Source organism: Fringilla coelebs, assembly GCF_963513975.1.
Source record: "Fringilla coelebs genome assembly, chromosome: 9".
NCBI lineage: Eukaryota > Metazoa > Chordata > Aves > Passeriformes > Fringillidae > Fringilla > Fringilla coelebs.
The window spans coordinates 17,267,518-17,379,280 of record NC_140067.1 but is presented as its reverse complement, the minus strand read 5'-3'; the positions used below and the strand labels follow the sequence as shown (position 1 = coordinate 17,379,280).

The window sequence follows — 111,763 nt, the reverse complement described above, 5'->3', positions numbered from 1 at the left end:
AAGGACTTCCAAGATCAAGCCCAACTTTTGACCAAAACCACCACATCAACTAAGCCATAGCACTAAGTGCCGTGTTCAGTCATTTCTTGAACATTTCCAGGGACAGTGATTCCACCACCTCCCTGAGCAACCCTTTCAGTGAAAAAATTCCTCCTGATGTCCAGCCTGAACCTTCCCTGGCACAGCTTGAGGCCATGCCCTCTTGTCCTATCACTGTTTGCCTGGGAGAAGAGGCCAACCCCAATCTTGTTAAACCCTCCTTGTGGGCAATTGTAGAGAATGGTAAATTCTGCCCTGGGTCTCCTCCTCTCCAGACTAAACCCCAGCTCCCACAGCCGCTCCTCACAGGACTCGCTCTCCAGCCCCTTCCCCAGCTCTGCTCCTCCTCCAGGCTGGCTCCAGCCCCTGGGTGTCCCCCCTGAGGTGATGGGCCCAGAGCAGGGCACAGCTCTCCAGGTGTGCCCTCACCGGTGCCGAGTACAGGGGCACAATCACTGCCCTGCTCCTGCTGGCCACACCATTCCTGACACAGGCCAGGATGCCCCTGCCCTTCTTGGCCACCTGGCTCATGTCCTGCAGCTGTCAACCAGCACCCGGGTCCTTTTCCACTGTGTAGCTTTCCAGACACTCTTCCCTCAGCCCATAGTACTGCTTGGGTTTGTTACAACCATTTGGCAAATGGTTGTCACACTAGCCAATCTCCAGTCATCTGGGACTTCTCTGGTTTACCAGGATAGATGATAAATGAGGCTTGGCGAGCTCTTCTGCCAGTTCCTTCAGTAATCTTGAGTGGATCCCATCCTACTTCATAGATTTGTGTCTAAGTGGCACAGCAGGTCACTATGGCCTAATAGATTGCGGGGGAAATTTTCTGCTCCCCATCCCTGTCTACCAGCTCGGGGGAGTGTTTGCCCTGAGGATAACCAATCTTTGTGTTGAAGACTGAGGCAAAGAAGGCATTAAATACCAAAGCCTTTTCCTCATCCTTGCTTACAATGTTTCTCTCTGCATGCAATAAAGGATGGAGATTTCCTTTGGCCCTCTTTTTTTTTTGTTTATGCGTTTATAAAAACACTTTTTATTATTTTTCACAGTGGTTGTCAGTTTGAGTTCTAGCTGAGCTTTTGCCATTCTAATTTTCTTTCTACATGACCTGACAACATCCTTGCACTCTTCCTGGGTTGTCTGCCCCTTCTTCCAAAGGTCATAAACTCTCTATTTTTCCCTGACTTCCAGTGAAAGTGCCCTGTTCAGCCAAGGCTGGTCTTCTTCCCTGCTGGCTCACCTTTCAGCACATAGGGATGGCCTGATCCTGCGCTTTGTTGTCCTTTGTGCCAGAAGCCAGGTTAAAGTGGGTGGTTTAGGTGGCACCTGTGTGCAAGGGCTCGAAGGCCCAGCGATGGTGCTGGGGAAGAAGCAGAGTGCAGTGCTCTCCTGTCAGAGCTGCAGTGGGCTTGGGAGAATATAGAGAGTGTTAAATTCAGTGAAGCAGTTTTGTGGAAGATTTTTAAAGGTGTCCCCAAAGCCCTATGAAAGGGAAAGAAAAAGGCAAGCACTGCCATATGCTTTTAATTTTTTTTTAATAATGAAGGCTGGATTGTTGTTCAGCTTCTACTTGGAAGAACAATCACAGGGAAACTGTGATAGTGCTTATATAGAGTCATCACCCCGCATGAACACTGGTAGGAGGTTTTGCTGCATTGCTGTTTCAGATGCTCTTTACAGATGAAAATCTACACGGAATTCAGTCTTCACTCAGTTCTTAAGGGTAGTGGTCTTTTTCTGATTTTAGAAGAGTGTTGTTATATATGTGAATGAACTTCTTTTTTGGAAATTGGATTTCTTTCAGTGCCTACTCTCTTTCTGATTGCAGCTGTCCCAAGCCAACACTGATTTTATGAGCAGGGTGCTGCCTGTAAAGAGTGAAGATAAATCTCCACCATGACTTTTCACTCCAGGCGTGAAGATAGATCTCCACCATGACTTACCACTCCAGAAGTTCATATACCTCCTCAGACCAAGTGGAGTTCTCCACACATTATTACTAGGTACTATTCTTTATCATGGTTCTACTGTGCTGTTTTATTATAGTTTTTCTCTACTTAAAGTAGTAAAAAAGATTTGTTGTGGTAAATGACGCAACAATTAACTGCCTTCATTACATGCAAGTCCAAGTTAATAGCCAGATTCAGTGTTCATTACTTTTTTTATTCTAAAGAGATGTTCTTCCTCTTTACTGCTTTTCAGTGCTGATAAATGTGTCACAGGAAGTAGCCTCCAAACAAAGGAAACTCACGATTTTTCATGCATGATAGTGTATCAAGTGCAGAATTAAATGGTGCAGACAATGAAAGGAACTGATCTCTGTGATAACATAATCTTAAGATAAGAAAAGAAAGCTGTTGTTTTGCTCTAAGGTCTGTTTCTGATGTCAGCTGAGAAATGTCAATCCATCCTTTGCCACAGATTAACCAGAAATATTGGTGCAGAAGAATGAACTTCTTTCGGCAAGTCAGACTTCTACTGTGGAAGAACTGGATCCTTCGGAAAAGACAAAAGGTAAAATATTAGTCCATGGATTTCAGGTTTGAGCCATGCACTCCACTGGATTAAGTGACTGGTACATTTATCAGCATGTAAAACTCTCAGGTCCGTCAAGGAATCACATATGATCTTTGTAGGGGCCTGTTGTCTAGCATCTTGTCTGGTGCAGTTTGCACAGCTGTTCTTTACAGACCAAACATAGAATAGCTGTGTTGGGATTTTCTTTGACAGGTAATATTGTGTACCAGAAGAGCTGTGGTTAGTAATATTTATATATTTTCACATTAAAAGATCTGTTGTTAGAAAACAATCAGCATCATTCAGCTCAGGAGGGTTTGATTCCTAACTTTAGATTTGCTCTTCACACTTAGCCGCTCTTTTAGATGTGATTCTGGTTAGGACCTTACAGTTCACACAGATTGTGTCTTTTTTAGTATGGCTGAATGACATAAGTAAAGCAAAAGCCAGAAGTCTTTTAAGTACTTTCAAATCCTCTTAGGTCTTACGATATTTCATCTTACAGCAAGACTTCATTGCAGAGTCAACAGTTGATCCATAGCCAATTTAAGCTTCTCACATTTATATGGTCTTATAACTATGCTTGCTCCATTACAGCTCTGTCTGGATATTACATTTCTCTGTGCATTTTGCTGGGATTTCTGGCTATTTATCATGTTGTTCTGCAGGATTATGGGCTGCTTTCTGATACTGTTAGTGATTCTGAGACACCTTTTTGTCCTCTGGATAAGGTCCACAGGAAAAAGTCAGAGGTCTGACAGCACTGATCCATCCGATGTATTGTGTATTGACCACACAATACATTGTGTACCAAATTGAAAGAAAGCTTCCCTTGGGCTTCAGACTTCAATCTTTTCCAAATTAGTTAACTCAGACAGAAAGGAGTTACCAAATTCAAGTCTGAGGATTTTGTATTTCCTGGGGATGAAGAATCAATATCTGAGTATTAACACAGATTAACTCTGCAGCAGAGGTGGACCAAGGAGTCTTGCCAGTTCTTGCCCCTCTGAGTTTAAGTGCTTGTCCCAAATGGATGGCAATAGATGTTGATCAGACCTTGTGGACCCTGCTGGGAAGGGTATTCGGAGCTGTGCAGTTAGAGAGGTTTCCCTCTCTAATAAGAGTGTCATTTGCCCTTTGCTGCTGGTAAGGTTTTGTTTGCTTTCAAAAAGATCAGGCATGCATTACTTCCTAGGTGGTGGTGGGTGGGTTTTTTGTTATTGCTCTGTTTTAGAAAGGAAACCCTTAAGAGGAAAACTGTGAAATAGAAAATTGTTGCCTAGTGTAAAGCTTTCAACTCTTTTGCTCTAAGAATATGTTGTGCTTAACTAAAGCTGTTACACAAAATTATAGTGGAAAAACAGGGCAGCTCCAAAAAACCTGTTTTTAATTATTCTGTGGAGTGCCTTTTGCCCAAAACAACATTCACGTGTGACCCATCTTGTCTTTGGCTCTGTTGCTATATGCATTATCATTATGTATTTGGTACCTGGTTGGGGAGGAGCGAGCAAAGGTAAAGAAACAAGGAGGGCTTTCCTCTGCGTATGCTGTAACCCTGGTTCTGAATATATTTTGTCCTGGCTGTTACAGGGAGGAGCAAAAAAGTGCTGTGTGTCTGGATACAAAAATCCCATTGCTGTTCCTCAGAGCCCTAGGCCTGTGTTACAGGATCAAAGGATTGTAGTTTCAAACCTCTGCCAAAACACACAGAAGGCAGTAAAACAAACTGAAACACAGGAGTGGAGGAAACAGACTCAAAACCAGGCAGGATGTTGCTCTGTGGTAAAGCAGTGCCCTTGATTTTCTGACATGTCTCGGGAACCGGTGACTGTTCTAAGTGTATTGAAAGGTCTGGGCAACAAAGTGGCTTTTGATGGGGTCTTCTGTGTTATTGAATGAGGTGTTTGATCTTAATACATACATTTCTACAGGTATTAGGAGATTAATAGCATTGAAATGAATGATGACAAAAGGAAGCAAAAGTAAAGGTCAAAGTATGTAAAGGTTATGCTGCAGTTTTTTACTTTTGGGTAAGCACAGTGTACTGACAGCCTGCTAATGAGCCCAGCAGTGTCAAAGTGTGGATTAAAATAATCCTTCTGTTGCTTATATGTAATCCTTGTTGTAGAGTCATGCACTACCTCCTGCCTCTTTATACCTCAGTCAGGATGTTTAGATACTTCTTTAGAAGAGGTGAAGAAGCCACCGAGCACTGAGTTAATAGTGATGTTTCATGGCATTCTGATGAAATCCTCTTTTGGGTTTCCTTCTCAAAAGGTGTAACAGGCAATGGATAGCCACAGGCACGTGCTGCACTGGGCCTTTCTGCTGCTCTGAGAGGAGGTCTCATGCCTTTAGCCACCTAGTAACTCTATGGTGGTCTATTTATAAAATTTATTTTTAATTTACTCTTTTCCTTTTTTTCCAGCTTCGTTTTCTAGTGGAGCTTTTATGGCCTCTGTCATTGTTTCTTGCACTTGTCTGGCTGAGGAAAGCTAATCCACTGTACCGCCAACATGAATGTAAGAATGTTTCAGATGTTACCATGATCTGACTTCTTATAGGTAATGGCCAGGTGTTCTCAGACAGAGGTATTTGGACCTGTTTGTGGAGCGTTATTATCCAGTGGTGAAAGAACAGACTTCAGTTCAAGTAGCTTAGTTATTTGTAGCCATGTAGTGTAAAACTTAGCAGTGAAGACATAGAAAAAATGTCTAGTTTTCCTGTGATATGCTTTCTGGTCAGACTTACCTGAGGTCTTAAGGTGCTATCTAGTTTTGGATTTCCGTAATTCTGTTACTGAGAAAGTACTACCTCACTACCTATTTAAAAAGACCTTCACATTACTCAGAATGAGTTCCTGTTGAAAATAGCCATATTGCTTATATTGGTGGCTTCTTTTTTCTCAGTTAAAGATAAATCCATGTGATTCCTATCACATTCCTTCTGTAGAGAGCCAGCTCATCATGCTATTTATATTCACAAAGGCTGCATTAGAAAAGACGCCTAACAATTTCTGTTTTGTGCTTTGATACTCTAGGTCACTTCCCAAACAAGGCAATGCCATCAGCAGGAACGCTGCCATGGTTACATGGCATCTTCTGCAACATGAACAATCCCTGTTTCCGCAGCCCAACCCATGGAGAGGGTCCAGGTGTAGTGTCCAACTACAAAAATTCCATGTAAGCAGAGCTGTATGTGTGAGACTGGGTTGCAGTAGTACAGGCCTGCTAGGGAACTGCTGATGGCTTGCTCTGGGCACCTGTTGGGCGATCGTGGGCATGAATGATGGAGGGAGAAAGGCTGGAGTATTCTCACCTTGCTTAGAAAGGTCTCTCACCACACCAAGGAATATTTTAAAGAATTGTTCTGTGGTATGAATAAATAGGGAAGATAATAATATACCAGTGTGCAAACAGTGGAAGACAAAAATTTTCAGTTCTAGAACTTTGGTTTCATCCTAACAATGGTCAACAGAGTTGAAACAGAGCCCACAATGGTAGGTTTAGGTCTTTTAGCTAGAGACTTCAGTGCAAGTCTCTAGGGAACACATGTTCTCTTAAAAAAATCTGTAAAAACCTGTTCACTGAATGTCTTGGGACAAATCTTTTTGATAAAAGAGCATGGAATACCTAAGCCTTCTTTTCTCATCACTATAGTTGTCCCTTCTGAATGAGAGCTCTGATGAAGTAGCTGCATTGCCACTTCTTATGTAGCACTTGTTTTGGCTATATACTTATGAGGCTTTATTCAGCACCTAACCTTCAGATACTAAGCTTGTTTGCAAAACAGGAGGATGGGAGATTTCCAGACTATTACTGAAAAAGGGCTGTGGGAGTGTTTTATTGCATTGTTCATTACAGCTGAGTCATGAAAGAAAGTATAGCAGACAAGGATCCTTAGAGTGAAAAATCCCTGTTAGCCTAAATATAAAAAATGTTCCCAGTCTCCCTGTTGCAAAGTCCACTTTGCAGCATCCAATGATTAAAATTCATGAGCTAATAATGTGAAGGCCATTGAAGCCCCTGTCATGTGAAAGTCTCTAATGTGGACTTAACTTACCATTTGGCCTTTTGTTCCTAATGAACAGGATTAAAAAAAGTCAGCTGAACATTTTTAGTGGGGTACAGTCAAACACACAGTGGAGCTAGAGGGTTCTGTACATTCTGGCTTTTCTAGGTTGCTTGTTACAGAGCAAACTGTCACTTTGTCAGTCCCAGTGAATCCAGTGCACTACAGCAGAAGTAAATTCATTGTGTTCTCTGGAATAATTTGGTCCTTCCTGTTTGTTGTTTCCTGTAAGCTAAAATGAGTCATGGGGACTGAGATACACTATTGCATGCAAGGAAAAACATAATACTGTTAAAGAAGTGTAATGGCCTTACCTGATAGTAAGAATTGCTGCTTATGCCTGTTCGTAAACAGAGGATCTGGTCGCATCCTTGCTTGATCTGCATGTTCTAACCCAGAACCAGTAGTTGAACTGCTGCCTGTGACTATTTGTTAATTGTGTTTTCCTGCTCCTCCTAGAAGAAATATTCTGAAGGGACCTAACAACTTGGAGGAGACTGATGTGTGAGGTGAAGGATGTTTCTGTTTGTGAATGATTCCATGTCACTTGCTAGGCTGAGCATGTGCCCAGATTGCCCCATTCAACTGCTGGAGGTGGGCCTGGGCTAGAGCCAGGGCAGATTTGAACTATAACAAGTTGTCTGGGGAAGGTCCTGCATCCCCAGAAAGACCAGCATGGCTAATGAAAAAATGAATGAATGGCCAATCTTCTGCAACACCAGTAGCCCTCTTAAAACTTCTGTGGACTTTCAAATCTAACTGAACTCCAGACTACCTGAAACTGAGGATAAAACAACTTAGTTTTTTTCCTCATCCCTAATAAAGACAGTCAATGTTTCTTTTCTTTTCTTTTCTTTTCTTTTCTTTTCTTTTCTTTTCTTTTCTTTTCTTTTCTTTTCTTTTCTTTTCTTTTCTTTTCTTTTCTTTTCTTTTCTTTTCTTTTCTTTTCTTTTCTTTTCTTTTCTTTTCTTTCTTTCTCTTCTCTTCTCTTCTCTTCTCTCTTCTCTCTTCTCTCTTCTCTCTTCTCTCTTCTCTCTTCTCTCTTCTCTCTTCTCTCTTCTCTCTTCTCTCTTCTCTTCCATTTGTTTGTTTGTTTGGGGTTTTTTTTCACTTGAAAGGTTCTCAAGAGTCATCACTCTTAAATTACTGTTTCTTCATTATTTCTCCTTTCAGCCTTGCAAGGGTATATAAAGATGCTCAGGAGCTTTTACTGGAAACCCCTGAAATCCATGACCTTGGAAGAATCTGGGAAGAACTGATCATTATGACTCAGTTTATGGAAACAATGAGAACTAATCCTGAAAGAATTGCAGGTAATTGTTATGTCTATATCCTTTAGAGTATTTATTTTTCCTTCTGAGAGTTGGATAGTAGTTACTTTGGAGGCTGGCAGCATTATAATATATTTCACATGTAGCTGTTGCTCTGCTTACTGTTAGGGTAAGTTAAAATCTGTTCAGTGACAAACACCTGTAATTGAAGTGAAAGGAGAGAGGCAGTCGTCTCTTTCTACAAACATCTTAAATAACAGTAGACAAAACTCAAAAAGCATGGATATCTCACCACACAAAGTAAAACATGGCTTTAGAAATGTCCTTAATTATTATTAAAGTAAAAGCAGAAGCAGTGAGAAAGTTCACTGGAAGATGCAGAGGAATGGAAGATTAGGAACATGTCTGAATATATGCCAGGAGCATAACCCAGAGAAGTGCTTAGAGGTACTTTGTCACAGTCTTAGCTAAAACAGGTTTGAAACAGTGAAGAAGGAAACTCTTCATGGTGTGTTTAGAAAGAGAAAGCATTGAACACTTGTAAACAGAATTGCAAATTCATTGCATTAACTTTTAATTAAAGCAACTTGCCAAACTCAAAACACAGTCCTGGGGAAAATAGGGAATGTGAAATTGTGAATTTTTTGGACTTGAAGTATCGAATTTGAAAAGGTACTCCTGAAACTAAAGGTATAGAAATGGTCTGGCTTTGTGAATTGATCTGTCCCATTCTCAAATCCTTTGTCACAGGAATAGCATTTTTATTAAAATTAGTCACTCTCCATATATTTTGAACAGCATCTGTATAAACCATCTGATACACATGGTCCACTATCCTATCAGAGGTTTATATAACTAGAAGTAAAAAAGAGATTATCTCCTTGTAAATAAGAGTGAGACAACCAAATGCCCCAGAATGTAAACAAGAACTTGAGTATAATCTGAGCTGTTGTTTGTACCCAGCCACAGAAATCAAACATGACTATTTAGAGGGGAGGAAAAGCATGTCATGCCATGGGTTTGCTATGTATTGCTAAGGGCCACACCCTATGGTTTAGGAAGTTGCCTTTGCGTCCCATTTGAACTTTACTCATTAAATATAGAGTACATTCCCACAAATCCTGTGACATGTAATGTTAATGCTCCTTCAGAATCTGTGAATGTTTTAAATGTGTTTTACTTTTTTAAAAAAATAAAAGTTTGGAATTTCCTATTATATAAAACAGTAAAAAAGTTCTGAAGCCTTACTAATAAAATTTGAATTACCATCTTTCTTTATGCAGCAAAAGTTACTGAAAGATTGGCTATTTAAGTTGTCTGTGTTTATAACTTACTACTATCACTTTAGTAACACTCTTAATCTAATAGCTGCAAAGCTGAGCAAGGAAAAATTTGCAAATGTCAGAGTTGTGATTGCCCCTTCTTCTGATTCCTGAAATCAGACCTGCCTCTTGAGTCCTCCTTCCTTGTTCCAGTCTCTCTTTGCTCTGACACTTTTGATGAGATGTTTTCTTGTGGTGTGCTTTTTCCTCCACACTGCCTGGATGCCAGGAAAGGCATCAATAAGAATATGAGGGACAGACCCCTGCTATTGTTTTCAGTGTTTACTGCTTGAATAAATATGTGAAGAAACAATTGAAGAAGTTCTCAGACCCTGTAGCCTCAGGCCAGAATATACTTAGTGCAGATGGAATTGTGGAAGTTAGTTGGCAAACTCTGATAAGATTCAGCTCACAGAATGGAGTGCATGTTTATTAGAAATATCTAAAGTTATATTCCCTATGTCAGTAGGATACACACTGCTCCTGTCAGTTTCCATTGCCTGTTCTAAAGACTAGAAGACTTAGAGCTATTCAAGCATTCTTTACCAAAGTCTGTGGATATTGTGTGAGGTACTTTTAATAAAAGTATAATTTAGTAAAGTTATAATAAATATTTATTGAACATGAGCAACATTTAGTTTCCAAGCTTTTTGCTTGCACCATGCTGAGACAGAGTTCTCACTGATGAGATTTGTAACAGAAACAAGTTTTAAAAGATTGGAACTGTTTGACTTTAGGAACAGCAGTATTTTAAGTGTTGTTACAGACAGTAGCAGGGAAATAGGTGGCCTCTTACATTTGTCTAATTTAACATCTTACATGTGTCTAATTTAACAGTGGGTCTCACTGGTTTGCCTGAAGAGTAGTTGTTAATCTAGTTTAATATGAAGCATAAGCTACACTTTATGCTTCTCCAAAGAAATTGAGTTTTTTCTCATGGAAGATTTTCAGGGGTCACTTTTGCAATGCTAGAGAATAAGGTTAACTAACTAAAATTGATTGACAACAGTGATAAAATAGTGTAAATGTAAAGGGTTGTCTGAAGTTATTTACACAAGGCTCAGAAGAAAGGACACTAAGAACAGTAGCATACTTGAATCTGAACCTTTAAAATAAAGCTTTACATCAGAAAAAATCAGACACTTTCAAATGTAGTCAGGGCTGCTTTCAATGTGTCCATTCCTGTAGCCCTAGTCTGAAACATCTTTGAGAGATCAGATATGCAGAGCCAGAACACTCAGCATTTTCTGATTATCATTTCCCAACAAAGGATTAAAATGATTTTGAATTGCAAAAATAATTTTAGCCCCAGTTAGTCACGACTAGGTATAGGAGCCAAAGCACATTCTTTTTGCAGGTTTAAGCCAGGATATGAGCTGTTCTTTAACTTCCTTTGTTTGGTATCTCACTGATCTATGCATTCTTTTTTCCTCCAGGAAGAGGAATACGAATTCTAGACATTTTGAAAGATGGGGAGACCCTCACTTCCTTTTTGCTAGAAAATGTTGGCCTCACAGATTTTGTTGTTTACCAGCTTATTAATGCTCAAGTGCGCCCTGAACAGGTGGGTAGAGTTTAACAGCTACCAGGTCATTATCTGTGAGGAACCAATCTCCTGGCTCTAGGTGCAAAGCAGTCTCAGTGAAGGCCTTGGGCCCAGAATAACTGATGCCTTATGGGCTGTTTGTACAATTTCTCCATTAGCTTTTTGTGAATCTAGAGGAAGAGGTGTTTGATTTGTCTTTAAAAACATTTTGAGTTTACATTAAATCCTGTTGTGGCACCCAAATAATGAAGAAGAAACAGTACTGGCAAGTACTGCATCCATACCCATGAATGAAGACTTGACTCAAAAACATAAGGAAGCTGTGCATCCTTTTGAGGTAATAGTCCTGATTAGAGAAGAACTATTGGAGGTTCTTAATTTATAATTTAAATTCTCTGCCCTAATGTCAGCATGGTAGCTTTTTGGTATTGTCTCACATGAATAGGTAGAAGTGGAGAAGCAGACCTGTTTTCTTAGATTCTGTTTGAAAAATAGATCTGCTCAGAAAATTCAGAGTGAAAAGTGCAGGTCAAATCCCTCCTGAAGTAGCTAAGCAGGGAACTATGTTTGACCAAGTCCAGGGGGTCTCTGCTTCTGCATGTACATGCTGTATATGTTTCTGCATGATGGCTGGGAGCTCTCTAAGGAATGCTATATTAATGAATGAATGTTGCTGAATTGGAATTCTGGAACAATTTCTACACTGCATTAGTGAGGGTGGAAGCAAGTGAATAATTGAGGCTGAAAGACACAATTCCTGTGTTTCACTGCCACATAAAATGCAAATTCTGAAACTGTGTGTGGGCAGAAAAAAGGAGGGCATTCATGACCTTTCATGCAGTTCCTTTTGTGCATCACAGGTTCCAGCTGGTGTGAGCAGTAGCCAAATTGCTTATTTGCTGTGTTCTTGATTGGTACGTGGGGAAGCCCTCCCCTGTCCTTACTTTATCATGAAGCAATACCACAGGATCATACCAAAGCCAGTGTAAATTGATACATCCTATGCATTTTCACACTTCCATGTCAGCTGAGATGTTGAAAATTTGCTTCCTTGCTGCTTGTGACAAGGAGAATATATACAGATATCCTGCTGGGTTTCCCTTTCCCTATTAATCCCATACCTCTTCTGCACCAGGGGTCTGCTGTGTCAGGAGAACTGAGTGCTGCTGTATTAGACTCTATTAGCTCCCCAGTGGCATTCATTCATCTATTGCTAAAAATTCTGCTTGCCAGTGTATGCAGGACTGAAGTTTTCAACACCATCACCAAAAAAATAATTATTGAAACCTGCTGGAATGTGGTGTCTTTCTGCTGTGCTTTCTGTGCTGATGTAGAAAGAGATGTAGTTCTCTTGATTCTGGAAATTAAAGAAATTGAGCATTGGTTAGAAGAAACTGGAGGAGATGTGGTGTTAAATACCACTTTTGCTGCCCTCTATGCAGTTTCTTTGTTAGCAGTAATTACAGGGATACAAGATCATCTCACCAGAGCTGATTTACAGCTATGAGGAAAGAAAGTGCTGGGAATACTTCTTTCAGGTGAAAATAATGCAGAAAAACCAATCTCATAATTTTTAATACACAGCAAGAGAATTATTTTCAGTAGGAATTGAACACTGCATTTTCTGTGAGAGATAATTTGCTTCATTCCAATAGCCCTTCTTGATAAGGAGGTTGCTTGGGCTGAACTTACGCATGGTTGAGGTGGAAGTTCCAGAGCCATGACTAGACCCTAGATCTATGGTTGTCTTAATCTTCAACTGCGATAGTTCATCTCCAGTTCTTCATGCTGCTCTGCCCTCTGTTAGCCTGCTTATTTCTGTACACCCCTTCCCCCTGCTGCTGATGGCACAGATCTGATCAACCTGAAAGCAACTTGTTTACAAAAGCCTGACTGTTGCCAACAGCTGGCTGGAGATCTAGGTCTGAGCCGCCTGGGAGTCAGGAAATGACACACAGAGCTGAAAGCTAAACCTGATCAAACAGCCAACTAGCTGAAAAAATAATTTGGACTTCATCTTGCCAGCTTTGGCTAAACAGTGACACATTGATTAAAAAAAAAAAAAGTATTGAAGTTTCCCTCTGAGGGCCTGCTTTTTTGAGTCATTCTAAGATAAAGATAAGAAACTGATGTTAAAGCACAACAATAAGAAGTTCAGGAAAGATTGGCAGCAGCACAGCCTACCGGAAAAATTGGAAGGGCGGAGGTTTGATGTTTTTCTAATCCCATCTGTTCATGAACATTATTGAAATGCAGTTACAGTTTGTAAATAACAACTCTTTTTTTTTTTCTGTGTTTATCCTTCTTAGTGATGTTAATGTCACTGTTTCCTCATTTCACAAGTCAAATCAAGGTTCCCAGGCTGCCTCCCCGTGCAGCCCAGTTTCATGGTAGTTGACACTGCCTGATGAGGACCACACCAAATGAGGCGTGTATAGTTAAAAAATGCTGTTCCTACCATACACATCCCCAGGACATAAGTGACCCAGCAAATATGCAGATTATTTCACTGACATAAACTAACTTAATTCCAATTAAAATGTTCCAGTTTGAGGGAGGGCAGGGGTGTGTGGTTTTGGAGGTTTTTTGCAAGACAGGCTGGATCTGTCCGTTGAATTCCTTCTTTTGCATTCTGCCTTTCTCCACACTGTCAAACTTGTGTTAACAATGCCTTTATAGCAGTACAGCTGTAGTGATGATAGTGCCTCTCAGATACTTCTGGAAATTCACATCCCATTTTTGCATCATAATTCCAAAATACCATCTCTGTGTAATTCAGAAGCCTTTCTTTTTTTGTCAACTGCTGCTCTATAAGCTGAAGCTCAGGGCAGTCATGGCAGATAGAGTACAATGTTATTATAGACCTCTCTGCCTCTGCCTTTCGTATTCTGGATGCTGACTTTCCTGAGCCATACTTGCACTTCGGTTGACAAAGTGCTTCTGACAGATGAAGCACTTAATGAATAACTCCTCAGTCTACTTTGAATCCACTCTCCAGAGCTACTAAAGTAATTTTTTTCTCATTCTTCTGTGGTTTTAAATATTCTCTTTACAGGCACCTCCAAACAAGGGGTAGCTGCTAACTATAGGAGATTTTCACATATAAAATTTTGATAATGATGAATTTCCTAATTTGCTTAGATAAGAAATAAATATGCATCTATATCTGACCTGGTACAGGTGTGGTGTGTTTTTTCAAGCTATATGTCTTAAAGACTGGAATGCTCAGCAGATTATTTTTCTATAGAAAATTATTTTCCTGGGTAGATTTTGACAATTTCTAATAAGAAACTTAATATTTTCTTATTACATTCATTTAGTCTAATTATACTGTGTCAGTGCATATTTCTTGCTTGTCTGAAAGTCTGTGTTCATCTCACAGTATGCATTTATAGTCATCACACTGTTCTGAGCAGTGTTTTCCTTAAATTTGCACTGTAAAAGGAGATAGACAGAGGATGGGAACATTAGCTCATAAGCAATTTCCAGGGCTACTTTTTATTATATTTCCATGTTCTCTGTATATTATAAAGTAAGTGGAATTTATTCATTGACTACAGAGAGCATTCCATAACAACAACGTAAATCCCATGTAAATCTACTCATTTCTATAGAGTTATTCTGCATTTACATTGGTTTAACTATAAACTAATGTGTTCCCATTAGTTGAACACTCAAGATAAAAACTTCGGGCTTTTTCTGTTCCATGTTTATGTTAGAAGTGGTAATCAGTAAATGGGTGTGATTTAATGTAAATTGGCTTTGTAAATCCTGGCTATGTGCCTGTGCAGAGTGACAGTGAATAATGGCTGTGGGAAGCGTTGTAGTGAAATAGTCATAACTGAAATAGAATGCTGAGGGAAATCAAGCTTGGGAATGAGAGGTATTGGCCTTTTTTTTTTTCTTAGAGCAAGTAACAGCAAAAATACAGCTAACCTGAACATAAAAGGTAGAGTGATGTAGTACCATCATTTGGTCCTGGGAAAATAATTTCAAGCAAGCTGCAGCTATTCCTCCTTCACCCTTAGGATGGGTGGCATGGCTCCAGGTGTGCTTAGATGACAGTTAGGAAGGGAAGATGACTCGCAGGGACTTTTGCAATGAAAGGAAAGTCACTAATGAAAAGACAAAAATTGTTTCTGAAGGCAAGGTGATCTAGCATAGCATCAAGTGAAGGTGATTCAAGGGTTGATGCTTCAGCTGACCGCATCTCTCTGCCATTCATTAAAATATCAGCAGGGGCTGATATCAAACTGTCCACTTTTGATAAATTTTTTATTGTTCCTGAGCAGTATGCAAGTTTCATAATAGTAAATAAAACATTGGTTTTGTTTGTAGTTTGCCTATGGAGTCCCTAGCTTGACTCTGAAGGACATTGCTTGCAGTGAGGTGCTCCTGGACCGCTTTATTATCTTCAGCAGCCGAAGAGGTCTCCCTTCTGTACACAAGGCCATGTGTGCCCTGTCCCAGGACAGTCTACAAAGAGTAGAAGATGCCTTGTATGCAAATGTTGATTTCTTTAAGCTGTTTCGGCTGGTAAGTATTAACACAATTAACCTGCCTTATGTTGTCTTTTTTTTTTTTTCCCCTTATATTTCATTGCCCTGCAAGAATTTTTTTTTTTTTTGTAATACATCACCAATTTTCCAAGTGGTCTTAGTTTATTTATCCCTGCAAATGTAAGGTTATGGATGTGTGATTGTTAACCTACCACCAGCAGGACACCAGATAGTTCTGTTTAGAGTATGTTTTAGAATGAAACAGATTAAATTCACAGTACAGCAGAACTAAGAGATTCAAATGCAGGTTTTAAATCAAAGTTTGTGTTGAAATATTATCTGTTATTATTACAGACTGAAATATTATCAGTCTGTGTAGCAAAACAGTGTGTGGCAAACCTACAGGGAACCATGAGGATTCTGAAAATACCGAATGCAGCCGATTCTGTCTTTGCTCCTTCCAGGATGACAGAATTTTACACTGCAGTCAAAGTCACAGTGCAGCTTGAGCTGGTGTAGCCATGTGAGCCATTTTTAAAAACCCAAATCAGCCAAACTAGGAAGTTGTGCTGGCTTTCATCACTCTTTCTATAGAAGCTTTTCCTTACTTCTGTTCATTTTCTTTGCCCTTCTTTGTGTTCCTGTTTCTACTGGGACCTTGCTATGAATTAACCACTTCTGCAGCCTTGGTTTAGTATGGAGATATTATGCCACTCTGTATATATGTAAAAGCATAGATTAATGTTATTACTTTAAAATATATTATAAAATACAAATTATATCAAATATAATTATAAAATGGCATATTCTTCTAGTATTTCATTTGTACTCTGCACAATGAGGTGATGCTTTCAGAGAACTATTAATAAAGGCTCCAAGGTCTCTTTCCTCATGATAGCAAACTTAAATGTCTATCACTGTGTATATGTCTTTCATGTTTGTTTTCCCTATGATCATGCTTTGCATTTTTCAACACTGAATTTAATTTCCTGGTTTTCACCTTGTAATGTAATGTCATGAAACCATCACATTGTCAGTTGGCTTTATAGGAGCAGGCAGGATATGTGAAAAACTCCTAAGTTGCATAGGAAGTATTGGTCAGACTCTTCTGCCACAGCAGTGTAGCACTATGATTAATTTAACATGGATTTTGTTAAGCTCTGCTTTTCCAGAACTGGGAACAGAGGATGCCAGGAGCTGCAATTGACACACCAGGAAAACACTGATTATTGTAGCATTGATAGTCAGTCATTGTGCCCATGTGATTTTACCAACCCTGATAAGAATTTGTGGTCAGATTCTGAGAGATGCTGTTTTCCATTTCTAAAAATATATTGTCTTATGTTTTCATATATCTTATGCTTGCTGGAAGTAGCAGTGAATTAATACTACAGTATTTCTTATTTCTAAAATAGATTTTCAGTATTTGAGGTCTTCAAGTGAATATTCACAATGTACTGCCCAGCTTTTTTTACAGGTTTACAATTCCTGTTCCTCAGAGTTTTTTCAAAAAGACCAGGTTAAGGCAGGTGCTCCAAGAACCCTGTATAATCTTTGCACAGACTGGTTCCCCTTAGGGGACAAGGAAAAGGGTATTTTGAAGCCCTGCATGTATTCTTCCTGCCTGAATGTCAAGTGACAGATCAGAACATGCTAACATGAGCTTTCCATAAAAGCTCTCGCCTTTGTGACTGCCTGCCACGTACCTACACAGTGCAGCTGTCTTCTGCTTTCTTAACCACCTACTGACTGAAGGGAATGGCAGGCAATCAGCAGGGTGTGTAGGCATTTTTGGGGAAGGCTTTTTAGGGGCTTGTCTCATAAAGATCACAGTCTGGCTACCTACAAGTCCAGCTTTGTATTTTGTTGTAATAGCAGAAGAAATGCCTGAGAAAGCTTTAAGAGTGCTGGCTCCAAGTGCCTATGTGATTCTTTAGACAGCTGACAAAGAAGGATGCAGTGATGCAAACAAAGTGGTATGTGACAGCATACCATTGTGTCACCTGTTTCTTTTAAGTCATTGATAAATAAATGTTAACTTCTACTGAAAAGGCATTTTGGTCAGTCTACAGAAGCCTGGGAAAGTTATGGTTTCTCTCAGGTCTGACAAACAGTGAGGACCAGACTGTACAAAATCAGGAAGTTTATGAAGTTCTACAAATTATTTACCTCCATGGCAAATGCGGGCTTCTGTATCAAACCTTAGCTAAATTTGAAAGTTACCAGGAGTCTGTAGATCTCACTGGAAGAATAGCCTCTGTGAGAAGCAGCTTCTCAAATGTCCCAGTTACTGCATACCTCCTCCATTTTTGCACCTTTTGTCATGATGGGCCTAGATGAACTGAACAAATCCCAAGATATATTTTAAGTGGCCTGTGTTTGTTTCAGCGTTGTTTTAGAAAGAACGTTCACACAGACTTCTATGTGTCTTGCACATGGGTACTGGATTTGTGGCCCCGTAAGACAGGCTTATAAGATATTGTTCCAAATAACTAAAAGAATTTGAGCTACAGAGATGCCATTTGGATTTTCTTCTCATTGTTTTAACTGTTGCCATGTAGAAGGTTGTCCCTATTTTTTATGTATTCACAGCTTCCCACTGTGTTGGACAGAAACTCACCAGGTGCTGACCTGAAGGCTTGGGGGAGGGTGCTGTCTAATGTCTCCCGAGCAGTGCAAAAGGTAAGTGGTCTATTAATAGATTACATCACTTTTCTGCATAGCTCATAGTCCTTTTTCTCCTTTGTTGTTTTTATGTTCCAGTTACCTGCTTTACCAGAAAGAAAATAGACTTGTTGGGGAAGAGCTGATTCCTTAAAAAAAAAAATTATTCTCTCATTACAAAATAAATGTAGACATAAGCATTGGCAATTCTGAAGTGTATTCTTTTCTTCAAAAAGATATGAAAGAACAAGAACTGAAAATGATGCCTGTGACCAGGGCAGAGGAGAGGAAAGGATGAGGTTCTGACTGCATTCACACTTTACCATCTGGGCACAACCTCGACCTCACTAATTACTTACTTGCTTTGAGGGCTGCAATTAACCAAGTCTTGTCTTACTGCAGCTGGCCAGGAAGCCAAGTGTTCAGGACCTTTTGAGGGTTCTGCAACCATTTCTACAAGATGGAAGGCCAGAATCCTTAGGTCACTTGGTGAGTTCCCTGTCAGATCTTTTCTGTGGCTATCCAGAAGGAGGTGGATCCAGAGTGCTTTCCTTCAACTGGTATGAAGATAACAACTACAAAGCTTTCCTGGGGATTGACTCAACAAGGAAGAAATCTGGTTATCTTTATGATAATACAACCAGTAAGTTTTCCCACAAAACCATTAAGAAACTCTCGACAGGTGCACCTTATGTTCAAGTACTAGCATAGAATGTTGCTTTTATAAATAACCTTCTAAAGCAGATGATTTAGGAAATTAGAGCCAGGTGAAATTATTTTACTCCATACTTACTTCATAGCTGGAAGCAGAGAAGCCCAGGACTTGACAACTGACAGAAATACCCATTTGTTTTTAATATGGAGGTATAATCATAGGCATGATCATAATTAAGACTGTTCCTCTGTTTCATCTTCTAATATATGCTACTGATATCATGAAGAACAAGATGTTCCTGAAGAAGGTTCAGGAAAAGATAGTGCGGCATTCTGGAATTACTTTTCTCCAAAGTATTTTTCTAAACTTTATTTTTTCTCCTAACTTGTTTGATAGCCTCCAGCACAGGAATTTAACAATCTCTCTTTTGCAATAATAGTCAATTTGATACATGGTGGCTGTTATCTTCCTGCATAAGAGTGCATCTATTTTGTAGCAGTAATGTTCTACAGCATGATTACATTTTATACAGAAAATATTTCAATTTACCAATTTTTGTTGCTTTTATTTCCTTACTATTTATTTCCTCCTATTGTAATAGAATATAATGCAAAGAATTTTTTACTGTTTGTTATTTTGTCCTTTTATTATGTCCCCTTCAGTTTGCTAGTGAGTTTTTCTTTACACTGAGCTCAACAGCAGTTTTTTCTGTGCTACCACTCATTTTTTAGCTGGTAGTTCTGTGTCCCTTCTGCTATGATAGATATGATTGCATGGTGACAAAGTACAGATGGACACTTTGCTTACAGAGACTCCTACCTTTCACTGTTTGTGGTAATACTTGGCTGTACTTATGTCTGAGACTTTCAAAGAGGCCCAGTACTCCATCTCTTCAACCAGGAAACAAATTAATTGAATCCTGTCCAAGTAAACTAATTACTTCATAGTGCAGGGGTAAGATAAAAATATTTACATTAAAATGTTTAATTGTAAGTTATTGTAGGATCCAGTTCTGAACTGTTCCGAAATTCAACATCTAAGCCCACAGGATCAGCTTTGTATTAGTATCAGCTACAATACAAAGGGGCTAAGTCATTAGGAGTAAAGCAAATAAAGCTCAAACTGCTCAGTCAGTTCTGAGCTGTCTTGTTTCCTTCCATTTGAAATACCATGTAAATAACAGCAAATTTCAGATGGCTGTGTTTGCTTTTCCACTGCATATTTTACAACTCCAGTATCTACTTAATAATGTTGCTGTCCATTCAGTCATTGTACTCCTGCATTGCAGAATGTGCTTTAACTCATTCAGATCCAAACTGTCTGTACTGCCACTAAAAAGGCCTGCAGGATGTTATGTGTGATAGGATTTTAGTAGGGTTACATAAATTCTGTCTTTCTTTCTGTCTTTAGCACCCTTTTGTAATGCATTGATCCAGAACCTGGAATCAAACCCTTTAACCAAAATAGCCTGGCATGCTGTGAAGCCCCTGCTGATGGGAAAAATTCTCTTTGCTCCTGATGCACCTCCTGTACGGGAAATTGTAAAAAATGTAAGTTCTGAAATACAAGAGGGTATATTTCTAAAAAAATGTATCCCAAGAAACATCTTTTGAAAAACAGTCACCAGTGACAGTCAGCCTAATCAGATTTTCTTCTCAAAACTCCATTTGTTCTGATGGTCCTCAGAGGAAGGACAGGTATTCTGTTTAAAAACCAGGAGACAGGTCTTCACTGATTCATCCCATCTTGGTCCATGCTGCATGGTTTTTCCAGCTCACCCAAGCAGCTTTTTGTTGGCATGATTCCACATTTGCACTAGTAAGCAGAGTAATATTTATTTTACAGAGGTAGGAACATGAGCAGATGTGCCAGTAAATATTGAAATGGAGCAACTGTGAGACTTAGATAAGCTTATTGAGAACTAACACTGAGGTATTGCAAACCAATAGCAACATCATGGTTTATTGTTTTATCTTTTGAATGCATAAAGAATTTTCACTTCATTATAATAAGATGGAACCTGTACTCTTCAGCAAAATGCTTGAAGTTGGGTGAAAATAATCTAACCAGTTAAATCAAGGTTGCATATGACCCAGGTTTTGGCCACCTCATAACCAGCAATTCCCTACTCTAGAGATCTGTACAAGGCACAGAACTGCTGCTCAGATTTCACACAGAAAAACATCAGATTTACAGCAGCTCAGCATTTCAGGTCTTAATAGCATAGCGATGGGAGTATCTGTCGTTTCCAGTTGCCTTCCCTTTTTTCATCTACTCACATCATCATCTTCCTTTTTAGTTCTTAATGGAGAGAGATAGTTAAGGGGAAAATTCTAAATAATTCTATTGAAAATCTGAGTATTTAAAGGAATTTCATCTACTCACATCATCATCTTCCTTTTTAGTTCTTAATGGAGAGAGATAGTTAAGGGGAAAATTCTAAATAATTCTATTGAAAATCTGAGTATTTAAAGGAATTGAAATTAACTAGGCTTAATGTGCAATTGTTTTTTCCATTACCTAACCACAGAATTTTATCCTCAGTGAATTTGATTCTGGCTGGATTTTACAGATTCTATTTCTGATGGTTATTAAAATTTCTGCTATTTGAACAAGTTGGGTAAGTTTTGAAGGTAAAAACTACAGCTGTCTAAGTTAGAGGTTCCCCTCTCACCAAATCCTGGATAGATCATAAATTCTGTTTCCTTAGATTTCTAACATTCTTTTCTGGTGTTTTTTTTAATCAGGCAAACTTCACTTTTGAGGAGCTTGAACGCCTCCAACTGTTGACCAAAGCTTGGGAGGAAGTAGGACCTCAGCTGTGGTACTTCTTTCAAAACAGCCTGCAAATGAACATGATCCGTGTATGTTATAACTTATCAAAGATCCTCAGTAAGAGCAGCCTTTCACCATCTTCTACTTTTATTAATGGAGAAGACAAATAATTTGAAAGGTTTGGCCAGAAGCACAGCTTTTGCAGCAAGAAAGCTGTGGCCTTTAAGGCTGTAGGCTGCTGGGCTTGGTTTGAAGGCAAGTCGTGCATTACAGCCTCCCTGTGGCAAAACCTCAGATCCTGGCAGTCAAGAATCTGCCTAATGACTTCTTAATAAAGGCAGCAATTGCTGCTTCCCTGCCTCCCCAAAATGTCTTTCAAGAACTGACAACTTTATTTTCTTGAATTCTGTATAGGCAAAGAAGGCAATAAGATCATACTTTTTCTGGGCCAGACAGAAATTTATTTTGGGAAATTGCTTTCTTCTGCATCATTCAGATTTGTCTTTGGTTAACTGCAATTGCTACCTGTAGTTAAAGTTTATAAAGCAGTTCATACTAGAAAAAAACATTTGGTTTCATTTTTTTATATTGTATTAAACATTTATAACATTTATCCTCTTGCTTATAAGGAAATAATGCAATTAATAGTCAAGGAAAAATTTCTTTTCATCCATTCTTCAGATCACACATCCAGTTATGCAATAACCTATTTGTAAAATTGATTCTTTAGGAAACCCTTTAGTCTTTGTTCATGTGTTGAAAGAGTAATGGAAATGGAAATCTTTCTAGCTAAACAGGGCATGGAAAGACAATCATTGTGGCAAAGCTGTGATATTTTTCTTCAGGACTCTCTGAAGCACCCTACAGTGAGGGACTTCCTGAACAGCCGGATGGGTGCGGAAGGCTTCACCGCAGAACATATCATCAACTTTCTGCACAATGGATCTTCAAGGAGCCGGGAGAAGGGAATGCCGGACTTTGACTGGCGGAACATCTTCAGCGCTGTAGACCAAGTTCTGCGTTTGCTCAGTCAGTATTTGGAGGTAAATTTAGCCCTGCCCCTTCAGAGAAGAGCTGTAGAGGATATCTTAAAACCAGTTAGGCAGTACTAGGGTCTGTGGTAACAGACAGGAAAGTTAAAATCATAACATATTTGTTTGTTTCAAGTTTAATCTCATTATCAAACCCATGTATTTAGAATAATACAGTGGCACAAGTACATGAATACTTATTATTAAAAAAAATGCTTCAAATTCTTTGCACAAAATGTTGGTTGAATGAATACATTTCAATGCTGAGAGGCAGAAAATGAATGCAAAACTTCAAAGAATTGGTTTTTTGTAAATATTAATAACCAATAGGCCTCTAATTTCAGGAGCACAGGAACAAACAGTTCTTTGGTAAGTCCCCTTGCAGGTTTTTAAGCACCTGATCAAAATTCCATTGGAACTGATGAGGGAGTTTCCACTTATTCTGTGGTCACTTCTGACAAGATGTCTGTCTCTTTCCTGCAATCTGTACCTCTCTTCTCTAGCAAGTTGTTTTCAGTGGTGCCTTCTGAGGATTTTTGAGAGAAAATTTGTACCAGTTATAGGCAACAAGACTAAGCCTAACTCCTAATTTCAATCCAGTTCAGTCTAAAGGACCATTTGTCCCTATCAGGATGGCAGGAACTGAAAGTTTATCTGTCTTCCTACAGCTAGTACAAGAAAGAACAATAAAGGCTTTGCACACAGGTCTGCTGATTCATTTAATGATCCTTTTGTATCATGTTAGCAGAATTATTTCTTGTCAAACTGAGTGAAATATATTGTGTGCAGCAGGTCAGTGCTGGAACATCAGTAATATCAGAGCAGTTACTGTACCTGGTAATAGATCTTTGTGTCCTAATGTTCTTTGTAATGAGCTTATTCTTTAAAGTCTGCTGTTTACACGGAGTTGTAAGCACTTGAGAATGCTTTCCCACTGTGCCAGACACAATGGCAACAAATAGCTCCCTTTGGGGGAATAGCCTGCTCCTTACCACCATAGTATGCAATAAGAACAGTGTGTTGCCAGCACCTGTCTTTGGCAACTCCAGGTGTCTGCTGCAAACTGTGATGCAGCTGAGAATCCCACAAATTATGCAGTGGCTGCTCCTCCTCACCACCCCAAGAATTTCCTGTTCTTCTCTTTGATTACCTTAGGCCACAGAACAACTAAACTGATAGTGAGAGCTATGCAGTCATTTCTTTATGTTTATTATTCTCTGGTTTTCTCTTCCAAACCTGTTCTCATTATTTTGATTTTGGTTTTCCCATTTTCATTGGACCATTTTAAATTGTTAAATAATTACTGGGAGTAGATTTGAAATAAATTTCCCCAAGTAGTTGATAAATTAATTTTGATATAGTGAGATTTATGAAGACACAAACTGAGTTCAAATTCACTGGGGAACAAGAAAAGCCTAGGTAGAGCATACAGCCTTTGTTTTGAATGCAATTCATATTAAGAGAAATAAATTCTAGCTTTGGCTCATAGATTACTATATAAAATGTCTTCTCACTTTCAAACTGTGGGAATTATTGCAACACTCACATTCTGCCCTATGTTCTTATACAAGCTTTGATTTCATTCTACTCATGGAGAAGATCTATAAGTATTTGTGTTTTGAACGCTTGCAGCTTCCTTTACTGGACCCCTGGATAAGAGCCTGTGCTGCTCCTCAGGCCACTGTTCTGTTCTGCAGTAAAACCTAGACAAGTTCAGTTGCTGTCAGTATCATTTGCCAGTAATGTTCTCACAGATTCCCCTGGAGAACTGTCTGAGTTCTTCTGCAGCTGAAATAAGTATCTTGAAAATGATTCCTCCTGATAAAGAAACAACAAATAATCCTCTAGACCCTGCAAAGACACAGTTCCACAGGAGAGGTTTGCTTCGCAAACGCTGCCACTTTTGCAAGAACTAAACTGAATTCCTAATTTCAGTTAAGACCATGTGGGATAAATGTATCCCAAAAAATTAATGCAACATGAGCCATCACTCTGATTTTATTTCTTTTCTGACACACAAAGTTTCTTGCCTTATTTTGCTTTCTGATATGAAATTCTACATATTTTAGGTTTCTGAAGCAAAAGGGGAAATGAACACTTACAAACACTGGGAAGAATAAAGCCACAAAGCAGTGTTATCCATTTAAGCACGTTCTGTTGTGATTTAAAATATATATTTTCATATAGATCCCATTCAGCTGTGATAGTACAAGTTTTAAGGGAAACAGAGCATGATTTCTCACAGGGAAAGGTTAAGTAAAGGAGTCTTTAAGATTAAATAACAAGTACCAGTATGAGCCCTTTGATGTTGACTAATTTTTAATTATTGGCTTGCAAGAAATGATTGAGGAGATAAGATCAAACAAGTAAGCCTGTTGGAATTTTATGAAGCAAAGGAATTCAATAAGTATCTTTCTAGTCAATCAGGTTTAAATACTTCTACTCTCTGTTAATATTTTGCCAATTCTGAGGGGCAGAAGCTAAATATACGAACATAAATCTGTAATTTTACAAACAACTAATGCTAGAGTTTATAGCATTCACATCTTTGTTTTACAATGCCTGCTAAATAAGACCTAAATGGAGGAACATAAAGAACTTAGGCTTTGATGAATTTTTGTCTCATATATACATTAATAAGAATACAGTTTGTAGTAATGACAGAGACTAAGAAAGAATTTTTTTTTTTAGTTGAGATAGCCAATAAAAATGACGCGTTAACCTAAGTCAGCAGGTAAATCACGTGTCAGAATTCAGCACGGACATAATTTGACCAGTTAGATAAATCAATTACTTACCTGAAGTTACATAGGAATAAATGTTGAAATACCTAAGAGACATTTAAATTTAAATATATGCCCTGACTTTTCCTAGTGCTTTATTTGACAAAGTGCTTTTCATCTGAAGTCCACAGCCAATGTTCTTTTCTTACAGATCAGTCATCCTTTAGCTGTCTAGTATTCACTCAGGCACTTCCTGGGCTGAAGAAGGGAAGAGAGAGTCAACTTTTAATAGTTTCATCATAAAATTTAGTAGTTTTATCATTTCAATAGTTTCATGAAGCTGAAAGTAACAACAGTTTCAGTTGAACCTACTTTCCTTTTCTGTTTTCAACCACTGGTGTTTGCTTTAATGTATACCTCTCTGTATTTTAATCCCATGCAAATTTTCTGTTTGTAATTATTTGTAGTGTTTGACCTTGGATAAATTTGAAGGTTATCTTGATGAAACTCAGCTGACTCATCAAGCCCTTTATCTGCTGGAGGAAAACAAATTATGGGCTGCTGTGGTTTTTTCAGACTTAGAACCTACAGCCAGCAGTCTCCCACCACATGTGACATACAAGATCCGAATGGACATAGACGCAGTGGAGAAAACAAACAAAATCAAAGACAGGTATTTACCTGATAGTGATTTCTCAGTTCTTGCCAGCCATAACATAAATATGAAAGACATAAGGGTGTTAGAACCTGTGCTGGATACCTATGTAAAACTCAGCTGTATTTGTTAATAGTTACTGTGTAGTGCAGCACAGAATCCATCTCTGGTTACCAGGTATTAACATAAATGGTATCACTCTTGTGACAAGCCAAGCAGTGGGTAGGTGGAAGAATACAAGCGAAAGGGATGATTCTGCTCAGAATCTCTTCAGTAACCTGCTTCAGCTTATAGATGGCCTCACCATTGGGAAAGACAGACAAGGAAGTCCTGCATGGATTGTGACTCTGCTCTCCTTCACCTGGACAGCAGAGCTTCTCTGCTGTTCTTCCTCAAGTCCCCATCAAATAGACTAACTTAAAGGGATATAATTTCTCAGGATTGTCAACAGAAGAATGTAATGGTATCTGGTAGTTGCAATTCAAAATACAGCTATTTCTATTCTAGAACAGTTAGAATAGAACTGTTCTAGAATAGAAATAACTGTATTTTCTATTTCTATGGGACTAATTTATGCACATTTTAGGCCAAAATTGCTATTTCAAGTCAATGCAGAGAAAATAAAACGAAAAAGAGAGCCTTCCACTTTCTTAAGCAATATGGTCTGATAGACCAAAGTCTAGAAAAGACAACTCCAGGCAGTGTCCCTACAATTTCAGTTGCTATGATTAATTAATTAATGTGCCCCACAACCCTTCCCTAAAATCACTGCTTACCCAAATGGTTTCCATGTGGATTTTCTTTTGAGGTACTGGGATCCTGGTCCCAGAGCTGATCCAGTTGATGATTTACGTTATATCTGGGGAGGCTTTGCATATCTCCAGGACATGATTGAGCATGGGATTATAAAGACCCAGACAAGCACTGAAGTGCCATTGGGAATTTATCTGCAACAGATGCCATATCCATGTTTTGTGGATGATGTGTGAGTAAAAGCAGTTTGTCTTAATTCTATTTAATACCTGGATTGCTGGATAGTTTAAGATTCTCAAGCACCATAATTAAACCTAAGTTATGAATGCCCTAAGGTATAAATGCAAGAGTAATTGAGACACAACTGAATTAATTTGTTTTTTTCCTTATCCTGTCATAACCAAGACTCCACAAGCCCCCTTTGCCAAGATTCTACCCCTAATTCCAATCCTGGCCTTTATTTCATCCAGTGTCCAGGCCTAAAATGAACTCAGTATGCTAGCCCTTTAAAAGCAGCAGTTTCTTCCAGTTTTCTTCCCTGTTCACGGTATACCTGCTCCAATGCTGCAGTCTGTGATATTGCAGCTGTCCTGGTATACTTTTCACTCAAAAAAAAAAAAAAGGCATTAGAGAAATTTTTTCATAGTTCTGTCAGTGTGCTCTGTGAAGGCAAATGGTACTGATAAAAACAAATTGCAGACCCAGAGATTGACCTGTCGTTCCCATCACTCGTTATGTGTTGGTCTGACAAAACATCAGCCTGGCAGACTGCTGGGCTGCTGTCTAGTTCTTCTCCACTGAGAATGTTGCAGAAGCAGAAACCACATCTGTGCAAAAGTTCTCTCTGAAGCCTGCAGTAGCCACATGCAGTTCAGGGCTGGTATCCAAACTCAGTGATGGCCTCTGCAGAGATCCTGCTTAAGAGAGGCAAGTGCACCCTCAGGATAACCTGTAGGCTGTGCTGTGCACGGCCTAGTGCTGGTTACATGTATCCATCCACAGGCAAAACTCAGCGTGCCCCAGGCCATATCACAAAAGCGTGGGTTTGTTTCTCCAGACCAGATTGCTTTTCAGGAATTTTTTGGTGAAAAAGTGAAGATTTTCCCTTAGTTTTGAAACTGACATCGCTTTGATAGCATATGGCAAAAATGTAGTTCTGTAGGGCTCAGACTTAGGAAGCTGAAAACTTTTTGCCCCTTGCCTTTAAACAGTCAACACTGGATTCCCCAAACCTCATGATACATAGCAGTGTTAATTAGTAGTATTAAACAGCTCACATAAGGATGAACAAGTACCCTGGGAGCCTGAATAATAAAACCATCTACATCAATCCTATCTAGAGAGAGGGAGATGTATTCCCTCGTATTCTTTACCAGTAACTCCCCCGGCACAGCAAGGCCATCAGTGCCGGCGAGACATTGTTTATGTTAATGTGTTCCCAGACTCAGCAAAATGAAGAGATAAACAGAGCAGCTGACAAGCTGTGTCCTGCACAGGACCTTGTTAATAACTCCTGTAACTATAGCATGCTTAATAGAAAACTGCCTCTGGCTCGGCCCACATTGCGTGCCAAGGGCTGTGCTGAGTTGGCCGTGACTGGATGCCAGGTGCCCACCAAGCCTCTCTATCACCCTCTTCCTCAGCAAGAAGGGAGAAGAAATTAAGATGGAAAACAACTCGTAGGTCAAGATAAGGCTCTTTATTAAAGCTAAAACAAAAAATAACCCAAAGATTCGTTCACTATTTCCCATCTAGCAGTGTCCAGATGCTCCCTGGAAAACAGGGATTCAGCATGCATAGCATTTGCTTTGGAGGACAAATGTTGTAAATATGAAATACCCCCCCACGTTCTCCTCCTTTTCCTTAGATTTGATATCTGAGCACACACAATATGGAATATCCCTTCGGTCAGTTTGGATCAACTGTACTGGTTGTGTCCTCTCCCAAGATTCTGCTGACCCCCTTGCCTAGTGGTGAAGTGGGAATGCTGGAGAGACAGCTCAGATGCTGTTCCAGCACTGCTCAGCAGTAGGCAAAACACTGGTGCATTCTCAACACCTTTCTAGCTGTCTGCAAAGCCCAGCACTGGGAGGGCTGCTATGGGGAAAGTTAACTGTATCTCAGCTAGATCCAGTACCCTGTCTCATGGTTTGTATGAATTTCAGCAGCCTTGCTGGCAGCATGTGATGCTTTTAATGACTAATTTGTTTATTTCCCTTGTTAGTGAGTCTTCGGAGCAGAAAGACAGTGACACTTTAAGACATAAAGTGTCACTCAAAACTTTAAGACATAACTTTAACATATGTCTTAACACATATTGTTAACTTTAACATATGTCTTAAAATATTCTTTGTAGATCATAGTAAAAGCATTACGGAAATTCGCTATGTATTTTCATGAGGCACCAAGTATTTTGTAGTTTTCTGTAACCCTAGAACCTCTTTGTAAAATAGAAATAACATTCATCTGACTCATGGGAATGCAGAAACCATTACTTTATTAATATTTAGGATGCTTGTGAGGTTTATTAGTGACATGTTCTTGATGTTTGGACTTAGAATTTACAGTTCTGTATTTAATTAAGTCATTCTTCCCGACTCCTTTCCCTTTTCGTTTTTGCTTTTCATCTAATATTTCTCTGTTTTACCTAAATTTAATTTATTCTTTCTTGCTTTGGTAGCTTCATGATCACTTTAAACCGCGCCTTTCCCATCTTCATGGTGCTAGCTTGGATATATTCAGTCTCCATGACTGTGAAGAGTATAGTGCTGGAGAAAGAAATGCGTCTGAAAGAGGCCATGAAGAACAGGGGCATAACCAACGGCGTGATTTGGTGCACTTGGTTCCTAGACAGCTTTTCCATGATGGCTGTGAGCACATTCCTCCTCACAGCTCTGATTATGGTAAGGATTGCTACTCTCAAACTCACTCTTATGTTTGCACTCCTCATACCAGTTTGCTGTTGAGAAAGAATAGCAGCCATTGACAGGGAGATGTGAATTGTGGAGGCCTGTTCTGATCACAGCACGTAGCAGGCACATTCTTCTAAGCAGACCTCATAACAGCATCAGCACTTGGCAGAGACAGAACAATAAATGCACTAGTAAAGATTTATTGTGGAATCACTCATAGAAAATACATCAGGCTGGTTACTCTGTATATTGTATTTTCTGTAGGTAGATGCAGATCTCCCAATAAATAATGTTTTAAATCAAAGAGATAATAATTTGCAGAATTTTAACTTGTAATTCACTACCTGTCATTAATTTTTAATATCCACTGCTTATCTGCTTAGAAACTGTGCAACTATTTCAATGGAAAAAGAGATTACAAGAACAGAACTTGCATGAAAACCTAAAAAAGATCCACCTTTTGCTCCAGTGATTCAGAATTACTGTACTTTTTATAACTTTTCAGGACAGTTCAGATGTTGTCTCTGAGGACTGCCTTTTGTCTCCACTACCTGAGAACCAAGCTTTATATTGAGAGTTTGCTGCTACGTTTTATCATATAAATGTATAGCATTTTGATAAGGAAGAATGCCCTTGCATATTTTCTGATGTGGGGAGCTGGTATTGGTATCAATACATAGTTAGGGTTCAAGCTGCTCTGTCTTACCAGCATGTCCTGATGAGTTATTGTAGTTCCTGGTGTTTCCATTGCAGCTTGGGTGGATAGAGAAAACTCACTTTATTTGCTACACTGGATTAATTAAAAATCAGGAGGTAATTAATATCAGAGAGGAATGTGCTTGTACGTGTAATTCACTTTCCTTCCCATATTTCACTATGCCAGTGTGGGGCACCTTTGTAAATACATTTTTATGAGACATTGCATCCCTGTTGATAAAGAAATCAGTCTGTAAGGCCCGGTGGGATGTTGCAACCATGCTGAGACCTATTTATAGCCCAAAAGACCTATTTGGGCATTATATAAATTGGCCTAATAAATAGGTCTCAACATTGGTTTTAAGGGCTACATAGATAATTGGCAGGAGTCCCTGTTCTTCTTGAGAGAGAGAGAGCATTTAATCCACAAAGGCTCTAATGAAGAAAGGTCAATAAAAGTTCACACAGTGGGTCAGTTAATACACAAGGATCTCTGAGAAACTACACTTGGATTCCTCAGATGTGATATGCTTCTGTTAGAATAACATCCAGGCGCAGAAGCTTTGTAATTTACCTGTGGTTTTATTGTGGGTTTTTTTAAAGATGTGTTTTGTAACACTTCCTTACATTGTCTTTTCTGTACATCAAGCAAATGGATTGAGGGGATGGTGTGAAGAGATAAATGAAAGTTTATAATATTTCAAATCGTTTTATTTAAAATGCCCGAGTTTCCAAGGGGGCAGATCTTGCTTGAAATCATTTACTTGTTAAGACAGGGACAGAATGTCTGTTTTCAGTCAGTTATGAATTTTGTTCATTCTGTTGCCCTAACCTGACATCACAATCCAAGAGCAGGAATAAAGTTAGATGAAGGATTTGTTATTGTAATGACCTCAGTTGTTGAAACTAATACCTGGGACAGTTAGAAGTCATATTAGGTAAGAAAGACTGGCTTATTATTCTTTACCTGTTACATGTCAAGAGCAATTCTGACCCTTCCTGCTAGCAGAAAGCAGCAAGACTTGTAAATTTCTCTGTTTTCCTTTTGCTTGCAGCATGGACAAGTGCTCCATTATAGCAATCCACTTCTGTTCTTTCTATTCCTACTGACATTCACCACAGCCACCATAATGCAGTGTTTCTTGTTCAGCACCTTCTTCTCCAAGGCAAATTTGGCAGCTGCCTGCAGTGGAGTCATCTACTTCACCTTGTACCTGCCCCACATTGTCTGCTTTGTCTGGCAAGACCGTCTGACTGCTAATCTGAAGATCCTAGCAGTAAGCCTTTCACTGGTTCCATGGCATCTCTGTTCCCCTTCTCACAGTCCATACGTGAATCACAAAGTATTGCACACCTCTTCCTCTTGACTTTTTTGACTCAGGGAGGGAGACCTCTAAATCTCTTTTAAATAATTAAGGATTGCAGGTGTGGAGGCCTTTAGCTGGCCTAGTTCAAAAGATATCTTCATAGCTTTTAGAAAATCCAATAAAATTTATTTTATGTTTTGAATTCCAGTAAATTAGCATAATAAAATGTTTTAAATGTTTTGAATATTTCCTTGTAAGTCAAGTCTAACTCCTGGTATGTTTAATAAATATGAAGGCAGTTCACAAAATGGAACAGTTATCTTTCTCATGTGCTAAACTTACTTAGCACCCTATGTCTAAGCATAAGAAGACCTCAGTTCACATTCCTTCTTTACCTGAACCATAAAGCTAGGAATTGAACTCCAGTGCCAAAGGTCTGAGAAATACCTTTCGTCTAATGACTTTTAGACATTCTCCATGCAATGCTTCCTTGTTGGTTCTCTTCCATTTTAGGTAAGATACTTAACAAGTCAGGGGAGCTGGAAATGTCTTGCTGTTTTTTGAGATGGAACCATGATCTTATAAAATTATTCAGATTGATTTTCTGTTACCCAGTGAGTCAGGAAGGAGAGCGGGTGTTTTGAGTCCAGTCTCCCCATTTTTACAAAGCATTCTAACAGCCTCGGTAAAGGAACTGTCTTCTCTTCTTGCACTAGAAAATATAAGGAAAAAGGAAAAAGAAAACAAAACACTTCCAAAGCTCTAACTAAGTTTTTTTTTATAAACGAAGTATAAACTACTGGTTTATTAGTTTGTTGTGTTAGAATCAGCTAGCAGACATGACAGGGGAAGCAGTTGTAGTTTTCCATATTATGATCATCTGGTGTACATTCTATCATGTTGCCCTGCCTCATACTCAGGAAATACTTTGTTTCACCTAGTTAATCAAAGGTGTACACTGTAAACTTCTAGATGCACCTATAGTATTTTCCAAACAGACATTAATAAAGAAAAAAATCAATCTGTGAGAGTTTCCTAGTAGTTAAGTACAGCCAAGGTTGAATTCAGTCTCTTATAGCTAAATACTGCTTAGAATTGCAGAAAATTAAACATTACAGGCCAGTATAAAAGTGAAACAACTTTTCTCATATCATTTGTTACGCAAGTTTTAAAGTCCAGTCCCTAGTCAGAGGTTATTTTGGTTTGTTTCGAGTTTTTTGTTTTCTTCTCGTGGTGGGTTTTTGTTTGCTTATTTGTTTGGGGGGTTTTTTGCAAAGTGTCCCTCTGTCAGGGCTGAATATCTTTTTTCCTTTATTCCAGAGTTTGCTTTCTCAAGTAGCTTTTGGGTTCGGTACAGAATACTTGTCACGCTATGAAGAACAAGGTCTTGGCCTCCAGTGGGGTAACATCAGAACCAGCCCCTTGGAAGGAGATGAATATAGTTTTCTTTTTTCCATTAACATGATGATTTTTGATGCTTTCCTCTATGGAACACTTGCTTGGTATCTCGATAACGTTTTTCCAGGTTTGCCAATTTCTTATTCATACAAAAGTAGTGGTAGTTGCTACAACCTGTGTTAGTCTAATCAGTCTCTGCATATTTCAATTTCTGTGTATTTCAGGGTGTTTGACCTTGTAGACTATGAATCTTATCCAGTTTAGCACTACTGGCTTATTGAGGACTTCAACTTTTCTCTCTTTCTTTTTTCACTCTCCTATTTTATTTCTGAAAAGAATGAAGAAGGAAGAATTAAAAGGAGGATGTGATTTCTAGTCCTGTTTTGTAATTTAAATAGAAAATAAATCTACAAAACCATAATCTGTTAAAATCCAATTTGTGTACACGCTTTTCTTTTGAAGAGTTTCAACCATTTCTAGTGAGATTTCTTTAAATTTTTAAGAATATAGATTTGACAGTAGATTAGATTTTGTAATTCACATATATACTTTGGCCACATTATGCAAACTGTTTCTTAAAAGATGGTGCTGTTTCCTAAGACTCATACTATGTCATTGGCAGTTGTGAAAGTTCCTGTGTGGATTTTATTTTGTTTCTAAATGGAAATCATTATTCTAGTACAAAGTCACAAAAGGATTTTCTTTCTTATCAATTACAAAATTCTGGAACCTTCTGTGGGAAAAAATGATTTGTCCTTCTAGCTTAAATTATTATCTTGCTTCATATTGAATATTGTTACAATATAATAACTGCCAACTCTTATGCTGTACAAGCAAGTGAGCTTTCTTTTCATCAGTTTGCTACTCCTGTATGTGAACTGTAGTTCCAGAAGGTGGTGTTGGCAGATGGCTTTTTTCTTTTTTCTTTTTCTTTTTCTTTTTCTTTTTCTTTTTCTTTTTCTTTTTCTTTTTCTTTTTCTTTTTCTTTTTCTTTTTCTTTTTCTTTTTCTTTTTCTTTTTCTTTTTCTTTTTCTTTTTCTTTTCTGCAACTCTGTTTGTTTAAAGAAGAGTGGACAATTGACTGTTTGCATGAACACAGCAGGAATTAAACAATAGAAATTTCTTCATTCATAGATAAAAATAAATTTTTTTCTCCCAGCACTTTATACAAAAGTAGCATCTGTCAGGCCTTCTAGTTAGTAGCTTCACTTGCTCCCAATATTTGCTCTGTCCTGTCTTTCTGCTGCTCTCTTTCAGTAGAATTTCTCATAGCATTTCTCTGTCACACATATGCAGCCCTGTCAAATCAGTGCTGTACTATTTGAGGTTACTACAGGAATTCCCTGGTTAATTCCTTGAACCCTATGGTTCTAGTCCTGCTCAAGTCTGCTCTGAAATGCCAGCAACTCATTGGGACAACGGCCCTTTGGCTATGTGAGCATTCTGCTCCGTAACAAATTTCACTTTGGTTTGCATTCGTCCTGAATGAGAAGCTGTTGTTTTAGCCACCAGTTTCAGAGGGGAATAATCCAGTCCATAACATGGCAAACTGTTTGTGGAGGCAGACAGAGCATTTCTGTGCATGAATAGGAATAAAAGTGGTTGGCTGAAATACAGATAGTTTATTTTAATTCACAAGTAAGCAGGCACTTTCATAAGCAGTGGTTTTCAATTAATAAAACTGACCATCTTTTTATGAGTATCACAGATCCCCTTGCCTGTTTTGAATAAGTAACACAGGCCAATAACATCTTGGTTCACAAAGATGCCATTTTTAAACATAGAAGCTCAAATTCCTGCATTCTATAAATCAATATGATCCAGGAAAGCAGTGTTGACTTCCAGTAAGTCTGGTCTGACCTGGCAAGAACTGGTAATGTTACTGTGCCGTCTCTTATCCAAACTGAATTAACCTGTAACTAATAAAGTCCATTCTTGTTTAAGAAGAGGATTACACTGTTGTCACTTTTCCTGAAAGTCTGTGTGCTGAAATAACAGTCAGTGTGTCTTTTCTCATTGCCAGTTGTAAATTCAGCCCCAGGGTAATAAGTGTAAATTTAAAAAGCTTTTCAGTCATGTCAAGTCTCAAGTGTTAAGTGGGCATTAAAAGAAAGTCCTTGAGTGAGGCTAGGATCCCAAGCAGTGAGCTGCTGCCTGGTTGGTAAGGATTCAGGGAATAGCTTCATTCTGCAATTAAACTACTTTCTACTTAAGACAAGGTAAGGCAAGTCACATCACATTTTCTGAGTGTTTTACTGCTGTCCAAAAGAAAAAAACCAAACTGTTAACAAAATCTGTTCTGTCAGCTACTTGGTACATGGTTTGACCTTCTGATATGGAACACTAGGACTGCAAGTATTTATAATTAGACTTTGCTTAGATGAATTTTTACCTACTGCAGAATGGGCTTATGAAGTGCACTTTACCTACTTATTTTTATTTTAGGGGACTATGGGCTACCACAGCCTTGGTATTTCCCTGTGCTGGAATCCTACTGGCTTGGCTCCCGAAGCCCAGAAGCTGAGAAAACAGCAACTGCTGATGGTGAGTTCTTTTAAAATGTTGTTTTTTAGAAATAACTTCACTGATCTGCTTAAAGGTGACTGCATAATATTTCCATTATCTGGCCTGTTACAAAGGTGAGAGACTGCCATACACTGGGAGTCTTAGCAAGTGCCTTTGAACTTGGAGTGGTGTGCTATCATTAGAGGTCACTGTTCCATCTGAGAGCCTTTAAGGCCTGGCTTAACAAGCAGCATCAAATCCTCACTCTGTAACCAACGCCTTTTGAGACATTCAAGGAGTTCTTCCTGCTCAGCACAACATCCATGAAATGTTAATTTTACACTGAGGTTCTCTAGTTTTCTAAACCTGACTCTTTTCTATATAGTTTGACACTAATTAAACTCTGTTTATTTTCTGTTTCTAAGCAAGATCATAATCTATGCCATCCTTGTACCAATGTGAATAGGCTCAGTAAAGAGCCAGCAAGTTGATTAGGAGCTGGAGCATGTCATGTACAGATGCTGAGAGAGCTGGGTCTGCTCAGCTTGGAGAGAGAAAGCTCAAAAGAGCTAGACTTCTCAGATGTGTCTAGTGGAAAGATGAGAGGCAATGGATAGAAGCTGGAAAACAGGAATTCAGATTCAATATATGGAAAAAAGTAATTATTATGAAGGTAGTTAGAACACTATAACAGGTTGTTCAGAAAGGTTGTGAAATCTCTGTCTTTGGAGATAGTTGCCATGATCTGAATTGCCCATATTTTTTGAGGATTGAACGGGAAGTGTTTGGAAGTAATTTCTGATCTAAATTATTCTATTATTATCTCAAGTAGCATGATTGTGCTGATGTTATTTCATCCTCTCTTTTACAAAGCCCTTGAAAAGCTCAAGGCTTAGGACTATTTCCTTTTCTTCAAAATACCTCTAGGGATATTAAATTTATGTTAATTAAATCTTGATTACTTTTGGTTTATATAGAAAGAAGTCCAGAGTCTGAAGGTTGTGTGGATCAGAAGACCACGGAAAGGGAAAAAAAGGAAAGCAATTCAAATAAATCTGAAGAACCTGAAAAAACAGAGGAAAAGAGTGACAGCCAGGGGAAGAAGGATGGTAAAAACAAACAATGTAAACACAAACGAGAAAAAGAACCCGGCGAGCAGGGGAAGCCTAAGACAGATGTCCAGGACAAAGATGAAATTAATAGTAAGGAGAGAGAGCAACCTGAGTACTTCTGAGATACTATACTCATTGTACTTCATCCAAACTAGACATAGCAGCGAATGGAGCCAAGCTACAAGAGCTAGTAGGGGCCCAGTAGGTGATAGCATGTAACTGCCAGAGCTAAGTACAACAGAGACATCGACTCTGATTTATTCCTCTACATTCATCATCCCTTAGAATATTTTAGCCACTGCACTTAAGACAGCTGGCTTCCAGAAAAGCTCCTTAAATTATTTTTTTTATCCTACAAATGCAGGCTGTTTCTTTAGCAAGTTAGTTTTCTTGGTGAGGGAAGCCTCAGAGCCACATACATTAACTCTTTAAAACTAAACAGAGCCGTGACTTCAATAAAAATAGGCTGAGGGGAATGTTCTTCCCTCTTAGTCCCTCCCCTCTTTTTTTTTTTTTTTTTTTTTTTTTTTTTTTTTGCCTATCTTTCGTGTGTTTTGCATCAGTAGGAAAAGGCTGGTTTCAAAAGGAGTTATCTGGAGTGCTCTGTGCCTCTGTCTGCAGCCTTTTCTGATGCTGACATTAGCCATCACCTAAGAATTCCTGAACGACCTGTCTTGTTTTCAAGCCCCAATGTCTTCTTTTGTGGTGAGCCAGAGGAGTTTTCTGTATGAGATGCTCAGAGGAATGCATGTGGATTCTGTAGCACAAGTAACTGCTACAGGCAGCTCTGAGCCCTTTCTGACTCTTGAAAAGCAAGAGATAAAAGTGGGGTCATCAGAGCTCCTCACGTAGGCACTGAAAACATGCATTCAGGGTGAATGGAAACAGGACAGGACTTCAAAGGAAAAAGACAGGCAGAGGTTAAAGGTTATTTCAGCCAATCTTCTCCTAGTACTGCCTTATCTTTTTGGTGCTTTACTCCTTAGTTCCCAGGTTCCAGCTGCTCCACGGCCACAAAGGAAGGGCTTTCTGCCTCTCACTACACAAAAAAACCCCTGTCTCCCCTTTCAGCCACCCAGGAACTGGGAGGCATGAGGAGAAGCCAAGAGTAGACCTAGTACAGTTCAATAACAATGAGGATATAGGATCAAAATGGAGAAATATGAATCATGAAAAAAGGGAGCTCAACCTTCCACCAGTGTCCTTCAGGTGATGCAAAGCAGATACTGGGGAAGATCATCAGTTTGCCTCATAACTTGTCCATGAGTCTTGCAGACAAGATTATGACACATGTAAAACCAAGGAAGGTGCCTCAATTGCCAGTATATGGGTAACTATCTAGCCAGACTCCATCTTTTGTGAATACAGAGATGTTTGTATTTGTCCCAGCAAGGTAAATGGAAACCTAGATTATTTTCAAAAATCAAAAGAAAAATCACTCATAAACATAATTTAATCTAAAATAGTGCTACCCATTCTATATTGGTTATTGCAGCTGTTTTGTCATGTTCAGCAAGTTTGGAACTTTTTCCTGAGTCCTGCTGGTGACAGTAATGACAGCCACACAAGCTGCTGATGGATGTAGGGCTGGTTTTGCCCAGCTCACATTGGCTGCTCTCCACGCAGGCCTGCTGGGTACTGGACAATTTAAGTAAACTGCAATTGCAAAATAAGCCTTCTACAAAGCCTAAAGCATTCTGTGTAAACAAAAGTGGACAGGGTCTTTAGTTTCAGTTTCTCAATTCCCATAATTCACATTGCCCAAGGGCTTAATTTACTTCAAAGGAAGTTTGTTTTGTCTAGAAGCTGGTGCAATAAAATGTCTTGATGGTGCTGTTTGCAATAATGCATTTTTAATCCTGAGAGAAAGCCATCTCCTGTTAGGTACTATCTAAATCTTGACCTGTTCTCAGCAATGGGGTAAATTTCTCCTACCAGGATTAAAGGCAAATTTGTGTTTTGTTTGTATTTGGGGGAGGTTTTTTAAGCATCATGGTCAAAGAATGCACAGCTGGGCAGATTATTTGAATGGCAGATTTCAGCCCAGCTAGAAAGGCAACCTGCTGCTTGTTTAATGTAATCTCTCTGCCTTTCTAAGTATTTCCAGAAAACAATTCCAAATAATCTTCCTGCTACACAATGAGAATAGAAAGCATGTTCAGTTTCCCCTGGCCCAATGAGTTATCTCTCCACAGACCACCACAATTATGGGCTCTGTTTCTTCTGTGATAGATATGAGGGTGAATCTAAATAAATTGCACTGCAATTAGAAATCTGGCCTTAGTTTTGTACTGGTGTGACTTGGAGAATCTGGCCTTGGAACACGATGCTGTATCATGCTGGGTATGTGCTATTGCTTCTGCATTTACTGATGGATTGTCATCATCAGAACTAGGATTAAAGCAGGTGGTTTTATTCTCTTTTCATTTTTGATTTCTTGCCTTTCAAGTAAATGCCTTCTTTGAGCCTGAGCCAGCAGGATTGATTCCAGGAGTGTGCATTCAGAACCTGGTGAAGATTTTTGCAAACAGGCCCAAACCAGCAGTAGATGGGATAAATATTACTTTTTATGAGGGTCAGATCACAGCCTTCCTTGGTCACAATGGAGCAGGAAAGACAACTACCATGTAAGTCTCTTCTTTTAGAATAAGCAAATCTAGGGCAGTGCTCTATTGCTGGGGCAGTGTTTTGTTTTCACTCTTCCCTTGTCTCTACCACCCCTGCAGCTGGCTTGACACACAGCATTAGGCCTTTTCCAGACAAGGAAATGTTGCCCCTAGGCATAAAGAAGGTATTCTGGATTAGCTAAAGCCCTGGGAGGGAAGTCATGCATGATGCAAACAAGTGAAAGTCCAGAGAAAAGGAAGCAATTCTCTCACCCAGAATTCATTTACCATGGCTAAACTACCATAGGTGAAGAAAGAGAAGGATCTTCTGGCTGAAAGGAAAAATTTGCAAGCCACTACATTCCATATGTTCTTGGTTTCTCCGACTGGCTTTATGTCAGTCACATCTATTGGTCTGTGTTCAAAGAAGTATAAAATACAGGCCCTCTTTAAATAGAATGGCTACATGCATGCAAGATCCATGTCCAGATTAAAATGTTCCTCTAGTCCTAGAAACCAAGCATCCTAGGAAGCTGGACTTCAAGGATGTTTAATTTTCTTTATACAGAACCATATTTGGCAAAATAGGATTCATTGGTGAGCAAAAGCTTTTATAAATCTGTAACAAGTTCACCAAATGTTGAAAGAATGTAATGTTTTTCATTATAACTTTTCTCAGCAGAATACTTTAGAGTTTTTCAATTAAAACACTTTTATTTCAAAGGCATTTAAATTGCCTTATGATTTTTTTAATTGTTTCAAAGGAATATGTACAACCCAAAATAAAAGCATCCTAATCTGCTGAAATGTTTTGTAATACGAGGGGGGTTATTTTTCTGATAAAAAAGAAATTTTTTGTTGCTTTGAACTTTTTTAAACTGAAAAATCCACTAATCACCCAAATCTATTAAGAGATGCCACCCATTTACAACATAACATTTGGTCTTGTAGTTTACAGAAAATAAAGATTTAGAGCATGAGTCAGCACGGCCAGAGACCTCAAACCATTATTCCTTTTTCATCTTACTGATCTTCATTTGAAGATCCATTTATATGTAGGGGTGAGATAATATGCTGAACTAAAACAGTTTCTTGATGGAAGCCAGAAGCATATAGACAGTTGTATCAAAAATGGCATTAGCAGATCCATCAGATTCTCTGTGGCAGATCAAGAGTTACTTACATGCTTTTCACTGGGGTGGTTTCATCAAGGCCTATGGTAAGAAGTCATCATGCTCCATCTAGTGGAATCATGTGAGGTAGCTTCCTTGTCTAGCACGGAGAGATAGGAGAGAGGGCATTTCCTCATTTTGTTTTCCCAGGTCGATACTGACAGGCCTCTTCCCTCCCACGTCTGGAACTGTGCTGGTTGGCGGCCTGGACATCCAGACTCACATGGACTCCATTCGGCACAGGTTGGGGATGTGCCCTCAGCACAACATCCTGTTCAATCAGTAAGTGTCAGTCCATACTGGCTTCAAGGAGAAGCATCCCAGTCTGCATGTGTGAGAATCCCCAAAGCCAAAGCAGGAGAAATCTCCTGCATCATTTCACTGGGAACAAAGTTTCTTAGGAAAATAACACTGCTCCTGGTGTTTTCTTTTGTAGTGTAGGCTAGCAGGAGCTACCCTGGAGGTTCATGCACTATAATTTAGGACCACTAAAGCAAAAAAATCCGAATTGACAGTGCAGTAGCAGGATATTTTTATGCCCATTTCTTACTACCACTCAAGCACTTACTGCCTTCTCTGGTGATTTCCAGCTTCACTTCCATTAGTTTGTGTTCATCTCAACAGCAGACTCTCCTCCATTTTATTCCCATAAATGGATAGTTTGATCCCTGCTATACCTGTTCCTTTACTAGCAGGTTCTGCTTTGAAAAGGCAAAGAAAGAGACTATGACCTCCAAGTGAAGTGTGTTGATCCAAAAGAAGATCTTTTAGGATACAGCAACCCCTCTTCCTTTAGCAAGAGAAAGCTAGAGGGAATGAATTTAGTGCTGCTTGGGAATAAAGACAGTTTATTCATTTAACGTGCCTTCTTGCCTTTCTGTCTGCTGTCACAGCCTTACTGTAGCAGAGCACATCTTGTTTTATTCTCAACTGAAAGGAAGATCCAGGGAAGAAGCTGAGCAAGAGCTGGAAGCAATGCTGGAAGACATGGGCCTCACCCATAAAAGAAATGAAGAAGCTCAGAATTTGTCAGGTGTCCACAGGAATTTTCCAAGATGTTTTCTCCTGCTGTCTTTTCTGTGTCTCTCATAGAATCATGGAATGGTTTGGGTTGGAAGGGATGTTAAAGATTTTCTAGTTCCACCCCCTTCTCATGGCCAGGAGCACCTTCTGCTAGGCTAGGTTGTTATAGCCCCATCCTAACTGGCCTTTGGGCAATTACTGGTCAAGTTACATATTTGAGGCCATATTCTGACACATCAATGTGCACTGGGGGGATGCTTTCTTTTCAAGGAATAAATGGGACTGTACAAGTAGTAAAGCTGGCACAACCTGTCCCTAAAGCTTCTATGTCTTCTAAATATATAACAAACTCAAATATCCTTGAAGCTGTTAGTTTTAAATAAATATATATATAAAAATTGGTTAATATAACAAACAAAACAAAATAAAACCTCCTATTATTTCAAATGAAATACTATACTATCATTCTGCCCCACTGTATGGATCAGTGCTCCATTGTATTATTTGGTAGGAATAGTTTCTTCCATTCTGAAGGTACAAATGCACATAGTGTATTTGAATAACTCTCAGATTCAAAGGCTGATTTGAATAAACAGCCATCTGTTCTTATACTACTTTGTCCTGATTGCAACTCTAAAAAAAAAAGTTGGTTAGTTTCACGAAAGAACATGAAAACCTCTTATCTTCCTGCTTTTGTTTCTGGCAAGAAGCAGAAAATGGAATGTGTAGAGATATATTATTTTTATTTATATATTTATATATATATATATAAATAACCTGGTTTGAGTTTCAGAAGAAAATTACTATTAATCTATCTTTGCAGAAATGGGTCTTAGGATGGGTTTCATTTTATTTGTAGCAGTTTGTCCCCACACAAAAAAGCAATTTTAATTACATCCCTATGACTTATATTACTCATCTTACGCTCCTGGCTGTGTTTGTCCTCTGCTAGGTGGAATGCAAAGGAAACTGTCTGTTGCCATTGCTTTTGTGGGTGAAGCAAAAGTGGTAGTCTTGGATGAGCCCACTTCTGGAGTTGATCCATATTCCAGGCGATCTATCTGGGATCTTCTGCTGAAATATCGCCCAGGTAAGAGATTTGAGAGTAGAAACTCTTTGATTTCTTTGGTGGTATTTTTTAAACTTGAAATAGATTCAGTATGTGCCTTCTGTGTAAACTGTCATGAGTAGTGGGATATGAATACAAGCAAACCAGATTCTTTGAACAGAATGATTGTGGCAAACCTGGGACTGGGTTTGGTGCAGAAAAATAATTGCCAAAAAGCTAACACAGTTTTGAGTTTCAGAGAGAGTTCATGCCTTGAATATTCCTCCTTGTTCCTTTTAGGCAGAACTATTATCCTGTCAACGCATCATATGGATGAGGCAGACATCCTTGGAGACAGAGTAGCCATCATATCCCAAGGGAAACTCTTCTGCTCAGGCTCTCCTGTATTCCTAAAGAATTCTTTTGGCTCTGGCTTTTATCTCACCCTTGTTCGCAAAATGAGAACCACAAAAATGGGAAGGGCTACAGTAAGTATGAATGTAGTATGTGTAATCTGAGCAACACTTGCCCTGCACCAAGGTAAAAAGCACTTAAGTGCCTCTTGACACTATGTACAAAACTGCAGTTAATAATATGATTTTATAATGATGAATATCATATTAGCATGGTTTGGGTTGGAAGGGACCTTAAGGATCATGTAGTTCCACCCCCCATGCTGTGGGCAGAGACACTTTCCACTGGACCAGGTTGCTCAAACCCCATCCAGCCTGGCCTTGAGCACTTCCAGGGCGGGGCATCCACAGCATCTTTGGGCAACCTATTCCAGTGCCCTCACAGTATAGAATTTCCTCCTAATACCTAATCTAAATCTACCCCTTTTCAGTTTAAAGCCATTCCTCCTCGTCCTATCGCTACATGCTTGTAAGAAGTCCCTATGTAGTTCATTTGTAGCCCTCTTTAGGTCTCTGAGGTCTCTCTGGAGCCTTCTCTTCTCCAGGCTGAACAATGCCAGCTCTCAGGTTGCCTTTGTCCATATACAGGTCTTTCTGATTCTTGCTTTTGTAGTACACTGATTTTAAATATCAGGTAGTCTGGTAAATAGCTCAGACACCAGAAAAGTCTACATTTATCCATAGCTAAACCGGCCTCTCACAGCTTGAAAAGTAGGGTTCTGGGTGCCTTCTGTTGACGTAGTGCTTCCAGTCCTAGTAGCAACACAATCTGAACACTTGTGGCCCCTGCCGATTGCTTTCCTCCAGATATCTTGTATGCAGTTTAGGGTTGATTTGTGCCGATGAATTTGTGTTTTCTGCATTGCTTAATCCAGTCTTCAGATGATTTTCAGTATAGTACATTCAAGATGCTCTGGATATGACATATTTTTCATTGACTCAAGCTGTTCAAATATTGACAGGCTTTACATCTGTTTTGAGTGGGTCTGAAGCACTTTAATCTTTTTATCTCTTGCTTGTCCATGCTAGTCATTTTGTAGCTGTGGATCTCAGTGCTCCTGCTCCTGCTCCAGCTGTGTGCACAGGGGTGAAGAAGGAGCTCCAGAGCTGGAACTGGATGGTAAGAAGCAGGATGGTTCAGCATTCCAGCACATATCTATGTCTCCTGTTATGCTGCAGTCTTGTCTTAAAGATCAATGCTGCCAAGGCCCACTTCTTTGGTCCTTCTGTCTAACATTTGTATTCTATTGTAACGTGAATTTAATAAGGGTTCTTTGTGGTTTTGTTTACCATTGACCCTTTTTTGTGTATATGTGGTCTCAGGTACAGATGATGAACTGGAAGTTTGTGTGCTTTACAAGTATGGTGTTGAGTTTTATGTCATTTTTAAATGAAAACTGAAGCATATCTACAGCAAGGAAATAGACTTTCTCAGAAGAAAAAGTAATTTTGGCTTTTCTACATAAGATAAGAATTTAGGTAGATATTCCTGAAAATTTGGTTGTGCTTTATTAACAAACTTGAAATAGTTTCCTGCTACAAAGTTCAAAGCATAATTAGCAACATAGCCCAGTCTAGTTCAGAATTAACTGAGGTATCTGTGAGTTATGTAATAGAGCAATACCCTTTTAGTGCAAACAACAGCTTTTGAAATCATGCTGAATATGGTTAAATATTCATTCTATGACTACTCTTCTGACTTTTCACAGGGGATCTAAATGAGCTAGCAGAAGTAATCCACCATCATATCCCAGAAGCAAAATTAATTGAAAGCATTGGTCAGGAACTCATTTATCTTTTGCCCAATAAAAATTTTAAACAACGATCTTATGCCAGTCTCTTCAGAGAACTGGAAGAAACATTGGATGACCTGGGACTCAGCAGTTTTGGAGTTTCAGACACACCACTTGAAGAGGTAACAGACAGATTAAAATACCTGCTGACCTCATGATAAGCACCAAAAATGTTTACTGAGACTAGTCATGTTCTTAAACAGTTAATTCCTAATTCCTAAAATGTCCTTCAAAATCTATTCCCATAAGCTGTGACACACTCAGAAAATCTTTGAGAAGGGCCTAGAGAAAGGATCCAACCCTTAATTCATTGTAGCCTTGTGGAGCCTGACCCATTAGCCTGAAATGCATGCTTTTTTTTTTGGTATCTTCATTCATTCATTTATTTTCTGAGGTATTTCATAAGAGACCTCTGGTTATTGATAATAATATGAAGTACTCAAAAGGTATCCAAATTTTCTTTTGTATTGAAGGATAATGTATTGTTTTCTGAAGGTCAGTTTACTGTAGCTATTCTTTTCCTAACCAGAAATCATATTTCTCTGTGGCAGGTTTTCCTAAAGGTCACAGCAGAAGCTGACCCTGAAATGCAAAAAACAGGTAGAGATCCACAAATTCATATTTGATTAACTGTTCTTTGGACTGCTTTTTATTCTGAACACTCTATAAAGAGGAGTTTCAGAACTTTCAGTCTTTTATGTGCTCTTGAAAAAATAAATTTGGTCAGCAAGTATCTGTTTTTAGGGCCTGACATGATACCTGAAAAATAAAGATTAAGTCAGCAGAAGGACTTGTATTTAGATTGGAAGAGGTTCTTAACTATGCAAATAAAAGTGGAGTGTCAAGCACCCACATGTCAATGGTTTTAGCAGTTGTATAAAAAGTACTTTGCTGACTATTAGTCCATAAACTACCTAGATGATTAAACTGTTCATCCTGCTGAGTAAGAGGAGAGTTAACTTATATGATGTCACTAAATACAACCATGGTGCAACAGTTGTAATTAAAGCAATCTGGAGATAGGATATATATGGTGGGTAAAATCTAGACCTCATTAAAATGTCTGTGCTACTTCATGTATGGAAGATAAAGTGTCTTCTCAGATGCTTCTCATCTTTACCTAGGAGATACTCAAGAAAATGGTTCTGCTCTTGGCAAAACTCCTACTGAGAACAAAACAGCTGAACAAATGGCCCTGAAAACGAATGACACTTCTCGAATGCCAGTAGGCAGACCAGGAGATCAAAATGAAGGCAAGGGGTCCCGACAGTATAAAGGCTTTCAGCTTGTACATCAGCAGATCAAAGCACTGCTTATCAAACGCTTCCACCACGCCTCCCGCAGCCACAAGGACTTCCTAGCACAGGTATTGACTGTCTTGAGCTGTTCTAGGTTCTCTCCCACAACATTCTCAACACCTTATTTCCAACAATGATGGCCCTATGGAAAGCAGTAGAAGTGTTGCAAATGGGTAACTGTGCAATTATGATTCCAGCTCTTTTGCCTCTTCTTTTATTTCTTTCTGCCTGGAGTCTACCAACTGCACCAAGTCCATGATTCTATCACTATTAGCCCAGTGTTTTATTTTTAACGTAATGCAGTTGTATGACAACCAGAATTTTAAGCAAAGGGGCTGGAAATTAAATTGTTGATGTTCAGGAGTTAAATTGGATTGGATCTGAATGCTTCTGCTTTCCTTCCTTTGTTTACACATATTATGGGGTGTGTACAGTGTCACTCTACAATGTTTATATGCAGTAACCTAATGTGATGTTTTTGTGTTCCCTGCAGGTTGTTCTCCCTGCTAGTTTTGTGTTGCTGTCTCTAGTACTTACAGTCATTATTCCTCCATTTGGAGAATATCCCGCCTTAACATTACACCCTTGGATCTATGGACAACAGTTTACTTTCTTCAGGTAAGAGGAATCACTTAAAGTACATCTGTCACACATACATCTTTTTCTCCCTAGAGTTTAATATCTTGGGGCCCTGTCTCACTGCTTTTTTCTCATTCTGTGTGATGTAAGAAAAGATTCACTTCACTGGAATCACCAGATTTAAAATAGCTTGAAATTGGTGCACCTGGAGAATACAACTGCTAGTACATCTAACAAATAGTCTTTCAAATATCTTTCTAACTTCGGTATTCTCCTCTTCCTACCTGATTTCAGGACCTCAACACTTAAAGTTACATATCCTATTTAACAGGAGATCCAGGCAAATGAAAATGCAGAATATGTTTTTCATCTTCTGCTTACTGACTGTGACAGCACTGAGAGAATAGCAGTGAGGATTCAAGCCTTTTTGGAAGAATCCTGCAACTGGACTTTGTCAGAAGTCAGCTTTAGTATTAGAGCAAAGAACCATAGCCTGTCAACAATCTCAGAACATTCTGGGTTTTTACATAAATAAATAAATCAATTGAATGATCAGCATTTGAAGGGGGGCAGTTGGTACTGCCATATGGTTGTCCTCCTCTAGTTGCTATATGTGTTACATTGCAATAGTTTGCAAAAATATTTTATAAAGTCCTGTCTTACTCCCTTAGCAATGAACGTCCTGGCAATGAGCAGATGGTCTCCCTTACTCATGCTTTCTTGAATAAACCAGGATTTGGAATTCGCTGTATGAAGAATCAGCCTCTTTTGTAAGTTGCTAATTTCTCTTGAATGAGATCCTAGCAGGATACATCTAGTGGAACTTGAGTAGTGAAACAAGAATGAATTGGCTTGACTCTTCACAAGAGCCAGTGCTCAGATGTGCTGTTGGTTATATCTAATATTGGGTCAAAAGTAACAAACAAACAGCAAGATAACAATGCCACTGGATTAAGAATGATTCACAGTGCTCAGTGTGACTGACTAGAAACCAGCTCATGCAGCTTGGTATTGAGAGTTAAGCAACCTTAGAATTCATGTCAGTGCATCAGTAACCTCAGGCCCAGATCTTTACATCTTCCCTGGCCCTTTCCATGTCTGAGTCCCTTCAGGTTCCTCCAGTTCCTATTGGTATGTTTGGAAGCAACAACTTCAGCAATCCTTCAGGGCAATAGGACAGTGTCTATGATTTGAAACTGTTCTCATTCTGAAGTGAGGGCAACATTAGTAGAGCTCCAGATTTTGTTGTCCTACCTGCTTACTCTGTGAGTCCTGCTTTGGAGCCATTTGTCACTAGCTTGCTATGCTTTGACATTTGTTCCCTTTCTCCTGACTCTTTCCCAGTAATTTGATCCTCCTGGTTGTCCTCTCTTCTCCCATTCCTTTCCTCTACCTGGTATAGCAGAAACAAAGAGAAAACTTTAAAAAAAAGAAAAGATACTGCATGAGAAAGGAAAATTATAGTTTCTTCACAAAGATATGTCCACTGCAGATTTCCAGTACTAAGGAATCAAACACACCCCCCTTGTTCCTTCAGTGTCCAAGCTAAAGGCAGTCAACTTGGCAGAGATGTGGGAGATCATATTTATTCATGCGTACCAAATACTCTAAAATGTTGTTCTTATTCAAAACTTGCAGGATGAGGGCTGGGGGGGAATATCTGCTTAGGGCATTGTGATTTTGTGGATTTGAGAGTTCTTGTGGACTGTTATCTCTGCACAGCTCAAAGCTCTGTACCTCTCCACAGGAACTACCCATGCAATAACATTCCAACTGCTTGGAACACACCTGCTGTCCCTCCTAACCTAAGCAGCCTCCTGCTGAGCCAAGAGTGGAGCCCCGAAAATCCATCACCTTCCTGCAAGTGCAGCACTCACAAGAAACTCACTATGCTGCCAGAATGCCCTGCAGGTGCAGGAGGCCTCCCACCACCACAGGTTGTGCCCTTGTGCCATAAATCTTTGTAGAAAAAATTCATGGCAAGTGCTGGAAAAGCAATCAGTGTCTAAGTACCTTGCCATGCTAATATACATGGAAGGAGTTGAGTACATTCTTTTTCAAGAGAGCAAAACTTGCTGGAATTTGGAATTCAGTTTCAGAGGTGTAAGAAAACCTTGCCCATTTAAATTAATATTGATTACTGTTTTCATCCAAATTGCAAACTTTTCATGTAGAAGAGAATCACAAAAATTTGAACAATTTGTCCCATAATTTAAAAAAATTATTTTATTTTGCCCTGGAGTACAATTCTATTTAGAAGGTTGCCTTTCTTCAAAGGAGGGAACATGCAATTTTTTTTTGTTTGTGGGGATTCTAGTCCTCTAAACAAAATGTATTTATTATAATATTATCCTGATAATTTTGCAGGATATGATAGTTTTGTATAACTTGTCAGAAAGAAACAGTTCACTTGTGTCTCCAGGAAAGCCACTGTGTGTAAATAATTGCCAACAGGATTATGTTTAAGCATAGATAACTCAATTAATGAAGGCACCGTGAAGATGTTACCAGTCTTCCCATCTACAATCAGCTGGATGTCTCTAATGTGTCTTCTGTGTCATATTCTCTCTGGACAAATGCAGGAACTTCTGGAAAGTTCCTTAGACTTACTTTCTAGGTCATTATCAGATGATTTCAGGTTGCAAGCTTTGCCATCTGAAGCTGCCCAGGAACCTCTTAAAATATATTCTACCTTGGGATAAATTCAGGAGTGTGAGGTCTTGCATTTCACAGCAATCCTTGTAAAATACTCAACAAAGCTGTCATGTGGCATCATTTTCATACTTTAAAAAAAAAATCCTTCAAACTATCTAAAATGCTAGTGAAGGTGAATTTTTTGTATTAATTTTTACCTAAAGTTGCTAAATCATAGCAAACAATCTTTTTTTTTCTTTTACTTGTTTGGGTTTTTTTTGACTGGAGCCTCAGTTGATTTGAAGTTTCATACTTTCAGATTGAAGAAAAAGCCTTGAGCAGCCCTGACCTTCGTTGCAAAGACCTGTTTCAGAGTGACATGCAACTGTTTTGTGTTGCATGCATCACAAACTTACTGATTTCTTCTAAGGTCTTTGTAAAGTAAGGTTGTTTAGGCTACAAATGACCCTCGAGTGATTGACCCACTCTCTGTCAGTGATACTATGAACCTGAGCAATTTCTCTGAACCAAAACTACTTTTTCTCTTTTCCTGACAAACACTTAATAGCTTAAGACACTGAACTTTATTGTGATTGACTGGGTTTTTGTTTCTTGCCAGAGAGTGCAACGCAGCACAGAAATTCTTCAAGATATGACCCACAGAAATATTTCAGATTTTCTGGTGAAAACATATCCCACTTTGATAAAAGGAAGGTAGGGATGACTCTCCATTTCTTTTTCACATGTGGTGTTTTGTACTTGGTGATGAAATTCCTATTTAATAATGACATAACACCTGATTTGCCACAGTACTATGTAGATTTCAGCACCATGTCCATATTTCTGATAGAAGACTAGAAGAGGCTGATTTTAGGGGACTTAAATTTTCAATTATAACTATTTGTATAATCAGGTACTCCTTTATAGGCAGAGCTAAGTGTTGGTGCTGATGGAATGCCATGTTAATGGTGACAAAAATGGTGCCTCTGCACAGCTCTGGTGAGCTGCCTTGCAGAGATATTACTTTGTCTCCCTGAAGAACTGTAGCCGCACTAATGTGACTATCTGCCAGAGTTAATTATCACTTGGTTCCCAGAAGTGCTAAAGAGCAGCCAAAGGACAGTGTTGCATGGACACATCCATCCTCCTGATAGCTCCTCAGCTGGCCTGTGTGGTAATTAGCTGTGCAGTGCCCGTGGCCTGTTATCTCTGATTCAGGCCTTGCTACTTTTTCAGTTCCCAGCAGAGTTCTTAAAAATCCCTTTATATTGGCTATGTGCTGACTGCCTTTGACTGATTCCCCTTAGTATGTGTCATAATTGCTTTAGATACATCTTTTAAAATCAATTAATTATGGATTAGAATAGCCCAGTATGTGTCACTTTGGGAATCTTGCTTATCTCTGTATGAGTTGGAGATTAATCATGTCAGAAAACAAATAGCCAAAAACACACTGCAAGGAATACCAAAAGTCCTGCCAACTCCACAACTCAAAGTAATAACCAGCAGATTGGAGGTCTGCAAAGTATAGGAATTCAACTTTAATTTTTATTTAAACCTAACGTATAATTGACTTTGGTTCTGTGCATTGAGGGGATTCTCTTTGTCTATTTCAGCTTGAAGAGTAAATACTGGGTCAATGAGCAGAGGTAAGAAAGCAATTCACAGATTAAGGTAGTAAATAAAGGAACAGTGCATTTCTGTTAATCCAGGGAGCCTCACAATGTTTCTGCAAGTGGACAAGGGGAATTGTGGCAGAAATTGTAAAACTAAGACATGGCTTCAATGGGAAATAGGCTGGGGATGAGGAAGGGTCTTATAAAGACAGGGGGTTACATTAGTTTGAACTGCCTGCAGGAGATGAAGGCAAGAGGCTCCCAGTGGAGCTGTCAGAGCTTTATTACCTCCAGGAGTCAAACCAATGGGCACTGTGTGGTGAAAAGATTCGACACAATAATGCTACTGCTATCACACAGCTCTTTCAGTGCCACAGAAAAAATATAAACCCTCCAAAAAAAGGACCTGAGTGGGATAAAACCTAGACACCAGCCTATCAAATACAGATGAAACAACCACAATTGCCTGCTCTGTACATGAGCAGAAGTTAGAAAACAGATTCCACTAGTTCTCTTCTTTAGGTTATAGACAGCAGCTAACCCCAGTGAGTGATGTCTACCCTGCAATTACTAAGCTTTGAAAGAAACTGGTTAGCCTGAAGCACACACTTATTTCATTTTTCACCAGCGGTAGGATTTCACTTCAAAGATAGCAGCTGGATGACTGCCTTTCTTCACAGAATGTCTGCTTCATGTGCAAGCATTGCTTTCTGTGGGATTAAACTTCAGTTCAGTAGTGCTGTAGTATTTATCATTATGCACTGGCTGGTACTGACATTGGTGAATACCTGCTCCTCTCAGAGCATCTGAAATTTCAACTGAGGTCTATGTTGTCCTTAGTCCTCCATGCTGTCTAAACCATTATATGGCAATTACCTTGATGTAAAGATTTTGTTCTGTAGAAATCACTGTTTTGTTTTCTCCAAATCCTCTCTCTAAATATTTTTTTTAGGATCCTGGCATAAGCCTCTCAGAAACTTATAGAGCTTCTATTATTTGTACGCCCTAAAAAGACCTAATACAAATTGTTAGAAAAGGAGTAGAAATTGTTTTACATTAAATATTTGATGTATAAAAATTAAACTTGCATTAAGTGAAGGTCTTTTTTAAGTGTTTTTTTTTTCCATTAACGTACAGATATGGGTGTATAGTATGAATTATTAATGATGTTTTTCTCTTTACTAGATATGGAGGAATCTCTATAGGAGGAAGGCTTCCAGTCCTTCATGTTTCTGGAGATCAAATTGTCAATTTTTTAAGTGATCTTGGCCGAATGATGAATGTGACAGGAGTAAGCAAGAATTTTAATTTTGTTTGGTTGGGTTTTGTCCCCTTATTAAAGCCTGGCTACTGCAGCATTTAGCTTTTTCATTTTGTTTTAGGGACAAGCTTCACTGGCTGCTGCTAAAGAAATCCCTAATTTCCTTAAATACATGGAAACTGAAGATAATATTAAGGTATTTGCTGGAATTAGTCTGCTAACTCAGAGTCTTTCTTGACATAGACTTCAAATTATGAGAATGTTGCTGGTGGTATTCCCAGATGCAAGAAGAGTTGAAATACTATACTTAAGAAATAACTTGGTATTAATACTCTATCCCATACTGTAGGTAATTGTTATTAATAATATTTCATATGTGAGATTCTTTAAAATCATGTTCTTAGTACTGCTTGCTGTCCTAAATACTTTGAGTAGTACACTAAATCTTAAAATGTGCCTCTATAAAATCCCCTGACAGTAGTTGTCCAATGCTTTTAAAAGCATAGTATGTGAGCTCCTCCTGCAGGACTGTGCCTAGGAACTATGCATTCCTGGTGTTGGATTAACCCCTGCTGACAATGCCCACCAAAGTAAACAAAAAGCAGACAAATTTTCTCCTGTAGCTCAGTTGAAGACAGTAACTGACAAATTAATCTGTGATTTCTGACTCTTTTAGGTGTGGTTTAACAATAAAGGTTGGCATGCTATGGTTAGTTTCCTCAATGTAGCCAATAATGCAATCCTCAGAGCTAATCTGAGGACTGGCCAAGACCCTGAGGAACATGGGATCACTGCTATAAACCATCCTCTGAACCTCACCAAGGAGCAGCTCTCTGAAGTCACTGTGTAAGTCTGCTTGTGCTTGTGCTCTCCTTCTGGCTTTTACCCCCCTCTGCTCCTCTTCTGGCAAACTGCAACTTCCAGCATTCTCACACTGAGGAGAAAGTTCAAGTGACAGAATGTGGAGGCCCTTCCCTGAAGTTTTAGTCTAAGCAAGAATCTATTCATGTCTCATTACATTCACATGAGATTTCATTCCCATCCCACACAGGAGCTATGGCCATTGGATATACAGTATTGCATGTTTCTCTTGATTCCCAAGCACGAAGATCCCAAAATTTTTGTTCATGCTCCAAATCCAATACATTTACTTCTGAAATAAAATGTGTAATAAAAAATGGAATGAGAACTTGTCCATTATTGACTACAGGTCAAGTAGTTAACAAACCACTTTCTTGGTGCAAAGGACAGCATACAGGTAGATTTTTTCTATGGCATGTAGTAGGGTTGGTATATTCCCAAATCTGAAAGTCATAATTTCTTGAAAAAGACATCCCTAAAAAGACAAGATTTTCCACTCTCCTATTAAGTTCATAGTTCAATGGAACTGAAAACTTTGTATTGCAGCACAAAGGCAAAATCTGTGCTTCATCTCACTGTCTCCAGCTTGCCTTTTTAAGTTTCTCTTTTCCCTGCTTCCAGAGCACTTTGGCTGTTGTGCCTAAATGTCTAGTTTGAGATATCCCACACAGGAAAGGCTGTCAAACTGAGATGTGTAAAGCAAGTAAAAGATCAGGGAATGGTGCCATATTTGTTAGCTACAGTCCTCAAAACTTCTTGGAAAAATACACTAGCACATTTTGAAACTGGAGAAGTCTTCTACTTAAAAAACAGCCTTGCTACTTCTAGATCTTAAAACACCCTCCAGAGTCCCCAGATGCTAATATAGTGTTGCATTGCATCCATTCCCTTGCTCACACTCCCTTCTTGTGCTCTGTTGTAGGCTGACCACTTCAGTGGATGCTGTGGTTGCCATCTGTGTGATTTTTGCCATGTCCTTTATACCCGCCAGTTTTGTTTTATACCTGATCCAAGAACGTGTAACAAAAGCCAAACATCTCCAGTTTGTCAGTGGTGTGAGCCCTGTTACCTATTGGCTAACTAACTTCATGTGGGACATCGTAAGTAACTGCTGATCTGACTGACAGCCTCTGATTACCCTGGGTGTGCATGAGCTGAGGGCAAATCAGTGAGTCACGTGAAGGTGATTCGAAGCATTGCAAAGCATTCATTTCTCTTAAGTGTTTCTCGGAGACCATGCTAAGGTTCTGGCCTCTGTACTAATTACAGGTGTAGGAATTAATTCAGGTGCACAACTCAGTCACCTAATGAAGCTGTATTTTTAATAGTCCTGAGATTTCTAGCCCTTACAATTGAATATATATAATGAAGTACAACTTACTACACCAGGGAAAAGCCTCATTGCCTGGTGCTAGTCACTCCTGTCCTCTAGAAGACCCAAAACGTATTTCAAGATATTCAAGAAACCTAAGTGGGGAAGATTCACAGCCTGATGGAACAGTATCTATAGGCCTGACAAAATACTCTGGGGTGTCTAAAATGACATACTCATTTAGATCACTGTATCATGGTCACTGGGTTATTCCAAAAAGATTTATACCACAGGTGCAGACTTGCTTAGACAGAGCCCAGCTTCCCTCCAGCCTCTTTGTCATAAAAGAGAAAATTCTTTGGCTGGCTGAGGCACAACAAGGGCTGGTTCTCTGGCCATGCCTTCGCAACCAAGAAAGTGGCCAAGGAATTATGCAGAAAGAAAGGCATGAACATGGAATTGAAAAAATTAAGAAGAAAATCAATATTTGAAAAGCCCAAAACTCTTCAGGATTTGGAATGTCTTCTCTAAGGAGAAGATAAAGCAAAGCATTATTTTAGTAAATGAGGGAAAGAAGCAGGTCCCATAGTTCTCGTTCCCTGCTGTTCACAGCAGCTTCCTTGGTAGGAATTCTGCTTGGCTGTTGCCCTTGACAGCATGATGCAAAGGCATGAAGTGGTGTTAGCAGTTCAGGGAAGTGCTGCCTTCCATTCTTCATGGGGAATTCTGTGCATTGCAGTAGAGTAGTGCTGCTAGTACTAACAGAAAAAGTGAGCAGTGGCCAAGCATATTCACTTTAGCCTCTTCTCAGGAATGTGGCTCAAGTGACTAGCTCTGCCATGCTACACAGCCTTTGTTTGCATCACCAGAAACTGTACTCCCCTTGCATGGCCACTTTTTTGGGGAAGCCTGGCAGCCAGACTATGAAATGATGGATTCACAAATCATAATCTAAGAAACATTTTTGATGATCAGTCTGATAAAAGATGTCTTAGAAAAACATTTAGTACTAAGGCCCTGCATTTCTAGGGATCTGTTGATTCAAAAAATTCAATGTGACCAGTCTAACTCAAATTCTGGTGTTCCTCAATATAAATTCCTTTTGGAATGATGAGTAGGATCTGGATATGTTTGCAGCCCTTCTCAGGTCTCACACATTGGTCTTCCCCCTGTGCTGTGGCAGGTGAATTATGCACTGAGTGCTGGGATGGTTGTGGCTATATTTGCTGGATTCAAGAAGAAAGCATATGCCTCCCCAACCAATCTCCCTGTGCTTGTTGCCTTGCTGCTCCTCTATGGGTGAGTGTTCAAAGTTGTTGCTGCAGGTGGGCCCTGTATTTCACATGGAAATGATTTCATGTTGCTGAGGTCAGTACTTAGTGGAACCCAGCTTTGAAGAATAGAACTGGGTGGATCCAAAACAGGTTAAAACTAGATTCTTCTCTGGGATATTTACATACTCTGTCTGGCTACATGCTGCAAAAGAGATTTTTTTTTGTCACTGCCTGCCTTGCATTTTTAAGCATCAAATATGACCCGTACAGGAAAATATATTTGTTCAGTTTGCTGATTTCTTCCTCATACTTTGTGTAGGAATTTAGTGGTTGTTCATTTGCCGCATTCACAGTCAATACTAAAGTGTCTTTCAGCATTCAACATTTCTTTGTTTCTTCTTCTTGGTGTACGATTCACTGACATGTGCAAAGATACCTGGGGTGATAGCAATCTTGCTAGCATTAAGTTTTCTCAATTTCAGCAGTGTCTTATGCCTTGCATTTTAATAGCAAAAAACGACTGAGCAGAAAACAATCTTATGTAGTAACCAGGGAGAAAATACTTTGGTGGGTTAGGGGTTGATTACACCATTTTGTTGTACTTGGGATGGGAAGAAGCTTAATTTTGTGTTTTCTTTAGGCCAACTGATATGAGAATACTGAGAATTTATTATCATTTTCTTGTGTTTCTTGCATGCAGATGGGCAGTAATTCCCATGATGTACCCTGCTTCTTCTTTCTTCAGTATCCCCAGCACTGCTTATGTTGCATTGTCTTGTATTAATCTCTTTGTGGGAATCAACAGCAGTGCCATTACATTCATCCTGGAATTATTTGAAAATAATCCAGTAAGTAGTGTTTTGTAATTTTGCTGGATGCCAGGCATCTCCAAAGCCTCTGTCTCACTCCTCTCCACTGCTAGACGGGGGAGAGAAATATAATAAAGGCTTCATGAGTTAAGGACTGGGAGAGATCAGCCACCAAATACCATCGCAGGCAAATATTAGAGATATTAGTTGAATTTATTATTTAAAATACTCTGTTTTCTCTCTTTTAAGAAAACAAAACAGCCGGTTTCTCTGACATGACAAAGAACTTTTCACTTACATTGCTATGTTTTCTTAAACAGGTCTGGTTTAAACAGTTTATGCTGTTTCTGTTTCTTACAGTCTTTGCTGAAGTTTAATAAAACATTGAAAAATGTACTGCTTGTCCTCCCACATTTTTGTTTGGGCCGTGGACTCATCGACTTGGCCATGAACCAAGCTGTGACTGAAGTATATGCGAGGTTTGGTAAGTAAAGCCAATAAGAAACAAGTTGTGGCAGTGTCTCATGTCCTGGCCTTGTATGAGATGTTCTGAAGGATTAACTCAGAAAAATAGAAGATTTTTTACCTTTTCCATCATCAGATGGATGAGAAGTATGAAAGTTCACCTTCTCTGAAGGAATCACAGCTTCTGATAATGCTGCCAGAACTCTGCACCCCAACTGCATGTAATCTGCATTGGAAGTGAACCCATTTGTTCAGTGTCAGACTCTGGTGTCTTTTTATCCTTTGTCTGGAAGACCCTAAATCACTACAGGGGGATTTATTTTTTTCATTTCATTTGAATACCTCAGCTAATGTTTAAAGTGACTGTTGTTCTTCAAATGCATTCTCTTGGAATATGGTTGTCTTTGATATCAGACAACTTATTAAAAGAATAGTCATACAACGGAACTCGTCTGTTTTAATTCAGCAATTGTGTCTTTTCACATAATCCATGCAAATTAGCGCGTATTCAGAGAGATTATTTTTACTCCCATGCAGCAGCTGAACTTGGAAGGTATTTTGTTAAGACTTTTTATAAGACTGGAAAATTAAAACTATTGCCTGATCATGAGCAAATAAAGTACAGTAATGCATTATGATTATGCTTTTTGCTCTGAGGAATAGTGAGCTTTTTCAGTAGTATTTCACATTCCTTTCTGGTGCTCTTTCTCCAAAGGTGAGGAGCATGTTTCTAATCCCTTTCAGTGGGACTTTGTTGGAAAGAACCTGGTTGCTATGGCTCTTCAAGGAGTTGTGTTCTTCTTTCTGAATCTCTTTTTGCAGCACCGTTTGTTCTCCACAAGATGGTATGTCTAAAAGTTCTATTAATGTTCCTTATTAAAGGGATGACTATTTTGTTATTCTCTATGTCCCTCTTTTCTTCTTTTTGTTCTTATTTTTTCTCTAAATTGTGGCTTTTTTGTTCTCTATTTACTTACCCAGTCTTATCTTAATCTGTTGATATCCTGATCCAAAAAAGCATTTACAAATCTGCATTAAGAGGATTTAAGAATATTTTATTAAAGAAATTTGTTTTCTTGAATTAAGATTTTAGTGTAATTTTTTTCATATAAGACACTGTAATAATGAGATTATAAAATTACCTGGAAAGTTTGTAGTGTCCTCAGTCAGGCTAGGTACTAGCTAGTACTATGAGCTACTGGCCTGGCATCCCAAGACAGCAATCCTAGTCTGTGGCACAGGACAGCTGTATCCTGGACACCTCTGCTTTACAAATGTGCCTCTCCCTTGATGAAAAGAGCTGCCCACCAGCTGTGAGTGGGTCATTCACTCCAGTTCAAGATTGCCAACAAGAGCACTAATTGGTGCAATTATAAAAATACTGTCTCACTGAGAGATCTACTCAAAACTTCTACTTCTAAGGACCATCACTAGCTACTAAGAGTAGCCAAATAATGAAAGCTGTGGCTAAGGGGCAGGTTATTCTCATATCAGTGACTGACAAGGCATGTTCTTTTGAGCAAGCCATTTCCTCTCTTTTTAGTATCTAGAGATTAACTTTAAAGGTCAGGGCTTCTCCCAACAGCAGGAGTACTCCAGCCAATTGTGAAGTTTCAACCCCACTGCTTCCACCAGTCACATTTTTGGCAGCAGATTAGCCATTGTTTCACACTGTTATTCTAAGTGAACCCAGGGCAGCCCAGTATCTTGGGTTTTTCTAGGTTTGCTGAGACTGCCATGTCACCTATTATTAATGAAGATGAGGATGTTGCAGAAGAAAGAAAAAGAATTATGAATGGAGGAAACAAAACAGATATCTTACAATTACAAGAACTGACCAAGGTAACATTTTGAGAAGAGTGAAAAAAAAAAATTTACTCCTGTCTAATTCTAAAGTTGCCTCATCCCAATAGCATTAAACAAAACTGAAAATTCTGATGATTTCATTTCTGTAGATGTCTTGAAATAGGAACTTTCCTTTTTTTTCCTCTCCCCATCAATATAGATTTATGCAGGTCGACGCAAGCCGGCAGTGGACAGACTCTGTGTTGGCATCCGTCCCGGAGAGGTAGGTTGTTCAATAACACTGGATTACATTCCATGGATCAGTTCAGATTTTATGCCCCCACTGATTTGCAAGTTGGAAATATTAAAGAATATGATAAATTTTGCAATTTAGTGCTTTGGCCTCTTGGGAGTGAATGGTGCTGGCAAAACAACAACATTCAAAATGCTGACTGGAGATACTGATGTGACATCTGGAGATGCTATAGTGGCTGGCAGTAGGTGAGTACCTTAAAAAAAAACCCTGTGACAGTCCATTTACCAGCCCAGAAGTGTCCAGATCACACTCTCAATGATCCAGCAGCTCTATGACACTGAGATCACGGGTAACATACAATTGCATTTGATACCTTTAACGCTTGTAAAATCTGTGGGTAAGTTGTAGTAATGCTAACAGTGGGACAAGGCAATCATATGTAGTGGCAAGAGCTCCCAAACATAAGATAACCCATCCAACAGGGTACTTTGATCTGAGCTTTGGGATTTTTCTCTGGCTCTTTCTAACATTTTTGTTTACACAGTGCTGGCATAATGTCATAAGTTATTACAGTGTGATCTGGTATGCACTTATGTTGGTTTACTTCCAGGTTGTGTGCCTTGGCTTGTTAGGTGTAGTTGGGATTTGATTCTTTGTCCATTGATGTGATTTGAGCAATAGCTCTTTTGTTGCCAGGACATGGTCCTGCTCAGCCTGTTCTAGGTGACTCTGCCCAGGCAGGGTCAGTGGACAAGATAACCTCCAGATCCCCCTTCCAACCACACCCATTCTGTGATTTTCTACTTTTCCTACTACCATTGATGTGTTAGCCTTGTGTCCTGCCTGACTGTTGCTAGTGACCATTTTTTGAGCTGAAATAACTGCTTCTTTTTTTTCTAGATATAGACACTGTTTTAAAAATAAATAAATAAACCCAAGTGGCTGTTTAAGGAACTTCTCATTAAGTTAGTCTATACTTTAACAAGAAAATGGGTGAGGGAAAATGGGCTTACACTCTTAACCAGGACTGAGCTGACTTACGACAGCAATACTTTTTGCTCTTATGAACAGACAGATATTTTTGTAGCATGTATTATCAGGAAAAATTAATTTTTCTCTTACAAGAGTTGTTGCCCCAGAAAATAAGGATTTTATTCAGTGTTCTTCTCTGTCTTAGAACTAGTATTATAGAACTACAATTCTTTCTTTGTTTCTTCAGTATATTGACCCACATTTCTGATGTCCATCAAAACATGGGATACTGCCCTCAGTTTGATGCCATTGATGACCTGCTCACAGGACGAGAACATCTGTATTTATATGCACGCTTGCGGGGGGTCCCAGCAGAAGAAATCAAGAGGGTAAAATACTCATGCTTTTGATAATTACAGTGATATTTGTAATGGTTAATGGTGCTCTTAACATGCTAAGGGCCAAAATTTCCAAAGTGTACTCATTATTCTGTGTATTGAAGTCCTGGGTGTGGTTCCTGTCATTTGGACAGTTAAGTAACAAGACCACACTGTAAAATGCAGGTTCCCAGGCATTAATGGTACTTGCAAATCTGTGGCACCAACAGTGGAAAGCTAAAGATGTGATTGCTGTGGCTCAAAATGGCACTGGTTGCTGTTTTGCTCTTGCCTTTAAAGTTGTGTACGTACAGGGAAGAAAACATAAAGAAGATTCCAGAAGAAAATGATATAAATTCTTGCGCAGATAGAAGTCTACAGCTGAGGCTGCTTTGCGCCTTTCCCTCACCTAGTTAGAACGGCCCTCATCATCATCATAAATACTTTGTACTTCCCTGGCCCAGTTCTAAAATGAACATGCTAAACCCAGAGGACTGTCATGTTTCTACCAGAAGAGAGGTGTATCAGCAATCCTGTCTGTTTTGCATTCACTGCTGTGTCAAACAGATGTTTTTTCTCCCAGGTTGCTGAATGGGGCATCCAGAAGCTGGGACTTCCTATGTACGCAGACGACCTGGCAGGGACCTACAGTGGTGGCAACAAGCGCAAGCTCTCCACTGCCATTGCCCTGATAGGCTGCCCACCGCTCGTTTTGCTAGTAAGTGTCATGGAAACACAGCCCTGGCAAGTTCAATATAACATCTCGTAACACTACATGATAAAGAGCTACAAAGTCCTTGAAAGCTCCCTTCTGCCCTCAACTTACAGCTATTTCAGTGAAATTTTGAATTAATTTCAGATGTTCACTGGTATCCACTCACTCCCATGTTTCTCAAGGCACAGATTACTGTAGAGAAACAATCACGTGCCATGGTCCAAAAAATGACCTGATTCTAAATAGATTTTCCCTGTTTTATCTGACTCTGATTGCCTTAACATTTCCACTACAGGATGAACCGACTACAGGGATGGACCCTCAGTCCCGGCGCCTGCTGTGGGACTCCATTGTTGGTGTGCTCAGAGATGGGCGAGCGGTGGTTCTAACCTCACACAGGTAAAAACAGTTCCAGTTCAGACTGTAAAAGCAGCTGAAGTGCATCTGTTGGCTTTTATCTCAAATATCTCTTCTCTGTTTTGAAAGTATGGAAGAATGTGAAGCCCTCTGTACTCGTTTAGCCATCATGGTACAAGGTACCTTCAAATGCCTAGGCACAATTCAGGAGCTAAAATACAAGTAAGTAGAATATTTTTTTATGGTGGTTTTTAATGGGAAAATTAAGTGTATGTGATATGTACTATTCTTAATATAAGCAATTCAGTGGTCAACCACACCTATTTCTGGGTGCAGCTCTGTTGTATATTAGACAATCTGACCAGATCTCATTTCAACTCTATTATCCCACATACCAGTTCTGCAAGGCAAATACAGGGCTTCCTAAAAAGCTGGATCTTATGCAATATCTTTCAGATACTGTTATTGTTTTCCTAGCTGCAGAAAATGAATTTCCTTCCTGAATGACGAAACAACCTCTTCACCCAATTCCTAAATCCACATGTCCTTCCCAGGTTTGGAGATGGCTACATTGTCACTCTGAAAATCAAAGCTCCTAAGTCTGGGCTGCCTCCAGATCCTGCTCCTGCTGAGAAATTCATACGCATCAACTTCCCAGGGAGTTTCCAGAAAGAGAAACACTACAACATGCTGCAGTATCAGATCTGCTCTTCGTCTCTGGCTAAAATTTTTCGATTAATAATCTCCAATAAGGAAAATTTGCATATTGAAGAATATTCTGTGTCTCAAACAACATTAGATCAGGTGAGTAAAAAGTAAAACATCTGTGAGAAAGCCTGTCTGGTGAGAATTAGAGAACATAATGGGGATGTATCCAAACAACTGAAGAACCAAATTGTTTAGAGAATTATCTCCCACCTCTTTCTCAGGCAAGATTCCCAGGCCTCTCATCAAGGAGGGTGTATCAGTATGAATCAGTAACTTATTCCCTGTGTAAATAGGTGCCATGTGAAAGCTGGTAAGACAGCATTTCCCATATGACAGAATTCACACAACCCATTCCTTCAGGAGGAGCAGTCTGAGCAAGGTCAGCAATTTGGAATGAGACTGAGCTGAGAATAGCATTTTATTTTAAATAAGAGGTTTGGACTGTGTTGTGTCAAAGATACTGTATGAAGCAATTAGACACACAAAACCTGGGAAGTCTACTGGGAGTTTTGAAAACACCCACTTGCCAGAGGGTATTGCCCCCATCTGTCTGCTTTCCTAAGTAACAAAGGGTCCACATAGGCAAAGTTGTTTTTGGTGGGATTGCTAGAGAGGCATTCCTGACTGCCTTTCAGCTTCCTGCTAAAATATTCTGTCTCCTCTTTCCTATCACAACCAAACTCCTGCTGTGAAAACCATGCAAACCTGGCTGAAGCCATTCCCTCCTTAAGAAAAAGTAGGATTTTACTTGCAAGCAGGTACATCCAAAGGAAGGAAGTTGCAAGGAAGTTTATCAAAATAAAGGAGGAACTCATGATCTCAGCTGATAATGCAGCGTCTCAGTTCAGTTGATGTCTGTGGATTCCCCTTTCTGTCTGTTTCCTGCAGAGCAGTCATTCCACTAACTCATCTCAGTTGAAGACATGGTGACATTTTCTGCTTTCTTCACACAGGTTTTTGTGAACTTTGCTAAACAGCAGATGGAGGATGAGGAAATTCCTTTGCATCCACGTGCAGCTGGAGCCAGCCGAGAAGCCAGGGTGTCCCCAGCTCTGCATCAGCAGGCAGTTGCATAGACTGCTCCTGCAGCCTCCTGGCTTAGTGTGTGCACAGTGCAAGCATGTGCCATACTAGAGCAGAGCAAGGGTAACACAAAGGTTTGCACACTCAGTATTACACTGATTTTTTTTTTTTGCACCTTTCTGAGCACTGTGCTCTCAACAACAACAGCCCTAGCAACAGCCAACTTCTACTGCTCTATCAGTAACACTACATGCTGAGAGTGTCAAAGGAAAGGCAGGTCCTTGCTATAGAATAAAATCTTCCTCTAACGTAAAGTCCATTACAACATACAAGAAGGGAAGTCTCATTCCTCCTTGTTGACATATAAATAACATCAAAGATGGATTCTCTAGCTGGTACTTCGAGGCTGGCAGGTTTTTCTTCTTTAACCCTTATGTCAACTGCTGTGAGTCAGCAGACAGATAAGGCTGAGAGCATTGCCCAGCTTAGAAGCAGATTCCTGCTGTGCTGAGTGCATGGGACTATCAAGGTCAGAACAGTGCTGGCTGATGGGGCTAGTCCTGGGAGATTGCTTCACTGTCTCACCAGGCTGCCAGTGAAAACAGACGGTTGTCTCAGCAAGAATGGAAAGAATTAATTCAGAGCTCAGACCCATACAAGAAACTTGCTCTTAAAAAAAAAATTAATTAAAATGATCTCATACTCATCTTCAAGTTGCCTCAAAGAGAGGCCAAATGTCAAAATGGAAATTAAGAAGAAAGAAAGTATGACCAAACCTGCCAAAACTTTTGTTTTTTTGCAGAGACGTGGAAAGGTCTCTTTGTTACTAAACAATTTTTTCTTCTTTTCTGCGACTGGACATTAAGTGGGTGTAAAGAGTGAATAGGGTATGTGCTTTCTACCTCCTCAGAAGGAAAATTTCAACCTGCTTGTACTCCACACTGCATTCAGTGGGAAATCATTTGACATTTAGTTCTTTTTTTCTGGTTCACAGTTTAACTAGTGGAAAAAGAATCCTGAAAACAAATTCATAATGATGTATGCTTCAGTTATCTATCAGACCTAATAATTTCTAAGAAATCTTCTCCAAGGTATGTTATATAGAATTAAAATCTGGGTCATGTATTTTTGTTTTGAATGATATTTTTCTTCAATTGATGCAGATTTTTTTTATAAGAACAGTCTTGCTTTTTACTGTACAAAATATTATGAAACTTCAGCAACCAGCTGTAGCCTTCTCTTTTTGCCATAATTATTTCAACTGGTTTTAAAATAGATTTTATTGCATATTTCACCCTTACAAATAGTTGCAAAAATCTTTCTATACATCTATTATAGATAAATAAATTAATTATGAAACAAAACAGTATCTATGCATTCTCTTCATATTCTAAAATAGCTTCTTTAAAATGTCATTCAGATAGATTTCAATAGCCTTTTTTAACTAGATTTACACAAAACCCAACTAAGTCCCACAGAACATCCTGTGACAAAGGAAACACAGGAAGTCCAAAATGAAGCTGATTTTTCTCCCTGGCTCCAAAAATAGGAAGAGCATTCCAAGGACTAGCAGTCACTTCATGTATTTACAAAGTGTATTAAAAACTACTGAGAAGCCTGATGTAAAATGCTGGGTAAAAGGTCAGTTAGTATCATAAGGAGATGTTATATCAAAACAGGCCAGATATCAAAGATATGGCATAGGTTTGATTGCTTCTGAATCTTATTTACTAATATGCAACTATTAGTGACCAAAAACAAACAAAAAACCCCAGCACAGGATATTACATTCACAAATACTACAAATATTTCTTACTTAAGATTCTTTTGGCAAATTAGGTGTTAGACCCAAATCAGGTTTTTGAGATATGGCCTATTTCTTTATTCCAGGAACCATTCATATTCTTTGGTAATGTTATCTGTTACAAAGCACCTGCCTCCAGGCAGCACACTCTTCAAGTCAAAGAAGGCAGATCATGCAACTGTCCTGAGGCCAGCTGGCCTTGCTGGCTGAACTGAGCTCTGGTAGGTAGCTGGTGTGTCCTCCTTCCAGTGCACTTCTGGCTTGCAGAATGCCACTGCTAAATTTGGAGCTGCTTTTCAGCACAGACTTCTCAAGATCTCTGATCCATCAATCTAAACAGACTAGTACAGAAAAATGTAAGTCAGGTTACAGTGAACTGCAGGGACTTTTTTTTTGCAGCGGTGCAACGAAGCCTTATCTTTTAAGGTGCTTCTGAGTTGAGAATTCTTGAATGTTAGGAAGTGTAGCTTTCAAGTGCATACAATTTCCCTTAGCAGCGGAGATTCAACATGCACCAAAATCCTTTTAATTAATTCATTTATTTGGCAGGACGTTTATGAGGTTTTTCTTCTTGAAGTTCTGTGCAATATTCAAATTGAGCCTTCTTTTCTTACAACAAAAAGGGAATAATTGGCATTCTATGACTTGGATAATCCTTGAATTCTCTTAAGTAGGTGCAGTGTTTATCCTTTGCCCAGACTGTCATCTGAATGAAGCAAAGCAAGGTGAACAGTCCCACTGGAAGGAAGGGAAAAAAAGATACATTTAATTATCAGATTAAAAACATGCTCTTGCTGCTGACATCACTTTGGGTTGAAGTACCAAAACATTACTCACCTGGAACACACTGAGTCATGATAGTGAAACTGATCCAGGTCCCCACCTGTTTTGGCCAAGGAAATTTAAAATATTTCTGGTGACAGCATTTGCATTTATGTCTCTATTGATCAAAATAACCTTGTCCTAGTATAGGTAAATAAAAAAATCAAGGTCAGCCAGATAAATTTCTACTGTTAATGACCTTTACTCAAAAAGGTGAACAGTGCCTTATTACCACAAACAAAACCTTCATATTTGCTTCCACAGCTACTACAATGACAAACCTTAAAGCATTAAAAGTGTCCTTCCTGATTCTCTGCCTAATTTGCATTCATCAGACCTCCATCACTATTAGCAATGGTAGCTTTCTATAGTCCAAGGCCCAGTGCTGTTCTCATTAACATCTCTTGATCGCACTTGAATTTCAAACCTGACACTGTCCTTCTGTGCAAGCATGAATGTTACACCTAGTTGCACTGACTTTATCTGCTTTTGAACTCAGTCAGGAGTTTGCTCCTGATTAAGGAATATGAAATGATAAACTGATTACAGTTTCTAAAGTAGTCACCACCAACACAAGTGATTGTGTAACTTAAAATAGGGAAGAAAACTTTGGCTCATTTTCTCTATCACAGTATCTTTTATTTGTCTGACCACTATCTTCCTGCCTGCAGTGATATTTCTAGGCTCTTACATTATAAATCCACCAGACACCTCCATCCCCTCATTGCAACACGTGTTCAGTGACAATCTCCATGTTCCTGGCTGCAGAATTTGCCCTGCATTACAGTGCATGTCCTGTCTAGCAGCCACATGGAAGCACTGGCCCAAGGTCAGGGCTTAGTGTAAGGTTAGTCACATCAGTACTGACCCAAGGGAGGGGAGGAAGAGCAGACAAATTCTTGTCCACAACCTGATTTCATGGGGTTTAGGGAAGGAGGGGAAATGTACTGAGCTGAACGGTTTCAGAAGTTTCTTCCATGTAAAACATTCTAAAAGAGACAAAAATATATTCAGTGAAACTAAAATCTGAACATCTTGTTTGAAAATACATACCTCATATGTATAGTTAGGGCAAGATACAAAGAAAAACAGCCATGTGAAAGGATTCTTTGTTGGATATGGGATCTTACAGGTTTTGGATCCTATAGATTAGAAAACAAATCACAAAACATTCATACTCCTAAATATATTGTTTCCTGTAAAGACAACCCAGCTCTGCCTACTTCTGTGCCTCATGACAGTCAGAGGGACAAACAGGATGTGGGAAGAGAGAATGTCCTCTGGACTCACAAGAGGAATGGGATACCTGTGAGGAAACTTTCCCTTGCTCACCAAAACATAGCTTGTAGCAGCATTGTTTCCTTTTGCACTGACAGTATAACCAAAGTAACTGCTCCCAACACAACCCAGCCCAAAACAATAAAGATTACAGTAAGATAAGAAGTGCTGTTCAACAGTCTGATGTCAGAGTCCTTGCACTGTCTGATTTCCCTTAGAATCCAATCTTTACGGTGCTGAGCAACCTGTGCACCCACAACAGTCAGCTGACAGTATCAACACCCCCCCAGGATTGGGTCTTTCCTGAAGCAGAGCAACTGAAGGAAGTACTGAATGGCTGGACAAAACTGAAAAATGATGATGCAGTTTTTACCATTTCTCCGGAGGTCACTGAGTGCAACATGAATGGAAAAATTTCCAGCTTCACACAGCTGCAAGAAAAAGTATGACAGAGTTAAAAATGTTCTTCCCTTCTATTTGTTTTTCTTCCTTTTGTTATTTCCTGGGGTTCTTTAAAATATTTAAGAAAAGGAAAATAATCTATTATAAACATAATAAATATCCTTAAGACTACTGACAGAAGGATGAAACCTCTCCATTCAAATATGAGTTCATATTATATTGTTATATATTTATGATATTTTTCAGAAACTGTGAACTCCATGTCCAAAGTATCAAATTTATTACTTACATAATCCCCTTAAAATCTAAATAAACCACAGGGGATAGAAGTGAACTCAGGGGATACTTGCTTTATTTTTTGATCATTCTTATGCCTTTAAAAACATCAAAAAAATTATTTGCATAGTCTTTCTCAAAAGTTATCAAAATCCCAAGGAAGATACAGTTTGGTCTCTAAGTAAGTTTTCTTCTCTAGAGTATAATTGATATGAATCATGAAATATAATTGACCCAGCTTCCTTCACTGGATTTAAAGAATGCTGCCCCAATCAATTACGAAGAGAGTGTATTGAAATGACCCATTTATATGGTTATGGACAGTCTCCAGTGGCTGCAATGCATAACTATTAGCAAATGACTAGTGGTCAGAGCTCCTGAGTTTATTCCCAGCTCTGTGCTTTCAGTTATGGAGTTTCTCTATAAAATGTGAATAGATTATGACCTCACAGAATTTTCATCCTGGGAAGCTGCTTTGGGATCCTGCAGTCACTGATGATTAATTTGTCAAAGCAAGTGAGTAGCTGATGTTCTAAACAAGTTACATGTACTTAGGAAAAGTCTTTGTATGGAGGTACATCTTTATTAGCTACACTGACTTTGCTTCTGCATGTATGAAGTGTTCCTAGGAATTGTGAGAAGGAACAGTGACTGAAGAATTTTGTATTATAAAGAAAGCTATAAACAGGTTTTGAAGCTCAGCAAAATGAAACTTTATCACTGGAAATTATCAGCAACATACTCTCTTAGTTGGCCAGTTCTCTGAGATTTGTGATCTGTTGTGATTCTTAACGCTCAATAAACAGTTCACAAAACAAACTCGCTGGCTTTTAAACACAGGGTCACAAACTTTTAAAGATTATGAGAGACCATCCCAGCAGATAAATATCCTAGTCTTGCAATGGACACTGAATCAAAATATTCCTTTGTGTACAAAATCACATTCAAAACTGCCGGATTTATCTGTTTTTCATGCAAGTGGTCAGCTTTATAGTATGTCCAAAATGTCCTAGTCCTAAGTATCTGTTTATCCTCCACTCCTCCATTTATACGACAGAAGAACCAAGGTAAGACATTTTAGCATTTTATAGAAAAAGCAAGAAACCTACCAGAAACATGATCACAGCAAAATTTATCTGTTTTTTCCCATAAGCTATTAAAAAAAGAGTTTGCATGTCATTAGTACTAGTACAGGAAGTACATACATAAGTACTTAAATCATTGAGGACTGTTTTGCTACTTACAAGGAGGAGTGTAAAGAGGATGATTGATGTAATAGGCAAGCCAAGCTGCAAATCCCCAGTAATATAAGCAGTTCTGAAAAATAAGCAATTTTCTTTGTTTTAGTACAGTCTTTTAGGCCATTATTCACTGCAAGGACTATTGATTACAATGGATCAGGACAATCCTTCAACTTGCTGATCATACAACAAGAAATGGCAGTACTGAGTGTGGTAGGTGGGAGCAGGTAACAGGAAATAAGAAAGGAAATGGTATTGATAGATTTAAGATTTCCTCTAAAATATCTTGGAGCTGTTAAGTTTATAAACAGTTTTAGAAAATAGGATCATATGACTGAAAACAAAATTATATTGTCTGGCAAGCCATTGGGCAAAGTTGAAGAGCATACAGACTGTATGTTAAAGAGAAACTTGTTTTGCTGACCCCTGAGACTTTAAGACCAGATGCAAGCACCATCCTCTCTTCTCCACTTATTATTTTGCACTGCCCAATCTTCTGTCCTCTTCTTCACCCCATCAGTTTCTTTCTTTCACATGCTTTTCCTGCCTGATGCTTTTCCTGCCTGATGCTTTCCTCTTCACTTTCACTGTGATTTTTCTAGTTTGTCCCTTTTGCTGCTGTTCTTGTGTTTCTGCAGTGCAGTTTCCATTCTCTAAACCCTGCTAACACAGCTGTCACTAATGGCTGTACAGACACATTCCTGACCAATCTCAGTGCTTGTTCAGCAGGCTTCATCCATGAAAAAACTACTTACAATGACAACCTTTACCTCTCATTTGGCCTCCTTGGCCCTGCCTCCTGTGGGGTTTTTTCTGACATTCATTGCTGCTTTGGTGTCTTGGTGACATGCTACTGTCTTTCTCCTTATATATACATAGGTGGGAGGGAGGCCCTTTCTTGGGTGCTTCCTCCTCTTTGCTCTGTGCTCTAACCTCTAGGTGCCATTCTCTTGCAGACAGATTTTAACCCTCAGCAATTCATATATGTTCCTCTCATCAGTTTAGTCTCTTTTACCCAACCTAGTGCCTCAGTTTTTGATGTATTTGGGTATGTTTGTTTATCACCTGGACTTCAGGAAGACCACAAATGAGCTCTTTATCTTTCTTTCAGCACTTCTTTTCTTCACCTTATCTTTCCTTGCGTCCTATTTTCAATTTTAAGCAAAACTCTGATCCCCTTACTCTTTCTGGTCCTCTTTCTTTTTCTTGGCCTTCCAAATAGGTTCCTATACCTTGGACATTTCTAGGTGTTTTCTGCTTTCTCCTTCACCTCTTCCTTTCCTGCTCACGCAGGCAAAAATCCCATCCAAGGCTGTCCTGCCTCGTTTAACTTTTTTTTTTTGCTTTGGATTTTTCAGTCTTTTCTTCCTGTATATACCAGAACTGCATTTCTAGCAATAATACCCTGAAAAAGTGATTACCTCAGCGTTTCCAACCTGCACTAGCTGACTGCAGTGTCTGATGGTGCACTTTTCTGAAAATGCTGGTGCCCCCTCATCTGCTGCAAACAGCTGTATCAAACATTCAGTTACATTTCCACTTTCTTCTCAGGGTTAATTGAACCACTGCAGTGCCCAGAGACCTCAGACAAAATGATACCCTTTTGGGTGTGCTGTGATACAAGCACTTAGTATCTCCTTGCTCTGTAATTGTAAAAAAGATAACTGATGAAAAAGAGCAATTTATTAACAAGTAATTATAAATCTGGTGGGATGAATGAGCAGAAAAAATAGCTTCCCTGTGATGACTTCCTTTTCCCCCAGTAAATGCAGCAGAACCAAAAGAATGATTCCAGTGAGGGACAGTATAGGTAGTGTTCTATCCATAAACTGCTGCTTCCTCCCTAAAATTAGCTTCTTCAACAGACACAATTTACTGACTGCTGTACAAACTTAGGTGGGAAGAGTTTCTTGTAATCTTGGAATGGCATCTTCAGGAAAACCTTCTCCTAGCTTCAAGGCTTGGCACAGGATGGAACATATGGCAATGGATTTCAGTGAAGTAGAATTAAATAAATCAATTATCATGGCTCAGTCCCCAGCAATACATGTTCTAATTGAACTGAACAAGTGCTAACCACCCAAAGAACATGATTTACTGCAAGACTGTTCCTCAGTTATAAGAAAAGAAACTTCAAGATTAGTGGGTCTACCACTGCTAAGGACCTTTGCAATAATACTTGTAAATGTCCAGCTGCCACTTGAATCCATATTCCTCATACAAATGCCTCCAATAAGGTTCAAATAGGAACATACAGACTTCATAAACTCACTTGGAGAAAAGAAAGAATTTCTGTGAATTCTGAATAATAAAGCTTTACAACAGTCTCCTATAATGCTGTGGGTCAAGTTCAGATATTGCAGGGATCCCATAAATAAATTATTCCTAAGTTTCCAAACTTATGGTTAGGACTTTTGTCTTCTCTACTGCAATTGACAATCCATAGTTCTTGATATCCTGCCTATGTTTATTCATGACCAGCATGTACCCTTCTGTTTGTCTTCTTATATTGTCTTCTGGTTTAAATAGTATTTATTTAGATCTAATGTTCTTTTTCCTCCAGATATTTTTCTACAAAGTGATGATATCCCTTATTTTTACTCACAAAAATGTTCATAGGTAGAGAAAGACCATGTAAGACCAATCATGAGACTAATCTTTGAGGAATTCTTCTGGTACTTCCCTATTATTAAAGGTCTGACTGATCCTTTTTTGGCACAGCCATAATTAACTTTCTTTCATAGAGTTCCTTTATCACCACACAATTTTTGTATTAATCCCTATTTTATTCAGCCTAAGGAGTTCTTTACTAGGTCCAGATAAATCAGGTATTCTACCTTTCCAATGCCTAGAAAAATCATGTTTTAGAAAAAAATTATACTATGTTAGTATGCTCTGCTTTTGATGAAGCCACTGCATTGTAGGGCATAATTTATTCCTAGTTCCATTTGGGAAAAGGGATGAAAATCACATCTCTCATCAATTCCCATCTCAGATTTCTGCTTATTGAGGCTGAAGTATCTCCTGTACACATAGCATTCCACTGCACTTAGGAAAGCAGCTACCTATATCTGCTGTGTATGTGATCAAACCCTGAAAGTAAGAAGCCTTGTCTACCGCTTGTATGTGATGGAAAAATGGAAAAAAAGATGTGATGTTTTTCACACTGGCAGAATTTTGGGGTAACACCACCAAGGCCAATGAAATTATAAAAGCAAATAAAACCCAAGCATTGCTAAACATGTAGAATAAGAACTGTGAGCAACTTTACAGTGCCACCAACCTAAGAAGATGGAAAAGAGGAAGTGATCACACTGGAAGTGATCAGAATTGACTGGTACAAATGTCAATTTTAGCAAAATTAGTTTGTATGGTTTGAAAGGAACAAGTAGTTGTCAGAGATGGAAGTGAGAAAAATAATTATCACACTGACTGTTTTTTCAAGGTAAAGTTGCTCATTTATCTGCTGTTTAGCATGCATTAGCTACTGTTCTGTCAAGAACAAGAGATCTGCAAGATCTGTTGTGTCAAGAATGAGATCTGTGAACCTTTTAACAACTCTTGTTGCAGGAAGCACAACAAATTTCTAGGGAGGATTCTTTTGAATCCTCTACAGACCCTCATTTCCTGAAAGCTATCACCTGAAGGATAAGAGCCACTGGACAGCTGTAAGGAGTTAGTCACAAGGTAGAGCTTCAGCTGCTACAGTTGTCACTGCCATAGTGCAAACTGCAAGGAACTGCCTAAATCCCAAATGTTAAAATTCTCAAATGTTTTTCTAGTTGATAATCTCTTGTGCTCCTTAGAGTAAGTTGTACTTTTGACTACTAGTGTGTTCTCTGTTGCAAACATTTATAAAATAACTACAGCTTATGAATAACCATGGAGTCACTGTACTACTTCTCAGACATCCAGGGAACAGCGTCTGCACCCCAAGAGCTGCCCTGTGCCACAGCAGCACTGGTGACATTAGGGAATGCTCCTGTGGAGAAGAAAATGCTGAACAACTAAGCCACTTTGCACTGGATCAAAGGTAAATTAACAGTTTCTTAACAACAAAGAGAATTTTAGGGGCAAAGTATATATAAAATGGCTGTTACAAAATTTATTTTTTTTTTAAAGAAAGCAGCTCTCCCACCATTGTGCCTGCCTGTACTATCTTTAAAGTTGACTTGTTACTAAAACATTCACACCCAAGGACCTAGCTGAGTGAAAAGGAAGGGTATGCTGAAGGTTTAAAATTCTAAAAAGTAATGAGATTTCTATAATATTAGTAACAGTATGACAGCATGTGAGTTAACAATAGTGACATTAAGAAATCTTTTGAAAGAAGTTGGGGCAGCTTTATGGGTGAGATGTGCTGTGCATTGCTACAAAAGCCACACAAAATGTCTGTGGTGCAGAGGCAGAGCATAGGCTGGCTAGGCTGGATTTATAAGGGCAGCTGTGGATAGATTCTGGCACAATTTACCTTCACAATATTCCTCAGTGGCATAGTCCCACGGGAGAATCGATGAACAAATACTGTTTCAATCAACCTTTTGATGTAGTGGAAAGAATGGCAGATACATGCCAAGCTGGAAACAGCAAGACAAAAGCATTTAAGAGTGCTTAAAAAAAACATGTGTGGCAAGACATTTGGAATAAGACTACAAGAAATACTGCTCAAGCCTGCAAACAGACTTACTTAACTACTGGGTGTGGATTTGATGTAAACCTCTCATCCAGTCCATAGACAAAAGTCATGCGGAAATAAAACACAAAATAGATGAACAATGGACCTGTATATTCTATCAAAAATACCTGCAAAAAGAGAGAAAATCATTAGACAGCTGAATTAGATCATAGTTTTGCTTTGGTCTCTTTGTGATGACTAATGCAGTGGGATAAACACCTCCACACATCAAGGATGGCATTAAGGGAGGCAGGGAGGGAGTAGAAGGTTGGGCTCAGGCTGTGAAACTGGTAGCCATGCACATAAATATTTTGCAATTATTTGCCTCAGTTGCATTCAAACAGCCATTGCCAATGCAGCAGACACAGTGTGGGCATGAAAAGATAACAATGGCAGCCCAGAGATCGTGACAAATATGCATGCATGTTACATTTATGCAGCTCTCACCCTTCTCTTGCACTCAAAAGCTGTTGCTTTATTTTGGTTAAAAATGAAATTTGGTGAAGAATTTGTCTTGAGAAATAGGAGTTCTGCTTCTACTGAATGAATTTTGTTTAAACTGGAAACACAGCTTGTAAGTATTCACAGTGACCCCATCTGTGTGAACAGTTAGCACAGCAGTTGTCCTGGGAAACAATAATTTCATTCTATGTTCAAACAAGCTTTAATTGGAATACTAGAAGGAAAATAAAAAGAAAGGGGGGAAAAAAAAAGAGAGGAAACCAGAGAAGCTATTTCTCTAACTTGATTTCATTCAGATAGGTGTGTATTTCTTAGGAATAGCACTTTAAATTGAAGTTAACTTGGGATCAAATATTAACAGCTGAATTTTCCACCCATCTATAAGCGAGGAAGGTAGGCCCATACCTCACTTACAGAGAAAGAAGGGAAGGGAAATTGATTGTACTTCTGTCACAAACAAACAAAAACCCAACAACTAAAGAAAGCAAAGAAAAAAGAAACCCAAACAATCCCAGTTCTCTAATGTGTTTAGAGTTGTTTTGATAATCAGAAAAGTGGGGTTATTGACTTCTGTTCCGATCAGCATTTTCTCTGGTGAAGATGAGGTTTGCTTGAAGATGAGAAGTTCATCTTTCTGATTTGATAATACTAAAGTACTTGTTGGTTTATATTTGAATGAAGTAGCTTGAAGGGCAGGGAGAGCAAAAGATTATGAAATGGTAGAAGCCTGGGGTTACTCTGCCCTGTGATATTTTGGTGGATTTTAATGCACATGTCTTGAAGTCTGCACTGCCATTAGAAGTTTTTGTCTGTCTTCCTGGTTTTCTGGACTGAGTAACAGCTGCTTGATTTATCAGCATTGCATCCAAAGTAAAGATGTGAAGACTCAGTCTTGCAAAACATATTTGACTTTTTAAATTTTACCTCCTATTAACATTTCCTTAGCTATTTATAATCAACACAAAGCTTTATTAATATCTCATAGTTAATAAATGGTAAATATGCCTTTAAATTATGAGGTACTTTTCCCTTGACATTGTGCTGTTCATTGGAACTAGTGTAAAACTGTGCAGCAAGGACCTTCCAGAGAGCTGAAAGGGTCATTGGTCACCTCACTGCATAAACAGCAGTGCTGTGTTGCCTGCCAAGTGAGTTGTGATAAAATTTGCATTTGAGCTAAGACAGTAAATATGCAAGGTCTTTGTGGATGGCTTCTAATATTGCAGAAATTATCAGCTGTCATTAGCCTGTCACTGGCATCCTGGGACACAGTCACATGCAGACAGCAACTAATCTTAATTTTATGCATTTTCTTGCTGAAGTCATTTCAAGTACTGACATGTGAATTTGCTCTCAAGCCTCTTTTTGGGACAAACTCAATGGAGTATAATCCTAATTTTGTCAGGAGTTACACAGATCCTGTGGAGCAGATTGCCTACCTCGTTTCTAATGATTTTGCATAGACATTCATATGACAATCTGCATTTTAGTTCTGTAGAGCCAACCTACCCTACAGCAGGTTTTCCACTGCTGCTCTCCCAAGGAACTAAATAGGCATTCAATCTGTTACTGCTTTCCCTGATTAAATGAACTGAAGCAATGAGGATTCATTGCCTGCATCCACTATCAGAGCAGACATCATGCAGAAATATTGGAGAGAAACAAAAAGTGATGTAAGGATTAACTGTGGAAAACTAGCCATTAAAATGGCTCAGACTTGAAGCAGAGCTCACCGTAGTCCATCCTATCTGTGGCCCTAAATCTTTAAAGTATAAGGTAGCAGTTGTGCCAACAGGGAGGTGCTGCAGGATTTCTTCATCCCTCAGGGACTTTCCTTCTGAGAAGGAAAGAAGTAATTACATCTTAGTGACATTCAAGTCCACTTTGGAAGCATACTAGCTTTATATGGTGCTTTATCTATGAGACTACTTGATGTGATGTGGGTTTATTGGAATCTCATTAAACAGATCAAGAATATTTACACTTAATTTTTATTTATCCCTGTAATCAATATAAGCCTGGAACCTCTATTCCCACCAAAACAGTTAGAAAGAATTCTCAATCCTGTGTGCCTGCCTAGTCTAGTAGACTTTCTTCATCACTGCCAACAGCAGAATTTGTTGATGGGGCAATGCCCTTTATGACAGTTCCCTGACCTAGTCAGCTGCACCTCTCTCTCTCTTCTGCTCTTCTCATTGCTCATCATCAGACAAACAGAGGATAGGATAAGCTGTGTTTGGAAAACTCTCCTATAGAAATTTTTCATTGCCTTTCTTTTCCCAAACAACCAAGCTATGAGGTGATTCCACTGCACTTGAGCTTTTAATGCCTAGATTTGGAGGAATCTCCAGAAGGCCAGCATTTTCTCGTGTAAATTCATAGAGGAATCTGACAAGGGAGACCTTCAGAGAAGGAAACAAGATAATCATACATCTGTTTTCCATGGATAGATTTTACACAATGAGCATACTTTTAAGGGATTGTTTAAATAAACTTGTCCTTAATGAAAGCAAAGAAAGGAAGTGTTATATTTTAGCTAAGATGAATTCACACAGTTTGGCAATTAGACTTTATTTTGTGGACTCAGGCCATGTAAGAGGCTTCTAGCAGCAATACCTACAAGTGTATTAATGAAGTCAGCCAGCTGTCATCAGCTTTGTCAGCAATTGCTAAGTCCACAGCAATGTGTTCTGCATTAGCTTCCCTCAAAAGAACTGTAATTCCTGCCTGAGAACAGAGGATTATGTGAATTGATAACTCAAACTCGCAGCCCTTTTTGGTCCTCCCAGCTGAGCATCATCATGGAGATCATTTGACTGCAGCTAAAGGCAGTGAATATTTAGATCCTGTGCTGCCTCTCTGGAAAGCAACAGAGCTCAGTAGTTAGAAAGTACATTGGAACAATGTGCAAACTCCTGTTAATTACCAAGCACCAGGGTGTAACTGTGTTTCCTTCCACAGAATTGCATTTGTTCTGGATTCTCTTCAGCTTTCAGAGTGCTAATTTACATAGCTGGAAACATTCTTAAGTGCCAATACCCTTAAGTACACCTTTCATGCCAGGGCCCTGCTCAGTTTAGTTACTCCAGACCTCACAAGTACTTACTTGGATCAAGTTTAATGGACTGCCTTGCTGGGTACCACCGAGGATCTGTAAGACCATACAGAGTTGTGTGATATACAATGTTCAGGTTAGATCACCCACCACTATAATGAACGCAATACAACAAGATGAGCTTCATTTAAAAGTTTTTATGAATATTTATTCAACACTAATATAGGTGGTAATTATACAGCAGAAAAACATACACAGCTGTATCAGGATAAAATAATTTTTACTGAAATCTCACTGTGATCACATTCATGGGCAGGTTAGCAGCATTATGTGTGCATACATTACATTTCAATTATGTAATTTTTCCCTATTTATGTACTGGATATTCTGATATGATGTGAGCTGCTGCAGAAGTTGTACTCACATAATTTATGGAACATCAATCTGATCTCTCTAATTGTAGCATTTGGTTCCACCTAGGTAACAAAAATATTGTAAATATAAGATGCATGTTTTGAATGACAACTACTAGGTGTAAGACTATTAAGCCAAATAGAAATGTGACTTAGACAATGTAACTATTTTGTACAGATGTCTAGCCTTGGCATGAAGGATTCAAAGAACTGACAGGAAAAAGGCATGACAATTTTTGACACCTGTTTCAGAGGCAGCTTCTCTAGCAGTGATCAAGAGTTACTATTACAGTAGTGACAATTTGATGGTTTCTGAGTACCAAACAACAGGCACCCTCTTAGTAAAGCAACATAGTAAAGGACAACTGAAGTAGTCCTTTTTGCCCAAAACCTCCTTCTGGAAAAGGGCTGAAATACACTGTAGTCAGTATGAAGTTTGCATAATCATTGCAAGTGGCCAAGGAAAGGCTACCAGAAGATTAAATACTCTTGATAAAAAAACACCATACTTACTTAAGAAAAGTTAATGATTTCTTAAAAAGTCACCTAGTCTTTTAAGCAGATTTTTGTTTTACCTTATCTAGGAAGCATAGCTGTTTCTTTGTCTCCCAATCAAGGATTTCCACCTGAGAGGATACAAAATGATAATTAATCATTATTGGCTAAATAATGTGTAAACTCTTAGCTGATTCCAAAATTCATAATTAATGTGACTTTCAGAGTGGGACACCATTTTTCTCTGATCTGTGAATTGAGTTAAAAACATTCTTGATGTTCTCAAGAGACAGCTTCAATCACCAGTTTCCAAAAGCACTCAACTTGGGGAAAAAAACCCAAATGAATTGTCTTCTTGGATATATTCAGTAGGAGAAGTAGCTAAGTGTTTGATCAAAAAATTAATCTTGGGTATTTTCTTATGCTAGAGCAAGTGGAAGAAGTAAGAGGTAGAGAAGTTTCACAGGAATCACTAAGGAACAGTACTTTTATGATTCATAAAATTAGAGTTTGAGAAAAAAATTGTGTGTATATATATATATATATATATATATATATATATATATGCATGTAAGCAAACGTTCCTAAAGTGCCTAAAGTTTGAAGATTTTTGTGTATTATTTCCAGAATATTTTAATTGCAAGGAGAGTGGAAAATATTGGTGGATATAATGAACAAATGCAGCTAAATATCTGGGCTTCACAAACACTTAAGCATTTGTTATAGGAATAGTTAGTGTTACTCTTGCCTCTTCAATCACTTGTTTTATTAATTACATATTAGCATTTTATATTCCAAGCAGAGCTTCAGCTACAGCTCTGAAAAGGAAAGAGCAGTTTATTTCCATGATCAAATGTTATGATTTGATCAACAGCCAAGCAGAAAAGTCCCCAGACATTTCAAAGCCCAGTTGCAGCAGCTCCCTAAACCTCATTGCAGTTGTTGGGGTTTTTATATAAACATCTAGCATTAATTATGTTTGGTATTAACTGGCCAAGAGAATGGATTAATATTAGACTTTAAATATGATTCCTCACTAAAAATAGGAGACACAGTCCAGTATCCTTCTCAGAGGGTTGCTTTGAAAAGATCACTTGGTTGGAGTATCTTATTTCCTTGTTTCACTTGTCCCAAAGGTTTTCTTTTGGCATGGCAATGGAGCACTTCAGCTCCAGTCCCACCTATCAAATCTGATCTCCACAAGGAACACTAATGCCATGGTGGTTTCTGCCAGTGCATTGTAAGCTCTGACTGGGACGTTGAGGGAGATAAATGCTGTTCCTCCTTTGTGATATGTAGCAAGTATGTGATGGATTGTTAGGATATGTTTTCCCTTGATTTTTTTCTATTTAAAATAACACACATTTCCAGTTTTAATGGTTGTTTGTGTGAAATCTCCATGGGAAAGCAAATGAAGTGGATTCCTTTCCCAGAAGACTATTCTTGAAATACATCATTCTGACACTTGCAGTCCACAGAACAAGTACAGGGCAGAGAGGGGGCTGTACACCACTTTTTGTCCCTTCTGATGCCAAGTTGCTACAAGGACTATTAAAATCTTTGGTGTATCTCAAAGCTCTTCTGTCAATGAATACCACTGGGCTGCCCTGCAGACTGCAGCAGTCCCTACACTTTTAGTAGTGTCCTTCCCAATCCATACCCAACCCAAGTATATATTTTATCAGAATCCCCTAGGGGTAGTTTTAATCTATGGTCTCCAGTGGTTGTATTAGAGAGATATTCTCCAGGTCAATTACAGTGGTTTAAATATCTTTCTGCCACCTAAGGTATTTTAGTTATTCTTGCTAGGCACAAGACCAGACTGAAAATTACAGAGTTCTTCTTTTGCTCTGTGGTTTTCATGGGAGTGGCTGTACAGAAACCTCTGTGAACCTTTAGAATCAGTGTGGAAAACAAATAAAGCTTGATTCCACTGTTACTTGGTTCTGTTCCAGCACAATTCTTTCAAATGCCAAACTGTCATACTTGCCCATACTGGTCCATGCAAATACCTAAGGGAAGCCTATAGAGATGATGGATCCAGACTCTTCTTAGAGGTGCACAGATAATGGTGAGAGGGAATATGTCTGGATAAAATTGGAGAAAATCCAGACACAAGAAGTTTTTTTCACCATGAGCTAGACCAAATGTGAGAAGTTCCTTAGAGGGGACGTGGAATCTCTATTCTTGGAGACATTTAAAACTGGACTGGCCAAGACACAATGCCATTTGATCTGGCTGTATCTGCTTTGAGCAGGAGTTTGCATGATTTTCACAAGGCTCCTGCAACCTAAATTGCTCAATTTTTTTTTTCACTTCAAACATTTAATTTACTTTCAATTACTTTCAAGATCTAAGAAAATATCAAACATTCTTTCCCTTTTTAGAAAGATGGATGCTAGAACACAGCTTTAGATTCCACTCCAGTCCACAGCAAATTGTGCAGCAACAGAGTGAAAGCAAGGTGACTGTTTCCTCTAATTATCACGCCTCTTAGATTTATCAGAACATCCCCCAGTGTAGGTGTTCCCTTGACAAGGAACAGAAAAGCCTGATCCAAAGCAAGAAATGGTAGTTCCTGAACATCCTGGCCAATCCCATGGAGCACCCTAGCACTGAACACAGTGTTTCCAGCCCTGAGGCACAGCACCAAGGCAGTTAATGCATTGGTTGGCAACAGTTTTTAGACACCCGGCAATCTGTTCTTGGAACACTTACTGATGGGTATCATCTCTTTTAAACATAAATTGTTTGGCTCAGAGAACTTCAATTTCATTGTGTTTTCAAAGCATTTAGCACAATAGGACACCAACTGTTGGCCTGCATTAGTGCAGTAAGACTTACAATCCATTTATTTGGTGAATTTTTAAAGACATTTTAAACTACAGCTTCTCTGAGACTACTTAGAGTAGAACTTAATCAATAGGCAGATTTGTGCAAGACGTTAAAAACTCTTTCAGAAGTGACTACAAATATATATCTTTGATAAGAAGACAAATTTCTTCAATTACATAAGGATTAAAGATCAATAGCATCATTAGTAAAAAAAAATCTTAATTATTAATGTTTACAACACAAACAGGTTGAGGGCAAAGAATGATCAACACACAATATAAGCAGAGAAAAGTATATTCAGCTGTTAAATTTTTATTCAGAAAATAAAAAGGTAAAATGAAAGTATTTGTAAGGGAAAAACAGCTGAGCAAAGTGTTTAAAAAGAGTTTTTAAGATGTAGTGTCTCTGTAATAGAATTACAAAAATATAGTTCATTTGAATTCCTGCAGTTTAAAGCCATAGCTAAAGTGCTAAAGGATAAACAGATTTTCAAAAATAATGTGATAACTATTATGGCAATACTGACACATTTATCATGTCTGTGCATCTTAGGAGTTTAGTTTGAAACCATTTGTAATCAGCAGATTAAGTACACTTGAGTGAGACTTTATAAGCACTGACATAAGCATATATTGTATTGATTTCTTTTGAAATTACTCAGTTAAAAAAAAAAGTTCATTTCACAGTATAGGAAAGTCTGAGAAAGAGCAATGCAGAATGAATTCTCCCTGAACTGCCAGAATGCTTACATAAATCAGTTTCTTTGAATTTAACTCTAAAAAAACAACCCAGTCATTGCCACAGTCTTTCCAAACATTTTTCCTATAGAATTATTAATTTTCTCTATCTCCTTTGACTTTTCTGGTAGACTGTGTTGTTCCTGAAGGGAGTGAGCATGCCTTAGTGTGATCTCACATTAGGGCTATCAAGAATAGTCTTCTTCAAGTCAAGAGTTAAGCCAAAGGAAGATTGCTGTAAGTGTACTTACACTGAAAATTCTGTTTGTGCTGCTGCTTTACAATTGACTCAGTCTGAAGCTTCTCTTGCACTGAAAGGTACAAACTGTTGCAGAGGATGGGTCTAAGGATCCATCTAGAATTGGTTTCTGAAACAGCCAGCAGCAGGTGACTCAGAAAAAGTAATAAAACAGGGCAAGAATGTAGTGACTGAGGGAAAGGGAAGAGACAGACACAGTGATTTTGATTCTCTTGCACCAGAAGTGCTGCCTATGTATTTAATAATTTTTCATGGATTTCTTTTTTCAACTAGTTTATCCATTTGCCTTTTAAACCTGTGTAAGCAGCCCTGAGGCAGGGAGTCTCACAGCTTAGCCACATGCTATGGGAGAAATTCCCAAATCAGAACCAAGGCAAATGTTCACAAAGCAAAATTTCATCATCTTACCTGTGGAGTGCTGAACCTTATTCTCTAAGTAGTCCAGCTAAACAAATCCTTACCTCTGAAGCAGTGGCTCATGTTTCATGAGACTAGAATCTTATTGCATTATTTCACTGTGTATAAAGACACACAGCGATGCCCGTACTCAAAGGGTTTTCTAAAATGAATTTTCACGTTTGTAGAATTCAGATGTCTAACATCTACAGGTTCACAAGAGATACTCTAGGTATTTCCTTCTCAGCTTCCTAAGTTCCGCTCTTCTGCAAGCCAGTGTTTGACCTATGCTGACACTCATACTGCATTTTTATTTCTTCCACCTGTTTCTGATTTGCTAGTTAGACATGTTCTCATCTAAATCCCCAAAGATATTGATCCAGTAAGCATCTTTATCCCAAGGTCAGCACAATGCACAGCATTTAGATTCTTTCTGAATGAAACTAAACTGTCAGCAAAGGAGGTGATGCTCTTCATGCTTTACATGTAATAGACACACTGCCAGGAAGTGGGAAAATTGCTTTGGAATGTCTTTTGCCATTCCCCATTTCTCCCACAGGCAGACCAAAAAGTACAGGCAGGAGAGGAATTCAGTGAAAAGGGCTGTCTCCTACCAAAGAGAAAGCCTGAATTTCTGTCTCTCTGGGCTCCTTTTATCACTGCTCCCTTCCATTGTAATTCTGTTCAGTATTTCTCTACAGGAGATGCATTCTGGGATACCACACAGTAAAGAGATAAGAGCTGAAGTAAACTTGGATACCCTGACCAAATTGTCCTATCTGACCTTGGAGCTGGGTGCCTAACCCAAACACATTGCAAAACCAAAGTTGCTTTGTGGGCCTGGCTCTAAGGATGCTAACAGCTAGAGCTACAAATGCTCATCCTTCAGAAAGACATGGATTCATTTATATAATTGCCAGAGACAAAATGAGTCAGCATAAGAACAGTCAGGAAGGAAAAGGAAGGTCTATTCACTTGGGGTGGGAGGCTGATTTATTTTTCAAGAAAGGAGAAGTCATTAAGGCCTTCACAGTGAATTCTGGCTCTTGAAAATCTAGGAAAACTTTTCAGCTTTTACTACTATGAGATCTTGCAGGATACACAAGATGAAAAGGAACCTCCACCAGTTAATACTGACTCAGTGCATATTTACTTAGGCTGGCTAACACAGAGCTGCATGTTGCCAATTTCCCAGGCATACTGAAAAGTCACATCATTCACTGAGTATCACTGTCACTATGAAGCACATTGGAGTGCCTCCATCTGAGAACCTGAGCCAGCTTTGACTCAACGCTAAGTAGACATCCAGGTTTTCCAACACCACTGCATAGCCTTTTCCTTGTGCAAGAGAATATTCACTGCCTTGGGGCTTTGGTGTATGCATGTTTTCTACAATGGCAATATTCAGGTAGAAGAGTTATACAAATTCTTTGTGAAATCATAATCATGTCTTTGTATCAGCACTGCGTTTGCATTATCAAACTTCAGTACTTCTAGTTTCATTACTACTCTTTGTGCATAATTTGCTGTAGGGATGTCAAAAGTGTATAGTTTTGACATGGGATTGAAGAAACTGAAGAGGTTTTTTTCCTTTGTTTTTTACCTAGCAGCATTAAGGATGGGTCTGCTGCCTTTTGATAGTGCAGGAAGACTGGAAACCCTGGGAATTTTAGAGAGCTTATACAGACAGGTGAACTTACAAAACTGGTGGTTTGGTTTTTTCCTAAATATACTTCAAAGAAGTCCATTTTTTCCCCTAATATAAGACTTTTAATTTCAAATGTAGCCTTCAAATTCTGAGTAGCTCCAGGTACTTCCTGCAAATAAATGTTTTACTATCATCTTCTATACAAAATTAAGTTTCTCTTTCAAGCTTCACACAGGAAAAAAGACAAATTGCTGTCTTCTAAGTAAAGCAGTAAACTGAATCTTGAAGTGTTGGTAATGTGGGGAAAAGTGGTGTTAGAAGAGTAAGGGATAAGGTTTACTCTGTCATCTCATCTCTTTCTATGCTAATAATCTTTAGTGTTACTTGTGAAAACAGAGCAGATGTCTTCAAACAGCAAGGAAATTTTCAGTTGTCCCTTTAAATGACTGTTCAAATATCTCATATGTGGCCTTGTCTTTCTGGCAATTCATGAAGGATACAGCATCTTGAAATGTTCTGCAGTCCTGCTTTTAGCACTTGTTCTCAATGCTCTTACTTGATGAGGCTTTAAACAGCATAGCTCTGAGAGGGAGCAGCCTTTGTAACAGGAGCTGTGACATCTCAGCCATGCCAGCCAGACAGCAGTCGCCACCCCCTTACATTCAGAGGGTTTTCATCACAGACAGAAGAGGGAGGGAACTTTAAATGCCAACAAGGGGGGCCAGTACATCATTGCTTTTAGACTGTACTGCACATGTCAGTTCAATCTATCATCAGGGAGTGAAGATTCCAAAATATTTTTTGGATATCACTGCTCACAAAAGGCACTTATCATCCAAACTAATTAGGGAAGCAAAAGTACAAATGTGGCTCTTATGACACTAATTTTCTACAGTATGAATATATTTGTTAAAGGATCTTTCCTCCAGGAAGTAAGAACACCATGCTATTTTCTTTATATAAAATGCTTTTGAAGATCTACACCTGCCAAGTAAAAAGAAATAGCACAATTCATTAGTCTAACTTCAGAGCTCTACTGGAGACATTTACATCTGAGCATGTCACATAGGCATCCCTCCTATGGAAGGGAGGAAAAGAGGCACTGTTAGGATAAACATTACCATAAGCTCTGAAACAAACCTCAAATAGGTCAGAAGAGTTGTTCTCTATGCAACTTAAGAGAATTGAGCACTCCTAAAGAATATTAATCTAGATACAAGTCTGTCACACATCTCTCAGTCTTTAGAGTTGAATCTCCTCATATTATCAGGTGCAGTATTTTAAAGTATATGCATATTTATTTATAGTTGTCCTTGAGAAGGTTCTTCTGAACTACTAGTGATTAAAAAAATGAGGTGAAAGTAGAAACACACCATCTTAAGTAAAGATGACAGTTTGGTGATTGTGAAGTGATTTGTGATTCTTATCAGGAAGCACCACAGAAGAACAGTAAAGGGTAAATGGTTTATAAATGTTTAGGGGAAAGTACAAATTTATACAGTTCCTCAAAGAGGGAACCCTAAAGTTTATAACAACACTGGAGATTCTGCCTGTCCCCCCTGGAACTACTAAGTGGGACACTCATCTTCTCTCTTTACATAGCTCAGCTTTGAATGTGTGGTGGGGAAATGCAATTCAGGATTCAAAGTCAATGAATTTGTAACAGAAAACAAATCAGGGAGAACAGTGCAGAAAGCAATAGGGAACTGTACTGCTAGTGTTACTTAGGCAGTCTTTGTCCACATCCTACCCCTGAGACAGCTCACACATGGAATGAGCTGGGCAAATGTGTTTCCACCCGTTATCTGCTATAAAAAGGACTATACAAGGCTGACATGTAAATTCATGAATCATGCTGAGTTTGCTTTAGTATTGCTTAAACACTGGATCTTGATTTAGGACTCCAAAGACCTGGATCTCCTGCTATTGTCCTGGCTAGCAAGACTGAGCAGGTCATTCAACTTTTGTGTGCTTCCCCATCTGAAAAATCAGGTAACAATATCAATGTCCATGCTTTTGAAGTCTTCTAGTAACTAGTGTTCTTCAGGAGTTCAAATAAGTCTGAGGCAGAAGAGGAAACCTGAAGTGACTAAGGCCAATCAGAAGGGTATTACACATGTGCTTGCTCCTGCATTTGGATCTCACAACAGTTTGAGTTCTACTTCATTGGTAGAAATCCATGAGGCAGTAAAAGCTTGGTTGTTTGTCCTAAAACAATCCTGGGAAGTCAAGACTGCTGAGGAAAAAGCACAGTGCAGGTGCCTACCTTGCCCCCAAAAGAGCTATAGGCAGTTTATTTTGCTGAATTGTAATGTCTGGATAATTTTTATAGCTTTGAAAGGTAAAACCTGAACTTTTAGGTCATGGTGAGTTACTAAAGGAGTAGATGATTTTCAGATTACTTTGGATTCTATTTGTGTTATAACAACAACTGCTTTGTAATTTGCACGGGAGGAGGAACATTCTTCCTCCTGTGCATTTCTTTTAGGTAAGTCGTGATGGAGAAACCAAAGTATAAACCTGCAGAAACGCATTCAGGATTGCTGTAATTTAGCTTGCACAGACCTGTTTTTGTAATACAAGCCACTCTTTAGATTTTTTGTATTAGCCAGCCTAACTAATTCTAGCAAAGAGTCGGTGTGGTGTTTATGTAAGTGGATGAGATGTTATACCCTTGAAGCTCCCCAAGTGCACGTTACTCTGCGCTTTCTGTAGGCACAAGGAGCTGACTGTACTAAACTCCTCCCGGCTGTTTTTTATTCCCCACTAAAGATCGAGCGCTCCGTGCTAGCAAAGAGCCCTCGCCCGTATCCCCCGGGCAGCGGGCGCGCCGGGAGCCGTCCTCTCGTCCAGGGCACCAACTCGCCCTGGGCCGGCTCCTGCCGCCGAGCCGAGCCGGCCCAGGGCGCTGCCGCCCGCGGCCACGCCTGCACCGGGCCGGAAGGCTGCGCGGGACGGCTGCCGGCGAGGTGCACAGCGGCTGGCCACGGGGTTTTCCGAGAAGTTGGGGACAGAAGGTGCCGAGAACATTCCTCGCTCTCGCTCTCTCCGTAGGGCTGGGACGCACTGCTATAGACAGCGCAGGCTGCCCGCGGTGCTGCTCTAGGCAGGACCCGCGAGAACCCCAGAGCCATTGATCCGGCGCCTCCGCGGACTGCCGAGAGCGCGCCGGGAAGCCCGGGGATTCCCCCCGCCCCGCTCTCCGGGAACACGTCCGAGGAACACCGGGGACGCGGGGATCAGGAACGGCGAGGGGAACGTGCCCGGGGAAGGAGAGGACGGGGCGAGCGGCAGCCGCTTTTGCTCCCTCGCCCCAGTGAAACCCCCGGGGAGCAGCACGTCCCTCCGGGCCCCTCTGCCCGGCTCCGGCGGCGTTCGCTTCCCTCGGCAGACTCGGGAGCGGGTGGCTCCGGCTCCCCGGCGCTTCAATGCAGATGGAGGGGGAAGAGAAAGGAGCCCGCCGGGATCCCGGGCAGCCCCGTCCACCGGCGGCAGGATGCTGCGGGACCCGGCCCGGGCTCGCCTCGCCTGCCCCCCGCCCCCGGCGCCGCCCGCACCCACCTCGAAGAAGCCGGCTCTGCCGCCCATTCTGCGGGCACCCGCCGCGCCGCCCCCGCCGCCGCCCGCGGCAATATCCGCGGGGCCCCGCGCTGCGGCCAATCAGGCGGCGCACGGACCCCCCGCCCCGCCCGGGCCGGGGCCGCTGCCCGGCCGTGCCGGTGGGCGGCTGCTGGCAGCGCTGCCTGCCGGGCCGGCGGCGGTGCCCCGGGCAGCCGCAGCAGTGCGGGACCGCCGGCACCTCGCGCACGCCAAGTTCTGCAGCTCCCGGTGTTCAAAAACTGCGGGAGGAGAACAATATGCACCGGCTGCCGGGAGTGACATTTCATTCAGAAGGGTGATTTATTTTTCTTTGAGAATTACTGAAGGAAATATTTTTCTTTTTAAAGAGCTGAAGTATCTTAATGAGATAACTTGAAAAATGCAACTGATCGTGAGCTAGAAAACATTCTCCTTTCTTTTTTTTGATAGTTTACCTGATGTTTCAGGGGCGATTGGACTGACAACAGAACTCGGCTGAGATCCCTTCTCCTCCTATGATGTGTATCTGCCACTGCTGAGGATTACATGTGTGGCATAAAGCAGTACAGAGCTGACACTTTCCTCCACCCAGCGACATCTTTTCTTTAAGAGCTAAGGTAATTAAATATAAACAAAATCTACTAGCCTACAAAGGAACATTGCTTTTTCACTGCCATATATTTCCATTAAACAGAATTATTTATGCTATATACTGTTTGAAAACCTTCTGCTATCTCCAAGTTTAACCTTCTTGCACAGATCTATAACCATCAAAGCTATTGAAATATCAAATAATAAATTTCACCAAAAGAAAAGGCCTCTACTGGAAAGCCAGGAAGCTGATCAGAAAGCCCTAACAGGATATTATTCATTATTAGTGTAAATATGGGCAAACACAGAAAAATACAGGGCTTCACAATCTAACCCGGAGACTGGAGAATTAATGTTTGGGCCAGGTTAGACATTTTGGATTTTTATGCTAAAGAAAACAGAAACAAAATTATTGCTTCTCCAAATAGGCTGGCATTTCTTTCAGTACATTTAATTTCCACATGCTCTGTAACCATACAGAACCATGAAAACATTTCCCAACATGAAAAATTAATCAGATCACAAATATAAAGAACATTTAAAATAACCTTCTGTACCAGAAAGCAATCAGGCAGTGCTTCAGACTGACAGAAGTTATGCAAATTGGTTCCCTCTACTAGCATAATACAGCTTGAGGAAGAAAAATCTATTAGAAACACAATTCAAATTCCCAAGCTGACTGCAAAATTAGAATTTGTGGCTCACTGTTCCTTTCAACAGGAGTTACAGAAGAAAAAAGCCACCCCCCTCAACTCTCCAGTACAGAAGGATTTTGTTCAGAGTGTGGTGTTCCAGAAGTCTCCTCATCTTAAAAAAGAATATACCCCTAAATCACAATCCTTCAGGATTTACCCGGTGTGTCTTCACTGGAACCAGCTGGTGTAAAACTGGAGTGCTGCCCTGAAATTGTTTCACCCAAATGCAAGCGCAGCCAGAAGGGGCAAGCATTTGGATGCTTTTTCTGGGCCTTTTAGCTCGGTATCTGTCAATGACTACCTGTTACTGGAACGCGTCATGAGCACAATTCAGATGGTTCCTCTCATTTACTGAGCCTGCACAGTAGCCACAGCCCGGCGCGGCTCGGGGGTATTACCGAACCCGGGCCACTACTACCGGGCAGCGCCACGTGTGCCTTGAGTACTCCGTTGGGCGCGATGCCGGGTGCAGGTCCCGCGGCCGCTGCCCCTCGGGGCCGGACCGACACACGGACCCGGGACCGACACACGGACCCGGCCCTGCCGCGGCGCGACGCGCCGGGGGCCCGGCCTCGCCCCCGGAGACACCGCCCCGCCCCCAATTGGGCCCGCCCCCCGGAGGCCCCGCCCAGCGTGCTGCTGCCCGGCCGCCGCCAGGGGGCGCACGCGCCCGGCGGCCCCGCGCCCTGAGGCGGCGCGAGGCGGGGCGCGCTCCGCTCCGAGCCGCTCCCGCGCCGGGCCCGCCCCGCCGCCCATTGTCCCCGCGCCGCCCCTCGCCCCGGTGCCGGTGCTGAGTCACGGCCGGCTCGGCGCTGCCCGGGGCCGTAGGTGTCGTGGAGAGCTCGCCGGCCACCGCCTGAGCAGCGCCATGGGGACGGAGGGCGCCCGTGCCCTGCTGGAGCGCGCCGGCACGCTCACCCTGCAGACCGGCAACCTGCTCAGCTGGGGCTGCCTCCGCAAGAAGTGCCCGGCCACCCCCGGCGAGGAGGTGAGGGGCGGGCCGGCGCTTCCCTTCGGGGCGCCTCGGCGGAGGCCCGCCCTGGGAACGGGGGCCCGGGCAGGGCCGCGGGCGGGCTGGCGGCCGAGAGAGCGCTGGGTGCCGCTCCGCGGGCGCTCCGAGCGCCGTCCGGAGCGGGACTCGTTCCGGCGGCGCACGGCTGGCCCGGTGCCCGTCACGGCGACGAGCAGCTCTGGCTCCCGAGGGATCCGCTTGCCGGTGCCCTCGGGACGCGCGAGACGGGAATGGCAAAACGGAGTTTTGCTTGTTTGTTTTCGTCCGTTCGTTATGTTCTACCCTCTTGGGAGGTCGGGGCCCCCGGAAGCACTTTACCCTGAGAAGGAGCGAGCCCAGCCTTCTGATCCCGGAATGAAGGATTAAAACACTTAAAAATTTAAGTGCTGTCTGTAATGGCAAAGGGGATCCCTTGTACTTCTTTAGTAAGATAAAAATATGCATAGACATGAGCTTGCATTACAGATTATGAAATTTCTCTTTTCTAACCTGAAGTTAATTTCTTCATAGTGACAGATCTTGGGAAAAGTAGCAGTTGTCTTCTTTGAAGCAGCGAGCTGTCATTCTTTGTTAAGAAGTTGAAAAGAGCTTTTTAATCACCACCTTAAAAGTATTGCCTTTAGCGATGTGGGCCAATACTTAGAATAGTTCTTATAAAATGTCTGGAGGTGCTGTGGCCATGAACTTCAGAACCACCATTTTTGCTGTTTCGTCATGACACAGTAATCTCAGAATGGTCACTTAATAAGAAGAAAAACTATGGGTTTGGCTGATTATTGCTATGTAGTGACACCGGTGATAACCCAGAAATTGCATATTAATCATGCACAAGTGGAAGAAAGGTGGCCGGGAGGATGATGTAACAAGAAGGAAGAATTCATCATACTCTTGTTTAGCTGTCATGTGGCCATAACGTGACCACATAACGTTTTATTTGGCCTGGTTGCTTATTAAACATTCTGTGATCTGTGTGAAAGAGGGCTGGATTCTGTAACAAAGACATGGCTGTGTCATGATGGGCACCCATGTGTGGGTGAAACTACCCAGTTTCTGGAGGGCTGTTAAGTAAAGAGTGGCCAATGTGCATAACTAATAGTTAAGGTTCTAAAATTCACCTGTCTGCTGAGGAATCCACTGGCTTTCCAGAGTTGGTGTACTTCCAAAAGCAATTAAATGGGATAATTTGCGATCAGCTTTTGACTCTTCTCTTATGTGTAGTCAGTTCTCAGTGGCAGAATGTAAGCTAAAATTTTGCAAACTGAATGCCAGCGTTAGGAGATGCAGCTGTGTTTGGAAAAACTGATGAAAGCAGTGGGATACACTGCTTTTTCCACATGGCCTGAGGGCAGGGGAGTGGTGTGCTTTCGAGTCAGAGGCGGGTGCATAGGAACCGCAATAGAAATTTGCAACTGTGACAGTTGCAAAGCAGCATCCTATAAAAATTCAGTACTGTCTCACTTGCACTCAGAAAGGAAAAGATAACGATATAAATTGTATCAAAATGGGATTAAGAGTTATTTTATTAAAGGGTTATTGCGCTTAGCTATTTACTGGGGTGGTCAATTCTTGCCTTTTGGGTCCAGGGGTTTTTATACTGTTTTAAATGATGGAAGGAATGTATGGTATTTCTGTTCATAAAGTATTGTTCCTGTATTGTGTCTGATATCAGGCAGGGATGTTGACTTCTAGTTTGTGGATGGTATTAGAGCTCTCTGAGTTGGGTGTCATAGGAAATGGCACTGGTACACAACGTAGGTATGCAGACAGTTACAAAATGCACTATGGAAAGTGAAGTAAAGCAGCAGGTGGTGGAAGTGCTCCTACCTGTGGCACTTGGCAGTCAGCACCTGTACTTAACTCCTAGGATGGATCAGAGGGAAGCTACAGCTGCAGCACTGGTACTGTATAAAATTAGTTGGCTGATTTAATAGTTATGTCTTCCTATGTTCAAGAAAATCCATGATCAGAATCTTAGCCAAGTTTGTTTTGCATCTGTGGATGAAGGAAAAATGCAAGTGTGGCATAGGATCTGTAGGTTCCCCCTACAGTGATGAAGGACTTAAAAGCATTAGTGGTTTTGCTTAGTGGAGTAGATTGGCAGTAAATGGGAAGGATTGTATGCATCTTAAAAAGAGAAGTAATTAATACAAGGAGTATTTAGTGGTTGATTGTAAAGGCTCATTTCTACAGTGTCATGGCACTTACACTCTTATCTGACTACTTTGTAACTTGGGAATTTCTGCGCAAAAAAAACACAGACCCAAAAAACCCCAAACCACTCTATGTCTTAGTTCTTGTTTGCTTAGCACTGTACTTTCCTTTTAAGATGGCATTGGTCTGAGAAATAACTAAAGTACAGTACTTGTATTACTGCTAAAACTCTGTGGAACAGGAGAGAAAAATATGTAAGTAAACTAGTTTGAGCAAGTTTCAGCTAGAAGCTATGAAGGAAGAATCTTCTGTTGGGTGGGGTCAGTAGTTCAGCTGTGCAGTCTGTCCTACACATCTCTGTACTGCTGTGTTTGTGTGTGGCTGGAACATAGCCACGCTTCAACGTGAAAAAATGTTTTGTAGGTGCGGGACTGCATCCAGAAAACACTGACTGAGTGGAGCACAAAGATCGGCCATGACCAAAATCAGGTAGGGGAGGTGTTATGCATCTTATCCATGTTACATGTAAAGCCAAAGAGACAGTTGGTTACACTTCTAAAACTTACAGTAATTATTAAATTGCTGTAAAAGTATCTGCAGCTCCAGATACCTTGAAGGAATATTTCTTAACTCCCCTTCTTTCTGTATTGTTTAGTAAATTTGGAGAGGTTAAGAAATGTCAATGTAAAGAGAGAATCCTGTTGATGGCAGTTATTGGCAAAGTGAAAGCAGTGGTCTGTAAGATTTTAAATTAGTTATGGAGGCAAGTAAAAGTAAATAAAATCTGTGTACTTTTTAAGTTTGCTAGCATGCTTGTTAAAACTCAGTGGAGAATTCTCTGAGATATGAAGATCACAGATGGCTGAAGATCCCATTTAGAGGGGAGCTCTGAAGCATCTGTTGCCTCAGAAATATTTCTGAAGATGCACAAGTGGTTTTCCCTTAAGAGCTAAAGATTTCCACATAAGTTTTAAAACCCCAGACATGAACATCTGACATGAAGATCTTGGTGTATTTGCCTGCTTTTCTTTCACTTTTGCTTCTGAAATGCAACAAAGCAGTAATAGGTCCCCACTAAATTTATTTTTTGTTCTGTGAAATATTAGCGTGTTTCAGGAAAATAAAAAGGTACCCAAAAAACAAAACAATAACAACAACAAGAAACCTAAAAACCCTTTCCTGATTATTTCTTTGGCTTTTGTTACCAGTTCTTGTATAATGGGGGCATCAGCTGCATGTTATGTTCCAAACTGAAATGTGTGAGGCAGTTATTGCTGAGTCATTGAAGAACTGATGATTGCTTAAGTTTTGTTTAAAATGCTGACTGTATGGAGTAACTCAAAGGCTCATTTGAGAATCTTTTGGTAGCACAGCAAAAATTAGCAAAGTGTTTTTGCTTGGTGCAGTGTTGGGTGTGCCTATAATACAAAGTCTGATGTAGGTAAAACTTAAGGAAGTCACCTTGTGCCAGCTGACATAAGATGTCAGCCTAATCCTTAATGAGGTCAAGGGGTGAAATAATTACTGTCTTAAATCAGTATTTTACAGCATTTTCACTGTAGGTTTTTCATAAGCTTCACTGAAATTACAAAATATTCTTATGCAAAGATGTTCCCTTCCGACACTCAAACCTCCTAATTCTGATGGGGTTCTTTTCAGCTGGTCCTGAGGCTTTTTTAAAACAAGGTCCTTTGAATTGGTACAGCAGTCTTTTGACAGCATAAAATCAGAACTACTAGAACTACTGAAACTTGTTCCAATAATTCTAATCAGTATTTTCTATTTTCTATATTAGGGTCATTTAGGGCCTTTCATAGATGTTCATTATTTTGACATCCCCTCAGTGATCAAGAAGCCTTAGGTTGCTTGCTTTCTGTCTTTGCATTTTTCTACTATTTTTGTTCCCAACTTCAGTAAGGCACTTGCTTTTTCTTTTTCTTTTTTTTTTTTCAAATTATTTAAAAACATTCATCAGGAGCTTACTGTCTCCCCTTAACGTTGCTCCTAAGTCTCATGTACTTACTACAGGAAACATTGGAGATTCTGGAATGTTCTGTAACTCAAGCTATGGAAAAAATAAATCCTGAAGAAAGGGATGAGTTGAAAGTATCAGGTAAGAACATAGTCAAAAATCTAATGTCATGGAAAGGTTCATATGCAGTCATTAACAGGATATTCATAGATGGGGTTTATTTACTCTCTTATAATTGTAGAATCAAATTACACTATTGCATAGTGTTGTTCTTAAACATTGGCTAAGAAAGTCTTGAATTCGTATTTCAGATTTTAAAGCAGCTCAGCATTTTTCTAGTTTAATTTGCATCACCTCAAGATATTTTAAATGTATTTTGTGAATCTTTGACATTTTTGAAGCAAAATATTACAGATAATACTGGAATTAAGAAATAGCATTGGAAGCACATTTATTTGCATAATTTTTCAGGTTGAATATGATGAACTTGAGGAAGCAGTCCAAACTAACACTAGTACATTTTGAGTCTCAGTAAGTTGTGAAGAAGTCTGTTTGTACTATTACATTTGGGGTTCTTACACAGGTTGTTACTGTTACTGCTTCATGTCTTGATGCTTTACAGCTTATTACATCATCTAACTGGATGATTTCTTGTTCTGAGACTGCACAACAGCATTGACATTTTAAGAGAACGGTGTCTTTATTGGGCAGTCACCTTTCAAAAAACTGTGGTTTTTTCCAATTTTTTAAGCAATTGGTGTATATTTTAAAAATCTTTTACCCAAAAACTCATTAATAGTGAGTATAGCAAAAGTAAATGGCTGTATATTAGTAATACCTGGCTTGTTTAGTTATTGATTCCAGTTTCTTTGAAAATAGCAAAGCTTTTCATCGTTGGATCAAATTCTTCATCGATCAGAGACGCAGTTGACCTGGGTAAGTGTGGAACTCAAACTTAAGTTAGGATTTCTTTTTTACTCTAGAACTTTGATGGGAAAAGTTCTAATGTTATTTCTAAGAGTTGTATTTGGTCGCTGCCACAAGTATATCCTGTTTTCCTATTAAGAGACTTAGTTAATCAAGTCTATTTGTACAGTAGCTCAGTCAGTAAACTTATTAAATGGATCACTGTGACCTTGGATCCACAAACTCAAATCTGATTCCTTGATACAAGCAGGAGCAAGTTTCTATTCTTTCACACAAAACTTGTTAAAAAGTAAATAGCATGTGATGTTTTAATAGCAGTGATACAGCCATTCTTGTCAGTTCTTGTTAGTTGCATTTAACATCATGAACTTTGCTACTGACTGCGTAGCCTTTCAGAGATTATTTAGGAAATAAAATAATGCTGCAAGTAGCTGGTGAAATATGTTTTACTGAAAATGCCATACAATGTCTCTTCATAAAGTTGTGTTGGCCTTATGTAGCAGCAATTGTGAGGAGCAACGAACTTTTGTATTTTGGAAGTTTGTTGGCCTTAAGGGGTGACCAAAGAAGAAAGGGCCACATACCATTATTCTCTATTGATACCCCAGTTAATAGCTTATTTATTGTAACTTTTACCACCATTTGTCAAACATACAATAATGGACTCCTCCTCTTGAAGAAAAGAATTACTTTAGCTCAGTAGTTCTACTCTGTTTGCTGTGCTAAAGGGGCCTCATGACTTTTCCTAAAGCTTGGTGAGACTCCAAGACTTGCACTTTTCTCTGGCAATTAAGTCTCGGTATTTGGTGTGCTTTTAGTTTAACTCCTCACACTTATCAAGTAGTTTCTCTAACCCATGTCCTGTACTTAAGTTATAGTTAAGAGTGAAAGCTACAAATTTTAAAAGAAATTGAGAGTGAAGAAATAGAGCCGTGTTTGTCATCCCTGTCTTCAGAGAAAAATACTTTTTTACCATTAAAAAGGAGGGAAAAGCTTCATGCTTTTGTTCATTTTCTGTTGGTTTTGTTTTTTTGCTTTCCCAAGACCTACAACTGAATCTTGGTCTTCACCTGTATTCTTGAATCTTTCCTAAAAAGGTTGTGTTAATATTCTTGACCTCAGATACACTCAGTTTCAAATGGTGAATGGAGAGCTAGCAGAGCGAAGCAGGAGGTGTGGTTTTTGCTAAATTTGAAGAGTCATGCTGTTTATGTTCTTATCTGATAAAAGATTTTACAGTGTCTGTTCTTTTTCCTCAGCGTGTTCTGCCCTCGGAGTTGATCAGTTAGACTCAGTCATTATTGTCCCACCTCTTCTCGAAGATGGAACTAACCTCTCCTTGGAATATTTGCAACCTTATTGGAAAGAACTTGAAAATCTAGTTCAGAACAAAAAGATTGTTGCCATAGGTACTTCAGATCTAGATAAAACACTGTTAGAGCAGCTGTATTTGTGGGCAGAGGTGAGAACCAACTTCCTACTCAAGCATTTCTTAGGACAGAGTAACTGTTTGTTTTGTTGGCTGACACATTGTTACAAACTTCTGTTCTATTTTTTTTTTTAATATAAAATATTAATTAGCCCTGTTATTTTCCACATTTTGTGTATGGTCATAATGTTCAAGGTGGGGGAGGCTCAAATATTACTTGTTTGTTCAGTGTTCTTATGCACTGACCAGCAACAGCTGGAAATCACAAGTCTATTCAGAAGCAGGTTCTTTGAAGTACTGAAGGTTTGAGGATTGAAGAACTGAAAGTTTTGGATTCTTTAATACTTAGGAAAGAGTACAAACAGTAGTCTTAAACCTTCAGATTTATTCCAGTGGCTCTGAAAACATAGCTGTTTTCACTTTAAGCTGTGTTACAAAGGGAAGGATTTCCCCTTGGAAAAATTATGTTTTAATGGTAAGCATAATTGTAGAGAGGAAGATAGGCTCTGAGTAAAATGGCACAAGACTTTGCTGTCCAGAGTGACTAGTTCATAGCACCATAAAATGGGTTAAAAGGTCATTTAATTCCAAGCCTCCTGTCATGGGCAGGGACACATTCCAGTAGACTACGTTGCTGAAAGCCTCATCCAACCTGGCCTTGAACACTTCGAGGGATGGGGCAGCCATCCAGCATTATTCTGTGCCTCAGCACCCTCACACTGAAGAATTTCTTCCTAATACCTAAGCTAAGCCTGCATTGTCAGTCTAAAGTTATTCTGCGTGTCTTATCACCATATGCACTTGCAAAAAAATCCCTCTCCAGCTCTTTTGTAGCCCCTTTAAGGTGCTGGAAGGGACTCTTAGGTCTCTCTGGAGCCTTCTTTTCTCCAGGCTGCACAATCCCAACTCTCTCAGCCTGTTCCCATAGGAGAGGTGCTTCAGTCATTTGATCATCTTTGTGACCCTCAGTGTTTTATGTGCACTGAGAGAGGCCATTGCAGGATTTAATTACCACCTGCATGGTGATTGTGAATGCAGTTTGTGAGGAGAAAGTCAGTGGAAGACCATCCCTTCTAACTTGATCTGAATCAAGCACTTGCCTGAAGGCATGGAAGATTGCAAATTAATATATCCCTAACAAAAATGGGTTTGGATTTTTAAATTTGAAGTCTTTTTCAAACTAACATAATGCTTTTACTAGAGGAAGGGGGAAAGTAAAGCTGCTGCTGTTTCACGAGCACAGCAGACAGAAAGCCAGAGTGCAGTGAGTTAGCACTCATCTTGCTGTGGAAGCACCTGAAGTTAGATCCTACTCCTGTTTTGGGCTGTGTGCTGCAGGGAATTGCAGGTGTTGCAGCTGCCTATATTAATTAATCATCCAGAATTAATTAGCCTTGCTCAGACTTCAAAACAATGGTCAAAGACAAATTGTTCAAAGTAAAATTTCTGTTGTAATAGAAGGCATGAGGGAAACAGCTAATATAAGTACATTAGTATTTTTACTTACAAAAATATTTTGTTACGCAGGTGAAACCAAGTAGTAATCAGGTGAACCTAGCTTCCTGTTGTGTGATGCCACCTGATCTCACAGCATTTGCAAAAGAATGTGACATACAGCTGCTAACTCACAATGACCCCAAAGGTAAGACTTTGCCAATTAAGTAAACAGAAGACCTCTAAATGCATTTATTCAATAGAAAATCAGAAATTATCTTCTCCTGAACTTCAAAGCTTCTTATATTTGAGGCCTGAACCAAGGATTCTAAATGTTTCTCCTTTATAAAATATTTCTGTTAAGTTACTGCTGTTGCTTCCTCCCCTCCCCCCCACCCCTTCTTGAAACAGTCTTGCAGCCTTGGATAATTTCTTGAAATACTTCCAATCAGAGAAAATAAAATAAATAGAAGAACAACCTACTGAGCAATTTGTACTATATTTATTTCTACAAAATACGGAATTAAATGTATTGCTGAAGGCCAGTAGATGACAAATGAAAGTGTACTTGCCTGGAACTTGTGAAATAGATTACATAAAAATGTTAATGGCCAGTTGATTTTTGAATAGTTTGGTAATATTAGGTCAGTAAAATTACTATGCTTTAAGTAGGATTTTTCAAAGTCTTGACTTCTTAAAATAGCATTATTACAAAAAGAGTTGTAAATTCTTCACTTTTTAAATGCAGTGATTTATTTGCTAAATGAATGAAGAAATTGGAGGCTTTCCTTTGAGCTGTATAACTGAGTTACCAGTTCTCTACAATATTCTGGGATATAACATTCATTTCTCTCAAACATCATCAGTCTTCTTTACTTAAGAACACCTTAAGAGTGTTGGACACTTTTAACACCTTGCTGGAATAATAAAAAGTCTTAAACAATATTTAGTTAAGTCCTTCCCTACATTCTTGGTCATGACTAATTATTAATGATAATACTTTTTCTTCCCTCTCCTTTGTTTCCCTTTGATCCCAAAGAAAAAAGTATGTGAAGCATTTCTTATGAAGTATGTATTTCATAGTACCACTGTTACAACTAATAAATTTCATCAGTGCCTGAGCAGGTTTTATCACTGCTCCGGCAGCATGCAAGATGAATTTCCATTCAATTTCCATGTCCTCTGGAGTCCAAATGCAACTTACATTTTGATAAATAGTATCCACTGAAAGTCATGAAATTAAGGAGAAGGGGACTTGGTAGAAAACAGCACAAGTTGTGATTCCCTTATGTGTTGTTTGCTCAGCCTAACTTTTCTGTAATAGTCAGCTGAAGAGCATCGAGACTATTTTTGGTGAGCATCCTCACCAAAGACATTGTTCTTTTGATGGACATTCCAGAGGAAACTAGGAGGATTAGTACTTGCCTTCTTTTCTTGTTTTGTGGCATTTAAGCCCATTTTTCTTAAAGCTTTCTGGGCTTATGAGCCCCGTTATGGGAGATACTATGAATGTTGACTTCACAGTGACTGCAGAACTAACTCTGAATGCTCAGTACTTTGCTGATTTCAGCCCTATGCTTTACTCCCCTCTGGTTTGTCTAGCTAGCTTCTCAAATCTAATTTTCTTGTTCTCCCATAAATTACTCTGCTGATCAACTCAATTTGATGTTCCAGAGTCTCAGTTAGTTTTGTGAGAAATACTCAATGTTGCAAAAAAGTGTCCTGGAAATTTATTTTTTAATATTCAGATGCTTTTACCCTAAATGCATTCTGGAAGAGTGGATCTGAGGGGTATGTGGTACCACTTAAGATCTTGACTGTAGGGAAAGGCTTTTCTTACTAAGTGTTGCTTTTTGCAGCTGTTTACATGATATTGTTTTAAGCACAAATATCCCTTTTTAACTTCAGAATTACTTTGTGAAGCAAGTTTCCAAGAAGTTCTCCAGGAAAGCATCCAGAACATGAAAGCCAACAAGTGGATTCCTTTATGGCTTCTGCGGTATTCAGTCATTGTTAAAAGCAGAGGAATTATCAAGTCCAAAGGCTATATCATACAAGCTAAAAGAAATGCATCTTAAAACACTGGTTTTTTGTTGTTTGTTTTGTTTTGTTTTGTTTTGTTTTTGAAAAGGCTGTTTAAATTTCTTTGGGATGGGGGAACATTGCATTTTTCATAGAAAGATTTTTACATTTATAATGAACTACCAAAAGTTGTAATTATTCAGTGTGATGTCAGTAGGAGTGTCTGTAATGTTCTAACACTATTTTTCTTAACTATTGATGGGTTCATTCAAAATATGAAATATTTTGGGGCTTTTTTTATTGAAGTTATCTATAGAGTAACAGTTTAAAATAATTTTCTTTTTATGACCAGTTCACTGTAAAAATTATCATTATATTTTAGCTGCCATTAGGTAGCACGGAGAAACAGATATTTTTGTTTTTTAAAAAAAACAAATTTCTCTTAAATCATACTTACCTGGTGAATACACATTTCAAGCATTCAAGGACTAGCTTTTATAGAAAATTGTCATTTTTTTAATGATTCAATACCCCAAAAATTAAGCTGTTATCTCATTACTTGATATGTATATATAGGCAAGTCAGCTGTTTAATTTGTGGGTGTAGGAAAATTGGTTTATTTTTAATAGAGTGGGAAAGACCCCTATGATTTAGAAGAAAATGCATCTTCCAAATTACTTTCTGGTTGTTACTTGAATTCCTTCTGGCTTCTTTGTGCCTCAATACGCTTCATTTAGTGTTCGCACAAGTGTGATGGCATTTTTACTGTTTGAAATAGAAAATGTATTAATACTGAATGTTTAAAATAAGATTTGAAAACAAGCTATGAAGAAACCTGTTAATCAAAAATTGTGCCTGTCTCCTTCTCAACTGTGGCTTGGTTTTTTGATACTTGTGAACTACGCAAGCAATTAGCTGAGTAGAATAGACAGTAAATGCTGATGCTGTTCACTAAAATTAATTACTTCTTGTGCAGTTGCCTGGGAAACCTTGCTTGAGTGCCACTCAGGAAAGATGAAGCAAGGCTTAGTCTGAAGTTAGGTATCTTTCTGATTGGCAGCAGCTTAGCACATTGGCTTTTTAATCCCAGAGAGATTGCTGCAGCTAAAGTAAGGCTTTTGGTTTACTGTAGTCCTTCTGTCAAAAAGGCTTTTTCCTTTCCTTGGCCTTTAAGTGAGAATAGATACCTAAAGTTCAACTTGTAGTTTAGCAGGAACTTTGATACCAAGTGTCTGAAACAGTAAATTTCATTTCAATTTCAGACAGGGGCATGGCCTCATACTGGTAGTAGTCATTAACTTTGTTGTACATATTTTGAGATTTGGACTGTAAGGGAATGAATTTTCACCAACATCTTTCAAATTCTTCATGTAGGCAGCAAGTGGAATTTGAATGCCTGCAGGTAGTGTCTGGAGTGTCAGCTTTATAATCCATTCCACTATGTTTAACAATTAAGGTTTTTAAACGTACCTTAGTACTCAAATACAGTTTTTGTAGTGGCAAATAGCAGGAAATTTTCTTGGCTTCTTCAGTTCTTTTGACAAATGAGAGAAACAGGGAATTGAAACTAGTAATGTATCAATAAAAGTTTGGATGTTTTTCTCTTAATAAAAATGTAGTGGTTTTTTTAATGTTGGGCCAGCATGCATCAGAGTTCAAAATTACATGAGTTTAATTTTAAACTTGCCTACTAGCTCTGGGTTGTGTGCTTATGATTTAACCACTACCTATAAGCTCTGTCTATATTTGACTGAATCTGTATCTTATCAGATTTGTGTGCTCAGTTTTTTATGTCGAAATGCTACAAAACAGGAACTGTGCTAAACCAAAGACTGCTCTAATGGGATGATTTATTTCCTTTTTGTAAACCGCTAATAGTTTGCTCGCTGTAGAAAAGTATCTTTTAAGGCGTTGCATTTCTAGAGTCATCAAAGGCATAACACTTTATCAAATTACCGCGCTATCTCATTCGTTTGGTTTGTATCAAGATGGATGAGAGAGGATTTCCTTCCACGAGAAACCTGAAAGTTTAACTAAAATTTCAAACTCCCGTAGGCATTTTAGTGCAGCATTTTACAGTTTTCCAAGGGCCTGCACTCCGCGACTGCAGCACGTCCTGGCACGCGTCGCGGGGCCGGGCCGGGCCGAGGGGGCGGTGCCGCCCGGAGCCTTCTTCCCGCGGCGGGCCCGGAAGGGCGGGCGGCAGGAAGGGGAAGGAGTGCGGGCAGGAAGGGGCGGGCGCGGCGGCAGCATGGTGAACACCAGGCGGGCGGCGGCGCGGCCGCGGGAGCAGGGGGCGCGGGCGGGCGGCGGCAGCAGTCTCCGTCGTCCCGATGCCGATCCTGCTGGTGCGGCGGAGGTGAGCGGAGCCGGGAGCGGGGCGGGCAGCGGGGGTGGCGCGGCTGTGCGGGCGGGCGGTGCAGCCTGCGCACGGGGCGCGGCGCGGAGCCCGGAGCGGCCGTGGCGGTGTCGGTGCGCCCGCCCGCCGTGCCCGTGCCGCAGGCGGCCCTGCGGGACGGGAGCAGCCGCCGGAGGTCACTGGGCCTTTTAGCTTTGGCAGTTAAAAGTAGGCTTGTTTTACTTTGCGTGACAGATGTTTTAGCATTTTTCTGTCACTTAAAATAATACTTAGCAGGTCATACCTAGTTTTGCGATTGCTGAGAGGCCAGCTTGTTCGTAAACCTAAAATTGGTTTCGGACACCATTTTGGGGCACATTTTGATGGTTGATAGTATTTAGTGGTTTATAGTTGAGGAAGTCTTTGAATATTTCTGAACTTTTTTCCTGGATTTGCTTCCCCTGACCACTTAACAGAACTTTTTTGAATTAGGAGATACTTGTTTATATTTCTTAAAGGATATGTGTGTTTCTTCTCTTGCCCTGACCAAAATACAGTAGAGAGATAAGCAAGGGATGGTTTGTTAAGGCTTTTTCCACATAGATAGGGCTAAATAGAGACGCGTGTTGGGAGTTTAAGTAGGTTTGTTTAAAAAGATTATTAGCGATTTTTATATCATTCTTTTTATGTAGTTATTTTATCTGTCAATACCATATATTTTTTTACTCCTTTTCTAGGTGGGATCTGCTGAAATTAGTACTCCCGTGGCCAGGAGGATGACTAGAAGAACTAAATCAGTTCGTAAGCCAGAGGTGATTCAGGAATGTCAGTTTGAAGACTTGGAACATGCAGAAATGAAATCAGATGTCAGTGATAGCTCAGAGATGCAGATCACTAGGAATGAGAACACAGCTGTTCCGTCAGCACAATCAGTTGCTGAACCACAAGCTGATGGTGATGTGTCAGAAGCAGAATCAAACTGCTCTTCTGTGTCTGGTCTCCAGACACCTTTGTTTGTAAGAGTAACTCGGAGACGACAAATTGTAATTCCTTATCAACCAGATTCTGACAAAAAAAGACATGACAGTGCAGCTTTTGTAAATAAGTTAAGTAGGATTGTGGATGAAGATGATGTCTCTGAAGCTGAGTCTTGTTCCTCTGCTGTTTCTGGTGTCCAGATGCTTAATGTCCCCACAAGTACAAGGAGCAGACAAAGTAAAAAGAAATTGCAGCCACACAGAGTTCCTGAAACCCAGAGTGAAAATACTTCTGATGCAGACTCATGTTGCCTAAGTTCTCTTGTGGAACCATGTGCCACTCCAAAACGAATTACTAGGAGCATGCAAATGAGATCACGAGCAGAAAATACTAAGCAGACTGAGAAAAAAAATAGATTTGTTTCAGAAGACGAGAATGTAATTGAGGACACTATTAAATCTGATCCCATCATAATTTCTGATTCTAGGCCTACTGCAGAACTTGTCAATGACATGGAGAATGCTTCCATTCTTATTGATGGTAATAAGGAACCCAGTTCACCTAAAAGCAAATGTGCTAATGCAAACTGGAGTGAAGACACAAAAGAAGAGATTTTAAATGATGTGGCATCTAGTCTTACAAAAACAAAACAAAGTGATACTAAATCACCTGTGAAAAAAACAAAAAAAAATACACAGTCTGTTGAGATAGATCATTCAGAAGTAATATGTGGCCAAATAGAAGAAGATCACAGTAAAATACTTGCAGGGAAGGGGAAATTGGAGCATGTGTCTGTTTCTTTGACTGACTGCATGAGTCCCAAACAATTTCTAGAATCCCAAGGACAAGTAACGCCAAATGAAAGTAAAAAAATTACGGAATGTGAAAGAGCAGATGCTGAGGCAGGTGCACAGCAATCTTTCTCGTGTGATGATAAATTAAGGAAGAGTAAGCAAGCAAGTGCAGTGAGCAGCCCATCAGCAGACATGGCTGTTGCCCAGACAACTGAAAGCATTGGTAAGAGCAGGATGCTTAAAATTGGTGCAGACAGTGGTGACAACCAAACAGAAGAATATGAGGTATCCCACAGCAGTGAAAAACCACACAGTGATAATAACTCTCTTGCATTGTTTCTGAGCAACAGTGAAAGTGATGACTCTGAAAATAGTGATGTGGCAGACATAGATACAGGTGATGAGAATCTGTGTTATAAAAAGTCAGATGAGAGAACTCCTTCCTTCAAAAAATCTTTTAAAAATGGTTCACTGCATGTTGAAGGTCTTTTTGTAATTGATACTGAGCCTGGCATGAGTTCCAGTCAAAAGTATTATCTGGATGATGTAGACCAAGAGAGTGATGCTAAAAGTAAGCATGAAGGAGGTGCAAAAGATAAAGGATCAGATTTGGAAGAGGATGAAGAGGAATTGATAGATGAAGATGAAAAAGATGAAGATGATGATCTGTTGAAAAATAAGGTTGACGTGTAAGTATCTTGCTAGGAATAGCTAAAGAATCTGCATTTCATTTAAGAATATGCCCATTAAGTGCAGAATAAATAAGGGACATATGTCATGTTGCTGCAGAAAATGGTGTTGCATGTGTTATAAAATATTCATATGGTCCATAAATTTAGGTTTGGGGATTTTTTTCAGTTTTGAATATAGTAGGAACAGAACTCTGAAATTTTTTTGGCATCTGGAGGCCGTGTATGTGTTCAGCTTAAAACACAATGTGAAACTGATCATGCTGACTGAATTGGTTATTCAGGTCACAGTTCTGGGGTTTTTTTTTCCACTTGGAATGTGGATAATGAAAGGTCCAGTAAATTCCTTACACACTGCCCAATTAGGTAATGGTTTTTAAACAGTTGCATATAATTTTATGTCAGTTGTTACTGTGCTGTGGATGGTGACTCTTCAGGTGAAACCTAGCATGGAATCATAATTATTTAGATGGAGCGATACTTGAATTCTCCTAGTCCAGCTGCTGCGAAAATCCCTGCTAAAAGCCTTCAGGTAGACCAGAAGTCATAGCTAAGAAAGCTTAGCCAAGCATTCAGTGTGAAGGCATGCAAGATCAGCCACAGTTTGATAGAAAGTTGTTAAAGAGCATGTATTAATAAGCATTCAAGCTATAGGAGATACCTGTTGTACCTCTTTAGATATTACCATCTTTTCAACATTATAGTTTAGAGCTTTTAAACATTCTTGTCATCAAAACCAGCCCTGGTGCATTGTTTGTGGATACATTCCACAGTCTGCCTGGATGAAGCAGTGAAACAAATGTGAACATAGTAACCTTGAAATTTCATAGAACCACCAGGGCTCTGAGCCATTGACCATGACCCTCTGGATGCAACCATCCAACTACTTTCTTATCCAAGGTAATGACTTTGTTCCTAGAATGGTTATGCAGACAAGGACTTAAACATTCCTACAATGAATTCTATTTTCTTCATACTTTTAATTAAGAGTTACAGTATTTTTACTACCAATATGTTTGGGGTTTTTCTCTTTAGGTAGCAAGCTTGTCAATGTATAGAAGGATACTAGTCATGAGTTCTACTGGCAAGGTTAAGCAAATTTAAGAATTCAATTATGCAGAAGATAATAATATCTAAGATGAGAGTACAGCATTAGAGTTAATATGAAAAATTTGCAGAAGTGATTCTACAGGTGTTTTTTAATATTAAGTCTTATTTCATAAAATGGCATGAATTCCCCCGCACCTGTTATTTCAAAATTACAATGTTTTAATAATTAACTATTTCTTCCTTAGTTTACATCTTTCCAGTAGCATAGACCCTGGTTTGAATATCAAGAAGCTTGGTGGTTTATATATCAGTTTTGATGCAAAAAATCAGAAGCCTAGATCGTGTGCAGTTGAACCACAGAAGAAGAAGAAGGACCAGGTAACATGTTTACAGTTATTCAGTTATCTGTGACTATAATAACACAAAGATTTTAATCTACGACAGTTGGTTTGTTTGATTTTAAAGTATCCATTTCATGGTTCATTGAGAACTTACATTCTCTTTGACCAGAGTGTGGTTTTACATTTGGTTTTGATGGTGAAAGTTTAAATATACCTGACTTTGCAGAAATTGAAAAACAGTGCAAATTCTACCATTACCTTGTAAAATAAACGAAAGTTGATTATACCTGGAGTTTTGCCTAATGATACACAAGCTTAAGGTCTGCTGACAAGACATTTAGTCCATAGCCAGAATGAATTTCAGTAAATAAAAGTCTGTACCCTAGCATGGCCTTAGCAGGTTTTTTTCAAAAGCACCCTTTGAAGTAAAGGGTATGTGTTATTTTTGTTAAAACTTTTCTTTGGCTTATCCATGATAGTCCTCTTTACTCCAGAAGATTTGCTGTCTCACTTCTTCCAGGGCAAGTCAGCTGCTTTCTGTTGTTGTCCAGGGTTCTGTTTTGAAGATCCTTACTGCTCGTGTATGACATTAGAATGCTTGCATAGATTCTGCATGATTCCTTCAGTAGATTCTGTAAAGAGAGTTAAGCTGTAAAATTTGTATCAGTGAGGTAGCTCTCTAATGTTCAAAAAATTCTTACAGCTCTTGCAGAAGAGTGTAATAACTCCAGACTTTGAAAGAAAGGAATGTGTCCCACCCTACAGAGAATCACTTCACCAGCTAAAGAAACAGCGCAGGGTAAGTGAAGAGCTGGTAATGCCTCAAATAATGAAACAAGCTGTGGTAGAAAGCTGCATGCTGGGACCCTTGTGCATATCCAGGCCTCACTGGAAATGGAGTGATGAACTGCAGTTTAGTGTCTTCTTTGAGCTGTCCTCTGAGAAGTCATCCTTTCAGTCACAAGCATAGTGAAGTGAACGGTTATATGCTCAGTACAAATCTATCATTGATGCAGTGCTGATAACCTCCTTTATAATAGTCATAAAATACATGCTTTAGGGGTACATATTGACATTCTAAATCTGTACATATTTACATTCTATATCTTGTCTTTTGTAGGGAGGAGTTCCCTTTTCTGTCCTGTCCTGATTACTGAATGCAAATTCATTGTTCTTGGTATTGCATCCTAGGCAGAGCGAGAGAAAACAACAGGTGATGGCTGGTTTGGTATGAAAGCCCCAGAAATCACAAGTGAACTGAAAAATGATCTGAAAGTTTTGAAGATGAGAGCTTCATTGGACCCTAAGCATTTCTATAAGAAGAATGATAGAGATGGTCTCCCCAAGTACTTCCAGGTAAGGAAGCAGCAGAAGGTAGCATTATCCTGCTGAAGTTTTGAGCAGCTGCTAAAGGATACCTAATAATACCTATTTTGTAGGCAGCTTCTATGTTAATTTAATTTCATATCTTGATTATTGAAGTGTTTTGATTACTTGGCTGATTTGATTACTTCGTGTTACATATGTATATATGCTGTTGGTGTTTTTAGCTTTGGCTGATCTCATAGAAGTGAACAAGTATCTTACTGAATCCATATTTTGAACCCTCAGGACTAGATTTTCACTGCTTTTTTGGAGTACTGGCCTTTGTAAACAAGTGTGTAGAAAATAGTTGGCTTTTGTTTTCTTACTAGCTCATACAGTTTAAATGGAGACAGCTGCCTTTGTGATAAGCTGAAATTTTTGCTGCTTGTAGCTCTCAGCTTTGAAATTGTTTGTATCAATAAAGGAAATACTGCGTAAGCTTTAGAAATAGGCCTCCAGGAACTTTGAGTAGTTAGCGTGCTTGAGGAAATGTTTTCATTTCTCAAAATATTACCACTTCACTCTGAAGCATCCAGGATGTTGTATGTTGTTAAAGTAGAGAAACTTAGACTGAAGTGTTCCACATAATTAAATCCAGGCAGGTTAATTTTCACTGCATGAAACGTACTGTGTGTATCTTTACTGCTGACCTGAACATGAGAGCTGACTGACACACTGGCTGGGAAAAATGTGATGCGTTTCAGGATGAAGCCCTTGTATTAGGGCTTGGAGCCCTGATACAGCTGCTGTGCAGTCATCTAGCAAGACCACCAGGAGGAGAGACAGGAAGAGGCTTAAGGTGGTTATAAAGGTGTCTCTTCCCTTATGTTTAAAATGTTTAAAAGTTAAGAACTTTAAGGAATTAAAGTGTTGATACAGCAGTCCAGCATTGAAAACTGTGCAGTCTTAATGCTCAGGCCTTCCTCTCTGCACTATGCAGGGAGACCAAAAGTCATACAAAACATGACTTATTTATTTTGGTGTTTTGCACTTTTATTAAGCAGCTGTTGTTCTCATCTGCTCTGTCAGTGTCTTCACACTTGTTCTGGGGATTAAAAACAAAAAAGGCAAAATAATCAACATCTTGCTGTTCATGTACAGTAAGAATGCTTCCATTTTTGTTTCCTAGGTTGGAACTGTAGTTGATTCTCCCATAGACTTTTACCACAGTCGAATCCCTAAGAAACAGAGGAAGAGAACTATTGTGGAGGAGCTGCTTGCAGATTCAGAGTTCAGAAGGTATTTAAAAGTAGTTGTGTAAATTCTAATATCCCATGTAAAACAGGAGTATTTTTAACTCTGTAGCCTTTTTTTGTTTTATTCAGCTTGTAGGGTGGTTTTTTATACTTCAAAGAAAAATTTTTAGTCCTTTAGCATTTCCATATTACTGCCATTTGCAAGATCTAAGGAACCTTTATCTAAGGGGATAATTAGACTGAGATAATGTATATTTCATCTTCATTAAAGGATTTTATCCAACTTCAGCCATCACTATTGGCAGCCACTCTAAAAGAGTGATTAATTTTTCTTGGTATAATTGACAGAAAAGAGCAGCCTGTAATTCTGTGAATGTTGATATGATTTCATTTTATAAATATATGTCAATCTGCCATCTGTCATGGGAATCAAAATTGTGCTAGAAGACTGACTTGAACATTATGTTTGGATTAATTAATATCAGCATAGCCTACAGTTTTTGGAGTTGATAATTTAGTTGGTCCATTTTGGTATTGGGTATTACATGATGTTAATATTCACTTCTCTTTTCACATAATGACATGTTTTCTTTGAAGTGGTGCATGATTTGGGATTACAGAGTTAATTTTGTCAGACCTTTTAATTTAACTGTAATGTTGGGAAGGCAAGTTACTGTATCTATTTCTTAAGTAGTTTTCTGGTTTGACCTGATTTATTACCACGTAGTTTTAAAAATGAATGTATTTGAAATTTGATCAGTTAATTTATGTTGTGGCTAATTAAGGGCTTAAGCATTTACTTCAGCATTAGTGCTTCAGCATTAGATATTTGTCAGATTTTGGTGTGGCATTTGAAGCCTCAGCACTACTCAGTGTGCAATGTCTGTGGTACTCATGGGTGCAGGTACACCAGGAGTCTGTTAGAGGAACTCTGTTAGCAGCTGTTAGAGTCTGTTAGCAGCTCACATTCAGCAATTACCCTGCTTGTTGTTTAGTATTCAACTCATCTCAGTTTTCCATCTGGAGCAGAGTAAGGTTTATTATCTTGAGTGTGGTGAGAAGGCACTATAAAAGTGGGTGTAGTTTCTTCATGATATTGTGGAAATGGTTGAATCTTGCCCTAGTGAGCAGTAGCAGTGTTTCAGCCAATTGTCCAAAATGTGGCTGCATATGTAATGAAGACACCCCCCCCCCCCCCCCCCAAACTAAAATTAATTACAAAATTCAACAGAATTTACTTCCAAAGCAAATTTACCTGCATTTATCATTGGTCTACTTGCTGATTCCCCTTTACTTATGTGTAAGTGTATGAATCAAAGAAACTGATTCAGAAAAGATGAGAAAACTCGGTTTGGTACTGTCCATGTTATCTTTTCCTGAACTTTGGTTTGCCATGCTTAAAAGTAAATTATCTATTTTGTTCAGATATAATAAAAAGAAGTATCAGGAGATCATGAGTGAAAAAGCAGCTTTTGCAGCAGGGAAGAGGAATCGGAAGAAGAAGAAATTTCACAATTAAGACTTGAAGAAAAATACCAGGCTGGAACAACTTGTTTGTTATAAAACTTTGTTACAGAATGCTTTGGTTGTGGTGTTTTGTTTGGTTTCTTTTAAGATTGCAGGTCATGTGCAAATTGAGGTTTAGGGAAATTCTTGCCATGAGAATAAAGCTAGGAAACTTTAGCAAATTATCAGGTATCTCAATTTAAATTAATTTAGATTTTAAAATTGCTATTTATTTTAATTAATATTTATGTAAAGAGATAATGATATGGAAGCATATTATTAAATCTGAGTAAAAAATTCAGCTTCACAGATTGTGGTCTTCTCAGGCTTCAGACTTTACATCAATTAATTAGTAAATTCAGTTTAAAGTTATATGTGTAATTCATCTTGGCACATATTGTGTGCTAGAATATATTTTTCCATGACTTGTCAGAGGTGCTGCTGGCCAAAACTGTAATGGAAGGTATTGAAAAATGGTTTGGTTGTGAAGGGTTTGTTTCAACACTGACCATAATGATACAGAGAATGTCCTGGAATTCAGTGCCTACACATATACTTTTATACTTATGTGTGTATACATTATAATATATATATTACTTAGAAGAGACAAATTACATATTATTTAATAAATAATATAAGAAAGTAATACTTTAATTACAGTATTTTACAATTACAATTATTTTAACAATCATATTTTGCTTTTATTAATTTTTACCATTTAGTTATTGTCTAATAATGTTTTTGGAAATAACATTGGCATCCATTATGTAGGGTGGGTTATGCAGATTGTGTCTGTTAGCTGACCTGGGATAGCTCAAGTTGAACAAATAGAGTGAGTCTGGAAGGCCTCTGGCTGCCATTGCAGAGCCAGAAATGTCACTGGCTCAGTTCCCCTTCAGTGACAGTTCATGACCTTTTGTGATTGTCAGAACTGCTGCAGTGGTTTTAATGACCTGCTCATTATTGCTGGTACAATTAGTGTAACTTGGTTACTGCCCTGAGGTAGCAGAAAAGATGGATAATAGAAGAAATTAAACTGGCACTACATTGTCTTAGGTGGATTGGGTGGTTAGGATGTAGAAGTCACTATCAGAGGACCAGTGGTTGATTGTTTCCTTCCCACAAGAACACTGAATCTTAAAGGTTGCAGATCTTAAGAAGTGCTTAACTATATTCTACATTAACATGACTAATGTTTAACTGTCAAGTTCTCTACTGAGAATTAGTTTTTCTAAGGATTAGTTATTTATACTGAAATGAGCATTGTGGTATGTATTAACCACCAGCTGATGCATGAAAGAAATTTTCCTCAGATCATTTGGGGTGTTTTTTATCATTCCAACGCTGTCTGTAATGTTTTACTACTAGAAACACACAGGAATCTAGAGTCCTTAAAAAGCCTTCACGGTCTGGAGATGAATGGTGTTAAAGTAAAGTGAATTCATTGGGAAATATTAAACAAGTACAAATAGAACCACCTGTCTCCAGGTCTGAGTTAATATGCACAGGCTATTTTAATGCAATGATATTTATGCCAATATCTCAATTCCCAGTAAATGATAAAACAGCCAATAAACACAAAAAAATTAATACTGAACACTGAGAAGAAAACAAGGCACCACAGTAGTTGTCATTGTGTTGCATGCTGGGGTGTTCCAAGAGCAACTCAGGAAAAGCAGCATGCAACTGTGAAAGACTTTAAGGGAGAAATGCAAGCTGTGGTGTTACACAGCAAGCAACAACTCTGTGCCTGTTGCTCGGGCTGCTCAATAGCTACAGCAGTTACTTCATGTGCAGCACAGCTAGAAGGGGATTTGGCTTGTGTTCTATATCCTTTCCTTTGATACTTCTAATCCCTTGTTTTGCCCCAGCCTGTGCCCAGCAAGTGCCTGTGTTGTGTGCAGTGAGATGTGCTGTGTGCCCAGGGCTGCAGTAGCGCTCGCAGGTTGTGTTGGCCAGCTGTGCCTGAGCTGGTGCCTCAGCCTGTGCGATGGGGCGCGGAACAGAGCGCGGAACAGAGCGCCTTCCGCACCTCTCCTTAACCTCCAGTTCACGGTAAAGCCGACAAATGGGCTTTGAAAT

At 39.4% G+C, this 111,763-nt stretch overlaps 4 protein-coding genes across 4 annotated transcripts; 3 read left to right on the top strand and 1 right to left on the bottom strand.

Annotated features, from left to right (window-relative positions):
• Positions 1–2,493: 2,493 nt before the first annotated feature.
• Positions 2,494–62,867, top strand: ABCA4 (ATP binding cassette subfamily A member 4; the record flags this gene model as incomplete). Its single annotated transcript, XM_084211367.1, has 49 exons — positions 2,494–2,559; positions 4,991–5,084; positions 5,603–5,744; positions 7,807–7,946; positions 10,663–10,790; positions 15,111–15,308; positions 17,864–17,953; positions 18,338–18,578; positions 20,001–20,140; positions 21,338–21,454; positions 22,211–22,408; positions 25,587–25,792; positions 26,583–26,759; positions 29,208–29,430; positions 31,191–31,412; positions 32,763–32,967; positions 35,286–35,384; positions 36,323–36,547; positions 38,907–39,084; positions 40,386–40,517; positions 41,129–41,268; positions 42,211–42,348; positions 42,607–42,794; positions 43,749–43,839; positions 44,429–44,634; positions 45,064–45,112; positions 45,637–45,878; positions 46,304–46,428; positions 47,061–47,159; positions 48,137–48,326; positions 49,643–49,737; positions 50,640–50,672; positions 51,825–51,930; positions 52,022–52,096; positions 52,577–52,746; positions 53,684–53,861; positions 55,257–55,372; positions 56,048–56,195; positions 56,517–56,640; positions 57,337–57,466; positions 58,343–58,463; positions 58,627–58,689; positions 58,801–58,907; positions 59,882–60,023; positions 60,595–60,729; positions 61,022–61,125; positions 61,213–61,305; positions 61,638–61,887; positions 62,745–62,867. The coding sequence occupies 49 exons, from the start codon at positions 2,494–2,496 to the stop codon at positions 62,865–62,867; spliced, it is 7,002 nt and encodes a 2,333-aa protein (XP_084067493.1).
• Positions 62,868–65,228: 2,361 nt separating this feature from the next.
• Positions 65,229–87,200, bottom strand: LOC311156824 (very-long-chain enoyl-CoA reductase-like; the record flags this gene model as incomplete). The annotated part of the gene is made up of 13 exons (XM_084211092.1): positions 65,229–65,356; positions 65,456–65,501; positions 66,494–66,582; positions 67,092–67,149; positions 68,506–68,549; positions 68,641–68,713; positions 73,109–73,214; positions 73,325–73,440; positions 75,508–75,611; positions 76,881–76,925; positions 77,254–77,305; positions 77,818–77,868; positions 87,174–87,200. 13 exons carry the CDS (start codon positions 87,198–87,200, stop codon positions 65,229–65,231), a joined length of 939 nt encoding a protein of 312 aa, XP_084067218.1.
• A 1,960-nt stretch (positions 87,201–89,160) lies between these two features.
• Positions 89,161–101,288, top strand: GCLM (glutamate-cysteine ligase modifier subunit). Its single transcript, XM_084211254.1, has 7 exons — positions 89,161–89,465; positions 92,064–92,129; positions 93,669–93,753; positions 94,492–94,548; positions 95,799–96,001; positions 97,496–97,610; positions 99,311–101,288. Exons 1-7 carry the CDS (start codon positions 89,346–89,348, stop codon positions 99,478–99,480), a joined length of 816 nt encoding a protein of 271 aa, XP_084067380.1. The 5' UTR covers positions 89,161–89,345; the 3' UTR covers positions 99,481–101,288.
• Positions 101,289–101,670: 382 nt separating this feature from the next.
• DNTTIP2 (deoxynucleotidyltransferase terminal interacting protein 2) lies at positions 101,671–110,341 on the top strand. The gene is made up of 7 exons (XM_084211353.1): positions 101,671–101,783; positions 102,500–104,223; positions 105,519–105,651; positions 106,318–106,413; positions 106,806–106,970; positions 108,109–108,218; positions 109,601–110,341. The coding sequence occupies exons 1-7, from the start codon at positions 101,676–101,678 to the stop codon at positions 109,692–109,694; spliced, it is 2,430 nt and encodes an 809-aa protein (XP_084067479.1). The 5' UTR covers positions 101,671–101,675; the 3' UTR covers positions 109,695–110,341.
• The last annotated feature ends 1,422 nt before the right edge of the window (positions 110,342–111,763 follow it).

Bases quoted from the DNA above. Each gene is read 5' to 3' on its own strand.
- DNTTIP2 (XM_084211353.1), top strand. From the start codon at position 101,676: ATGGTGAACACCAGGCGGGCGGCGGCGCGGCCGCGGGAGCAGGGGGCG. The intron at 101,784-102,499 runs GTGAGCGGAGCC...CTCCTTTTCTAG, and splicing joins ATCCTGCTGGTGCGGCGGAG to GTGGGATCTGCTGAAATTAG. The intron at 106,971-108,108 runs GTAAGGAAGCAG...TTTGTTTCCTAG, and splicing joins GTCTCCCCAAGTACTTCCAG to GTTGGAACTGTAGTTGATTC.
- GCLM (XM_084211254.1), top strand. From the start codon at position 89,346: ATGGGGACGGAGGGCGCCCGTGCCCTGCTGGAGCGCGCCGGCACGCTC. The intron at 89,466-92,063 runs GTGAGGGGCGGG...AATGTTTTGTAG, and splicing joins CGGCCACCCCCGGCGAGGAG to GTGCGGGACTGCATCCAGAA. The intron at 92,130-93,668 runs GTAGGGGAGGTG...TACTTACTACAG, and splicing joins TCGGCCATGACCAAAATCAG to GAAACATTGGAGATTCTGGA.